The sequence below is a fragment of the Trachurus trachurus genome (genome assembly GCF_905171665.1).
Source record: "Trachurus trachurus genome assembly, chromosome: 12".
Taxonomy (NCBI): Eukaryota; Metazoa; Chordata; class Actinopteri; order Carangiformes; family Carangidae; genus Trachurus; species Trachurus trachurus.
Genome location: NC_139908.1, coordinates 8,975,675 through 9,096,471, shown reverse-complemented (window position 1 = coordinate 9,096,471; position 120,797 = coordinate 8,975,675). Strand labels below are relative to the sequence as shown.

The 120,797-nt window shown below is 41.4% G+C and overlaps 4 protein-coding genes across 10 annotated transcripts; 2 read left to right on the top strand and 2 right to left on the bottom strand.

Moving 5' to 3' along the window:
- Positions 1-7,507: 7,507 nt before the first annotated feature.
- ttll11 (tubulin tyrosine ligase-like family, member 11) lies at positions 7,508-29,517 on the bottom strand. The gene is made up of 10 exons (XM_083983005.1): positions 28,481-29,517; positions 24,680-24,779; positions 24,088-24,221; positions 21,050-21,340; positions 20,672-20,956; positions 19,248-19,343; positions 19,036-19,148; positions 11,558-11,794; positions 10,603-10,709; positions 7,508-7,873 (listed from the first exon to the last, which is right to left on the bottom strand). The coding sequence occupies exons 1-10, from the start codon at positions 29,063-29,065 to the stop codon at positions 7,515-7,517; spliced, it is 2,307 nt and encodes a 768-aa protein (XP_083839131.1). The 5' UTR covers positions 29,066-29,517; the 3' UTR covers positions 7,508-7,514.
- A 1,592-nt stretch (positions 29,518-31,109) lies between these two features.
- dipk1b (divergent protein kinase domain 1B) lies at positions 31,110-34,779 on the bottom strand (the record flags this gene model as incomplete). Its single annotated transcript, XM_083983148.1, has 5 exons — positions 31,110-31,922; positions 32,016-32,192; positions 32,680-32,787; positions 34,135-34,269; positions 34,714-34,779. The coding sequence occupies 5 exons, from the start codon at positions 34,777-34,779 to the stop codon at positions 31,110-31,112; spliced, it is 1,299 nt and encodes a 432-aa protein (XP_083839274.1).
- Positions 34,780-37,795: 3,016 nt separating this feature from the next.
- On the top strand, positions 37,796-65,458 carry tnpo1 (transportin 1). Of its 4 annotated transcripts, none has more exons than XM_083983575.1 (26): positions 37,796-37,957; positions 38,140-38,276; positions 40,193-40,268; positions 40,930-41,079; positions 41,633-41,739; positions 49,323-49,456; positions 49,963-50,044; positions 51,315-51,437; positions 51,905-52,023; positions 52,358-52,418; positions 52,696-52,864; positions 53,073-53,225; positions 53,313-53,538; positions 53,942-54,113; positions 54,362-54,448; positions 54,598-54,705; positions 55,001-55,030; positions 55,201-55,359; positions 57,788-57,875; positions 57,964-58,062; positions 58,164-58,259; positions 60,278-60,353; positions 61,336-61,435; positions 61,527-61,601; positions 61,899-62,038; positions 62,138-65,458. In XM_083983575.1, the coding sequence occupies exons 2-25, from the start codon at positions 38,172-38,174 to the stop codon at positions 62,004-62,006; spliced, it is 2,703 nt and encodes a 900-aa protein (XP_083839701.1). In that variant the 5' UTR covers positions 37,796-37,957; positions 38,140-38,171; the 3' UTR covers positions 62,007-62,038; positions 62,138-65,458. The 4 variants fall into 4 exon arrangements, with proteins under 4 accessions (XP_083839701.1, XP_083839700.1, XP_083839702.1 ...); XM_083983574.1 differs by having other exon boundaries at positions 38,137-38,276; XM_083983576.1 differs by having other exon boundaries at positions 38,134-38,276.
- A 1,043-nt stretch (positions 65,459-66,501) lies between these two features.
- fcho2 (FCH and mu domain containing endocytic adaptor 2) lies at positions 66,502-114,696 on the top strand. 4 transcript variants are annotated; one of them, XM_083984268.1, is made up of 30 exons: positions 66,502-66,685; positions 76,470-76,561; positions 80,966-81,040; positions 81,182-81,323; positions 82,765-82,917; positions 83,224-83,328; positions 84,552-84,650; positions 89,584-89,680; positions 94,253-94,297; positions 94,458-94,527; positions 94,642-94,666; positions 94,938-94,994; positions 95,658-95,717; positions 95,937-96,110; positions 98,784-98,808; positions 100,297-100,336; positions 100,457-100,539; positions 102,446-102,529; positions 104,264-104,800; positions 105,244-105,359; positions 105,457-105,601; positions 105,782-105,871; positions 106,195-106,254; positions 106,877-106,988; positions 108,717-108,872; positions 109,643-109,775; positions 112,554-112,753; positions 113,635-113,699; positions 113,792-113,956; positions 114,481-114,696. In XM_083984268.1, exons 1-30 carry the CDS (start codon positions 66,653-66,655, stop codon positions 114,501-114,503), a joined length of 3,261 nt encoding a protein of 1,086 aa, XP_083840394.1. In that variant the 5' UTR covers positions 66,502-66,652; the 3' UTR covers positions 114,504-114,696. The 4 variants fall into 4 exon arrangements, with proteins under 4 accessions (XP_083840394.1, XP_083840396.1, XP_083840395.1 ...); XM_083984270.1 differs by lacking the exons at positions 102,446-102,529; positions 104,264-104,800; XM_083984269.1 differs by lacking the exons at positions 105,782-105,871; positions 106,195-106,254.
- The last annotated feature ends 6,101 nt before the right edge of the window (positions 114,697-120,797 follow it).

Sequence of the window (120,797 nt, the reverse complement as noted above, 5' to 3'; positions counted from 1 at the left end):
TGGATGTTGCGTGCAGTCGCTGGGACAAACCACTATATAACCACACACACACACACACACACACAGTGATGACCGCCAGGACGCGGTCGCCCCTAGCAACCCTCCTCCTGTCCTCTTCCTCTTCTTCTTCTTCTTCTTCTTCTTCTTCTCTCTTTTAATCCACTCCCTCTTGATGACCAAGTGGACGCACTTAAAAAACAATAACACGCATCGAGGATTATCACTTCAGTTTTCTTGAGAGGATTATTTTAGTGCTTTATTTCAAAGTCACTGTTTATAAAGAACCAAATAGGAGCTAAAAATAGTTATTTTTAGTCTAAAAAAAAAAACAATCTTCTTTATTTCCCCTTCTCACTCCTTGGGTGTGTTCCTGAACGTCCCGCTGACCCCCCGCCCCCACCCCGACCCCCACCATCCCTATGTAGTGCACTTTGTGAAAAGCTATTGGTACATGAAACGCCTTAAGTAAGGAACACACCTCCACTTTATCCCCTATTTCTGCAAAAAAAAAAAGAAGAAAAAAAAAGAAAAGAGAAGGCACAACTTATACTGTGGATTTGTAAAGGATACAAAAATAAATTGTACACACTTAAATGTATTATGAATACTAAAGTAAATGAAATCTATGTGATAACTATATTAATGAAATTTAATATAGATGTATGCATTTCTTTTTGTTTTTTCTTCTATAGAGTATACACACATAAAGCTATATTTGATAACGTCAAATATAAGAGCAGCCCTTTATTTAGGAGTGAGATCTAGTTTTATTTTTCTTCTCTCTTGACGATGAAAGACTGTAAGTGTGTAGCTTGCTTTTAGAGCCCTGGAGGAGGAGACCACGCCACGGCGAGCCAGTGATGAGCGCCGCCGCCGCCGCTGCTACCGCCACCGCCACCGCCGCCTCAAGTCATCCGTCACCGTCAAAACATCCCTTTACATACAGTATGCACTACTACAGCTGAGAGGAATGTCTGTACAGTTACAGTAGTTTGTTTTGTTTTTTTGTTTTGGAGCAGCTTGCACAGTCAGTCACGTGATCGGTTCTCCCCGCGGCGCTCATCACAGATCGGTCAAGCCCAGACATTTGTTCGTTCACTCTCTCTCTATCTCCCTCACACTCTCTCTGGGCCGGTGGTCTTCTTTCTCTAGTAGCACAAGAGCTATTGAGAGACGTGTTCAAACACACTCACTCATAATAACTATACACTGGACTGGTGAGCCGTTGTCCTGATGGCCTCCTTAAGTTACGACATTTTCTCTCTTAAAACTGCTTTGTTTGTCAGTGGTAATGAAGTATGCTGCATCCAAACTGTGACTCTTATTAATCCTAGTGCTATCATCTCTCTTCCCCCTCTTCTCTCTTTTCTTTTCTTTCTCTCTCTTCACCTCCTCACATCCTCTCCCTATTCTTCTGAATGTGAAGACGCTGACTCACGGTTGGTCTTAACGTGGGGTTTTAGTCCTTCTAATCTCTCTTTTATCATCGCGCCATCCCATCGCAGCATCTGTATTTTGTATATTTTTGTATCCATTTTTCTTACCTGTAACAGAATATATCCATCGAGTGTGCGGCTCTGCATGCTTCATCCTCGCTCGAGAGCCAATGGTAGCGTCGGTATCACCATTTGTTTTCTTTTAGTTGCCAATTTTTTTGGAAGGTGGTGATGATGTTGATGATAATGATGATGATGATCGGCTTGCTGCAGACATATATAGTGAACATATGATAACTGAGTGTATCAAGAGGCTGGACAGCCTGGGAAAGTGTAAATAAAATGCTTACATTATTTTTACCTAATGTTAACAGAGCTTTTTGTAAATGTATCTTGTGCTCAAACTCTGCTGTATCATTATGGATATTGTAAATACAAAAAATAGCATAGTCGGTCATCTGTCCTCATTGGGTAGAACTATACAATTAAATTAACCTTTCAGTGTTCTCCCTGTTGAAGCTATTGTTTTTGTATTTAGAGTGTGATTATATCGCTAGCCAAAAAAAAAAAAAAAAGAAAAGCTGATTAAGTAGGAGTTCGACTCTCGGGAAGTTGTGGAGGGAGGATGCCTAGTTGGTTTCAGGCCAAGCCGAGTCCAGTCTCGATGAGATTCACAAGCACAATCCTGTATTTCTCATCAGTCTAGTTCTATGCACTTTTACGTTCAGTGGTTGGTGTTTATAATTAGCTTTTTTTTCTAGCACAGCACCTGTTTCAGGCGTTTAAAAAAGAAAAAAATGTGGCAAAGTTCAAAAACCGAAGAAAGGGATTTTTTTTTTTTTTTTTTTTTTTTTGTCTAGCTCAATCTCAAGTTGTTATATCTGATATAAAAAAAAGACAACTATTTACAGCTTTTTTCCTGTTTGAATAGAAACAATAGCCTCAGACTAAAGAATCCTTTGGTAGCAGAAATCAAAATAATCATACTGGACTTTTCTCCTCTTCATATCTTACAGTCCTCAAACTGTATTGTAGAGCTGCAGAGATTAAAGCAAGAACACTTCACTTTGACAGAAGAAGTAAATATTTTTCCCTCTCAGACATGAACGTGAAGTTATTGAACTGAACGACTGAGGTTTTGCTGCTGAAGCCTCAACTTGTACCAGTTGTTTTTGGAGCTAACGTGATCAAACTTCAGTTCACTGACTTCACGACTTCTCCATATGTGCTGTTAAAATCACTTAGCGCTTGAGCTAAACTGCTGTTCACAGTCGGTCTGCTATGACCAGCAACCGTTTTGGTGTCTTAATGTTTGCAAAATTAATGTTGTGGCTAAAGTATAAAGCTCATTGATTCAGTTTCATAATGTTTCCTGGTGTAATTAAGTGCTGAACAGAAGTTTAGCATTTCCATTGGCTAAACAATTGTACATTTTGATGTTAACATTACAATTTTGCTGGCTAAAGTTGATTAAAGAGAACAAATTTCACCTAAACTTACACATTCAGCACTGCTCAATGCTAAACTACTGTTTCAGAAACAAACAATCAACAAGTTTTTGGTGCTAACATTTCAACTTTTTACTTTTGATAACTTAGTAGCTTTTAGTGTCAGACATTGGCTAATGTTAGCAAAGTTTTTATTTATATATTATAGGGCACATTTTTATTCTGTTTCTGACTCTGTGATTCTGTTACAGTAGCTTAGCACTGTGGCTAAATGCTGTTGTTCAGCGAGCACAAGTGTTTAACAATAGTTTAGCTTTTCAGCTAGCTAAAGAGTTGGACGTTACTGCCTTACTTGCTCAGTTATGACAAGTATTTTTTGTTTGTGAGCAAATATTAGCAGATTTTATCAATTTAAGACTCTGTTACTGTTACAATTGTGTTTTGTCTAAATGCAAACTGCTGTTCAGCTAAACAATAAACAGTGGTTTAGCATTTAGCTAGAACAGTAGCATGGTTTATTATGGCAGGAGTTTAGCATTAAGCAGCAGCAGACATGGTAATTCAGAAAAAAAAGTGACTTGGTCTTGCTTTAATCTGCGGTTTACAATAATTAAAGTCACGTGTGCTACACATCAACACATCTGGACACAGTAGAAGATGCATCCTTTGGTTTCTAATTTGACTTCTCAGCTTTCATTTCAACTATCCCATCCACGTTTATTATGATTTAACAAGTCAAGACACCCATGAGTTCACCCAGTCCGACAAAAGATCAATCAAAAATAAAATATAAAGCTATAAATAAAGTAAAAGATGTTGTATGTTTTCTATTATCTTGTAGAAAATACTTTTGTAAGTATGTTGAAAGTATAAAGTATTTGCTGGATTCTGCTTCCTTTGACGACAGTGACAAAACAATAATGTACAGAGGAAATTTGTGTTGACAAAATGTGGCTGTGCAATTTATGTACATTCGCAACTAGACCTATTAAAGTTTTATTTAGCTATTTTAAAAAAAAATGTCCCATTGTGTCTGACTGTCTCCTTGCTGGCATTTTTCCTTCTGTGACGCTTTGTTATTATGAAATGTAAATGAGGCTTAATTTGAGCGCATGCGAGATGAATCACATGTTCATTAAATAGCCAAGCAGGCCTAGATAGATGACAAGCAGCTAGAGAGAACATATGCTCAGAGTCGGGGTCCAAAGGCAGAGTGGAGGGGATGATGGAGGGATGTGAGAGATCAGTCTGAGCGCTGCCTACTTCTCAGCGAGCCTGACCTACATACTGCCTGATTGTTATTCTGCACAGTGGGTTGGAGAAAAGACTTAAAAATGGCCTTAACAACAACAAAAAAATGGAGATTTTGTAGTGAGACGTCTCCCTTTTAAATGGGCTGGAGCTGTAAATGAAGACGGATACGGTTTGAAAGTCTTATAGGATGTGATCAAATGGGAGGGAAAGGGAGGAAAGTGGACCTCATTAACAGCAGGTCCTGTTAGCAGCATATATATATATATATTTTTTTTTTTTTTACAGAAAAGCTCCTGTGCTGTTAATTGCTCCCCACGAGGCTCACTTATTTCTTTGGCCAAGTGGAACAGGCTCCCTGGGGGGGACAAAGACATGCATTTAGGACATTAGGCTAATAAAACAAGCTACTAGTCTCACCACTCTCCAACAGTCTCCCACCACCCGTGGCTCAAAAACTATCAGAGGCAAGAAAAAAAGAGAAGAAAAAAAAAAAAAAAAAAAAAAAACACAGCCGTGTATTACTAGGCCACTTGTTGATGGTCGAGGCCGATTTCCTGCCAAGTTGCAAAGAGCAACAGCCAATACTTTAATTCCACTCCAAAACATCTTCAAAATGGAGAGGCTGAGGAAATGAAATGAGTGTGGTGGTGGTGGTGCTGGTGCTTTGGAAATCCATCTCATCTCATCTCATCTCATGCATAACTAACAGCAGCTTCTGTTGACTGAAGCTGCAGACAGATACAGTTGTGACTATAAATCCTTCTTTACACAAGCTGCTTTCATCATAGGATAATGGGAAATGTGGTTGCTATTCAAAAGAAGTTGCATAATTTGCCTCAAAATGCTGCTAACACATAAATGCATCTCTAATAATAATAATAGTTATGAAGTCATATACCCTTAATATAACTTTGTTATAATTTATTATACTTATTATAGGGTTTCTTTTTTGGTATAAAACTTGGATGGCAGCTAAAAGGTATGTACAGTAGCGCCACAGAATTTGACCACATACAATTTTACTACATGATGTAATAACGCATTTTGTAATAAAATTCTTGAACGCAGTATGTAATAAGTTGTTACATAATGCACCAAATTATTACATTTTCTTCATTAAAAAAGTGCAACACCCACATATTGTAATAGCTGATGCATTATGTAACTTATTACAAAATGTGCCAAAGTTTATTACATACTGCATTGAAGAATTTTATTACAAAATGTGGCAGATTATTACAAGATGCGTTGTTATTACAGCAGGAGGTGGAAATGTATTACTTTATTACATAATGTTGTGCTACCTTACAGCTGCCATCCACGTTTTATACCAAAAAAGAAACATTATAATAAAAATATAGTATAATAAATGATTGCCGCATTTTGTAATAAGTTGTTACTGTTGTTATTACAATATGTGGGTGTTGTACTTTCTTTTTTTTTATGAAGAAAATGTAATAATTTGGTGCATTATGTAACAACTTATTACAAAATGCACCAAGGTTTATTACATATTGCGTTCAAGAATTTTAGTACAAAATGTGGCATTATAACATAATGATGTCCCATGAAAATGTATTACATTATTACATAATGTGGCGCTAATAGGTATAAGCTATATTTTAGGGGGCTGGTGACAGATTTCTGATGCCTTGGTGTGAGGAGAGCGGAGCTGCAGCTTTGACTGGCACTGCTGTCCTCGGTGACAGAAGGTCGAGCAAACATTGGCAGATGGTTGTTGCTTCAGTGAAACATATCTAAAGGTCTTAAAACGCAGAAGAGATGATGCTATTTCAGGCTCATGTACTGTAAAATAGCACAAACTGCCAACAGTGCTGCCATTATATTACATATCATCCCCTAATGATGTGACAAACTCTGCCCATTAATGAGCCCATAGGGGAAGAAAAATGTGGTATGTGGTATGACGGCAGTGACGTGCTGCTGTACCGTATATGTGAGTGTATTTTCAGCAACATATATGCTACATATGGATAAGAACATGGAGGAAGATTTAATCTGTTTTAAAAAATATATTACATAACAACATCTTCAGCTTCAAGAGAAAAGTTTAATTTAATCTTTTTTTGCATTCAGTACATTTCATCCATAGAATCGATAAGTATTTAATACTCTTATAAATCTACTTCAGGTCATCATACTGCAGTACATGTGTCATGTGTCCCACAACACAGTACGTTAGCTGTGTAAGTTTTACTGTGTTGACTTCAACAGCTGCCCACATCTGCAGCAGGTGTGTCAGTGTAACGTCACATCTTCAGCTCACAACCTCACAAACAAACACATACACACACACACACACAAACACACACACTGTTATAATTACAAAAGCCTTGTTTCTTCAATGATTACTGTAAGATAACACTGGAGGAGATTTGTGAAATATTTTGTGCTTTTGCAATTAAATAATTGAAGTCCTTGTTGTGGCAGTTGTGTGGCTACAAAGAAACGACGTGGCTGCGCTGTGGAAGGTCTGAGGCTGCCCGACTGGAAATAGCTGCAGAACTGAAAGAAGATACAGTAAATAAAAAAAAGGCAGCACGGCCTCTTCCCTTTGAATACTTATTCACTAACTCCTCATCATCATCACTAATGGACGCACAGCTCAGCTGAGTTGAGTAGAGCTGAGCCGCCGGCTGTAAAACAGACACAAAATAACCATGGTACAGTACATATACACACACACACACACACTCACGTACAGTACACAAACATACACAATATGCCCACACAGATGCTCAGTCACCCTCACATCCATTTCTGTGCAAATATAACAGTTCAAAGATTTATTTTTTGTGCAAATTCAGGAATATAATATATAATATACATACTAAGTTCACTCCCTTACACCTATTTCATGTTTTTATTTTTATTCTTGTGTGATGTGAGTCTACTGAAGAAGAACAAGAAGAAGAAGGGGCGTCTAATGTTTTGTTTTGTTTTGTTTGTGTTGCCAGACTAAAAAAAGGTGAAGGGAAGCAAATAGCTGCCCTGTCGAATCAGTGAGAATCAGAAGCAGCCGCTGGACCGACGCCGTTCATACACGATCGCACCAGGAGAGAGAGAGAGAGAAGTGCACCGTCTTCCTCCTCTTCCTCCTCATGTCCCTCGTTTTCCACTTCCACTGTAAGAAAAAAAAAAAACAACCCCTGTGGACATCTTTCCTCCTCTGAAGAGAAAAAGCAATCACGCCGGGGACGGTCAGCAGAGCGAGCAGGAGGTCCGGCGCGTCCTTCTCCGTCGGGGGGAGGTGGATGGACGGACGCCTAATTTCCCGCTCTGCTCCCGTGGAGAAAAGGTGAAGGCAGAGCTGCTGCTGTTGGTCGCCACCAACGCCGCCAACGCCGCCGTCCTATTAGTTCTCCACGTTGGCCCTGAGTGAGCGAGGTTTGATCCGCGGGTGCAGCCGGTAGTCCTGGCTGGCCGCCCTCCTCAGCGGCGCCGGCGAGCCCAGCTGGGGGTTGGCGCCGGCGAGGCCGAGGGTCTGACTCTTGATGGCGGCGGCTCGGCTCGGCAGCAGCGCCCGGCTGCAGCTCACAGAGCGCCGGTCCTCCATCACGCCTCCACCACCGCCACCACCGCCCGTCAGCTGGGCCTCGAGCTGAGCCTCGCACAGATCCAGCAGCGACACCACCTGCTCCCTCAGAACAAGGGACTTGAACCTGCGGCCCGCCAGGAAGAAAAAGGCTTCCACGAACGCCTGCAGGCCCATCCCTGGAAAAACAGACAGAGAGAGAGAGAGAGAGAGAGAGCGGCTCAGATGGGGAGGAACTAGAGCTGCAACAATTAACCGATTAATCGCACAATAATCGATTATTGAATTAATCGTCAACTATTTTGATAATCGAATAATCGGTAGTTTTTTGTAGAAAAAAAGTTCAAGTTCTCTGATTTCAGCTTCTTAATTAATGATATATTGCTTTTATAAAACGGTTACCGGTAATGACAATATAAAAGAGGAATACGCAATCAATTTGATGTAGTTTTATTCAACCAGAAATACATATTATCCAATAAAATAGCCCCACTGTGAAAAAAATAGTCCCACCTCTCCGGACGTTAGCTCCTAGTTAGCTCTGCATCTCGTCTTTTCCTCCGCTTTTTTTCAGGTGAAAGTCGCTGCTCAATCCCCTCTACCATTGTTAACCCTCCCCAGAGGTGAAAGTTCACCATCAGATCGCCGGATTTCACCTTTCCGTTTTATAAATGTGAATATTTCTGGTGTCTTTGTTCCTTTATGACAATAAACTGAGTCTCTCTTTGGTTTGTGGACAAAACAAGACATTTGACGACGTCATCTTGTGGTTTGGGAAACACTGACTGACATATTTCAACATTTTATTGACCAAACAACTAATCGATTAATCGTTTAAATAATCAACAGATTAATCGATAGTTGCAGCCCTAGGAGGAACACTTCACTTCACTCAGGCAAGGTTATTAAAGTTTTAACATTTTCATTATTAGTTTTTATTTTTATTTAGTTTTTCAGTTTTAGTTAGTTGAACACATGATTAAGCAGATTCAGTCTAGTTTTTATTTTTGAGGAATTGACTAGTTTTTATTTAGTCTTAATTTTTCAGGTTAAGATGAACTTCCAACTCCAGCTCACCTGTGACCATAGTGCAGGATAAGCGGTTTAGAAAATGAATGAATGAATGAATGAATGAACTTCCAAATTTGTGAGATTATTCTCTTTTAGTTGCTTCGTTCCCATAAATGTTCCCATCAGTCCGTTATAGTCACGTTACAGTCACTCTATCTACCCGTGGGTCAATTCAATTCAATTTTAATTTATTTCAAAAGGGACAGTGTACAGTTCAAACATAAATGTTGCCATTTGATGCAGCTAGCTTTAAGCTAATTTGCATCTGTAGTCCCTTGGCAGGTCACATTAAAAATACAACACAATAACAGGACAGATAAAACACTCTCCAAGTCGTCCCATATTGAGCTGCGGCGTTTTCTTCCTGCAACTTTAGCATCTCTAAAGAAAACTAAAACAAAGCTGTTGTCTGATATTCAGTTTAGTTTTGCATTGTTCATTGTAGTTTTTATTTAGTTATAGTTTTGATTTTTTTTACTGCTAGTTTTAGTCTTAGTTAACTCTGCACTCGGGGACTATTTTTTCTGCTGCGCAAGAAACGACTGCAGGAAGTTCCTGTTGAGATGAAATAAATGAAATAAACTGTTGTTTTTCCGGTGGATCTGATGAAAATATCAATATGACTCTCATGTCAATCAGCAGGATTTACACAGGGAGGAGTTCTCACTTTATCTAAGAGGCTGCATTGATTTTCTCTTATACACATCATTACCTGAGCTCAACCTTTTGAATCAACCGCTTGAAACTTGCAGAGTCTCGCTCTATATTTTTTTATATTGTACATGAAAACTTGATGCATAATAACAACTGCTTCGTATTGATCCTGATAAATATTAACTGTACGTGTTTTCCTTCCTTTCAAAAGAAGATTACTCTTCTCCAGGCAGCAGCTCATTAAATCTCTGAACTGTTGCTGTGTTAAAGAGTAAAAAAAACAAAAAACACTTGATTATTTTTACATTTTAGTTTTATAATCTACGCAGCGACTAAGGGATGAATTAGAAAACAATAAATTGTGAAGGAAGCGAGAGCCGGAGCTGCAGCTGCATTTTTAAAAACCCAAAGGTTTCTTTAATATCTCGACTGCAGCCTCAGTTGTTCTGAGTGTGCAGAAAAAAAAACCTGAGGAGCCTGTGGAGTGGAGAAAAACTAATGAGAAGCAGCTTCACACTGGAAAGTTTGTAGGTCGTTATTAAAAGTGCAGAGATTACAAGGACAGTTACATCAATCCCTCCTGGTGTCCTTTGAGAAGAAAAAAAAGAAAAGAAAAGAAAAACTTTCTCTGTCCCATACCCCCCAAACAAAAACATGTAATAATGCGTAAATACAGTTCTCCAGTTTCGTCCTCCATCTGATTCCCACCAAATCCTCCCGATGCACATCCACAGAAATAACAGACTCTGACTTCTGTCTCCCTGAATACATATGAGCTCATTTAAAATTCAGCCCACGACCTCGTCCGTACAGGCCCTTCCATCCCGTCCATGTGATCTCCATCCATCCGCTCCGCCTCACAAACATTCCTCGCAAGGTGCAACGTCTGAATTATTCATGTCTGACGCCGGTGTCTCTCTCTCTCTCTCTCTCTCCGACTCCGACGCAGCGCTGTCACGTTTTTGATCTCGGCTCATTTCAATTACGACGGCGCAATGTCAGAGGGAAACTGACGGAGAATGACAAGCAATTATCTCCCGAGCACATTGTTTGCTCCGGGTCTCAAGGATACACGGCTCGCTGTCCTCTACATGTAGTTTCAATGTGAGACTTTTTTTTTTGTTTCTCCATGTACGTACGTGTGTGTGTGTGTGTGTGTGTGCGTGTGTGTGTGTGTGTTTACCTGCTTCTCTAGAATCAGGCACGGCTCCTGACCAGCGACGTGTGATGTCGATGTAGAGGATGTCCACTGACGCCATGGAGAAGTTAGTGTTGCTCAGTTTACAGGTTCTGAAAACAGTCAGCAGGAAAACTTTAGTGGTTAATCAATCTGTGTTGTTTAAAATATGTTAAAGGGATAGTTCAACATTTTGGCAAATTGGCCCATTGCCATAATCCCTATGGTTTTAGAGTAGGTTCGTTACCTTTAATTGTCTGTGCAAGCTATTTTTAGAATGGCAGAGCAGAGCCGTGAGCTGCTCAGTGCTACGCTACGGAGGCTAATGGGATTTCTTGGTTTCCCTCATCAAACTCATCAAATACACAATCCAACAACTCCAAAACGCTCTGGTGGACAAGTTGTGACCTGCACATTCACCACGCTATGAGATAATAACAGAACGTTACCAGACAGAGTTGTTTTTGAGGTAAATTCATGCAAAACCGCTGATGCACGTTCCCATTGGGGGCAGTTCTTCGGCGAGCAGTCTCTGCATTTGCCTCGAAAACAACTCCATCTCGTAACATCTCGTTCACTTGTGTAGGAATCTCACAATGTCTTAGCTTTCTTTTGAGACCAAGATTATTTATACAGCCCTTGTAGTTGTGAAGCTATACTCTATTTAGTTTGTCATTTTGGACAGGAGGAGCGAAAATAGGCCTTGTATGGAAAAGGTTAAGACACCTGGGAACTATTTTAATTTGTGGCATAGGGGCATAATATGTCTCCTTTAATCTTTTTCTATCAGAGAATATAATCCACTTGGTATGTGGATTAAAAACATCTGTGCAGATTAAGTTACAAAAAAGAACTAGAGAATCAAAAAATGCTTCAAAATCAAATGCAGCATGTTTACTTGATTGTATTAAAGTTTGACATGGATGATGCTAACAGAGGGGGGATCCAATCACATCTGTACCTGATGAAGGTCCTGAAGGCCGTGGGGCCCAGACGCATGTTGCCCTTGACCCCGAGGAAGCGAATGAAGAGCGCCGCGATGCGCTCCACCAGCCGCAGGCAGTTGAACTGTTTGGTGTACTTGGGGTAAACCTGCTTCAGACACAGCGAGGGCAGCGCGCCGTCGTCCGGGCTCTTCTCCTGCGACTCCGCCTCCATGGGAATCTCCTCGGACCCGGCCGCCTTTGGTTGGGAACTTCTGTGGGGAAAGAGAAACACAGAGATTATTAAACATTTTTATTGTGTTATGTTTTAATTCTGGGCTTGTTTTTATGGTCGGCAGTCGAGGAAGCTTTTAACCAGAGGATTTGAACATCACAAATAAGCGACTGCAGCTTTATGTGCTGTCCAGGCCTGACTAATGGCTTCCAGGCCCTGCAGGAGAAAGCACAGGACCCATAAGGCCTTTTGTCAGCTGAGATACAGACAGCAAAGACCTGTGCTAGATAAATGCACCGAGGCTTTTCACTGGCGTCTGCACTCACAGCCTGGCCTGGCAGGGGAAAAGGGGAAGAATAATATTGTATGACGGACGAATAACTCTCTCTCTTCACTCCTCAACATTTCACAGCCTTCACTGAGTCTTTTCAGCATCTTACATCCACAACATCCACCTACATCAGCCACAATGACGGAGGCTATAGAAGTAAAACAAAGCCCAGAGAGGAAGGAAGGTTAATTTTGTTTAAAGCGACACTGTGACTCATTAAGTGCTGCAGACCCAGGTGATGCTGCTGAAAAGCACAGTGGCTCTCTGCTATTCTTATAGGCATTAGTCAATGAAAGCCTGCGCTTGCATTAAGACCCGTATTACCAATTCCCCTGCAAAGAACGACGTTGGACAAATTGTGCTTTTAAAGACATCACACTGACGCTCGGCGCAAGGCAGAAAAAAAACAACGTATAAGAGCACTTACGTTGAGTTACTTAAAATGACTAAAAGAAGTCAAAGCGTGGATTTAATCCATCAGTCACCTGTGGCACAGGAAACGTAGATGGAAATGCATACAGCATGCTCAGTGAGCTACACACAATAAGCTCTGGTGAGGAAATGGAAAGTAAACAATTTTATGTTGACTGTTGTTTGTTCTTCTGATTGATTCTCTGCAGGATGAATTTGACTTTAGCTTTTAAAGCTCGGCAGTAGCAAAACAGCTACAATGAGTGAGAATGAGAACCCTCACTGACCCAAAATGACTTTTTACTTCTCAGCAAGCAACAAACAACCAACAGAGGAAAAAGGTTTGTTTTTTCTTCAAAAAGTATGAAAACTATTCAGCATGTACAATTATATAAATATAAGGATGTAAGATTCGAGGAGGATCAGTAGGGCAAAACAAGGCACATGAAGGTTTTAATATTTACACTTACACATAATGGTAATAATGCATCTTCAAGGACAGGGAAACATGTTGACTACATTTCCCTCCATTCAAATGTCAAATGTTCAAAGTCAATTTAAAGAGGAACTATGCAGGATTTGTAGCTTAACTATGCTACATTTTTACCTTAATTAAAGCAGAAGTAAGCGATCCGGTCGTTTTGGCTAATGCTGCGTTCCAGGTAGGCTTTTGAAACCGTAAATTACAGCTTCAAGTCACAACTTAGTAGCGTTTCAGGCAACCCACTCGTGTTTTTCTGACCTGTTTTACCTGTGAAAGTCACTATAACGGCCACTCGTAACTTCCGACCCGTGAACTCGTACCAGATCGAACTGGTACGACTTCACAGGTCGGAAAAACACGAGTTACGAGTTTCCTTGAACGCACCATAACAGTCCTCGTCCCTACGTCGCCACATTCACGGCGTCCCTTGGCTGCACACACAGCCCTGCATGCCGTTCTCTCTCCTCATTGGATAAAAACTGTAGGATACGATAAATGTTTTCTCCTCGGCTCAGAGCAGAGCAGAGGGACTGAGAGACCCGTGTTTCAGTCCAAACACTCTATGTAAGTGATTGCTGTCGGAAGATATAACTATTTAAGACTTATATTAACACAAATATATCACTTACTTCTGCTTTAAACAGCTTTGGAGTAATTGTGATGGTTTAATAAATGGCTTTACTTGTTACAAGATCAGAGCCGCCGCCCCGGTGTCCCAGCTCTCGTCTCTGCGGCACCGCGACACAAACGCGCCCCGTAACCCGTAATCTCTTGCTTATGACAGATCAAACTACACAAATATATACACAATACATCATAACATTTATTGTTTGCAACGTTTTGTACCGCTCTATCGACTGATTTCTCGCCGGCTTCGCTGTGAACAAATGCACATGGCCCAGAGGAGGGTTAGCAAAACAGAGGAAAAGCGACTGGATTTACATAGTTCCTCTTTAAAGAAAAACGACTGTTGGTCAGGACTTTTTTTCTCCAGCAAACAATTAAAACTATTAATAATTTCCTAATAAATCATTCCTGGGTTGTTGTGATTGGTTCCCAAGCTTCAATTTTGCAGCAACAACTCATTGATGTGAACTTTCCTGAGGCCACCGAGCTTCTCCGGAGGGACTTGACTCTTCTCATAGAAAATGAATGGGAGCCGTGGGCTGTGTGTGTGTGTGTTTGTGTACACACTGTGCTCTCTGTGACACCTCCCTCGCTTTGATGTTTACTTTGCTGCACCTGCACAACAACACATTACACTTTTATCATTCTTATTGCACAGTTATTGAGTCCAGTGACCTCGAATAATCCCCCCTCACGTTGCCGAGGGTCTCATCAGGCAGAGTTAGTGTAAAAAGTAAAACACCTGTCTGTGTGGGCGTAGACAGAGAGAGAGGGCCTTTAAGGATAACTCCTATGGTCATGAGCATGAAGACACATAAGCAGCGAAGGGAAATAAACAAACGTCGAGGGGATAGAGCAGCGCTGACTCTTCTGAGGCCGTTCCTTTTCTCTATGAATTAGTAAGCAGTGTGAATGGCACCGAGAGAGCACTGCTGAATGTTTAATAGAATCAATCATCCCTCGGCAGCTAGAAGGACACCACCCACATCTATTTAGACAGGACAGGCTCGGCTAAAAACGGACAAGATGACAGCCAAGACGGACAGTGAGGGGAATGTCGACAAACATTCCCAGCAGACGGAGAGAAAGAGAGAGAGAGAGAGAGAAAGGGATGATGGAGGCAAATCGAGAGGGTAAAAAGGTGAAGAATGACAGGTTATTAGAAAAGAACATCCACAGGCCCGGTGTCAAATGTTAGTTGAGAGTGGATGAGGAGGACTGTGGCTAATTCAGCTGTCATTAACCTGCCTGAGTGCTGCTCTCCCCCCTGCTCCTCCTCCGGTGAGTAAATCTTCAAAAAGCCACGGCAACGCAGGAGTCAAAAGGGCTCAAACAGGTGTCAGTGATGATGATGATGATGATGATGATAATGATAATAAATCTAAGTATCTGCGCTCTTTTCAGAAGTCGAGCTAAACTTTTTCTCAGAGTCGCACAAAAACATACACCCACGAGATTCAGGAAATGGTGCTCACGAAAATTCAATTCAAAGCTGTTCTCAGTGAAAGAGCAGAAGAGGAAAACCCATGACTCAACCTTAGTTACCCTCAGACTGCACCCAGTCCGCCTTTATATCCGTTTATACAGGTGATGCATTTGTGTCGTGTTTTTGAAAACAGGTATGAATATCAGCTCTTTTGTTCTTCTCACCCACATTTTCTCTGACACACACACACACACACACACACCCCATAATGGCTCATAAATCACCTGCAGAGAAACACCGTATACAGGATTAATGAGCTGGGTGCAAGAAGTACATGTCTAAGAGTCACTGATACCATCACATCCTCTTTCTCACAAGCCCTCATTTATCTCGTCGCCCCGTTTTCTCCCAAAAACGCCACATTTCGCCCCTTTTGTTCTGCCGTTTTATATTGACTTATCGTTCTTACATAAGCTCTCGCTCCATCTCCTTTAAATAGAAACACCTTTTTTTTTTTTACCGTGTGCCGGGTCAGCTCTCATTTCGTTCTCGCTTCATTTTGTCACACACACGGAGGGGGTGGGGGGGTGAAATCAGTCTAAACTCCACAGCACAGGTATGTTTACTTAGCAGCAGACCATCTGTGCAGTAAACAAACTCCTAACCTCCCATCTATGTGTGATGATACAAGCTGGCTGAATGAAAAACAGTAAAAACAAATAAAATCAGACCTTCCCCATTAAAATACATTGGAGCTGAATCTAAACGGCAGCTTAAAATCATGTTTTCATAAAAAAAAACGCCATCCCAGAGACAGTGACTCATCAAAACGCTCACAATGCCAATCAAAACACTGTCGTCTTCTAAAACGTTTTGACTCGGCGCTCGTCTCTCCCACTTGTTTCCCTTGAATCTGTCCTTAAGTCTGCAGCATCACATGCTTGCATCACCTGTGAGTATTAGATCCTGGAGTTTTATTTTTTTAGATTTCACACATCTTTCTGCACAAATGGCTTGATAAAAAAAAAGGAAAAAAGAATAGATATAATTCAGTGTGATGAGAATCATTGTTTTGCCATCAAACAAATCAAATCGTGCATTACTGTCATGCTGCAGGTTGCAGGTGCCTTTGTGAGCGACCGTGCACAAACACAGAGAACAAACCGTGGGAGTGAATGATTAATGAGTTCCTATTTAGCGCCCATGTCGCTGGATGCAGTAATGATTACATTTTTTTGGAGCATATCCAATCTTATGGCTAATTTAATAAACATTAGCCCTTGCTAGTTGGGACATAATTAGCATACACCCCCTCCCACACATACACACACAGACAGACACACACACAGAGCTCCTTCAACGCGACTCAGTCACTATCTGCATAGCTGACAGCACACTTTCCTGCAATCACGCCCTGACATGAATACTAACTCGTTGTGGTCGAGGTCTGTACGCTATGACAGAGTTTGAATTATAACTCCTGCTGCCATTATGAGACGTATTGCTAATCAATAAAATTACTATTCAATACCTGAGAACTGGCTGTCTAATCATGTGATCTCTCAGGTTCCTAACCACACTCCCTACACACGTGCAACAACATTACATAATATACGATAAATATGTTACTTGTTATCCTAACTCTTAGCACCAGTGTTGGGCACATTACTTTTAAAAGGTAATAGTTTCTAGTTACTTTCCCCAAAAAGTAACTGAGTTCCTAAATTATAGAATAGAATAGAATAGAATAGAATAGAATGCCTTTATTTGTCATTATACTCTCTGTATAACAAAATTAGAGCCCCCCTTCAGTGCAAACAAGCAATACCATAAAAATACAATATAAAAACACTTTCAATAATATAAAATAAATAGATAAGTAACTAATAACCAGGAAAAGTAACTACTACGTTAGCAATGCCGTTAGCAATGCCGTTATTTTATAACGTTGTTATTCCCATCACTGGTTAGCACTTTTTTCACGACTAGTTTCCACCCTGGATTTTCTACCTGTTATTTTAAACAGGTAATTAACTCGTCATTTATGCAAAACTCAACAGCTTGTGAGAGAGATAACAAACAGCGTGGTGTCACTGGCATTTTAACAGAGATTATTGATATAAATGGAGAAAAGAACAGGTCCCAGGACAGAGCCTTGGGCTCCGCCCTTTGAGACCTCCAGAAAATAAAAGGTGGATCCTTTTCCCAGCTCCAGAAAGCTCATAACTTATTCAAAGACTTTCCACCCTCTTTAGTGACATGGTATCTTTCTACTAACATAATAGATACATGAGAATTTTAAACATTACTGCTAGGCCTTATAACTTTCTTCACACCATAAACCCCGTCCTTGTCGGTGTCACTTTAAGCAACGCTCTATTTTTATGGACGCACTGAATTATATCATATTAAAGATCACTGAACTTGTTTCCTCTGTGACGCACCTCGCCTCAGTCTGGGCTTAAGCCTCTTCTCACCACATGACTGCAGATTATAGATACTCTCACGCTGAGATATTTTATGAAGATATTCCTCCACTATTTAATTGGCTCGAAGAGGCTTAAACCTGCAGATAAACTGTCAGCGTCTACAGTGCAGTGGTGAAATAAATGGAGGTGTGTGCTCACAATGAAATGAGGCAAATAATTCACCAAGCACCAGGGGAAACTCAGATTGTGTAATATCAGGACTAATGTCTGACAACGACAAGCTACTGACTGACAATGCAACAACTATTACTTCATTAAATCAATATTATACTGGTGAAAAATTGTGATTGTGTAAAATATAATAGTCCATAATCTCCACAGTTCAGAGCTGCAACTAGCAGCTGTTTTCATTCAAGGTTTATCTGCCAATTCTTTCTTTTAAATAGCTGACTGTAATAACTTTGAGTTTTTGGTCTGTAAAATGTAAAGAAATACTCATATAGTCTTGACAATAATACATTTGCTGTTACATAATGAAAAAGATCAACAAATATTCAGATTTGAGAAAGTGAAAGACATTTTTGCCCGACAAATGACTTATTTAAAATAACTATTGACTGTATTGATTGTGAAATCAGAGTAGGTTGGGTTTAAATAGCAGAATTTACTGGCAACCAACTAATCAATCCATCATATTAGCTCTGAAACTGTATGTTGTTCAGACACAAAGGTTTTGAGCGGCCCCCAGCATGAGGGACATTAGATTAAAGGCTTATGGGTCTCTAGAAGTATGTATAGAGGAATTAGTTGAGAGGGATGTGTATGCTGTGTGACACTGGTGTGATTCATGAACAAGAACACAATGTGGTTCTGCTGATTCGAGCTCGACAAAAATACAGCAATGCAGGAGGAGTGAGGATTAAACATATTATAGGCGGATTATTTCAATATGTTACTGGTCATGAATATAATAGTTAAGTGGGTATTATCCCCGAGAAGATATCCCCCTCCTCGCTCGCAGAACAAAGCAGATCAAATATCTGATATCGAAGTTAATCTGAAGAGGAGGCGAGGCAGAAGTGAGGGAAGGAGCCAAAGAGAGAAAGAGAGAGAGAGAGAGTGAGGGGGAGAAATAGGCAAGAAATGGAGATGGTGGAAGAACAGAGAGTAAATCCTCTTGTCACAGAAGAAAAACAGATTGAGAAGACGAAGAAGAGGAAGAAAAAACAGAAGGCCTAATGGTAGAGGAGATTTATTGCCAGGCACCACACAGGGCCAGTCAGCCAGAGAGATTGAGCCACCAGACTTGTACAGTAATGTGAGAATTTCCACCACGGCTCAGCTGAATTTAATTTTTCCATTTAACAGGCTTATGGAGAGCTGTTGAGTGGTGCAGAGCCGGGCTCGGAGGAAAGACGGGCGGAGGAAGATATCATGTCTTTAAAAGTGGACTCTAAAGGCCAGCAGACAAAGACTGGAGGATATATAAGAAACTTGAAGTGTGTGTTTACTGCGCGTGACGTGTGTGTGTGTGTGTGAGTGAGTGTACATTTGTGCAAGCCAGTGTATTTACATTGAAGCTTTCTTGTGGCCAGGGTCCATTAGGCGAAGAGTGTCCCTTATAACGCCCACTTTGACCTCCTCATCCACAGGACTGGGGACGTATTCAAAAACTCCTGGTGCAACCTGAACAACACACACAAACATTTATTATAACACTGAAAATAGCATCGACATTATTACAGCGTACTGTATGACACGACTGATATTGACGATCACGTTTACCTCCTTTTCGTGCTCTATCCTCATGCTGGGGTTGGAGTTGACCTCTAGTAAAACTGGCCTCAGGTTCTTCATCAGCAGGATGTCAAAACCTAATACCTAAGACACAATCACACACTTTATTACAGACTGTACATATAAACCTCACTGGAATACAAAGCTACTATTGTAACTGCCAACAAAAAAACCTAATATACCCAAACTCACTCAACTCTAACTCTCTCACTAATAAATTGAACAGAATGGAACAGGATGACTTCTGTATAACTTCTTTAAAAACTTATTACAGATAAGACAGGTCATCATAGCTCATTGGGCTGTACATGCAGTAAGAAGCTTTCCTGAAAAAACTAAAGCGTTTGAAGAGTCTTTAGAAAGCAAAAAGGGAAAGGAAAGAGAGAGAAAGAAAGACACTGACATCCAAGATTGTTCCTGCATTGAACAACAAACTTTAAAGAAAATGTCAGAATAAAGACGATCAACCTAAGGAAAACCTCTCTGTTTCAAGACAAGTCGCCTCCCTGCCACAGTCACCTGGATGACTCATGATATAGAGGGAAGGGTGTTAATATTATGAGACACTATCCGGAGTTATAAGGCTCATTTTGTATGATTTGTTCACATGTACGAGAGAACTAGAGGTGTGTGTAATACTGCTAAAATACAGGTGTTTTTCAAGGTGGAAAAGCGAAATTGGTGAGAATGTGGTTACAGGAAATGGCATCATGCTTGGCACTAACTGGAGAAATGAACTGATGTTGCCAAAGGGAAACTAAATAACTACAGAGAAATAGGGAGACTCGGACTGAAATTAATGACTAAATTTGATTGACAGCACTTGTGGAAACTGGCATGCCTATGATCAATAAACATGACCAGTATTGATTTTGTGTTTTATTTCATTCTCATTTTGGCCCTTTTTTTTCCCTTTCTTTCTTTCCCTATGTAAATGCATGTATACCGTTGAGGGTGGGGGAAGAGGGGTGTTTATAATGTTATTGTCCCTGTGACTGTACATAACAATAAATATATTGTTAAAGGGGTAGTTCAACATTTTGGCAAATTGGCCCATTGCCATAATCCCTATAGTTTTAGGAGTAAGTTCGTTACCTTTAATTGTCGGTGCAAGCTATTTTTAGAACGGCGGAGCAGAGCCGTGAGCTGCTCAGAGCTACGCTACGGAGGCTAATGGGATTACTTGGTTTCTCTCATCAAACTCATCAAATACACAATCCAACAACTCCAAAACGCTCTCGTGGACAAGTTGTGACCTGCACATTCACCACGCTATGAGATAATAACAGAACGCTACGAGACAGAGTTGAACTATCCCTTTAAAATACTTATGCTTTTCACCTGTGCGCATCAAAATAGTGCGTTCATCACATTCCTGCTGTACATATTCTGATGTCAACACAGCCTCTCACCTGGAAGCATGTGGGTCCCGGTTTGCCTGGTGGTATATCGGCTTGATAATAGACTTTGAGCTCAGGCACCACAGCGATGGAAGTCTTGATGACAAGAGCGATGATGTCCGACCACACCTTTTTGATGTCGACACCTTTAGCTGCCAGCCTGTAGAGCACGCTGGAGAGTGTGCGCTTGCTGCCTGTGCTCTGGCTGTCGGAGTGGACAAAGTTGCCACTGTGGACGTTGAGGGAGTAGTTGGTCAGGTGCATGAAGACGTGGCTGAGGTTCTTCTGGCATGGCTCCTACAGAATCAGAGTGAGAGTGATTAGTACTTAGTTTTGCGTTTGCTATAAAAACCCCCAAGTGTGTTGTTTATTATGGCACCTCTAGGATACCTGGTAGGGCTCGGTGCAGAACCGTGTCAGGCCCTCCTTGGCAATGTAGATCTCCAATGGCTCCAGAGACTTTATGAGCACGTAGAGGCGAATGTCAAACTTGAGCTTGTCGATGAGTAGCGGCTTCTGGATGTACTCCTGGACTACAGCCTGTTTGGCCTGTGGACCCCCCATGAGCTTTAGGTCACTGGGGTCACGGATGAGGTAGATGCCGTCCCCCTGAGAGCCGCCATCTGGCTTGACGATGAAGGTTGGATTCACCGTGGCGTCGTTCTCCTTCACCATGCGGATCTAGGAGTCAAAAAAAGACAGGTGTTAACAAACACGACAGTCACTGAGTGGCTCTATCTTATGGTCACTTAAAGGGATACTTCGCCCATCTCGCGCAGCCACCGGGAGGTACTGCTACAACAAGGCTAAAAACAGAGGTCAAATTAACTTTTTCATGTTGCGGATACAGGACACTTGGGTCAGTACGGACAAGCAGTATGGAGGTATCTGGATGTTTCATAGTGTGTGTTTTGGATGATTCAAAAGTGAACTCTATCCACTGCCATTATATGAAAATCCGTTGCCAGCCGGACCCCCTGGAACTGCAAAATCATTTTGATAACTCCGAAAGTTCTCCGAACCCTTCCTTGGCATGATGGTGAGTAGAAAATTGGTGAATTATCGATTTTGGGTGAAGTATCCCTTTAAAACAGCTGTTTGCGGATGTCAATAACATGGATTGTTGATGAAATATTTGAAAAGGTGTCAAACAAGAAATTAATGTTTAAATAATTGTCATAAAGCTCTCTTAATGCATTTACTTCTACATACAAGTTAAAATTATCAATTTTTCAATTGAGTCGGGTGTTAACAAACTGACAGATTAGAAAGCAGCAGTCAAAGTCAAGCCTTATATTTTTGATTATGTAATAATCCTGTTTGGCTGAATGACTAATTGTCATTATGTCACACAGACGTAACAAAGGAAAGCTTCTGTTCAATAGGAAACAGTTTTGTCAGTGATATTCTGGTGCCCCCTGCTGGACATTATACACAGCTGCAATATAAATATTTCCCATCAACCAACAACAGAGGCTATTGACAATCTGCCAATGCAATTACATCACCAATTAAGATTCATTCAGTGAAAAAATGAGAACCTGCTCACTGCTATCAGTATTGATAGCAGAGGCTGAGATTCAACTGCCACCTGCCAAAATCTGTTAGCTCCTCTAATTAGATCTGACTACTAATCTGATTGTTACATGTGACCTTAATGTGTGATGCCAGAAATATTTATCTACCTGCCAAAATGGACATGGAGATTTAATTTAAAAAAGAACATATTATTTCAAATGTCCTTGTCTGAACCACATTCCAACCAAGTTGATGAAAATAACACACAAATTTGGATCAATGCCTCCATTGTCGGCCTATCTGTGACATGTGCCGAGTGGCGCACATGGTAACTGTAATTTCCTTGTTCACTGTGGTCACCCAGGAGAAAAGGAGACAGAAGAAGCTTGTCTCTTCTTCCCTTCCTTCCTTCCCTGTGTCGACATTCACTCAATTCTGCTTTTCCTTCTCGGGACAATTCTGCTCGACTCAACCATGTGTTAAGGGGCTATTGCGCATAAATGCGTTACAGTCTGGCTTTCCACCCCTCGAGGGGAAGTGAGCAATGAAGCAAGCCCATGAAACAAGGATTAAACAGGTCATACTATTTAGAACGCCACTGTTGCAATGTAGCGTGGTGAGCGTCCGTCCACAGCAGAGGAATTGGAAAACACCACAATTTAGTCTACAACTTTTGCATGTGTTGATCCCACTTATCAACTTTGATTCCAATTCACAAGGTCCCAATTCGATTCGATACTGATTAATTCAGAGATATTTCAGTTTTAATACCAATTTGCTTGGTTATGAAAGAGATTTTCACAAAAATAATGTTGCAAATCGTACAAAGATGGAACTCTCTAACCTGGTGTATTATTAAAAAATATAAATGTTTACACTAATTGGACCGAAAAGCAGTTACATTAATGCACATTTATTTAACATGACCCACTCCAGAAGTAAACAGTGCAACACTGCAATGGCATACATTAAAAGATCAATCTAAGGAATATGAATCTAAGGATATGAATCAATATCGGATCTTTCAAATGAAGATCGATATGAATCGGAAAATCGTTTTTTTTTTAAACCCAGCCCTAGTCAGAAACTTATATATGGTTGGACTGTGTGTGTGGCATATATGCAAAGTTGAGCATGTACTGAAACTGTTGTGGGAGCGCGATGTAAACAACTCAATAGAAAGTAACAGAAGGTTGCCGGAAAAGTTGCAAAATTTTGCTCCATGATGTAAGAAGCTATTAGCATATTCATGGCGCCATCTTGTCATATTTCCATTCTGCATAGTGTCAGCCGATTTCAGCCCTTGATCTATTTGCTTCTCTCCTGCTCTCTGTGCTCACATATGCAGTATTTTTTTATACAGCCTGATTCTGACTAAAGCTGTTCTCGTTTGCAGGTTTCTCTGTTTGTGTTGTCAGAAAATGGAACAAGTTTGAAATTGTGACTGAGGCGCAGCTCCTTAAGACAACGTGTTGATTTCCAAAGTGCTGCTGCTGCTCTGCAGTGACAAAATCCTGTTTTCTTTTTTATTATAACTGTGACGTTGTCTGGCAAAACACATCATTTACAAGGCAAAAGCTATGCTGTGATTTCAGCTCTACTTACTTGTAAATTGATCGCTTGGAGAGAAAGCTAGAAGTGATAGAAAATCTTTATTTTGTCTCACACAGAGCACAGCTAACAAATTGCTGCTCTTGCCAGCAACTGAGTCTGAGTCACTGCTATATTATTATTTATAAAGCCATCTGGGAGTTCATCTTGCTATCTTGCATCTCAGTCCAGACATTAAACCATTAAAACTAGTAACTGGCTTCAGTGTTGTGGCTGGTCTTATGCATGTGTTAGTATCCGTGTTTAGACTGCTGCACGTCGCACAGAAATTACAACATTTTCATCTTGTGCCACTGCACCTGTGTGGAGAACTGCTGGTACTCCTCCGGCAGGATCCAGGAACGGGGATAGAAGTTGTATTCTTCTGGGAACAGCTCCTGCATAGTCCGCACTGCACGACTCAGGTTGATCTTCCTCAGCATTTCAATCATTCCTGCAATGCACCATTTGAAAGACACTGCGCTTGAAAAACACTGTGATTAAAGTCTTTTCTTCAAATACAGCTAGTTTTAATGCAATAAGACGGATCCTATAGAGAAAAACAGACTTAACAGACACTAACTTGTAAAAAGATCTAACACAAGGGCGACACAGCGGAAGATAAGTGCAACCCAGAAAGTGATGTGAATTTGGTTGTACATTTGTTACAAATACAGTAATCTCTGAATGATTACTGTTGTGGCATGAACGGGTTGGTATTGGAGGATCAGTAGGGCTTCGACTAAATCCCCCCTGTTGTGATTACAGAATACTGAGCACACATGAAGCACTGGGAGCTGAATTCAAGGCCTCTCTCCACCTACAGTTCAACAAACATCAGTGTGAGGTGCTTGATGTGAACAGAGTGGGTGTCTGTCGCAGGTGAGGTTTGAGAGAGAAGCTCTGAAATACCTGGGAACTTGTTCACCTGCCCTGAGACAATATTTTCATTATCATGGAAGGAGACGCCATGCCAGTAGATGTCACAGGCCGCTCGTCTTCCCAGAGGAAACTGAAGAATCGTACAAAGAGAAGAGAAAGCAATAATTAAAAGACAATCTAAAACAACAGAATAACAACAATTAATTCAGAAAGTCACACTGCTTCTGCATCTGTAAATGACAAAGAGCGCTTAATCTGTTAGTATGACTCAGGACACTAGTGAAGTGCTTGTCCTTCTGGTGATCCCAGAGTGGAAGGATAATCTTGCCTAAAGATGGTAGGCCGTGCGTGTGCTGTTGTGATGAGCTGGGAGAGAGAAGAGGAAGCGATACTATAAAAGGATTTAGAGAGAGTTAGGAAAACCTACTGGCACAAAGCACAGCTTTTGTCCACTAAACCTCTTCTCTGCCCACACTTGCACACTCCAAACCACATATAATTCATCCAATGTGTTGCTGCAGTGAAGCTAAATGGACGGGATATTCCCTCCTATTGTGATAACCATGTATCGGTATTCATTTCCAAACTCAAACACAAGTATCCCATCATAAAAAAATGTTTCTTTTTTTTTTAACAAAGCAAAAAGAGCTCCAGCAGTGTTCATACCCTGGATAGTAAACTATGAAGACAGCTTCCACTTCCTACTCACTGCTGTGTCTCACTTCTCTCTATCAATGCATTATGTATTACTGGATGTTTCCTGTGCTCCGTCAAAACCTCCATGCATGAAGTTTCTGCTCAGCAAATGGAGTTAAAGCTCCGTTTACACGCCACATGACCGAGGTCATAACTTTGGTCTCAAGATAAGAGAAAAACATCTTCAGTATGTGGCTGCATCACAAACACTGATATATATTTGTGACTACACCTTTAAGTTATCCATGTGTTCTTGAGAATGCATTTAGTAAGTAACCATTTACTGCTTAGAAATTGTTTCTCCTTTTTGTCTTTCTCTTTTATTTTATTAGTCTGCGTGGGCTCTTCTTCCTGATAACTTCAAAAACAGATCTGAATAATTTATTTCAAAGATGCAGTGTTTTCCACGCAGCTCGTTGTTCACATATTAAAACCTGACACAGCTCTCATCTTTAACTTTATAATATCCTGATGACTCCATGTCAAGTTGTACTGAGAGATCAGCAGCATATCGTCTATCACCATTGTTAAATTCAATCCCGATATGACCCAACCAACTGCCCAGCTACAAGACAGACCAGTGACAGAGTTACATCTCATTAACGAGTTAGTATGAGAGAGTGTGAAAAGAGGGAAACCCTACTCGACAGCCAAGACCTGATATAATTACTGCCAGGGAGAATGCCTTAAGTTCGTATGACTGTTAAATCGCATCAGGGAAGGAGGTCAAATTAAACGGAGTAGTTTGTAAAGGATCAGGATCAAAAATAGCCATCTTGTGTGTGTCTATGTGTGTGTGTATGGAAAGATAGGTCAATGTCCATGCACTTAAAGTGGACTTAGTCACATGTGGGTAATTTTCCAAGCCACTTTGTGAATGAAAACAAACACTGAACTTGCTGAGGTAGCGCTATTAGAGCAAAAAGCAATCAGAGGGATACGTTAAGTTGCATCATCATCATCATCCCTCAAATTTACAGAATGTATAATCTAAGTTATTCAGGTTATTGGTTTCTAAGTGCTCTACAATGAAGGAAGACAGGGTGGGGTGGGGGGGGGCTTTAAAAAATGAACGCGCTTTAACTCAAAATGTTCGATTCTAATGAAAATACCAGCACCGTGATTAAACGCACAGTAATTAGTCTCGTTTTCGAACTCAGATCCCGGGGCTTGCCATTCTCCCTCTGCCTCAAAGAGGACTAGAAGTCTATTGGATTAGCGGAGCTTAAGGCTAATCATTTCCCACTGTTTGAGAATGCCATATGCTTAAAGTCAGTTGACAGCTGTCTCTCTGGCCTGAGAACGCTGCAGATGTACAGGGCGAAGTAGACATTTGGATGCAAACTGGCCTTGAAGCCAAATGTTTCATATCATCATTCATTCACAAGAATGTCCTCATAAACTGTCAACTGGTCGGTGTTGTGGCCTACAACTAGTCTATGTTCATTTTAATAACTGATATAAACAAACAGAGCGCTGCCTCTGGAGTTTCAGCTCCTTCGAAGATGTTGACAGGCACTTTCAGAACGACACGGGATCTATAGCGCCCTTGACTTTGTTGGGGGTGGATCATGTGACCGCAGCGTGGTAATGTATAGTCTCTCTGTCCGCCGTTTCCGATGGCAGAGCTGGAAAGGTTTAAGTGTCACTGCATGGTCACCGGTGATAAGTAGAGTCGTTACCTCACCTGTCTCACCGCATTGGCCCCGTCTTTACTTCTCATGCATAATGGACACCGTGTTGATAATGGCTGATAGATGGTATTAATTGCATCGCATTCAAACTGACCAGATGGTGTTTGTGGCTCGTAGAAAAAGAACTGGATCAATTAGCCCTCGCATAAATCTTTAAAAAGTTGTTGCTTTTCACTTGGAAGGAGTTTCATCCACATCCATCCTGTGTAATTGTATACATTTAACAAACTGGCATTATCAAGTGGTTGGGTTAAAGGTCATAATGTAACCTAAAATATTAATGTGTTTAGTTTTATTTAAACAACTTCATCAATACAAACTTTGTAGAGACACTAGAAATAAATGCCCAAAGGTAAAAAGGGCAACTAAATCAGTATACCCTAAATATGTAGTCATAAGGAGAACATAAATGACTCCATTCACAACTTAATTTGCAAAACCGGTGCATGAAATTCTGCAAGTTTTGCATGCTTGAAAGGAAATTCCTATGTATTGAATCCGCATCAAATCAGACACATGACTACTAACATTTTTTTCTAGTTTCAGCTTCAGCATGTTTATAATCAGCCTAAATTCCTTGGTCCAAGCCACTCAGAAAATAGTGGACGGGACAGGATATCAAAGACAGTGAAGCAATGATTAAAGTTGAGTGTGTAAAGCCTTCATCCAAAAAAAACTCACACACAATTCAAACTACCGATACTTTAAACTTAGTGATTCATGACAATTTGTCAGAGATACTGTCTCCACCTTCTGTCTCAGCTAAAAGAAGCACACAGGAGAACTACTTCATAATCTAAAGTCCTATTCAGACAGAACAGAAGAGGTTGTGTAATTAGTAAAAGATTGATTTTAACTGTTTTAATCATCAGTTACAGTAACAAATTGGAGATTAAGTTTTAAGTGTCATTTATTGCTTGTTTAATGCCCAATAAAAGTCGTCTTAAGTTGTAGCTGTGCTGTGCAGATCTTGATATCAGTCCCTGGTGTTTCTCAACATCAAGAGGACAAAAGATGAAAGAATATTTTCTGTTGCAGAAGGCATTAAAGGGCAAGGGCAAGAACTGGCTTGACTTTTGGCATATTAACACTTTCATTACCATTTAAAAGCTGAATCAAAAAGGATGAGCTACATTGGTGTTGGTGTAGGAGCATGTTGTTGAGTTTATCTACACTAGTAAACAACTGCAGACATATGGTTTTTTAAATGGGGCATAGCTGGGGAGAAGTAAAAACAAAAGTTGTCATGCTGGCATACTTCTAACCCACACCCAGGCTGGTTGTCATCCCCATAAAACACTGATTCACTGAACAGCTGGTGTCAGAGATCTGCTTGGTTGAAACCAGGACCCTGGTATGAAATGAAATCTGCACAGCACATGGTTGGGAAAAAAACAAACAGCTGAGGAAAATGAAAACCAAAACTCTCATTAAAACACACCTCTTTCCACTTAAGTTGCTTGATGCTCAGCTTCAGCGCCTCCAACGAGGTCTTGGCTTTGGATGTGTCCACGGTCACTGGTCTTCTCTTCTTTGCAAGTTTGAATCCATCCTCACGGCGTGTGTCTTGAATGATTTTGGATGCATGGATGGTCACATAGTTCCCATTAGGCTCCGACTTGCCCTGCAGGATCTTTCCAGTCCCTCTGATGTGAAGTGTCCTCTCATGCCCAAGTCCATTCAAGTTCTTCCTAACATGAGCAGGAACTACAGAGCCCTGCAATGACAGATCTGAGATGGGCTTGCCACATGAGTTCTTGTCATCTTTCCCCTGCTTATTCCGACTTTTACCTCTTTGTGTAGCGTTACCATAGCTGTTGGTTGTTGTTGCATCTCCTCCAGGTATGGTGATGCTGCTGGAGGGGTCTGGTGAGACAATAGCAGCCGGGGGAGAAGAAGATGAAGAAGACACTGGCGGTGGCAGCTGCTGCTCCTCCTCAGCCTCCACACCCTGTTTCTCTGCATCCTCGCCGCACGATTTCATCTGCTCGAGTTGAACCTTGACTTTTGCATAATGATCACTCATTATAGCGAAACGCTACGAGTGGCACTGCTGGGCAGGGCACGGTTGCTGTACCACTGTACAATAATCCGACGCCGGCGGGCTAACGTTATTGTCAAATAGTATAGCACGCATTGCTACCTTAAAGAGCTAATTAAAGAGTAAAACCCATTTGCTTACTTGTATTGATACTGTTGTCATTCCCCTCCAAAAAAAAACAACACAGCGTGTTAAGGAGCACGGAGCCCAAACCAACAGTCCGCGGCGTTACCTAGCGACAAAACCGGTTAAAGACTGAAGCAGCTAGCATCTAAACCTGGCGTTGGCCTGTCAGACTTCATTTAGCATTTAGCAACATATAGTTCAGATGATGAGCCGTCGGTGCACTCACTCACCCTTTAAACTCATGACAGACTTTACCTCACTGGTACCGTAAGTTACGAGCAGGTTTCAAGCCAAGCCGAGCCAAGCCAAGCCAAGCCGCGGTCGGTCGGTGTTGCTAAGATGCCCACAGTCCCAGTCTACTGTACCGTTACAGTCGTCCACCACCGCGGCGGCAGCGGCAGCGGCAGCGGCTCTGTGTTTATGGAGCAGCCGGGCAGCAACAGCAGGAGGCGGGGGAGACCGGCCCATCGACCAGCTGCTGCCTTTTGAGCTCCTCGTAATTCGTGCTACTCTCTGCTTCGTGACTTATCGGCCGCATACTAAAAGAAAAAAAAATACAACCAAAGCTCCGATGGTGGTTTATCTGACGTGATTATAAATTAGTTTTAGGCTTGAATGTGTTCGTCTCTTTGTTTTATGAGTTCATTTCTGGCAATGAAATACTAAATTATTTACCCTCTCAAGCGGCACCTGCTCTCACATTTATTCCCGACAGCCCGTGAAGGCAATACGGGGGATGCCATGTTTCACTGTGTTGCCTGTTGATGAAAACAATGATTGTCTGACCGTGATTTGTCCTCCTAAAATGTAAATCTATTTTGATTTTCATACTATTTCACAAAGGTTAATCAGGACCTTAGGTTTAAAAGTAGGTAAGGTGAGTTCAAGTAGGCTAGGTAAACTTTATTTGGGGTTTGAAGAACTTTTCAAAACAAAGTGCTTTACAGAAAAGACTTTTGGTCTCTTGATTGCTTGACTGTGACTTTTTTTTTTTTCAATAATAATTTGAATCTTCAGAGAAGATTCAGATTGGACCTTCAACCATGAGAGGTTCTGTGAGTGCCCTCACCTCCTTGCTTATTATTGTCTGTATAGAGATGGTCTGGTTTCCTGTACTTGGATGTTGCACATTTTCATTTTGGCCTAAATGTGTGGAGTGGAGGAAGAGGTGGAGTGACATAAAATCGTGAAGGCACCTCAGAGGACATGTCAGTGAAGAGGGCAGAGCTGACACTCTTTCCCATTCACAGTCTTCTGAAAAGATTAATTAAACCAACTAAACTTTATTTAAAGTTCATTCAAGTTTAATTGCGTCTGACTGAACTTTACATCTCCAGCTGCTCAGTTTGATTTGAATACAACATCAGTTTCAGATCATTTCAGTGCTTTAGTGTGTCTTACCTCTGCTCCAGGTACAGATTAAAATATACACAGGAAACAATAATGTTCCACTAATATTTACAGCTATGCAAAAGTTACACCCTGGCACAATTTGCTGTAGTAGGAACAAACAGAAGAGTAATCTATGAAAGACAGAATTAACCAGTATATTGGTTGCTTTATTTTTAAAAACAAATTATTTTATGTACAGAGTTTTCCAAATAAAAACTATAGGCAGTGCCCTGAGATGTCTGAACAGATGACTGTGCTTCTCAAAATGCACTGGAGAACAAAAACATAATGGAGCTTCTATGGTCTTTAGAGAGTTAAACCAGCTTAATCTGCTGCATCGTATTGTATAGTCATTAGTTCACAGCTTCCTGTTATTCACAGTCAATGGAGGGTGAAGATACATTAATAATCACCACCTTCTAAAATATTTGGCAAAGTCTCATAAGAGGAAAAAAATATTGTTGTTTCGTGTTGTAATAATTCACTCAACATGTAGACAGACGGACAGTTTTCAAGAGTACTGAGTGTTGGAAATTTTCTTCCACAGTAACGTCTTCAGGTTGTTGAGGACGAGTGAGTGATGCACCTCCATCTGGCTCGCCAGGCCACTGAGTGTCACACAGGTGCGTAGCTGTTTCTCTAGATCTCCACGAAGGTCCGAAGGAGCCCCGAAAAGCAGAAAATCCTGCAACAACACACACACTTTTGCAAGATTGGGCTGCACAACCTCAGTATTACACTGCTTCACTAGTCGATCACAGGTGGCCGTGCAGTCTCGACCGTAAGTGCAGTCTGCGTTAGTCTCACATCGCCGCCCCCTCAGAAATCCCCGGACTACTGCCTCAGATGCCACACTGCGCAGGTTGGCCATCTTGCAGTCATACTTTGAATTGTAGCCCACGTGGTGAGGACTGGCATCGCATATTAAGAAACTCCCGTAGGACCCGTGGAAGACTTCTTCCACAAACTCCAGCAGGCCGATGGTGATGCGAGCTCTGCGGGGCCAGGCCGGTGCGAGCCAGTGATTGAGGCTGGAGCTCAAGGCCTCGGGGACCAGAGCCTGCAGGTAATGAGGCACCTCGAGCCTGTAGAGGGAGCTGTGTGCCACACGTTCTGTCACATACAGGTCTCCGCAGAAGCCGAGCAGCTTGGGCGTGTGCTCCTTCTCCTGCAGCGCCACCATCAGGAGGAACTCGTTGATCTGAAGGAGAGCCCAGATGGACTTGGCCTCTGCTAGAGACACTTTCCCATCCTGGTTGACATCAGCCAGAGTAATGACCCTGTCCACTAAGGTGTTCAAAGAGGGCTGCTCGCCAAGGTTAGCCTGCAAGTAAAGGTAAATGTGGTATGAATATATAATGATACAAAAAAATGTTTGCATTTTTTGTCATATTGTAATTGCAGAGAAGAAAACAACCTTAAGGAAACTGTGCAGCATCTCTTTAAATTCATCCATGGAGGTTCCACGAGTGGGTTTATCAAATAAGCTCATCTCCTGTCTCAGTACAGAGTCTGGAGCCCCATCGGTCTTGACTGGATCCTCAAGACCACATTTGATCACAACAGGCCTCTCCTTCCACAGTCCACTGTACACCTGCAAATATAAATACATGACAATAGCAATGTATTAATAGTAAGATATTCTTCATGGAAAGTTCTGGCGGTGTATGTATGCTGGTGTTTGTCTGGAACAAAACTGTAAACATGAATTTCCCCTGGGGGACAATAAATCATAAGTCTGAATTGGAATCTGAATCGGAAAGATCCAACACTCAAATGTTACTTTACCCCAGAAATATTAGCCGATAAAACAGTAAATCTATATTACAGACTAAATTAAATGTTCACTAATTCAATGAGAATATAATTTCACAGACACTATTATTCTCTGAAATCTGTGTATGATAATGAGAGAACATGGTTATGTTTTAAAAGCATACTTAAATCCGGTACCACACTTTGTTGAACATTTTCAATAGACAAAATATGTGTGTTTTTGGCTCCATGAGACGGGAAACGATGCATATGTTTTCTTTAGCCATAGGTTATTATGTGGTTTTGTGTACATTTGTTCATTTTACCTGATGCGTAGAGGAAGTGGACATGCAGCGCTGCAGGGTCAGAGTTCTCTGATCACACAATGCCTTGCAGGACGAGCCCGATATTATTCCCCTTCTGTAGTGATCGCACTGCAACAACAAAACAGGAAAAGGCTCAGAATTATAGAAAGGAAACAGTCGGAAGGATCCCTCGAGTGTTTCATCCTCACGCAGAGGTGAATCCGATATTTACTTCAAGTATTTCAAGATTTCTGTTTGTTTCCACCCTCGGGGTCTATAAACATCCACATGCACCTTTGCAGGGAGGGACTGCCTGCAGAATGCTCCTGAGATGAAGACATTGTGCTCGCTCCTGTTTTTTTTTTTTTGCCTCCTCCACTTCTTCTGTTAGTCTGGATGGTGTATGCATTTCAAACAACACGTCTGCCTCCAGATCTGTCGTTCTACTGCCTGCCCGCTAGCTGTCGCTTTCAAGTTGCCCTCTAATATGGCCCACCACCATGTGACACCATCACCTGCCTGCCCAGCTGCTACCCAAATCTCTCACAAGCTCCATCAGATTAAAAGTGCAAATGAGACGTTCTGACAATGCATGCACCTCCCCCCCCTTTGGTCTACAACAAGTCACCATAACAAAAAGCAGCAAGAGGCAAATCAATCACCTCTGAGCCAAACCACATTAGCATTATAGACTAATCTAAGCTGTATCATAATGGGCTCTGTTTATAGCTTCCTCAAGACTATTTCACAAACTCCTACAGTAAACCTGAGGCACTCTCAAATATTCAACTTTGTATCCATGCACATGCAGGCAAATCAAGTTTGATTATTTGATGTAATGAGGTCACATCATTGATCTTTCATTGTTCATTAATTAGTCTCTGAGTTGTTGTTGCTGCTGCTGCTGCTGCTGCTGTTGTTAATTGTCACCACATTCCTCTGTGCCTCATTAGATGTCAGAGTCTGTTTTGTTCAGTGGAAAAAAAAAACCTGAAAACAGCTGGACACAGCAGGAGAGCAGCCGTAGCTATAGGCTGCATGTTTACCCAACATCTCCATCTCCAGTCCATGCATGATGAAAGAGAGCAACATGAGAATAGATCCCCCCCCCCTCCTCCCAAATTGTCCCTCTAATTCATTTTTATAAACATCATAAACTGCATAGAGCACATCAGAAATGTCATGAGGCAGAAATCTGATCCTAATGTGAGTTTAGTTGCCACTAATGAGCCATTTAACTCAGTAACATAATATTTGATCAATGGTGGTGGTTAAAACACGACCACACTGGAGCACAGGGGCTGTCAGCGGTGGCTGTGCAAATAGGCCTAGGCTACAACACAAAACATGGAAACACGACACAACGATTATCTAAACGTCTGACTCCTTTTGCAGCATCCTGACGAGTTTCCTGTCTCGTCACTGTCTGTGCTGATGAGTTTCAGAGTGATGATGAGAGACTGCATGTATACTCACAATGACCATATGGCAAACATGCCCACGGCAGAGTTCAGAGTAAGAGGCATACTGCATGTAGATGACCCAGCTGGCGATGAGGATGCCCAGCCATGCCAGGAGAAGGTACTTCACCTTAATGGCTGGAAGGCGGCTCTTTGGAGAGGGAGAAGAGGAGAGGAGAAAAAACATTGAGTTTAGAGGACGTGACAGCTGATCTCAACACTTTCACTTCACAAAAAAACTGAGCATCCCTAATAGGAAACAGTGGAGGGGCAGGCCTGCCTTAAGTCTTGCTCTGATTCCCTTTCCTCTAGGGCCTGCACCATAAAAAATAAAAAAAAGTCCAGCTGCTCACTTGACCTTAGGATAAAACCAAAAATAGCTTATGTGTTGATGTCACTACTCTTTTTTTTTTTTAAGACAAGCGATATTTTGAGATGCATGTGGATGTGGGGCTCAGGAGATGCCACTGACGCAGAGATTGTCCTGGTAGTTTGACGTGAGCGCAACAGCGACAACAGCAACACACAAAAAGAAGAAAAAAACAGCCTGACATCATGCATCATGCTGTCTGTGCACACACACATAATAGCCTACCTGAAGGCCTTTAGACAGAGGGCAGAACAGCACCAAATGGACCAGCCTCCGTAAAGCCCTGGCCATCGTGAGCGACTCTCTGTTTGGGTGGCACCGGAGCGAGAAACCAGTTTCTATCCCTGTCCGATCACATCCTCATGGCAAAGCCTCAGCAAAGCATCGCATGAAAAAAACAAAAGCCCCGCGTCTAATAATGAGGCGCAGCATATGACATGCTCAGTTTGCCTTTTTTTTTTTTTTTTGCTGCTGCTGCTGCACCGACCGGGTCAGCACAGAGGTAATGTAATCCCGCTTTTCAAACGCAAATCAAGACGAAAAAACAACAACAACAAAAAAACAGATGAAGTGTGCGTCCTTGAAATTAGGCAAATTCAGATTTGAGCTGCTCCACACAGATCGGAATAGAGAGCTGCTCCTCGGCCGGCTGCGATCACCAGCGGTGGTGTGAATGCAGCCTCTTCTTCATTATCATCTCCTCCTCATCCTCATCAGATGATGAAAGTGGACATAACAGTGATACCGACATAAGCGGTGTTCCTCCTGGCGAGCGCACAACCTCTGTTTCCCAGCGCCTCATCGCTGCTGCGCTTGTTTAAAGGGAAAGGTGAGGGAGCTCGGTTTGGCTGGGAGACCGTTTTTTTTTTTTTTTTTTTTTTACACCGCCGACACAAATCCTCTCTGTGTTTCCTGTGATTCTCCCTGAGAGGAGAAAACGGGTCAACGGCACTTCCTGTCCATCAATGCAGGCTATTAACCATGACCCTGTTTCACTTAGCTACCGTTACAAGATAAGGCAAAAAAATAAAATAAGGAAAAAACAGGTCACAGTTCTTTTTATTTTATTTATTTAGGCCTACTTTATATAAGAGCATGCATAATAATTAGATAATCAACCTCAATGTCAACTTTTCTTTTCATTATTGACCCATTCAGACCTTTTACAGTAATAGCCTATATACATAGCCTATAGGCCTACATATTGATTATGGCACTTATGGTTGTATTATTAGCCTACATTGTAAATTCCAATTCACTCTATCAGTTGCACAATGCCTACACCTCCCCCAAATAATTCACATGAGCTTTCTCTGACTTGAAATTTAAACCAGTTCAACAGCATTTATTTTTATGAATTGCATGTTGTGTGTGTTTCACCACATTCCCATTGTGTCAGAAGTGTATAAATGCTAATATAAGTATGGTTGCATGGCTGGTGGTATGACTTTTGTTTAATTTAACCGGTGTAACAGAATAAACATTGCATAGGTATCATTGCAAAATACAATTTGGGCTTTTTGATGTCTACAACGAAGGAAGCACACACGAGATTTTGCTTCAATATATTCACAAAGAGCACCAGTTTCCTGCTGCAGAGCACCCCCACAACATGATGCTGCCACCCCCATGCTTTGGATGGTGTTCTTTGGCATGCAAACCTCAGCCTTTACAATGGTCATAATGGTCCAAGTGTTCAATTCCGGTCTCCACACAGACCACAAGACATTTCTCCAGAAAGTAAGAGCTTTGTTGTGCATGCAGTTGCAAACAGATTTCTGATTTTTTTTTTTTTTATGTGATCATGAAACAGCAGTTTCTTCATTGCAGCTTTTTACTCTGACTATATAGACACATTTTATACCTGATTCTTCCAGCTGCTTCACAAGGTCTTTCGCTATTGATTCACATGTTTCATACTGAACCACACTCACCACTAATAGCACAGTGTTTCTAAGCCTCTTTCAGACCCAGGACCACTTCAAAATAAAACTCGCAGAACACTATACCAAATCATTCCAAAATCAAAAGGACCTACAATTTCAGTTTAATTGTACTGACATTGCACAGAAAGATGCCATCTGGGAGTATGGTGAAAAATATCTCATTCATCACTTTTGCCACAAAATGATTAGTTAATTGTACCACAAACCAGGCAATTCAAACCATGTCAAAACCATGTAACAATAGCATAGACTTTTCTTTTTTTGGATGAATACTAAACTCATTGCTAGTAGACTGTGTGTGGTCACTGCAGACTGAGGTATTTTAATAAGTTTACTCAATGGCCACAAGGGGTCGCATCCGGACCACTGGTGTTTTCCCCAAACCAGTGTTTTGAGAAGGGCAGACGCACAAGGAGAGCACGTCTCCTTCCTAACTGATATGACTCCTGTATGGTCCCTTGGTGTTTATGCTTGACTGTATAGCTTCCTTTGTTTGTCTCGATGAAGATGGCATCTTTAGGCGTTTGGAAATGTCACTGAAATCTGAACCAGACCTGTATGTAGGTCCACATTTCTATTTTACTGACATATTGAGAGATTTTTCTTTGCTTTATTGTGTTAACACAGTTTTTCCAACCATATAGGCTACCGAAAATATTTTAAAAATATGATTAAATGAAAGAATCATTTTGATTTTAACCAGTCCAACATTTTCATAATTCCTGTAGGTAATAAAATTGAGGCTGACATGGGAAAAGACCAACATTAATTATGTATATAGGTAATAGATCAGTTATATTGAACACATTTCTGCAACAGTGTTGTATGACATTGTTGTAAAGTCAGATAAATTTGCATCTATAATATTAATATACTCTTTGTATTTTGTTTTGTTTTTTACACAGGAAGTAGGTTTTATCTAATGTCTTTGTCTCTGCAGACAAAAACAAAAGCATAACGAACCACTTGATCTCGCCCAAATTACTGAATTATATACCTACAGTGTTGAACACAACAGCGACGTCATGAGACCTTCACGGACGGCATGCTGCTTTCAAATGCTGTCGGAAATAGGAAACATTTGTGACTGTCTTGCAAACCTCGACTCTCACACAACCAAAGCAACGTCTCAGCTTTCAAAAATGAGTCTACATTAAAATCATTGAGTGGTTTTTATGCATACAGTGTGGTTATTTAAAACAGTAACCTCAATTTGTTTGCCATGTTTGGCTAACGGCGACTTTTAGCGCTAGGACCCCTCGGTCCGTGCGTCAGCTGACGACTGACGAGGCAGCCAGCCACTTAAATGCGACTCGACGCTGAATCGCCCGCAGCTTTTTTTTTCCAGCTTGTTGCGAAAACGGATGTTCCTCCTCCTCCTCCTCCTCCTCCTCGTCCTCCTCCACCACCACCTCCTCCTCCTGAAACAGGCCCATGTCTGAAAACCCCAGACAGACAGACGGTCACATTTCCAGAGAAAGTCGGCAGCACGCGAACACGACACGTCGGTCCAGACCAAACAGGTAAGAAAAAAACAACAACAACAACAACGGTTTAGCTCACGCGCTCAGCTAAACGTTTAAACCGTCAACGTTCTTTTTTTTCAACGGCTACACAGAAGAGACGTCACGTATCGATGGTGATGATGATGGTGATGATGACAAATCCTCTCTAATGTTATTCCTTTTATCCGCAACAGCAGCAGCAGAGCAGCAGCAGCAGCAGCAGCAGAGCAAGATGGAGTGTGAGTGGAAGCCCGACGAACAAGGACTTCAACAAATTTTACAGCTGCTCAAGGAGTCTCAGTCGCCAGATACGTCCACACAGAGATCCGTCCAGCAAGTATCCTTTTTTCAGGAGCTATGTTGTTAACTGTTAGTGTTTTTATTTTATTTTTTAACTGTGTCAGAGTCAACAGGCTAGCCACATAGCTAACACTAGTAGCCGGGTGGTTACCGTTATACGTTAAGCAGGTAGGTAGGTAGGTAGGCTACGCAGGTGCTGCTGCTGCTGCTGCTGCCTTTTCTTTTTCCTAATAAGCTCAGCGTGCTATTAACAAAGCAACGCAGGAAAGCAGGCCGAGTCATGCTCAGTGTGTCTGGGCATTTATAACATGAGAGATCGGTGTGTTAATAATATGGCTATAACTGTTAACTACTACTACAAGTGAACGTCGCATGTACTGTAGGTTTGATCCAGCAGTCAGTCAGGCAGTCGCCTCCCTGTTTGCCCTCACCTCTTGTTATTGTCTAGCAGAGTGGTTGTCAATGTGGGGTCCGGGGACCCCCATGGGTCCTTCAGAGGGTTGAAAGGGGGTCCCCAATTTTTTTTTTCGAGGTTTTACCACATTTTTTCTAGAATTAAAAAAAATATATAAAGATTTTACCAAATTTTTCCCCAAAAAAATTCACGCCATTCGTCGTAATTTGAACGTACATCGACTAAAAGTAATGTTATTCAGTCTCAGAACAAATATTTGTGTATATCTGGTGTTTGTTTCAAAATTTTGTCCAATCGCGGGGCGGGGGTCTGTGGTCTAATTTGTGTCAGTTTAGTGGCACAATCTGAAATCCATAGCCAATTCCTGAAAGTGTTCAGTTAAACATATAGTTTCATTATTACAGAGGAGACCGAGGGAATTGCTGAAATAGTATCACAAGCTGTTTATTGTAATAGCAATGTAATATTAATTGTATTAATGAGGATTGAAAATGTAAGCTCACTTATCCAATTAGTGACTCCCTGTTTGCATTAATCATCTTTAATTGGTTAAAGAACTGCCATGATGTCACACAACACAAAGCCTATCTGCAGGGGCCATGATATAGGCTAGAAGTAGAATTTTATGGAAACATGCACCCTTAAGTATCTAAAATGTACAATTATCCTGTGTCAGGACAACAAAATTAAGACAAAATATCTACATAATGAACAAAGAACAGACTGCAGCTGAAACCTGAATAAAATGTTCTCTGAGCCTCTGATAAAATTAACTTGGTTCATGTCAAACCATCACATTGACTCCGTCTGACTTTACAGAGAGCCGTCAGGATTTGCACCACGATGAAATCCTTAAAAAAGTCAAACATGTTTGACATATAACTACGATGACTCCCAGACCAGATTACTTGGCAAGCATTAGACCGAGGCAGTGAAACAAAATAAAGTGGGGCTGGCAAATGCGGGAATAAAAGCTGGTTGAAAAATATGTGGTTTTGTTGTTATAGCTGTGTAACATGGGAATTGCATTATAAATCTGTCATGTTGCCTGTATCAAATGCAAATGTGCTGCGGTGTCTCCTAGGAGTCGCCACATACTTTTACATTAGAGAACAATTACGCTCCATGCTGCTGCCCCTTATGCTTTTTTATGTGGCTGCATGCTGATCCTAAATGATTTGCTTATGTAACACTTCATATGCACAGCATCGTTAACTCAGACGAGCCACTGTTATAGCCCTAAATATGCCATCTGGCTTCGTAGATTCAGTATTCGGTCATGTCAAATGACATATTTATGACCCCCTATAAACATCCACCCATTCCCCTTTACACACATTATATTATCCTGTTACATTGCACCACCACTTGGCCAGATAAACACCTGCTCTTTCTACATTTCTCCAGCTGAAAAAAAAAAAAAAAGCTGTTTTGGGGCATTATTACCATGTTACAGCTTACAGTGGTAATATGCTCACAACCTTTTAACATACTGTCTGTACAGTTAGCACCTTGTCTTCCTCAACCACTTCCTCCAGAGACTCGAGCAGCTGAACCAGTATCCAGACTTTAACAACTATTTAATATTTGTGTTGACAAAATTAAAATCAGAAGGTAAGCTCTGTGTGTGTGTGTCTGTGTTGTTTTGTTGTATCTGTACAGTGTTCCTAGATCATCCCGGTGGTGTGTGAACGTCAGACATGTCATTTTTATGTAACTGCTCAGTGACAGGTCTGTCTAACCATGACTCGGGTGACCCGGTGGCATCTTTGCCACAGATGATGTGGCACTCAGAATATGGGTCACTCTAATTTTAAACCTAATTCCTGGCACCACTCAACTCTTGGCTTGACTGTCTGCACAGTAGATGACCCAAATGTTAAGTGGTGTTAAGACATTTTAGATGCTGTTGGGTTGTTGCTCATACTTCAGTAGCAACAAGCTGCAAATATTCGGAGCCTAGGTGATGAATAACTGCAAAAGAGTAGCCAAACAAATTCATAATGGAATATATATTGGCAGAAATCCATACAAGTAGCACTTACTCCTGTTCATTATCTGCTAATCAGGAGCTTCGTGTCATAGTTGTTGCAGGTTTAAGTGTATATTCTGCTGCTTGTATGAAATGTGCTGGATTTATTCATAAGGAATGTAAAGGCAGTAAAATCACTAAGCTTCACAATGCTGTAACCCGACTCCACCTGTGTTACTGTGCTCAGCTATGATGTTATTTTATCAGTAAACATTCTTTTGTCCTTTCCCCATCTTCCCCAAGACGAACCAACGCGCTCCCTGAGTGGGCTGATACTGAAGAACAATGTGAAAGCTCACTATCAGAACTTCCCTAATGGCGTGTCTGATTTCATCAAGAGCGAGTGCCTCCAAAACATCGGAGACTCGTCTCCCCTCATCCGAGCTACTGTGGGTGAGTTGCATCCTTTGGGTCCACTGAAAGTGAAGTCTTTCTTTAAGATGCTGGAGGAGGCGAATGCTCATAATTAGATTGCGAGCTGCTATAGCTTCCCTTTTCTTTTCTTTTTTACGACCAATAAAGAAAAATATCCACCCTTATGCTGCAGTGAAAGTCTGTTAAAAGCATTTTTTCAGATCTACATTTTATTATTTTTCCTGTTCACTTCCCCGGCGGTGTAGATTTAATAAAGCACCTCTCTGATACATTGAACCCGCAGCTGAATACAAGAACTTTGAAAATTCGATCCATAAATTTGGACCATGGATTTCAGTCTATTAACTAGTCAAAAGTAAGGATATTAATGTAAGACGTTAAAGCTAATAATTTAAAAATAATGTAACATAAAGATATTTAAATCCTGCATTAAGTATTTTATTTGTCTTATGTTACCAACTAACAAATTGTGTGTATTGTTGTGCCCAAGCCAGCTGATTAAGAGAAGCATAACACAGCAATCTAAGTGTATTCTATACATTTTTGTAACACTGAACCCTCTCCACTACAGGTATCCTGATCACCACGATCGCCTCCAAAGGAGAGCTACAAAACTGGCCGGACCTTCTGCCTAAACTCTGCCTGCTGCTGGATTCTGAGGACTACAACACATGCGAGGTGAGGATGAACACAGTACTGTAGACTGTGGATCGGATCTCGTGATTGTGGGATGTGTCAGAGGGAGCCTACAATGAACAACAGTATTTTTATTTTCAACATTAACACACTTATACAGACAGTACTAGTGCTTGTCCATTGTAGAAATCCTTTTGCACAAAAAAAAAATGTATTTAACGAAGCATATTTGCAATGTTTATATACAAATAAGATCAACATGATGCCTGTAATACTAGGATGCCTCCCTAAAACAGCTAAAACAGAAAGCTTTAGTGCCAAAAATGAAAAACAGTGGGTCTGGTATTGCCAGTATCTATAAAGCTGTGTCTTTGTTTATCACTGGGTCGGGAGTTTTTCTTAAACATATAGAAGAACTTGACTTTTTGTGCACAAACAGCTTATAAGAAATTTGAAAAAAAGTGTGCCTCAGCTCTTTTTCACAGTGCGTGTGAGAAAGAGAGACAGAGCTTAAATGCACACACATTTGTGATCATATGTTGTAGCAGCTCGGCACCCAGCACCGCACGTCTGTTGATTCTTTTGTTTGTTTTCGATCATTATTTATTTAATTGCTGTTGGGAAATGGGGAAGGGGAAGAGAGCTGGGTCAGCTATAAAGCAGCATCTGGATAGCATCCTGCTGGCCAGATGAACGAAAGGCTTTCTCACAGCTGGAGCTGCAGCCACAACCACAGATTATTCAACATGGAATTATTTATTCTCTTTTTATCCTTTTGAGCATGAAACCATATGACCCCATTTTCCAACATCATGGCACAGGTCACCCAGAAAACCAGAAAAGCCTGTGTGATGTGAACATTAGCAAAAAAAAACAACAACATAGTGTTCTGTTTTTCTCTATACTTCGTCATTATCCAGTTCTTTCTGTTTTGATGAATGTCTTTACCTCCCCTGATTGCTTTATAGTATAATGTCATCAGTCCTTGAGGGCATCCAGTAGAAGTGCTTAATGTCATTAGTGCTTGATGATATCAGCTCTTCTACAGTTACGACATTAAAATGCTCCATTGCAGTGACCACTAAAATTACAATTCAGTAGCCTGGTAGACGACGCGGGATCAGTTGATCTGTGTAATGGTGCCGCACCCATACTTAGACTCACATAAACGCCCTCCTCGTTAATATGCTGCCAGATGCATGTGCCCGTGACATCAGCCACCACCGCAGGGGAAGGTGGATACCTTATATAGGAGAGGATGCACAAACGAAGTAGCTGCGTGTTAAACTGTCATGCTAAATTCAGCCGCGTTGAGGGGCTTTGGAAATGTATCGTCTCCTCGCAGGATTACCCGTCGCTGCACAGAGCGGGAATATGATTATCTGAAATTTAAAGAAATAGTGTGACAGAAATAAAAATGTCTCTCCTTGTAGCACCACAGCCCCAGCCCTCTTATAAATCTCATTCAGAAGCTGAGATTTAGGTCAGCTATTTACTGCGGAGGATCGTCAAGTGTGTGTGTGTGTGTGTGTGTGCAAGGCTTAACACTGGACAGTGACCAAACGTAGCAACTCCTCATAAGACTCACTATGTTTTTGAAAAGCAGCTTGGAGGCTGGAAAGCTTCTTAGCATCTGATGTTGAGGATGGTTCAGTCGGTGCCGGGTGGAAAAAAACGTGTGTCTTGTCGTTAAAGGTGCAAAACTGAATTTAAAACGGTTTGTTGTTTGTGGCATGTTTATGTTCTGTTTCATGGAGATAAAGCAGTAAAGGCTTTTTGTAGCTGTTTATTGGGTGTTTTAATACTTAAATGGCCTGAAAGTGACCAGTGTTGTTTATGTGAATGTGGCAAAAGATGTGGCAAAATGTGGCAAAAAAAATCCCACTAATTCCAGTGATATTATTGATACATAAACATGGATTGTAATTTTTATAGGAGGGGATACTTGGATATAAAGCTGTAGGCGGCTGGTTTGGTATGGAAAACCTGGAAAACCTGGAAAATTATTGACCAATTTTCCAGTCGTTGAAAACAAAATGGAAAATGAGAAAAAAAGAAAGTCAAATGTCCTGGAAAAGCTTGAGTTTTCCTGGAAAATTATTTATCACACTGTGACATCAGCTACCAGAACTCTATTTGACCTTTCCAGACCCCACCAAGGATTTATTTTCAAAGGAGTGACTAGTGAGAATACTAAAGACTGTTGGGTTGATGAGTGTTTCCAGTATTGGACTGCATGTTTGCGCTGTTCTATGAGAAATTCATTTATAATTTGTCATCTTTTCTAAGCATGTAGAGATTACATTTGACAATTTATGAGATTATTTCATAGATTAGAGCCATAGACAAATAATGGGGTTGAGAGAGAAACAAACATTGAAAAAAAACTGGTTAAATGTACAAAATAGAGTACAACTGTGGAAAAAAACATTTCTCCGAAGCATGAATGGGACAGGGGATGTATTAGTGTATGGCGTAATAACATGTGGGAACCCTGATTTGTGTGTCCACTGTCCACTGAATTTCTAAAACAGTTTAGTCCTGCTTCTGTAAATAATGTGAATTTCCATAGTAACCCAAAACCAACAAATCTGTTTGCTCTCGCATGACTTTAATTAAAATATATTTCCTGTTTGCCCTTTGTTGGGGGGAAAATAACCCTCTCTCTACATGTTTGTGAAGTAATTACCTCGCAGTTAATGATTCCTGCTTGAATGTATTTTATTGAGAAAAGCCAATGTGAGTGTTAGAATTCACTGATGTGTATAAACCAGGATGAACACCTCCAGCTCTCCAGCAGACCTTGTTAAAGTTGCACACGCAGCAAATACCCTCGGCGTGCCAAACACATTTCTGAAGGTGTTGACTATTGCCATCGAACCCCCTACATAATCCACACCATTACTGCCAGCAGGTCTTTTGATATCTATTTTGGGAGTATTTTTTAGAGGCTGCCAAGTGAACGGATGTGGAGCCGTGTGCATTTTGTAACCCAAGCAATGAGAAACGTGTTACAACACATTGGCCGAGGGCCTTTTGAACAGTCGAAATGTCCTCTATGTTATGGATTCAGAGACTACACTGTATCTATATCTATGCAACATGATCCTCCCACTGATTCTGATATGAGCGCCACACGGAGCCATGGTGTCTCCTGATGTTGGGTGGAAAACTGTGGGGGGTTTTTAGGTTGTTTTCAGAGCTATTTGGTCTGCTTTAGATGGACCAGGGTTCGTTTCCTGGGATAGTCTGCTTTGTTTGGGCCGGTGTGAAAGCTCAGCCGAACTCTGGAGCGGACCAAACAAGCGAACCCTGGTTGTTGGTCTCAGTTCGCGTGCCAGTGAACCGTGGTGCGCTTCATATGCAGTATGAATATTGACGCTAAGCTTTAATCCAAATAGCACTGTGCTACCATGCTGAAAAATTTAGTAGCACACAACGTTTTTTAGCAGCACAATGAAAATTAAGCAATTTTGATTAAGAGGACATTTTCAAACAAATAAAGTACTTATTTAGCCTAATCCTAACCCTGTAGACTAATATAACTGGCTCTTTGCCTTATCAAGAATCAGGAAAGACAAACAATGCAAATGTGTGCGTGTGGTCACTGGTCACGTGTCTGTTATGGAAGGACTGGATTGGTTAGATAAGAGAAGCTCTGTATCATCTGATCACGTAGCTACAATGCTGCACTTGAATTGGTAGAGAGAAGATTCAGAATTGGTTGCTGAAAAAAATAAATAAATAGAAAAAATATTCACTCACATTTAACAGCATGCAAAATGTTGCATGTACTACAGTTTCTGTCGGAGTCCGGTGCCATTTTCCTTTCTCATTGTGAGAGTGAAATGTAGCTGCCTCGCTGCCTAACCTGATGGTCATATTAAACAGCTTGCTGAGCCACGATTATTTGAGAAGAGAGAGAGGAAAAAAGAACAATTATGGAGGTAACTGTGGTTTTATGGATGACGGCCAACTAGCCACATATGGTGGCGTATATAAAATAAAACAGCTATTTTAACATGCTGCCGCGTGTTTGCTGTTTGTTTTTGCGGGTCAGGAGGGAGGGACTTCCCTTGCAAATTTATCCAATCGACGAGCGACGAGCGCCCTTTTCAACTGTGTGACATTTTTCAGAAAGTTTAGGGTGCTTCAGAAATGGCAGCGTGAAAGCAGAATCGAACCAAGTGATAAATGCAACAATAGTGCAACTTTCATCTCCCCAATCGAACCAAGTCCTCTTGGTCAGGTGTGAAAACGATAGGGTGGGAATCTTTTGCTATCTCACGATTCGATTTGATTCTGATTTTTGGGCCTACGATTTGATTCAAAATCGATTTTTTTCGATTAAAAACAATTTGATTTATAATGATTTCTGCTTCAGTCTATTGGTGTGCAAAGGATCCTCATGATCTATCCAGTCTGCTTTGCAAGACAGAATGACTCAAGTGTCTTTTTCACATTGAGTTTTAAACATTTATCCATGCTTAGATGGAATTGTTGAAACTGTTGCATAAAAGCAATATCACATATTGCTAAAGTAACAAAATTAAAAGTGCCTTTTTAATTTTTTTAAATCGATTTTGGGACATTTTATATAAATTCTGAATCGTATTAAATGAGAATTGTGATTCTTATGTGAATCGATTTTTTTGGTACACCCCTAGAAAACGACCTTAAAATCAGTATACAACTTGTTTCATCGAGAGGCTGCAGCTGCATCACACATCCCGTGCCTCAAGTCCTGTCTGGTTTGTGGTCAGAGATCAGCCGTTTGCAGGAAGAGGAAGAGCCCCCCCAGAGCCACCACCACCACCACCACCACCATACTGTACCCCTCTGCTCTGCACGCTATAAAAAGACATGAGCAGGTGTGTTGGATGCCAAGTGCAGTGTTTGGTGGATGGCTTTATATAGGTTTTTAGCCTGGGGAGGGGGGCGCGGTTTTACTGTTTTGATTAATGGCAGTTGGAAAGCGGTTTGCGATGCTGTGGTGGTGGTGAGGGTCAAGTTTGATGCCACTCCAAAGGGTAAATGATCATGTATAATACTGCTTTGCCACCTCGGTGGCTCATGTGAACAGCAATGTAATTCAAGCTCCAGCAGCAGCAGCAGCAGCAGCATGAAGCCTGGGGGGCTGTTTAGTCGACTAAATGCATACCTCTCTCTGCTCTGGCTCGCTGTCATCGGCGAGACTTACATTCTCCAGTTTAATGACCGTCCATAGCAGGACTTGAGGGGGGGAGGAGGATTACACTTTGAGATGCTTCAGCGTCACAGGAATGTCTGAAGGCCACTCCCGTGTCTTTGCCCTTTCTCTGTCGATGACATTCGCTCGCACAAACACCTATATTACATTTTTTGACGTCGGTGGCAGGCAGCCTCACGTTTCCACACAGCCTCAGTTAGAAAAGGATTTCTATGAACTGAATGTGCATTTCAGTGTCTGCGCAGGCTGCCCAAACCTTACGCTCATTATTCATTCATTAGTTTGACAAAAGGAAATAACTGTGAAGCTGCTACATTACTATTTACTCCCATATTTATGGATTATCCATTAATCTTAATGACTGTTTATCCTGACTAATCTTTTTGATCCATAAAATATCAGGTGTTGTATTGTTCTCTTCCTGCCATAATCCACACGATTCAGGCTGCATTGATATAAACAGAGAAAAGCAGCCACAATATTTTATTTTTCCAGTTTTGCTTGGAAAATAAATTAAACACATTTTTCAACAATTGTTCAGTCAGCCCAGTGATGCATTATTTTGTCCTTGTGAATATTTTAAATCTTGTGCTAGTAAGCTTTATCACACCTAAATCTGGTGAGCAAAGTCTCAAAACACATTTTTGTCGTCCCAAACATGCGCTTGCAAAGTGCCGCTGAGCAAAAACTGGTAATAATCAAGTTAATTACACGTTGCCTTCTCCTGTTTGTGAGTGACCTTGACACATTCTCATCCTTAACCTCCCTCGTCTTATTTCATCCCTTTTTACACCTCCTCCTCCACATTTTTTTTTTCCTCGAGACCATTCTGTATCTGTCATCTGAAAAGCAATGCCGACATGGGAACAGTTTCCATGGAAACACATTTGAGACGGCGTCAGTGTGTCAGTTGCTGCGCCGCTTCTTGTATCTGCTCTTCACACTGCATTTTTGTGAGACACACTGGAGTCTGCAGCATATCGTGAGCATGCATACTAACCATCCGTCAAGCAGCTAGTATTAAGAGGAGGTGTGTGTGTGTGTGCGTGGGTGTGTGTGTAAGTCTGCCTCTTTGAAGGTTATTAGAGCCGATTGAACACACTTTCTGACAAAAATTGTAATAAAATCCTTTGTATGACCTTTGCATTTTTTAATGTAGATGCTTATATCACATGTGTGGTCACAGCAGCGCCAAATCAATTCAATATACAGTTACTATTGTTACCAAGGTCTCCCACTGCACTGATGCTTCAGTGATGTTACCCACTTATACGTTGCGTTGGAGAAAAAGGAGCAGCAGATGTGATGTAATGTGGCCGTAGCGTTGTTATAGCAGCAGGGATGGAGCTGCAGTGGCTCACCTGGTGGAAGTACCTGCAGCCAGCCATAGATATACATATACTGTATAAGAAGACTAGATGACTCACCTGAAGCTGCTGCCCAGTGACATGGCGTCACCACACAGCCGCCACCTTTGCGTCAGTCAACTCGCACCCTCAGAGCGCTAAGCCTACGGTGCATACATGAAAAAATAACCAGAACTTGCTCATTTTCTTTACTGCATACTTTAAAGGGATAGTTAAACATTTTGGCAAATTGGCCCATTGCCATAATCCGTATAGTCTTAGGTAGGTTTGTAACCTTTACAAATGTCTGTGCAAGCTATTCTTAGAATGGCGGAGCAGAGCTGCGAGCTGCTCAGAGCTACGCTACGGAGGCTCATGGGATTTCTTGGTTTCCCTCATCAAACTCATCAAATACACAATCCAACAACTCTAAAACGCAAAGTTGTTTTCGAGGCAAATTCAGAGACAGCTCGCCGAAAAACTGCCCCCGAAGGGAACCCGCATCAGCGGTTTTGCATGAATTTACCTTGAAAACAACCCTGTCTCGTGACGTTCTGTTATTATTTCATAGCGTGGTGAATGTGCAGGTCATAACTTGTCCACAAGAGCGTTTTGGAGTTGTTGGATTGTGTATTTTATGAGTTTGATGAGGGAAACCAAGAAAACCCAATAGCCTCTGTAGTGTAGCTCTGAGCACACCGTTCTAAGAACATCTTACACCGTCAATTAAAGGTAACGAACCTACTCCTAAAACTATAGGGATTATGGCAATGGCCCAATTTGCCAAAATGTTGAACTATCCCCTTAAGTAATAGCAATTTACTGACAAAATTTCACCCAGTTGGGAGTAGTATTTTTGCCTGGATCACCTATCTACTGCAGGTAGAGTCAGAGCAAGTCGGCTGACCCAATATGGCCGTCTGTGAGTTACGTCTGCACGTAGTTCGATCCACCCACTTGCCTGCAGCGGCCTGGGTTCAAGTCTGACCCGGAGCCCTTTGCTGCATCTAAATAAAGGCACTACAATTCTCATCATTTTGTCTTTTTATGTCTCTTTCCTCCCCCCTCAGGGAGCCTTTGGAGCCCTGCAGAAGATCTGTGAAGACTCTGCTGAGATCCTGGACAGTGACATGTTGGATCGACCTCTTAACATCATGATCCCCAAGTTCTTACAGTTTTTCAAGCACAGCAGTCCGAAGATTAGGTATAAAGTTTCTCCTCCTACTGTCCATTTTTATGAACTATACTGTTAACTGCTAATTGTGCCTTTTAACCTAAATGCCATTTAATGGAGTATAACTGTTTTCCACTGAATACATTTATGGCTATGCCCTTAAAATGTCCACGATTGATGATGCATGATAATCTGTTCATTGTACAAAAATAATCTAAGCCATATCTTATCTTTTATCCTATGAATTAATAATCTTCTACTGCTCAGTATGTTTTTATGCAGCAAAATACATTCACAGGCACATACAATATGTGCAGAAGACAGACTAAAGGTCTGTTTAAATGTACAGTGGAAGTCTCAGTCTGTGTTAACGCAGCATATCTTTTTACTGCATAAAAGACTTCCTCGTATTTGGAGGTTAAATTTGATGCGATGAGGCAAAAAGAAAAAAGTAAAACAGAGGCTGCATTCATAGAGGGCAACATGTGAGGTAAACACGCTGTTGTGACTCTTATGTGGTGGATATTGTGTTGCAGGTCTCATGCCATCGCCTGCGTGAATCAGTTCATCATCAGCAGGACTCAGGCTCTCATGCTGCACATTGACCCTTTCATCGAGGCAAGTGTGACGTGTTATGCATTACCGTCTGTACACAATTTAACATGTAAAACAAAGCGCTCCTCCTCCAGCTTCAGTAAATAATAGCCCCTGCAGAGACAGTTTGTCTGAGGTCTGCCTCTCAGCCTGTTGCTTTATAAAGCCGCTCAGTGTCTGTTAGAGGCCTTGTGCAAAAATTATGGCAGCACATTGTGAAGCTTCTTTTTTAATCCCTTGTTAAATTTTTAACTCCCCATCATGGAAAGGTTCAAGTCGTGATTTGGTTTTACTGCAGATTTTATGAAACCCTCAACTTTTTCTGGCTATTTTAAGTTCCATCAATCTTGCTACTTTTTAATTGTTTCTACTGCTGAATGTGGCTTTTATATTTAACGATTGGAAGGAGAGATGACAAAGAATAAGTGGCTTGTCTGACTGATCTCTGTAATAAATTGGAGAACATAAACATGCCTTCAAAACAGCAAAAATAAATCTATTTTTAAAAGCAGGAAGCATGATTAGATTATATTCTTCGCTGCATGAACCTGTGTCGAAATCTTGTCAAGAAATGTGAGACAAAACATCTCAAGGTTTTGTGCTTTTTATAGCAACATGTAAAAATGTTCCATTCTTAAAATGTCAACCAGTAATGAAGTGGCGAGTGTGGAATAATACAGAGATAAGAAGTCTGCTGGGATGACAAATTGAAACTTTAATCTTTGTTAAACAGGACAAACTGCTATAAAACATACAGCGAACATTGTTTATTGTTTATTGTATCCTTTGGATCCCCATTAGTCTTCATAGAGACTATTATACGACTATTCTTCCTGAGGTCCACATTAAATCAAACAATTATGACAAAAATTACATCATTACAGCATTTATACAAAGAATTACATAAGATCATCATCCTAAATATATCAACATGATTATAGAAATGTATATAAAATAGTACAATGTGAATGTGTTAAGTTGTTCAACAGAGATGTATTAACATGCTTGCATGATTTCCTAATTTCATAGTAGGCTATTGCAACATAATATTATGACGAAACACAGCATTCATAAAACACAACACAACACTCATAAAACAACAACAAATCATGACATGACATTGATACCAGAGTAAGAGAATACAATGGGATCTATTACTGTACTGGCTTTGTCCCACCCAGCTCAGCTCACATATTGTACATTTATTGTTTTCAGTAGTGGTGGTGGTGGTGGTTGTTGTTGTTTCATATACACTCCAAACATTTGACCGCGGTGTCTTTCCGTCCTCCCGTAGAACCTGTTTGCTCTGGCGACAGATGACGAACCAGAAGTGAGGAAGAATGTGTGCAGAGCTCTGGTCATGCTGCTGGAAGTCCGCCTGGACCGTCTGCTGCCACACATGCATAACATCATAGAGGTGAGCGAGGCCGGAGAGGAAACGAGGGCAGGGGTGTCAGGCTCGTTTAAAACTGGTTTACAGTAGAAGAATTGCATGCATTTAAAGGACAAGTCTGAATTTCTGTATTTATTCATATTATTTTGATATTTAGGGGTTGGGGTTACACATGTTTATGTATGTGTTTCCTGACAGCTTGTCCCTCTGTATCATTCACCCTTAAACACTTAACTGGGCCACACAGTTGCACTGGATCACATGTTGTTTCTAAAAACTATGATACCCAGTGGTTGTTGTAAATTATTGAGCATTTTAAAAATGAAACTAACCCATTTTATGGCATTTGTCGACCCTGATGTTTCCCTGTGGACACACGTTAGACCACACATGTGGTTGCATTTGTATTTTTAGACTTAAAATATTCATTTTTGTAAATAAAAACATAAAATAGTGTATTTAATATGGAATCTCTCTTAATGTCATCTTAGTACATGCTCCAGAGGACTCAAGACCAAGATGAAAACGTTGCCTTGGAGGCCTGTGAGTTCTGGCTTACTCTGGCTGAGCAGCCGGTGTGTAAGGAAGTGCTGTGTGGACACCTCTCTCAGTAAGAATACATCTACACACACATATATACACACACACACACACACTCTGGACACAGACAGACAGTCCAGTGCTAATATTGAGAGCTGTTGATTCATAGCAACCTTGGCAGTTAATCACCGAGGACCTTGTCGTACGTTGGTATTCTGCTCTCTCACCTCGGGACGGCTGATTAAGAACCCTGGCTGTTGACCTCAGCTACAACATCTGTCACCACACTGTCACATTAAACCGTGCCCACAGCAGGAGCAGGTGTGAGTGATTTCTCTCGTGCGCTCCGACCTACCCTTGCCCTTTGTTCACATCATTTTTTTCCCCCCCGGTTTCCGTTCCAGGCTCACTCCGGTGCTTGTCAACGGGATGAAGTACTCTGAGATTGACATTATCCTGCTCAAGGTCAGTTTGTGTTGCTTGATGTTTGTACCTGTAGATAAAACGATGAATTGTACCATAACTCAGGATGACGCACAGATCAATTAAGTGGTTTATGTGACTGTAGATGTACAAATACATGTGGTATTTATCATTTTTTACAACAAAAATGAGTAGAAGTTGATGTAATTACAAACATAGACACTGACTTAATTCAGATTCAACCTTCTTTCTAATGGTCACTATGTTTTTGATTCACTAATAACACTTAGTTGTCGTCCACCTGTGCATTTGTCATCAGGGCGACATCGAGGAAGACGAGGCCATTCCCGACAACGAGCAAGACATCAGGCCGCGCTTCCACCGGTCGCGCACAGTCGCCCAGCAGCACGAGGGCGACAGGATCGAGGAAGAGGAAGACGACGACGACGAGCTGGACGATGACGATACTATCTCTGATTGGAACCTGCGTGAGTTCAGTGCCTGTGCACATGGAAAAACGTCTCGATCTACTCCCCACAACTCCCTTTTTTTTAACTGATTGAGAGCCAATAAGGAAACACCAAGTATATTGATGCCTTTGTTTTGTGTTTGTGTGTACTCTGTGATGTCTGTATGTTTGTCTGCACACTTCTGTGTCTGTCTGCATGTCTCTCCTTTCTTTCCTCCGAACGTTAGGTAAGTGTTCAGCAGCAGCGTTGGACGTGCTGGCCAACGTGTTCAGGGATGATCTGCTGCTGCACATCCTGCCCCTGCTCAAAGAGCTGCTCTTCCATCCAGAGTGGGTAGTTAAAGAGTCTGGCATCCTCGTGCTGGGGGCGATCGCTGAAGGTAAGAAGAGACAGAGACAGTATTTTGAATCAGAGGAGAAATGGTTGCTGGAGTTGACACTTTTTTTTTTTTAATCCCTGTCTCCAGGCTGTATGCAGGGCATGATCCCATACCTGCCTGAGCTCATTCCCCATCTGATCCAGTGTCTGTCTGACAAGAAAGCCCTGGTGCGTTCAATCACCTGCTGGACGCTGAGCCGCTACGCCCATTGGGTTGTCAGCCAGCCGCCAGATACTTACCTGAAGCCCCTGATGACGGAGCTGCTGAAACGCATTCTGGACAGCAACAAGCGTGTGCAGGAGGCCGCTTGCAGGTAAACTCATGTCATTTACAGCACATTAGGAACTCTGCGCTACAGTACATCCCAGTCACCCACTCAATCCACACTTCACACTCCTTCCCTCTGGCCAACGGTACAGAATGCTGGCTTGGAAGAAAATAAAATTCAATAAAAGCTTCATCCCATATGCCATAAGAGAACTAAATAAGAAAATGAAAAGAATATAATCATGGGGAATGCATATGTAAATGTGGGAAATCTATCTATCTATCTATCTATCTATCTATCTATCTATCTATCTATCTATCTATCTATCTATCTATCTATCTATCTATCTATCTATCTATCTATCTATCTATCTATCTATCTATCTATCTATCTATCTACATTTGGAGCTGAAGGGGGAAAATATTTACTCTGAATCTCTCCTGACCAGTGCCTTTGCCACTCTGGAGGAGGAGGCTTGCACAGAGCTGGTGCCCTACCTGGCGTTCATCCTGGACACGCTGGTGTTTGCTTTCAGCAAGTACCAGCACAAGAATCTTCTAATCCTGTATGACGCCATAGGAACGCTAGCAGACTCAGTTGGACACCATCTGAATAAACCGGTACGCAGAACAGAGATGTGTGGACTCGCTTTTGTTTCACTTCACATTTCTATTTCATCTTCCTCATTTTACTTTTGTGGTTGTGATAGACTAGATGTGTTAAAAAAAACAAAAAAACAGCACATCCTCTCTTGCTTCCTTTGTTTATTTGTTAACATGTTTAGATGAATGCGTAAAAGTCATGATGTAGTAATTATCATTCATTCCTCGCTCATTATTTGCATACTGTGTGTTGTTTTATTTATTAGGAGTACATCCAGATGTTGATGCCTCCGCTAATCCAGAAATGGAACCAGCTGAAAGATGAAGACAAAGATCTGTTCCCTTTATTAGAAGTGAGTGTGTTCTCAATATGCAGCTGCGTCAGTGTTGTTCGTCCAAATTCTAACACGAAAACACCAGATCACTGACCGTATCCCCCCCCCCCCCCCCCCCCACCACACCCCACCCCCACACCCCACCCATCCCCTGCTGCTTCCCTCAGTGTCTGTCGTCAGTAGCCACCGCCCTGCAGAGTGGCTTCCTGCCTTACTGTGAGCCTGTGTACCAGCGCTGTGTCAACCTGGTCCAGAAGACCCTCGCTCAGGCCATGGTGAGAGTGAAGGACCCTCAAATGTCTACACAAACATACACACACACACACACTCTAGAGTTTATTATTGTGTTTTTCACTCCACTGCAAGGTTAACGTTAATACAACATCAGAGCAGCTTTAACAATGGATCACATAACAGGAATCACTGGCACTGATCAGGTGGACACAAGCATGACTACAAATGAGTGCTGATGTTGCTCTGTGTCTGCTGAATATGTGTAGGATGTTTGTTTGTGTACATGTTCAGCATATCAACTTTATAAGGTAAGAATAGGTTGTGCTCTATTTATAGATTGTTGCACTGCCCTCAAGTGGAGAAAAGGTGAACTAATGCATGTTTAATGTGCAACTAAACAACACGTTAAATCACCACAGTTTCAGGATAGAAGTGAATCAAAAATTTTCATAATATTTGGATTATCCAGTATTTAATCATGTTCATTTAATGTTATTATATCTCGCTTTTGTCTTTTTTTCTCATGCGTCTTCTAGCTTCACCAGTCACAGCCGGACCAGTACGAGGCCCCTGACAAAGATTTCATGATCGTAGCTCTGGATCTTCTCAGTGGGCTGGCTGAGGGTTTGGGAGGCACCATTGAACAGCTGGTTGCTCGTAGCAACATCCTCACCCTCATGTACCAGTGCATGCAGGTAGAGAAACTGAGACACTGACTGCAACACTGTTCCTCTCTCTCTGTCTCTCACACACAAACGCATTCAGTATGTTTACATGCACAGCTTAATCGAGCTATGCTCAAAATTCGATTTTGGCGTCTAATCGGACTTCTGTCCTTGTCCCAGTTTACATGCAACTGAAAAAAATGAATAACTGATGGTACCCGCCTCCTCAGGGGGCGATATGCGTCGTTTCAGCGGGTTAATATGGCCCCCTGTCCTGTTGACTTTTCTGTCACAGAGTAAAAAACTGAATATAAACAACTTAAGCTTACAGTTTTTCTCAGTCGCTTTGGTGCTATTCTCAGATCAGAATGAAAGTTCTCATAACTATTAGTTCAACCTCCACAACATGTAGTCATTTGTCCACATCATAGTAGCAGTTTCTCCTTCCTCTGAACAAATTGCAAATGCTTTTGGACATGTATCAGTTGCTCTCATACAATTCTCTGCTGTTTTACAACATTATCATTTGTTTATGTCCTGTCAGTCAAAATGAACTATACTTTTGAACGCTGAATAGTCTTTCCCTATAAAACTAATAGTCCTCATTTCATTGCTTGAGTCATTACATACAAAATTCTTGAACTAGTTTTCAAAATCTGTCGAACTAGTTTTAAATGTTGGGAGAAGCACTGTGAATTCAATTATTCAAACATTTACAGTAAGGAACAACAGGTATGTGTGGTATTGGACAGTAATTCAGCACTAAACAATCTGCACTGCTGTCATTGTGTCAGGCATTACTGTAAGATACAGTGGGACATTTACATTTAGACTTACAGCTTCACTAGAGAACAGATTTACTGTATTGTAATGTATTACAACAACCACAGTAAAGATTTCCCATCTTTACAGTACAGTACTGTACTACAGCATTTTACAAGTAGGAAGCACTTTTACAGTATTGTACACTACAGTAATAATGGTTGATGCAGTACATGTACTGTACATTACTGTAATTGTACTCTGCATCACATAGGATTACAAGACAACCTCACAGAGGTGGAAGAGACTGAGCCCATTACAAACAATGGCATAAGGTTGAAAGAGATACAATGTAAGGAGGACATTACTGTATCTTTGGGAATATTGAATCTGTTTCAATCGCTACAATTGACAGAGTGATGTAGATGAAAATGTGACTGGAACGTCTGGATAGTTGTACCCAAAGAGTGTTTCTTATGTTTGTTGTAGATGACTGTAGTGTATTTTTCCTTTGCACAATGCTGTGAACAAATCAGAATTGCAAAGAGCATATGCAGTAGAAATGTGAAACATACATATTCAGTATCTCCACTAAATACAGTAATGTGTAACTTTACTGTAGTTTTCACATGGCTGTACAAGTAGTCGTGTATAGTGCTGTCTTGAGCATTTTCAGGTAGTAGCATCACTTTCTGCATTGGAAAACACTACAGAATAAAGTGTCCTAATGAAAACATGACAAAGCCATTTGACTATCTTGTTCATAAACGATGGTGTCAGGACTTCTCATTTTGACGACACTGACAGTTTCATTGACATGAGTACTTGCTTTTGAGGGATGGACAATCCATTTTGAGCAAGTGACGCGCTTTTGCAGGTCATCCACTAGGTTTTGCAGTTTGTGATAATTGTTCTGAGAAATGCACTAACTGTTGTGCAAATGTTAAGAGTGATGTGAGAATAGCACCAAAGCGACTGAGAAAAACTGTAATACATTCTCAACTACAGTCCCCAACCATACAAATGACAGTCCACGGGCTTTTTTTTACAGTAATAAAACACAACCTCTCACTGGTTATATTGTGTGAAATGCACTGAAATGCACTGAATCGCCGTTTTTTTTCTTTACTTGGCGGGTCTCGGGCGGCTTCTCTGCTCCACTTTGTGCCGTCTCTACTGTTTTGGAGCATGCGCACATGCATTGTCCAGTTTAACTACGATTAAGGCGTATGCATGCTGATGAAAAGTTGGAGTTGGAGAACTCCGATATTAGTTGGACTAACATGTTTACATGCACTTCAGTTGTCCAGTTATAGTCGGATTAAGGCAATAACTAGTTTTTTTTTTTTCAAGTGTCATGTAAACGTACTGATTGACAACAGATCCATAAAGTTTTTACCGTCCTCCTCCTCGCTGGTCTCTTCATTCGGGTGGGGCAGAGTGAGCTGCATCCATGTGTCAGGACTAGGCTCAGAAGCCAGTCACAGTCTGTAATAATAAGCTTTGGAGCTGTATTATTGTTAAGTCATTTATTTGCCACCTCCGCTCCCCCCTCCCCTTAGAGGCCGCCACAAATAGAATCTCATTTTGCTGCGAAAGCCAGCCAAGTGTATCACATGTCACTTATCTGATAAAGTGAAGTGATAAAGTCACTCGCATTGTTCACCTTCTGTTGTTCTCTCCCATCTGTTCACAGGACAAAATGCCAGAAGTGCGTCAGAGTTCGTTCGCTCTGCTGGGGGATCTGACCAAGGCTTGCTTCCAGCACGTCAAACCATGCATCGGTATGCTCTGCGCAGTTCACTCTCAAACTTTGTTTTGGCAATAAGTTGTCGGCCAAGTTGCTAAGTTGCCTCGCTTTGCTTCTTCCAGCTGATTTTATGCCCATACTGGGTACTAATTTAAATCCAGAGTTAATATCTGTGTGCAACAATGCAACATGGGCAATTGGAGAGATATCCATACAAATGGGTGAGTTCTTCTCTTTGAACACTTTTTTCACAATATGTATTTTTACACTATATATTGTGTTACAGCGTCCCAACATCTCTTGTTCCTGTTCACACCTACAGGGCCTGAAATGCAGCCGTACATTGCCATGGTGCTGCACCAGCTGGTGGAGATCATAAACAGGCCCAATACCCCAAAGACTCTACTGGAGAACACAGGTACCACTCGGTGGCAGTGCTGAGCCAGCCAGCCAGGTGGCCACACACACACACGCACACACATAAAAACAGGAAGGTGCTCACACACTCAGGTCCATTCAGCCAGGATTCACCACACACACACACACACTAGGGTGCCTGCCCTGCCCTTTAATCTTTGTCCAACAACCCTTCCCAAGCCTTGAGCCCTTACAGGTTTCGCTGGTCTCACCAAAGTATGTAAAAAATTTCATCCACTGATTTGCAGCCTGGCAGCGCAGCTTGCAAATGGGGATTTAAGACAATGCAACCCTGGGCAGGGCCCTGGTGTGAAATTCTTGACAATCTTGAATCAAGCGAAACATGTAAGCGCCCAGTCTTGGAATTAACTAATGTTGACTGACCGCACCAACACTTGGAAGGCAGAATATTATTGAACAAACCAACAAAATGCAAAGCAACAGCCGGTGTGTGAGACGGATAGGTGAGTTCACAGCCTCACATAGTTACTGTATGTTACCACAAGACTTCAGACATAATTACTGAACACTTGAACGAAAACTTCCCATCAATGATTGAGAGAACATTTAAACTGACTTAATTTAGGGCACCTAGCCTAGAGCATTCTTTAAAAGAGGTTACACTCTGCTCTTGTTTTTACCAGCCGAATTGGAAAATGATAATGTGACGACCCGGAGACACTATATCACACAAAAAAAAAGATGCATGCGAGGGTGAAGTGTAACCTGCCAAAATTAAAAAAAGGAAAAAAACTAGGGACTCTGTAGATGTGTTCCTGTTTGTTTGCTGTCAGTTTATTTGTTGCTTTTATTTACTGTTCTTTAAATGTGGATGCATATCTGCCAATAGATGTTAAATGTTGTTAAGAATGGCCAATGTTTGATGCAGGATACATGATAATCCAAACGACTGTGTGATTCCAGTCTAGTCTACAAGAAACTATTAATGTTTGCATCTGACCCGTGAATGTTTTCACCCGTTGTTGCATGTTTTCAATGTAAAAAAAAAAAAAAAAATTGAAAACACGACAATGGACCAAATTGATGAACAAAATTTTAGATTTTCCGACCGTGTGTGAACCCGACGTCTGTCTTAGAGCTTTCTAAGAGGACCACTTCATCGGTGGAACTTGATTTAAAATAGACTGCCATGTAACGCCCGCAGTTAAACGTGGGAATGGCAGTAAATTCTTTGGCGAGTGCGCGTCAGCACTTTTTTCATATTGCCTCTGATCAGCTGATCCTGCATTGAACTTTACTCTAATGAGCATACCATCTGCTTTCTGCATGTGTCATTGGACTGTTCATAAATGCCTGTTTGTTAATGAGAATGTTGCATAGTTTTGTGTCTCTTAAACTTAGGTCCTCCCTCCTTCTCTGCCTCATAAGAACCTGCTGTGCTGGATACTAGTCTCCCTCCATGTAGTTGGCTTGGAGTAATCTGTCATTTCTTTTCAAAAGAACGAAAAAAAAAAACCCACACATTTCTGTTTTTCTTATGGGAAAAAAATTAACATTTGTGAGTTTAAGGGAGAAATCTCTGAGAAAAAAAAGACAAAAAACCAAGTGAACTGCTCCTGTTTAGGCCAGTCACATACAGTACACATGCTGCACCTTAGCTAGCCTGTGTCTTCTTCTTAACATTTTTAATTAAAGCTAACAAACTTCAATCAGTCTCGTGCTGTAGTAGAATTGAGCAGCTGTTTGAGCCGTATGATTTCTGAAAGCAGATGCCATTGTTTGCCTTTTTCTATGAATGTCTTGTCAAAGTTGTCAATGTGTTCTCCCTTAAACGTGTTGTATGTTTTTTTTAGAGTGTCATATTTTACATTCCTCCCCCATGACTGACGGGGCAGTAATAATCAACACTAGTGAAATCTTCTGTTTATTATCATACACAGATTCTGTTGATTTATGTCTCTGAGTTGTTTGTTTTTTCTTTATTTTTCTCCTCCCCTCCTCATTGCTCATGTCTTGGTTGGCGTTTGGTGGTGTGTAACCGTGATTGCGTTACCTTAGCAATAACAATTGGTCGTCTTGGTTACGTTTGTCCTCAAGAGGTGGCACCCATGCTACAGCAGTTTATAAGACCCTGGTGTGTATTATTCAATCTTTTATTTAATTCATCTTCTCTCTGCTTTCTTTCTCTCTTCTCGTCTGTCTCCTGTTGCTCCCTTTCTTCTCCCCTGTTGCTCTCCTCCTCTCTCCTCCACTTCTCGCTCTCTTTCTCAAAAGGAAGCCTTTTCTGTTTTCTTTTCCTTTTTTCTTTTTTTATTTCTTATCAGTTTGTAATCATTGCCAACCATGTGACTAACCCTGTCCTCTTTTAGGTCCTACTTGTGATTTGTTTTTTTGCCTCAGTAGCACCTTCATGTATTATACATTAATTTGTTTAATTTCTAGTTTTTTGTCATTGTTAACTGTCGCTAACAACCTAAAAGATGCATGGGAACAGATTTTTGTCACATGCCTGCTGGTTCAACAACAGAGAAAGGATGCAGTCTTTGCTGCAAAAGAGCATTCCTCGATCCCTTTCTCATTTAGTAGTCACCCAGCTGCATGTGCCTGTCCCAAAAATGACCCCAGTGACCTTTTAGAGTCAAAAAAAATAAAAACGTAATGTTATTGTCAAGGTGCTATAAGATGAGGTTTTGCTGAACACACTGCTCAGACAAAAGTGAAGCTATAAGAACTCAAATTAGTTGTTAAAAGTGAAAGAAAAAATGTTTTGTTTTTATTTTAATCTGTTTTGTGTGCATGCTTGAGTAGTTGTTACCTCAGGCCGTGATAGACACTATTACCTCCTCACATCTTTGTATACATAGACTATAATATGTATTTATTGAACAGGAAGACAAGTATTGATCATGATAAGATAACACATTAACATTACATTTTTACAAGGGCGGAAATATGTTAGATTTGTGTATTTCTCACCAATATAATGTTAGTTAATTGATGGTGTAGGCGTTTATTCATAGTGGCAGTTGTTAGTGGATTTGTCCACGTTTCTGAACTTGTTGCCTGAGGACTCAGGTCCTGTGTCTCATGTTAAATCTGGCTGTCCGTGTCATCAGGTGCACCTCTCTACGAAACATAAGAGACAATGAGGAGAAAGACTCTGCGTTCAGAGGAATTTGCACTATGATCAGTGTAAATCCCGGAGGTGTCGTGCAGGTGAGAGAAACGCGGCAGCAAAGATGATGGTCACTGTTGTGTTGTTGATGACAGATGACAATGTTGCCTCACCTGTCTTCTTCTGGAACAGGACTTTATATTCTTCTGCGACGCAGTGGCCTCCTGGGTAAATCCAAAAGACGATCTCAGAGACATGTTCTACAAGGTAAAAGCTGAATAAATTACACTTCAAATGACTGCTGGAATTGCATTTAATCTTTTCTTTTTTAAAGGAAAATAAGCTAAACCTCATTTAGGAGAGAAGTGGGAGAGAAGAGTATTCTATTCGCTCATTTTATGATTCATTTCTTTCCCCCATTTCAGTCACTAATCTGCCCCCCAGTGGTGGAACTGGCAGCACACTCTCAATATCAATAACCCTGTCACGCACCAGATCTATTTTGAATTGCGCAGGGCCTCGGATATAACTTGGTATGAACTTGGTGCCGGTGTTTGATTTCAGATCCTTCACGGGTTTAAGAACCAAGTGGGAGAGGACAACTGGAGGCGATTCTCAGATCAGTTCCCCATGCCACTGAAGGAACGGCTGGCAACCTTCTACGGGGTGTAACTGTTCCCACAGCAGGGTGCCTCATCACTGGGGTCAGTTTTATTGCCGATTTTCAATATTTGATGTAAACAGATCATGCTCGAGCTCTAATGTTGCCTCTTTTTTTTCTCTCTCTCTCTCTCTCTGCACAGGTCATTGACTATGGGAGACAAAATAGGGAACCTCTTTTACCCAGGGAACATGTTACCCTTTACTGGGGGGAAGGGTCTGCCTGCTGAGGGGAGGGAAAGGGGTGCGGACCCCTCCCCGACACTGGTGGACGGGGTGGGAGGGAGGTGGGAGCTGCAGTGCTCGGAGCCCCTATGCACAGACACAGGGGGAAAGGGACTGGCAGTACAAAAACCTTATCGTGGGAGGAAAATTCATATTATCGCATCTCAACCCAAAAATAATGAAATTCATCACATTCTTCTTTTTTTCTCTATTTATTCCCCAAAACGTTTTAATTTCTGTCAACCAAACTACTGAAAAGACATGCAAAAGCAAATATGGAGGGAACTTTGCAAACCTCTAATGAAGCATTTGCTTTTTTAAAATTTTTATTTAGATGAGTTTTCACATGCAGAAAATGGTCTTCAGTGCCAGTGCACTTCTATTAACGTGTCAGCCAGGTACAGTAAATGGCCTGTGGTAGTTTAATGAACCAGAAGAATACATGTGGAACTGAAGACTCTCAGTTCTCAATTAATGAAGTGAAGTTAAGAGATATTTTCTCTCAATACAAAGATAGCATAAAGCTAAGGAATAGGAATTACGATAAGAACGCATCGTATTGGATCCATCTCTGGCGAAGATCATTTTGCAACACTGCGTATCATGACATGAAATAAGTTATCACGTATATAGTTATCAGCTAATTTGAGTGTTTCCTATTGTTTTAACAGGGCAAATGCTGTTAATTAACGTCACTGGAGAGCACAAGACTTTCTTTTTAAGAGCAGCTTTTCTGGGAATAGGTAGCATGCTTGTATCATTGTGAAAAGCTGTAGAATATTAGTGATGTCATTGCCCTGTAATGAGGTTCTTCTTTGACCTTGTAATTTATCTACTTACAGTATTTTTCTGTTATTTTGTTTCGTTTCCTTTACCAGAGAATTACGGCAATCAGCTGTAATGTAGCATGACTGGGTTTACACACCGACTTTAGGCAACGTGTAAAAATCTTGGCTGTGACGTGACGTTGGAGTGAATATCTCAGTTTGGTCTTGTGGCGTGAATGTGACATGGACATTCATCCGTCAGCAGGCATATCAAAGCTTTAGATGATTTAAAAAAGAAAAAAAATCCTCTACATTGTCTGAGCCTCGTGGGAGAAAAGCGAAGGAGAAGCGCCGCAGGTGAACGTCCTGCGGAGTCAGCCATTATTATCTCTGTTTCTTGGACTTAAACCACATTCACAACAACACAAAATCCTGTCTTTAGTGATTTTTTAGTGAACCATGCAGTCCTTCAAAAATCAGTGTTGAATATGTTCATTTCTCAATGTACTGAAGTTTTCCGTTATTGGTTGTTTGGCTTCTTGTGCTAAAAGCATGATCTTGAGGATGACTGTGTTATAATGTTTTGGGTGGTTGTGTTTCGTGGGGTACTTGGATGCTTTCATCTCTTGCATGTTGGTGGCCCCTCACACCCCAACATATAGTGGGAAGGAGTTAACGGGAGGGAGGGGAGCTTCAATTAAAAGGTTTAAAAAGTACATAGTAACCACTTAGGTATTGCAACACTGGGACAGTTAGAACTTAATTAATAAATCTTGCTGGAGTGTTCTCCTTAACCTTTTACCCCATAGCTGGATGTATAGTTTTTAAATACTGTGAAACTACAATGTTATCGTCTCTGGTTGTTTTTTGCGACGTTATATTTTATAAAGCGTGTAAGTGTTTAAGTTACAGATAGGCTGAATGTATTCCATGATGGGTTGGAGAGATAGGAGGTTATTTTTATTGTTATTATTAATATTATTATTATTATTGTTTTTTTTTAATGCCCAGCCAGTCATTTTTCCTCTGCTGGCCAGAGTAATAACTGCAGTATTTTAACCTTTTGCAGTGCACATTACATGCACTTAAGATTTCAATTTCAAGTGCTTAAAATGAAAGATTTAGCCAAACCCTTAAGAATATGACCTTAGTGTTAACACAGATTATTAATAAAGTATTGCTGCTAAAAAAATATATATATTTACCTAATGCAATAAGTAACTTGATGCAATTGGGTTAATAGATCGTAAAAAGTAGTTTAGTGTCTCAGAAACCTTTAAACAATGTGAAACATACAGTATAGTAGGTGGTATCTTAGATTTAATATTGAGGCAAACAATGTAGGATATAATGCATCATGGAATACAGAGGCAAAAACTTGTATGTGCCACATCATTTTGTGTTTTGAAGTGATTTTTGTCTGTCACATTCCAGCTGTTTGGCATGCAAAAAAATGGAGTAATCACAGCTTGGTGTGTGTACACAGTCCTGTTATTCTTTCATTGAAAGAGTGTAGGTCTATGAAACACACGAAACAATCCCCCCCCCCACACCATTGCTGTGCTGTATTTCTGACTCGACTGCTGCTATACATTGTAGTTGTGTTTCACTACTTGAATATGTGTTTTCTATGTGTTAACCTCAGGTCGTCTGTGTTCAGTGTTATTTGTTTTTGTTTTTTTTGTTTATCCCAATGTGTACGCCTTTATCCATCTCCTCTCGACAACTAAAGATTAGTCAAACTGTAGCCCTTCATATTTAAAAAAAAATGGGTAACCGTGGGTGTTAATTGACATCAGTGTAATATGTGTGCAACACATCTAGCTGTCAAATGTGATTACAATTGCAAAGCAGGAGGAAGAATCATCTGGAAATGGTAACTTGCACATACTTTATGTACCTTTTGTCAAAAGTGATTGTTATCAAACTACGATAAATATATAGTGTAATGTGTACACAATGCCTTGAGAGCAAGTTTTGTTGGTGTTTTGCAATAGATATACAGCATACTGTATCTAAAGAAACATGTAATACCTACTTTAAAAGCAAAGAAATAGGTTGACAATTTGCGGACATAATGTTATGAACATAATGTTTGCGAATATAGGTTTGACTTTCTATGAAGCTTTATTGAAAATTTGTATTTTATAAAGCACCCACCAATATTGAAGAATGTCTAGTCAAAGAACTCCTGTATTCTCATTTAGCCTTCAAACTTGATTAGACTATCTGCCTTCATCTTTTTTGCTATTAAAAGCAAAAACATCATTTTGATAGACATGGTTTGAGTTATCTTTTTTTTAATAAGCTGCTGAATTTTAAAAAAGTAATACTTTTGGGGCCACCAAATATTTTGGATCATGCAAAGAATCTATATTGTACTGTAGTAATTTTGTAATATTTGTAAGATGATATAGTGAGTGTGACTGGTTACCATTGCTTGAATCTGTACATTGTTCCAATAAATTGTTTACATTACTATGGAGTTTGTCTTATATTTTTTTCACACATTGCAGAACATTTTTCCATCTGCAGCTTAACACGTATGTTGGAGGAGGAAAGTTAGTGCTATCTCAGTAGCTGATGCTATCTTTTATCAGCAAGGCTCAGGACTCTCGAAGAGTATATCTTCTTCCAAACTTAGATTTTAGTGTTGCGTTTGTGGGTGCAATGTGTGATTATGATTTTAATATGTCTTAATGCTTGTAGTAGCAACAGGACAATTTGCAGACCTAATAAAATGAACGTTTACACCCACACTTAGTGATTTCTCTTTCTTACATGGAGCCTGTGTCCTAATATAGCACAAAACGCTGCATGGGAGGGGGGCAGCCAGACATGCAATAATATTTACACCACCTGCATGTTTACTATGCATTCATGTTTGACTTCCTTTTTTAACACTATTTGTGGAATCTGCGTTGCCTTTAAATACACAAGCTCTGTCGGAAATTTACAACTCATTAGGATCACGAAATTATTATGATAAACAAGGACAAAAAAAACACACACTAAATCGCGTAGGGGCCTGCATTTATGAATTTGCGTTGAAAATAAATACATAAATAAAGATTAGGAGGCAGTTTGCACTAAATTAATTCACAACCCGGCTGGAATTCAACGTAAATCCACATTATGTCATATTATATCGAGGATATTGTGTATTCATTTATTTATTTTACTTGGTTTATAATATTTTTAAACATTAACTTTTCACAATTGTTTTTTTTTCTTCAAAAGGTTAATTCAGTTTATCCTGATCGATATTCCTGTTACCACACCTTCAGTCTGAATGAGTGCTGGAGTTAACGTGGAGCACCTGAAAGCACCATTTTTTTTCTCCCCCCAACCCACCGTTGTTTTGACCGATGTCTTTTAACCGCCATTGGTAGCGCTGTTTCGGCCACTCTGCCTCCCTCTCTACCACGGGAAGAAACCAACCGTAGGGGGGGAGAGAGAGAGAGAGAGACGCAGCAGCAGCAAGCCAGTAAAAGCCATAGACTGGAGGTGGAGTTTAAAGGTGGGGAGGGAGAAGAAAGGGGAGGAAAACGGGGAGGAAAGGCAGATACAACAGAAACAAGGGGGGGGAGGACGGCGGATGATTTACGCTTTGAAAGTTGCATTACAACGGATTTGCGAGTTGCGGCGAAGAGGAATAAAAACAAGATGATAACGCCCTACTTCCTAGAGAATTTCTGGGTAGGTGGTGTGTCTTCTCTCTATTCGCCGTGTTTACACCGGTGCTATTCCTTATTATTATTATTCTCTTACGGTGTTGTTCCCTCCCTATCATGTCCATGTCATGCTAGGAATAGTTGCATGAGGAAGTCGCCTAATGTTTTCGTGCCGGCTCTTGTGAAAGTGGCCGCTGTCCGGTCCGGTGCTGCTAGACTCTGGGCACCGGTCAGCCGCTCTCCGGCCCCGGCCATCGTTAATTTTCTTCGGCGATTATTATTTTGCCCACCCCGGGATTTTGGGCCTCTCTCTGTCTGTGTGAACCCACCGAACGTGTAACCTCCAAGATTCCACCCCCGGCTGTCGCTCATTGGCCAGCTCGGGCTGGCTTGGAATGTTGATGGTCAGTTGCCTGAATCTCATTGGACGCCTCGCCTGTCACTCACAGCCCCGTTGGGCCGCACGCGTCATTTTTCTTCCGTAACAAAGTTTCACTGAGAGGCCAGATGTTTAGTGAGTTGGAGAGACCTCAGCTTCAAAAAGAAAAACACGGTTTCACCACTCGCACTGTATCGGACACGTAGCTCATTATGTTAATATAGTGAATGCGGTTGTTTTACTATTACTTATGTGTGCAGTTGTTGTCTATTTTACGCCCCTAAAGGTCATTTCTGTCCCGGTAATTATTTGACGTGGCTCTGTTATGGCAGGTTGGGAAGTAAAAAACGAAATATTAACAACCGCAGTATTTCCTTTACAGCCTCCTCTGCCTTTCACCTGCCGTTTTTATTGTTGTTTCCAAAACACTAAAGCTATAAAAACAGTGTTATCAATGGTGCGAACAACTCAGCTCATAACTTCATGAGAGCTAACCTAAGGTCACGTCCTGCACTGTAACCACTGCAGAAAGTGTGGGTTATGTTTTGTATATTTTTAGTCACACTGAGTCATACCTGAACTAACGTGTGAGCTGCAGTCTCTTTGTTTGAGGTTTTACACTTTGACATCAAAGGCTTTTGGATGACAGCAAGAGGTAAACTATAGGTGACTGAATATGCCATGTATGCTTATAAATGTGTTATTGCTTTGCTTGGTTGTTACGTAAAAGTTATGTGCACATATGTAGTGTTTAGATTATATTTCATGATGTCAAAAACACATATTATCTTTTACATATAGCATTTTATTTAGTTCCTCTGCTTGAAATAACCTCCATTCATAAAGTATCTCTGTCTTCAACCAACGTGGGAAAATAGAGCTTGAGTTTGGTTTTTTTTAGCCACAGCTTTCCTGCTTTCAAAGCTGATAAATAACTTATTTACTGAATGGAAACTACATTACTGTAAGCAATGCATTTGAAGTAATTAGAAAGTTACAGTGCTGTCAATTTCTTAAGTCTTTTTTTCTTCTAAGGGAGACTTCATCATTAGCTAAATGGCAAAGAGGAGAGCTGAGACGGGGTTGGTTCTTCAATCTGCCCTTTGTGCCCTGCAGTGGCCCACAAGAGAAACCAGTGATGGCAAAGATCAGCTGTGTGTTTAACATGCAGGGCGCACGCACACACACACAGGCGACACACTTGGCATTAGGAGATGCATCCATTTCCCTTTGACTTGACTACAAATCATCACCACAAGTAGACACACACATACATAAACAAAGACATGCACACATTAGGCCGTCAGTTTTCAGTTTTACTTTTACACAGCACACAGAAAGGCAGACACACCTCTTCACCCTGTCCTCTTTTTGCTGTGTAATCATTGTACAGACATTTCTTTTCCGTGTATGCAATCTTGGATCGAATCTCACATGTAGACAATTTCTCTCCTCAGCTGAATAAACAAGTTATTTTGGATTTAGCAGCCAGACACAGGGTACAACAAGCATGTTGTTTTTCTGTCTAACTTGCAGCACTTGATCGGTCACTGGCTGCAACATTTCCGCTCACCAGTTTTTTACTTGCACGTCTCATTTCCCTTTTTCTCTGTGTGTTAAATGTGCATGAGTAGCTTTAGCTCGCTATGGATGAAAAGCTTTCGTAGCACAAGTGCACCATGTGTCAGTGTCCTCACTTGGACTGAAATGCCTCAGTCGGTGGATTTCCATGGCAGCAGGTAGCAGAGCCAGACACTAATGCTCTAGTTTCAGGCCTATATCTGTGATAAGCTTATGTTTAATGTGGGAGTCTGTTCGCCTCCAGCCTGTCATGGGAAAATAAGATGGTAGTGTGATAAGCAAACAGTGTTGATAGAGCCAACAGCCCCAGGATAGCCGTCTTCTCCCTGGTGTCTGTATCTTGTATGCGTGTGTGTGTGGTCTAATAGGTTCTCATTGTGCAAACCTTATGGTCGAGTGTTGCAATAAAATAACATAGCAAAGACTTGGGTTATAGGAAGAGATGGTCAGTTTTCTATGATGACGCACTTCCTCTCAGTCGGTCGGCCCCCTTTCATCAACCGAGCCTCAGATACACAAACAGAGCAGCGACCATCTTTGTCCTCAGAGGAAGAAGGTCTTGCTGAGCTTGAGCCTTGAGAACCAGTGTAGTCGTTCCCAGAGGGGTGAAAAGATTTTGGTCAACATTGACTTAAGGTTTTTGCTTGAAACAAAAAATCCTGTCTCACGTTGTTGGGCTTGTTGTCATTTAGCTTTTTCCACCAGCTCCTCCATGTTCATTTAATTTCATAATTTATTACGAGCTTGTATGAAAAAAAAAAAATTAAAGGGACTACGAGGACTTTCAGAAAGCGTAAGTGTTTTCACACTACATTTCCCATGAGCCTCTGCGCGCACGCTGAAAATCTTGGACCAGTGCAAGATGGACGAAAGCGAAAGCATTTGCCAAGAATGTCAAATGCTCAAAGGTTCGAAGACAATCAGATACCGTCGTAGTTCCGACCATAAACGATGCCAACTAGCGATCCAGCGGCGTTATTCCCATGACCCACCAGGCAGCGAGTCGACCACTAAATAATAATACCAAAACAACTATTAAGACAAAACAATATATTTATCGAATATGGACCCATTAACAAGTGGAAATGTAGATTCGTCCACATTAATATGAGACTCTTTTATAACCAAATACAAACTCCTTGTGGTCTCTTTAAAAAATGTGACATGATGACAAAAGACAACATGATTTGAAAACCAAATAAATGAACAGACAAGCTCACATAGACAACATCATTCCTAATAACAAAGAATCCTAAAAAAAGAGTAGGAGGAAGTGTAACACTTATTTAGTCCTACCATTACATACACATAGAGAAACTACAATGTATCTACCCTATAATATATATAATATAGAGGTGGATAGCTGTGATACACTAACCTGTTGTAGGATTATCATATCACTGTAACGTAGTAATGGTGAAGCTCTGGTGCATTTGTGTTGATAGCACAAACAAAGCCCAGCCTGTGTGTGTGTATGTGTGTGTGTGTGTGTGTGTGTGTGTGTGTGTGTGTGTGTGTGTTGCTTGCTGTTGGACTGATGAGTTGCGACAGCTCAGTGCACCGCTCCCAGACCTCGGTTGGTCACATGACCCAGGGCAGACACTCTGATGTCATCCCGCTGTCTACCGGCTCCCAGAGCTCAGGGGGTCTGCAGGCTGCACCAGGCCACCGTTTACAAGACACAGAGCGAGAGAGACACACTCTTGTTTAACTTTACCCAAATTCCTCAGAGGAAGTGTTCACTCACTCGTACGTCTCTCCGCTGCTCTCACCTGAACATTTGGTCAGAAGTGGATGAGTCACGTTAGCTGGCAGTGGCACACTCTTGATCCTGTTTAATATCTTTTCTTGGTTCACTTTGCTGCTGTTGGATCCAAAACTTTTTAACTTACTGACACACACTTAACAACCACATGATACATTTTGCACCATTATATGAGGAATTCATACTATGTAGTCGACAGAAGGGACTTAAAAAGAGGCCAGGACAGAGTAGGTTTTGTTGAATCTGCCTGAATACCGATGAGTTTATGTATACTGTGGTATGAAACATCTGTAATTATTTAAGTTTTTCTGAACACTCACAGTTCGTATTGAGTGAATGCTATTTGACTTAATTTCCTATTCCTTATATTTGCAGTAAGGAAAAGGAAAACATATTGGTGTGTCAGAATAATTCACTATTACATTTTTATTGTGATATCTCCAGAAAATCTGGAAAAAAAAGTTAGCTGTCATTCAAAATTGTGTTTAGTTGTCTGTCATGTGTCTTTCGTCTCTTTTGGATGAATGAATTAGCCTCAAAGAGAGTCTGTAAACATAACTGTACAAAAGGAACAATCACACATCTGCCATCACAGTATTATCACATGTGTATCGTGAGCACAATACAGTGTATTACGTGTATTATAATCGCAGTTATCATTAAAAACAGTTTATTGTGACACTCCTACATGGAAATCATGGTTGTTTACTGGCATGTTTTAACCTCACATAGATGCTGAACACTTTGCAGTCTAAATAACAGAAGCACCTTTCCGTATAACGTAATACAGTTTCACACAGTCACAAACTACATCTTTGAAAATGACTCTTAAAGGGATTGTTCAACATTTTGGCAAATTGGCCCAATCCCTATAGTCTTAGGAGTAGGTTCATTACCTTTAATTGTCGGTGCAAGCTATTTTTAGAACAGCGGAGCAGAGCCGCAAGCTGCTCAGCGCTACCTCTAAAACAACTCTGTCTTGTAACGTTCTGTTATTATCTCATAGCGTGGTGAATGTGCAGGCCACAACTTGTCCACCAGAGTGTTTTGGAGTTGTTGGATTGTGTATTTGATGAGTTTGATGAGGGAAACCAAGAAATCCCATGAGCCTCCGTAGCGTAGCTCTGAGCAGCTCGTGGCTCTGCTCCGCCATTCTAAAAATAGCTTGCACCGACAATTAAACATAACGAACCTACTCCTAAAACAATAGGGATTATAGCAATGGGCTAATTTGCCAAAATGTTGAACTATCCCTTTAAAGGTGAATCAACACCTTTTTGAAACAGTTTCAACAAAAACAGAACATTATAACCTTCATGAGATGAGATAAGGTTTTTTTTACGAAGTAGTTTTGGCTCACGTAGAAGTTTTAAATGACTCTCAGGCTTCATCTTATTTATCCTTTTGTTGCTAGAAGCCGTTAACCAGGACTTTCCTTTCCATGTCATGGGTTGCATTACTGCCTGTCAGGCCATAAACACTCGATTCCCCACACACAGGATATTGAAACTGGTATTGTGCTCGAACAGAAAGAGAGTAAATTCCTGTCCTCCTCTGCATGGCAGATGTTACATGATAAACTGCAGCGCTGTGGTTTTTGTTTATCTGTCCTTTAAGGTGGTATCTGCGATTATGCGTGTCAATGTAACAGTTTTCTTTTTAGCGTTTATTTCACTGTGTAATTACATTGATGTCGTTGTTGCTCTTGTTGTGTGTGTGTGAAAACAAAACATATATTTTGGAAGCAGTGTGTGTGGTATGTTTTGCTGCGACGGCTCTGAGCTGTTTAATTATCCCACAGCCTGTGTATCGTTCTCAGGTTATTGAAGTGTCTTATTGACATAGGAAACTGTGGCCTCGTGAAGGAGCTATGTGCTTTATATACGATGACATGAAGCTGGATAGAGTTTCCTGACAGTCTGTTGATCATTTTCATGTGTAAACCTAAAGGTTGATCCGGTTTGTCATCATCTAAGAAGCTTCAATTCCTACTTGTTTAAAAAAAGAATAAGGCTTAAAAATGAATGAAAAGTATCGACTGATTACTCAAAAGTTTCTTTTCTTTTCTTTATTAAAATCCCCATTAGCACCTGCAGCAGCATCGGCTATTCTTCCTGGGGTCTGACATACCCACAACATACACATAAACATTCACATATACACATAAGAAACATACATTCACATATACACATGAGAAACATACATTTATACATGACACAACAAGAACAAACAAGGCTCCCTAATAATGAACAAACCACAGAAACAATCTGACAGACATTTGACATACATGGCATATATTAACTTGGAGTAGTTATGTGATTTTCTAAATGTTATTTTTGTATTAGACAACAGGAGGTAGATTCAGTTACCAAATTGTGACGTGTATGTTAATGCTGCTCAAGAAGGGGAACGGGAATTATTAGAAGTAAGAGGGTAAAACTTGTCCTCAGGAAACAGGTGGCAGAGTCAAGAGTCAAAGCTTTGTCACTTGTTGTGTAGCTGTTGTATAACTTCAGTGAAGAGGTCCTTGAACCTTCAGTTCTCTGTGAATTGTGTTGGTAGCTTTTTTTTTCTTCTAGGAAAAGGCGCACAGGCTGGTTTAGCTTGAGTCTGAATAATTACTCTATAACCTGAAGCTGTGGTTTATTGATGTGGATTAAAACTCTCCGTTTTAATAGTAAGCGAGGTTCCTGTTTTGTTTAGTTTTTTCCGTCTAGTTACTTATGAGTGAGACCACTCTTCTTCTTCCTCACAGCATGAGCTTTGGTGCACGTTCAACCATGACGTCAGATGTCTGGTTGCTGAGCTGTTACCTACATTTTTTTCTGCTTCTTTTCAGCCCAAATCACACACATGAGTCCTCTGAAATGTGTCGCAGCCATTATGTAAGTTTTATGTTTTGTAGCGTCTCTATGAGTGATGATATTGGCACCGTGTGGACGCGCTCTTCGCTCTCTCCTCCTTGTTTTGTGATGAACTCCAGCCGTCTCAGCCGCACACTGTGCTATTGCTCAAAACCGTTTGATTGACACGTGCGCTAACCTCTCAGGATGTTGTTGTCGTCCCCCTCTGGGGTGGGGCAGACGGTTCAAAACCTCTCCATCTTAAAAAAAAAAAAAATCCAAGCATAATGAGGACTTCTGAATTTCACAACGTGTGGTTGGAATATTAAACACTTTTCATCAATGAGTCTCCAGACGAGGATGTTGAGAAACTCTGGTATCACTTCTTCTCCTGCTGCTGTTCATCTACATATGGTTGGTTTTGGTTATACAGCCCCAGTTTAGCTAATAAGTAGAAGAATTAAAGATTTGCTGTCAACTTGTACATCATATTTCATCAGGTCTGATTAAAGTGACGTCTTTACAATCTTGGCTTCTGCCTTGTGGGATTTCTTTTCTTTTCTTTTTGGTTGAAAGAATCAATTCCAGTATTGTAACCTGGTGAAAAGTCCAAAACGCCCTGAGCTGTTTCCCGTGTTTGTTTTTATTTTTCTTTGTATTCATTGATAACACATTCCTCATGAACATGGACATTGCGCAGAATGGACTTTCTTCCTGTTGCTGTTCTGCTCTGTTTGGAGCCGTGTGTGTCTGTGTGTGTCTGTGTGTGTGTGTGTGTGTGTGTGTGTGTGTGTGTGTGTGTGTGTGTGTGTGTGTGTGTGTGTGTGTGTGTGTGTGTGTGTGTGTGCGTGCTCTCACTTTCGTCACTTCCCTGTTTTGTGGATTGATTGGCCAATTGTCAATGTTTCCCCTCACTCTGTGTTCTTCGTAGTTGCATGATAATGCAGGTTTAAACGTCTTGTTTAAAGTCACCGTCCTGTTGTTGACATCTCATGCATACAGTAGGTATTTAACAGTTGTTTTGGCAGGAAACACATCTGAGTGGTCCTCTCCCTCCCTGGGGGCAAAGCAAGATGCTTTTTTTCTTTTAAAGTCTATTTGCTCTGTAAATACAGTCCTATTTGGAGCTGGCTCTGAGTTTCATTGTGACACAAACGTCATGACCTTTCATGTTTGTCGGTGTGGAAAAAAACAAGGCTTAAAAACCCATGTTGTAGCCTGTTGTGCCAAACTGCTGACAGTGACTTGCTCCAGGAATCAGGAAATATCTGTCACAAGAATGAGGATGAACACCAGTCGTGCAGCGGAGGCGTTAAACTATCTACTTTCAAGTGAAGTTTGAGTTTCCTTGTCGTCCCTATTTGAGACTTTAAGCACTGACGCTTCATTCCTCTAGCAACAATTATGATATGGATATGGCAATCAATCAAAAAACCATTAATTCTCTGGCTGTCATTATATTCTGAAGGACAGAGGCTGTGTAAATCTGTTCTCACAAATAATCTTGTCTTTTTTTTAAGGAGTCATGATTTGTGTGTTTCCTCTCCGCTGACACAACGGCCTAATGGAGGAAGTGAAGTGATTCTTCTTCTCTTCTCACAAGTGACAAGTATAGTAGAGGGTATAGCAGGGCTAGAAACGGAGACTGCCTCTAACTCAATTCGATTATGATTCATCAGTCTACGATTTCAGTTCGATTCGAATACGATACATCTCAATGCATCACATCCTCAATGTTCTATGTTGCCACACATGGCTTTTTCATTATTTAACATAAATAGTCAGATAAATATGATCACGTTTTAGTTACATAAAATAAAATTGAAAATATCATCTGAATGCATTTCCACAATACAGCAGCTTCCTTGGAGTCTGACACACAAAGAAAGAGAAAAAGCCTAGCCTGCTTAAACATGCACCTGTTAATTTCACAAAAACAATTGTGACATAACTGCATCGATTCAGAATCGTCCCATTAAGAATCTCGATGCATCTTTTAAATGATTATTTTTTGGCAGTCCTATTGGTGAAACATGGAAGGGTGCGACTCAAGAATCTGGTATCTGTCATTACAGGTGTCAGGCCAATGTGTATGAGGGTCATAAATCAAAAGGAAGGTATTTGCTTTGAAAGTCAATTTACAGTGAGCGCTCCTACATTTTCTGCTTGAGCTCCTAAAATTTTAAGTTGAGGGGCCACTGTGCTCCTATAGTAAAAAGAAAAAGTTAGTAAACCTGATCTGTCCACTGTAACACTGTAAAAAACAACAACAGGTTTTCATTTTCAGACTCAACACAAATACTAATGGAAAAGGTCATAAATGAAGTTTATAATCTGATTGATTGATTGACCGATTGAGTCTATTCTTATATCACAGACATAGACTGGATATCTGAGGACGATACTTGTATCTATATTAGGGAGTTTGCGTACATATGAGCGTGGCATGTCACAGCTGCAAAAATCCACTTGTCAGCGCTTTCTGTTGGACTAACTAAAGGGTGACGGTGTTTCTAAATTAAATGAAACCTCGTTTGGCCTTTCTGTTCTGCACTTACAGGCAGATATATACACTGACATCAGTATATCTGCAATAAACGAATATAAGTTTAGCCGATTTATTGGTATAGCTCTAAACCAGATGATAGTTCAGTTCAGTCATGGAGAAAGTTCCTCAGAACAAGTTCCTATTTACTTTGAAATTGTTCCTTGAATTTGTTCAGGGTGTTCAGGGTGTTCTGTTTTTACTTTTTATTCAATTTATTCCTCATTCATTGTCTTTATTTATTTTTCAGTGTATCCATAAATACAGTATAAAGTGTATAAGCTTCCCATGATCAAACTTTTCCTTCAATTGAAACCTGTAAATTCTCTTTCATATTAATTATTCAGAGGCTCGTTTGCATTTTTAAAGTCTCAGTGAAACAGGACACTGTATCTCAGTGGCATGGTTACGGCAACACAGACAGACCAGCTCTTTTACTTCATATACTCCGACCGTAGAGCTGTCTTCTTCTTCGTTGTTAAACATATTGAACCTTCACTGCCTCTGGGACATGGCCAGGATGTGTATGGTCGACCAGCGGCTGCTGCAGATGCAGCTGGAGGCCGTGCAGACCATGAGAGCGCTGCTTATAGAAAAAGCCTTAACGGTAACCTGTGATCAATAACGACGGGATGTATTGACTTTGTTGTTATACTGATCTGTTTGCACCTCTTTTTTTATGTCTCTTCTATACAGGGGGAAAAAAACAATGGCTTCGATGTGCTCTACCACAACATGAAGCATGGTCAAATTTCCTCCAAGGAGCTGACAGACTTCATCAGGGAAAGGTAAGAAGACCCAGCAGCTCCATATATACGATACGCATCAGGTTGAGGAGGTTAACAACAAGTTCATCTAGTTTATAAAACACCTCACTCCTTAACCTTTCAGTAATGTGTCCGGTTCTCCAGTACATGTCTTTCCTGTCTTGGCTTTTCCACTTCAACACCTGCAGCTCCTGTTCCTTTGTGTTGTGCTTGTGACAACAACCGAATGCTTTGTGCTTTTGAAACTACGACCGATGATCGCCTTGTGATGCAAGAGTTTGCTCAAACCGGGCCTGCAACTAATGTTTTTTTATTATTATTATTGATAATAATAATAATAATAATAATGTTTATTTATATAGCACCTTACAACATCAGAAAGATGATCAAAGTGCTTTACAGAAAGAAATTACACTGCAAGTGACAAATGTCATTGAGTAACATAGCAGATACAAAAGCAAGAGAACACGAACGATAAAATGCATATCAAAAGGCAAAAGTTACTCAATATTAAAAGCCTGTCTAAATAAATGAGTTTTAAGATGTGATTTAAAAAGTGCCATGTCATTAATAAAACTGTAATTCAGGGGGTAGGGAGTTCCACAATTTCAGGGCCGCTATCGAAAAGGCACGATCCCCCCACTGTTTAAAATTAGAAAAAGGAACCTCCAACAGGGGCTGTTCTGAGGACCGGAGGGCTCTACAGTGTCGTCTAAGCTTTATACAATCAGACAGATAGATACACTGGAGCAAGACCGTGGATAGCTTTAAAAACAAACATTATCAGTTTAATAAATCCGATTAATCTCTTTCGTTATCAGCTCATTAATGGTTAAGGTTATGAAATGCCAGCTACATTTGCATGCTATGTTGTGTCACAAGCCCAACGCCCATAGACATTCAGCTTCCTATATATGGCAAAGAAAAGCAGCAAATCAAAGGCAGCATTCTGACTATAGGTGGACACATCAGCCTGCATGTTATGCAAACTTAACCTCTTTTGTTTAGGGAGCTTATACTTGAGCAAACAACCTGTAACCATGGCATTATATTACACACCTTCAGTGTCTACAGCTCGGTAATACCTATAATGATAGCTTCCTTTTCAAATACTTTCCACCTCTGCAATGATTGGCCTCGCCGGTGGGGTGAGAGGTGTGTGTGTGTTCATAACCTGCAGCGTGATAGATGGGTCTGCCACAGGAATTCAACAGTGGATTCCAGTGTCGAGCCGCCGACTGAGAGGGATGCACTCAGTCGCCCTCGTTCAGCTGTGTTTACTGAAAGATGCTGGGAAAGACTCATTAATAAAGAATGATGATGATGATTGAGGATTTGCATCAGGAAAATCCACCTCTTCCCATGATGTTAATCAAGTTTTACTTATGAAAGAAAAACTAGATTAATAAAGTCACTTAATTTGGTTTACATTTATATTTCTATTAAAGGGATAGTTCACCCAAAATTCAAATTGCACTCATTATCTACTCACCCTCATGTCGACTAAGGGCTGGGAGAAGTTTCTGAGTCCTCCGTGGCTTCTCTGAGTTACAGGGGGTCTCGGCGTAGCAGTGCATGTCCATATAACGGTTGCAAATGGATACCACTTTTCTTCGTAACAAAAAGACACATCAAAAAACATCCAAATACCTCTATGCTGCTCGTATGTAATGTCCGTCTTGTATTGAAGCCCCGAAATGCGAAATTGTTCTGGAAAAAAAAAAAAAAAAAAATCTATATTTCAAGCTTGTTTGTAGCGGAAGCTCCTCTTCCTGGTCCGTCCAAATCTCGCGTTATTTGCGCCGGCGCAAATCGCAAATGTTTTTTGGTGTGTCTTTTTGTTACGAAGAAAAGTGGTATCCATTTGCAACCGTTATATGGACATGCACTGCTACGCCAAGACCCCCCGTAACTCAGAGAAGCCACGGATAACTCTGAAACTTCTCCCAGCCCTTAGTCGACATGAGGGTGAGTAGATAATGAGTGCAATTTGAATTTTGGGTGAACTATCCTTTTAACTTTTTATTATTTCTTAGTTCATAGCTATTCATAAAACGTGCCTTTCTGTGCTGAATGCTCACAGCTATTCTTTGTTCACCCATTCATTTGGTTGTAATAAATCATCATTCAGCTTTAAACTTTGTTGAAACATTAACTCTCCTCCTCGCAGCACCTGCAGGGATGTGGTTGTTTTAACTATTCAAATTGAACCAGTGCCACAGTGACCAGGAGGCTGAAGGTCAGACTGAGTTGAGGGATGTTGCCAGGTCATATCCCCCCTTTGAAAAACGACACTGTGGCTCCCTCTGCTGGGGAAAACACCGCTGTTCACTCACTGTGTGTTCGCACATTCACAGGATGTTTGCTGTAATGTCAATGAATGCCCTCAGGCCGGTATTGTAAGGCTGAGACTATATATGTTTGCATTCTCCAGGAGTCAAACGCACATTTATGAAATGTTTTGCAGCTGCTTTGTTCCTACACTGAGAGAGGAAAAAAAACAAAAACATGTGCGTTGCTACATCATATTTTATTATGAGTGGATATGAGTGGACATTTCAACCATTCAACAGCTCAAAAAAGGGAACAGAGACTAAATATAAAGACTAATTATTTAAGAATGATTGTTTTGAATCTTTCAACTACATCTCACACTAATTGTTATGATTCACTATTGCAATAACAGAAAATAAGATGATTCATGTGTCACTGCCTATTAAAGTTCCTGAAGGGACAGTCAAGATATTTATTTATTTTATTAATATTTTTGTTTTAAAACTGCTTCGTCGAGAATTTACCCCCCAGACCTTCTTTAATCAGCGTTTTGATTGACAGCACTTTGGCCACAGATGGTCTTCTTCAGGTCACTTCATCTGAAAACCATCTGTGGTCAGAACAAGAGCAACGGAGAAACTAAGAATATCTGAGTGTATCGATGTAAAATCAGTCTAATATAACTTTCTATGCCTGAATAAAGTACTATTTATGTCCAGCATACTGATCATTAACAGGAAAACAACATTTAGAAACAACTCAAATATGACTTAGAAAAGTCTAGTGTAGTTGTAAGTGTGTGTCCGAATGCGAAGTCAAAAGGTAACTGGGCCAAATTAAGTTCTGAAGAATTATAATTTTTGTAAAATATATTTTTATCACACCACAAAATGTAAACTTTAACATCTTGATACTGTGTTTTTAAAGTAGCACTAGTGGTTATTGCATTAGTAATGTTATTGTTATTACTGTAGTAAATTGATGGACAGACATCAATATAATGACATTTTAAATTGCACTGCCTGGAACATAAAAACATAATAAAAGACAATTATAAAGCAATTTAAGGAATCAAAGAAACATTACAGTAATCAATAAGTGGCAATAAAGCGCAATATGCAATAAAAAAAAAAGAAAAAGCACACAAGCAGCAGACGGCTGTTGTAACAGTAAGCCATATGTAAACAATTAAACCATTTTAAGGCACACTGGTTATATTTACTGTGCTGTTTGTTTGTCGGCAGCGTTACACGGAAAGAGCTGAACAGATCTGTGGTGCTGAGGGACGGGGCCGCGGACCAGAGACGGACCCATTAAATTTTAGGCCAGATCCGGATCATTTATTAGGAATGCGAATGTTTTTCCTCTGAAGCCTGGTGTGTGTCGTCTGACACTCGTCTTGGCGGATGTCTGTGCTCTCCGGTCCGAGTCCTTGAAGTATTTACAGCACGACGAGTATAAAGTATAAAAACATCTAACTGCCGTTCTGGGCTCACAAAGATGTGGGAGCGGGAAATCAGCCACTAATGCAACAACACCAGCTTGTGCCATCCTCCATGTGTATGTGTGTGTGTGTGCTCTCTTCCATGGGTTGTTAATGTTTGTGTGTGTGTGTGTGTATTTGTCCCGTTTCCCCCTGGCTGACCTTGTTGCTGTGATGTGACTGCAGAGAGAGGCTGGCAAAATGAGACATGCATAATTCAGGCTTGCAGTATAACACTGCTGCAGCTTTTTTATTTATTTTTTTTTCATTCCTGTCACTTTGCTGCAGAGTGAGAGAATAAAAAGGAAAATTGGGAGAAACAGAGTTTTAAACATTAACTTTCATACGCTGTCAGCTTCAACATGGGGTTTTATGAACAAATCACAAGCCAAACCACACTTATTTTGGCCACACACTGTGCATGTGGTCAAACATTTATGTTGCAAGCTCTAAGTGGGTGTTTCTGGCCGGGACCTGCAGTTGTTCAGCGGTGTGGCCCATCTGAGCCATAACCTAGTTGAAAATACTTTAGAAAAACTTTATCATACTATATAATACATTTTTTATTTTTAGTTTGTATAGTTGGCGTTAATAATTTGAGTTTAATCAAGGTGTCATATGTCATATATAATGATTTAATGAGTGATGTCTCTGTGCTGTTTCTTTAGGAGTACCATTGAAGAGGCCTATGCCAGGTCCATGACCAAACTTGCCAAGTCAGCAGGCAACTTTTCTCAGCTTGGGTAAGTTTAAACCACGTTCTAGCTCTTGGAAATAATGATAATAATAATAATAAAAAGAAAACGAAAAAACCAATGTGATGAAATGGAGGAAGGTCTTCCCATGTTCTAACCTCTGCGGTGTCTTGTCATCTTTTAACCCAGGACGTTCGCTCCAGTGTGGGATGTGTTTAAGAGCTCGACGGAGAAGCTGGCCAGCTGTCACATGGATCTAGTGAGGAAACTACAGGATCTCATAAAAGATGTTCAAAGATACGTAGAGGAGCAGGCCAAAGCACACAAAAAGGTACAGAGATTAAAATTATCTTTAAAAAAAAAACATTTTTCATTAGTTAACACAGAAAACAAATGAAGGCAAGCTCAATTTTTAGCAGGTTTAGTCCCGTCCTGAAGAAACATTGCGTGTAGTAGTGTTAGTTATTATCTATGGAGCTTTTTTTTCTTCTACACATCACTCCTCCATGTCTCCTCCCCCGCTGAGACACACACCATCAGCTCATATCTCATGCATGAAGCTGCAGAACACACAACAGTGAGACAAGAGCCGGGAGTTGGCAGGCGGCGGAGTTGTGTTTGTGCTTTCAGCATGACATAGTGGCTGTTAGAGTTTCTTTCTCTCCGTCACCTCTCCGCTCGCCCTGCTCCTCTAACTCGCAGCTACACTGTAAACTGTAGTTAAGCAGAGCAGATAACAAGGAATAAACACCCATCTTGGAGCAATAACTCAATTTGTGTACATAATTTACAGTTTTGCCAGATGAATCCTCTTCTGCTTACTTAGGTGACCTTTACATTAATGAAATGACTCTGTGTTAAAAGTCTTTACTACTTGTTTTTCTTCTTACGTCCTTTTAACTATAGAAGAAGAGGACGAACGCAGTCTGTTCATATCAGATCAAGTGCAGAATTGGATCCATTTTTAATAGCTGCTGCATCTCTTTAATCACTTCCTGCTGCAGTCAGTGTGCAAGTTGTGTGTCACATGTTGGAGAGTGAAACTGAGGAAGTGAAATAGTGTTTTACTGGGGCACTAAAGGCCAGTCTGTGTGTTTTCTTTCTCCAAACTCACATAATAAACAAGGGACAGGCACTGACTCTGTATTGTGCAAAGTTGAAGCAATAGTGCAGTGGTGCCACTTGCACTTATTCAGGGTTCCCAGTCCACACATCCTGGAAAATCTGGAAAACCTAAACGTTTGACCAATGCTCCAGTCATGAAAAATACATGGAAAATGAGAAAAACAAGTCAAATGTCCTGGAAAAGCTGAAGCTGTCCTGGAAAATGATTTATCGCATCATGACATCAGCTACCAGAGCTCTATTTGACTTTTTCAGACCCTGCTAAGGAAAAAAAAATACATGTTTGTGCTGTTCTATGATACATTTGCCATAATTTCTTAGCATTTAAGAGATTATTTCATAAATTAGAGCCATAGACTGCACATCTTTAAATCCGACTTCTGGGAGAGAGAATGAGAGAGAGGAATAAACATAGAAAAAAACGGATTAAATTTACAAAATAAGGTATCATTGTCAAAAAGAACACTTGATGAATCGGTGTATGCCGTAAAAACTAATGTCTGTCAAACTGTAGCAGCTGAAAATGTCCTGGAAAAAGATGATTTCAAGAGAAGAGTAGGAACCCTGTTATTATTATTATTTCACGGCCTGTTGTAGAGTTAACTGTATGTGACATTTGTTTGTGCGTGTTTGTGCGTGTTTGTCAGACAAAAGAAGAGGTGGCGTCCACCCTGGAGGCCGTCCAGAACATCCAGACCATATCTCAGGCCCTGCAGAAGTCCAAGGAGAACTACAATGCCAAAACCGTGGAGCAGGAGCGCCTCCGCAAAGAGGGGGCCACCCAGAGAGATGTGGACAAGGTGGGAGGTCACACTCGCACGTACACACACACACAAACACACACACACACACACGCCGACATAATCATGGTATGCTATTAAGTCATGATGAAGTGCCTTAACACTCCAATCTTCACAGAAACCTTAACCTCAAAGAGCCTCTTTTGCTTTTCAAATGTGAAGAGGAGTTTGGTTTTCCTTCGCTGATTTGTCAGTTGATCTGGGAAAACAGAGGCCCATTGTCTACTCTACACAGTATATATATATATATATATATATATACACTGATGATAGCCATTTATCGGTTTATCTGGTTGTACTTTGCAGGCTGGAGTGAAAGCCAAAAAAGCCACAGAGACCTACAAGTCGTATGTGGAGAAGTACGCCACGGCCAAGTCAGAGTTCGAACAGAAGATGGCAGAAACTGCACAGGTAACGTCGACGGCGGGCGGGCGGGCGGGCGGGCGGGCCGGATCTCCGTGTGCGTGCGCTTTTTAATGAAATATGTGCTCACAAACTATGTCTGTTGTCGGTTGCCGTTGGTATGCAACACTTTTTTATTGTGTAATATGTCAGTCTCGTGCATGCGTGTGTCTCTGTGTGTGTGTGTGTGTGTGTGTGTGTGTGTGTGTGTGTGTGTGTGTGTGTGTGTGTGTGTGTGTGTGTGTGTGTGTGTGTGTGTGTGTGTGTGTGTGTGTGTGTGTGTGTGTGTGTGTGTGTGTGTGTGTGTGTGTGTGTGTGTGTGTGTGTGTGTGTGTGTGTGTTCCACGCTTCATGCCCTGTATCATCTCCAGATTGTGTTTTTTCCTCCGCAATGGAATCATTGTGGAAACCTTTGATTGGATCCATCTGAAGGAGTGATTAGATAAACTCCAAATTAAAATCAGATCAGCAGAATTTGGCCTCCATCTCCTCCTGCACCGCAGCACAGCTCCGCCACCAGAAATGGTTCCAGTTAGGCCGCGGCATTTTTTTTTTGTTTTTCCCCCCCGAGAGAAAGCAAAGCAGCGTTTGCAGCAGCTTTACTTTTTTTTTTTTTGCTTTTTTCTGCTTCCCCGGGATCACACAAGTCTACGGCTCATCTCAAACTCGGCACATGTGGACATGCGTTATAAACACTGAACACATGTGCTCTCTGACATCACTGGGGCTCCTACATGTGTGTACTCTTTTGTCTGAGTGGGTGTGCCTGTGTGCCTGTGTGTGTGTGTGTGTGTGTGTGAGCGTATTGTGGTGAATGACAGAAGCACGTCTCTGTAGTGTAGATGCAGCACTGAGTGGCTCTTTGTGGTAAGAAAAGCCTCGTCTCCCTCCACACTGTGATTTTCCAGTCTCTGATTATTTATGCTCTTTCTCCTTAGCCTAACCCCCCCTCAACCAAAAAAAAAAAGCCCAGGAAGTAACTACTAACATTTATGGTTGTGATCTACACCATATTACTGCTTAAAAACCAGAAATGAACTCCCTCAGCGGGTCTCATGAACAGAATAATTGTGTGAGACCACCCAAACAGACGCACAGAAAGCAGCAGGAAGTGAAGTTTCCTGCGCCGCCTGCTGCATTTTCATTTCTACTATATATTTTGTTTTTATGCTTGTTTATAACGAGGCTGATTCAGATTTGTTTTGTTGCGCATTTTCTAATTTGTGTTGCAGAAATTCCAAGACATTGAAGAAAGCCACATCGTCCACATGAAGGAGATCATTCGGTCGTACTCGCAGTCCGTCGACGAAACACACATTCAAATAGGAGAGGTGAGTGTACACATGCGCACACATGCACGCACACATGCACACACGCATGCATGCATTGCATACACATGCGCACATACGTCGTCTCTGACATTCCTGTGGGTGGAGTAGATGTCGTGTTGACCTGAGGCTGTGCTCATTGGGTTCACTGTGTGTCATATCAATTAGTGTCGCCTTTGATCTCACTAATCATTTAACTGAGAAGCAGGAAATGGTCCATTCAGCCTTTTATGCCAAGCAATTAAAAACTGATCAAAACTCCCTCTCAGCGTATCTAAAACACCTCCACAAGTCCAAACATTTGCCAAATGCTGCGTCTGAACGCTAGAAGTGCTGCACGGGCCCCCGTTTTGTTTCTGGGAGAGCGTTGTTTAGGTTTTAGAGAATGGCAGCAGCAGGTCTGATCAACTCCAATAGTGAAGGCTTTCAAACATGGTCCAGAGCTGAATTAATCAGCATTCAACGTGAAACAGATATTTCTTCCTCATTTATTTATTCAACAATCATACTTACCAGTGCCACACAGAATAACTCCAGGCTTACAACAGTCTGCCGCTCCGCTCTCATTAATCTGTGGCTGCTCTGTGCGGATGCTGCTGCTGCTGCTGCTGCTGCTGCTGCTGCTGCAGTTCCCTCATTGTGCACAGAGGGCGACGCAGCTCCACCGTGAGAGCGCGGCCGGTCCAGTCTGCAGCAGCTCGTGCGGCAAGTTGGAAACAATGTGGAGCGACAGGCTACCGCAGGTTATTCAGTCTCCCAGTTCCTGCTGCTGAGCAGGAGATGGGCCAGTGCTGCTGCCTGTTGCTGAGCGCCAAAGCAAAATACTGAGGTCCTCCAAACCAAGTGATAAATCAAGTGGTGATAAACTAGTCCTCAAAACCAAGTTGCAAAGGAGTTTGGAAATACCAGGGAGGAGAGAGGAGAAGTTATTGCTCTTATCTTCTGTCCTACTGATCTGTTGCTGAGTAATACTGATGACACTTAAATTATGATATTAATGTTACTTGGTCTGTGTTCTAATATTATAATATCATATATAATGTAAAAAGTGGCCATATTGTTACAAGGACTTTTATATACTATAGTTATTGATTCAAGACTAAAGGTTAATTTGTCACATAGTCATATTTCAGCGTGTGCATTTAAATGTGGAGGCACTGTTCTGGCTAATCTGCACCAATTACAATTAAAAGTAAAGTCTTATTTTTAAAATTACAGGTTAAGATACTATGATAAAGTCAAAGTTAGAATTACAATGTTTTAATTTAAAGTCCGACTGACATAGGAAACTGGCTGTAAAACTGTCCAGACCAGTTTCGGTCTGGTGCTGCACACAAGAACAAGAACAGAGTGAAGAATAACAACATGAACACCACAGCAGAGTAACAGCCAGCTAAAGCAAACAAGACCTACCTCTCTTAGTGTTTCAGTGGTGAAATGTGATGTGTGTGTGAAGGGAGTGCAGTTAAACTGAAGGTAAACAAGTAGATTGATTATTGAAGGAGGTCATAGAACTGATTAACTCAAATTCATTCTACATTTACAAAGTGCAATAGCTCAAAAGCCTAAAATCCACTTCATTGAGAAGGTTGAGTTCTTTATTTTTCACTAAACTGATACAATTACATTAAGAAATCAAACTTTTACCAATATAAAACACTCAGAATGTAAATATTACTTTCTTATATAACCACAAATCATTATGAAATTCATGTTTTGGGAAGTTGGCAGGGAACCATGTCCTTGTCGCTGCCCCGGCTGACTTCTGCTGGATGCTTAGAGATGCCTGCAACCAGATTTTTTTTCACATCTGGGGTGAGATAGCATGAGTCTCTGCATGCATTCAACCCCCCCTTAGTTATGTTCCTTGCTGGCAGCAGGTAAACAGGAATGGCTGCTGGGTCCATGTGTGTCAGTTTATCAGATGAGACATGTGTTTACACCCACGTCAGGCCGACTGCAGGGTTCGCAGGGACTTTCACAGTTGTGCAAAAGGGGGGAAATCTGGGCAAACGACAAAACAGCATCAACAAAAGATGCTGTTTTTTGTCTCATTTTGCTCCGTAGTGTCTCCGACGGTCAGTCAAGGGGACATTAAAACCAACCCGAGATGAGAGATTTGCAGCAGCATTCGGCGATTGAAACTAATAAAAGTAAAAAGGAAACCTGTAACAGAAAGAGTCACTAAAATCAAGAAGTATCAATGTGAAGCGTGCAGCTCAGTGGGCATGAAGGATAAAAGAGTGAAAAAATGAAAGAAAAAAAAAGACCATATATAGTTATATTAAGGTGCTATTTGAAGTGAGAGAAGTGCAGAATGCTGTTCGGCTGCAGCGAGAGCCTGAAACTCACAGAAGGGCAGGTGTGTCTGTCGGTGTGCGTGCTGTGTTTGTTTTTTTAAGTAAGCATTTGTGTGTGAGTGAGGATCCCTTGAAGGCAGATGCATGTTTCGAGCATGTGGGAAAAAGAGGTCTCCACAGTACGAGGTCGGTGTGTGCGTGCATGTGTGCGTGTGTGTGTGTATATATATGTGTGTGTGTGTGTGTGTGTGTGTGTGTGTGTGAGAGAGAGAGGCAGGCAGGGCACGCAGGTTGATGACATTAGTGCCCCCCCATCATGGCAGCAGCACCTGACAGATCGCGTGTGCTGCAGTGAGCATACTTCCTCACCGCCGCAACCTCCCTGCTGCCCCCCCACCCCCATCCACCTCACCCCCCCTACACACACACACAACATCCTCTCCTGCCAGGGCACAGAAGGCTAATGCACTCCACCTCGCTACAGGGGCCGAGGGGGGGTTTGCAGACACACATATATGTGTGTGCGGATGCGTGTGTGTTTGTTTGATAGCGAAGGAAGGGGCCGCTCTGCGCTCACAGTATCACGCACATCTAAATGGTTTTGGTTGAGGCAGCGCAGTCACAACCACCGCTCCCTCGCTCCCCCCCCACCCATCCCCTCCATCCCCATGCCTATACATCGCTTTTTACTTCCCCCTCGGTAAACACACAAGCACACATGCACATCCAAAACAAACAAGCAAACAAACACTATCCTTCCTCCCCGATACAGCCCAAAGGGCAGACCGCAGCGCCAACAACAATGATTCAACCTGACACAATAGAGTGACAGTAAAGTACAGTATGTCTCCACAGGCCCAACGCAGAATAAACATTATAAATATCAACTCAAAAGGAAAAAGCAGTGCGAGGAGGCTGCAGCAGGCTGTGTTTGTCTCCTTCTGTGCATCAACGCAGCAAATCGCACCGAACACTCGGTGTGTGTGACGCTATAATCCTTTGTTTTTCTTCTTTCCTGGAAATTCTCGCATGTGATGACTTCACCCGGCGTCGAACGATGAATTTAATGTTGTTTCGCTGCATGGACGCTGACTCATCTGACTGTATCCCCTCCAACCAAAGGAATAAACACTGAACATGTTTAGTTTCATTAATCACCAATTAGAAAAGAATTAATCCGAATAATGGAGTGGAAAAACTTTTACAAAAAGCAACATGATCAATCAATAAAAGTCTCCACCAGCTGAAACAATTTCACATAATGCAGCTTTAAATCATCCATAAACACAGTCTCTATACTGTTTGTAGCTGACAAGTTCCAGTTTGTGCTTGTGATTAATAGATTTGGAGATAGAAAAACCAAAAAACTTGACGACAAGCTGTGCGCAGTGAGCAGTGAGGAAAAGTCAATATCTCAGCGGGGAGAGAAGCCAATTTTGAAGTAAACAAAGTGAAAGTGTCTCATCCTTCAGTCAGGTCCAGGGCGGCGGAAATCCTCACTGCAGTGTTGTTTCATATCTGCAGGTCAAGTTGGATGCGACTGTGCTTTACAGTTCTTAGACACGTAGTTAATCCGACCTAATTAAAGGGATACTTCACCCAAAATCAATAATTCGCCAATTATGCCAAGGAAGGGTTTGGAGAACTTTCTTGACTTATCAAAACGCTTTTGGAGTTCCAGGGGGGGTCCGGCTGGCAACGGATTTTCATGTAATGGCGGCGGATCAGTTCACTTTTGAATCGTCCAAAACACACACTATGAAACATCCAAATACCTCCATACTGCTCGTCCGTACTGACCCAAGTGTCCTGAAGCCGCCACATGAAAAAGATTTTTTAGCCTTGTTGTAGTAGTAGCTCCCAGTGGCTCTGTTGATGTTTGTGCGCATGCGCGAGATTTGTTCGTTCGTCGTTGTAAACCATTGGATGTACGATGTAAACACGGAAGAACATCTCGCAGCAAATCTCGCACAGCCACTAAGAGCTACTACTACAAAAAGGCTAAAAACAGAGATAAACTTTTTCATGTTGCAGCTTCGGGACACTTGGGTCAGTACTGACGAGCAGTATGGAGGTATTTGGATGTTTCATAGTGTGTGTTATGGACGATTCAAAATTGAACTCTATCCGCCGCCGTTATTTGAAAATCCGTTGCCAGCTGGACCCCCCCAGGAACTCCAAAAGCGTTTCGATAACTCAGAAAGTTCTCCAAACCCTTACTTGGCATAATTGGCGAATTATTGATTTTGGGTGAAGTATCCCTTTAATGAAAATTGGAGCTCATTTACTCAAAATGACTTTTCTTCTGTCATATTGATCAGTGATTCACTGTGTCACTCTGAGAGCTGGGTGTCACACTTCAATACTTTTATGGATTGATGCTTTTGGGCATCGAAAACAAAAAAAAAAGCCCTGTCATGAGTCAATGAGTAAATCTTATCAGTGTCACTAAGCCAATAAGCACACAGCATGTTTGGAGGAAGATGATGATTAGGCTGTTTATTTACATGAACGTGTTGAAAAAATACAATTTGTACCATAATACGTTGTATAATTTTCTTTTTTTGTGTATTGGATCTGATATTTGCAGTTGAACATGTCTGTAAATATGATTTTTTTTCTTTTTGATTTCACAGCTCCATACCGAATTTGTGAGGAACATCGAAAACACCTCTTTGGAGGGTTTAATACAGAAGCTGGCGGAGAGCAAAGGAACGGGCAAGGAGAGACCAGGTGAACCACTAACACTGTCTCTGTCTGTGTGTGTGTGTGTTTCTATTATGTGTATGTGTGCGTGTGTGTCTGCACCGTGCACGCTTCATTCATTCTAATAATCAGTGTTGATCAGCGCCTGCGTTTGTGTGTAAATAAACGGGGTCCTCCTCCTCTATTGCCTGTTCCTGCCCGGCGGGGACGGGGAGGGGGTTCGTATAGAGAGAGAGAGAGAGAGAGGGGCAATTAAGAAGTAGGAGAGGGGCCATCAGAGTCAATCATAGTAATCTGCTGTAAAGGTAGGCAGGCTTGGCATTCCAGTAAGCATGTGACACACGGGGAGGCTTTGCTTTGCTTTGCTGTGCTTTGCTGTGCTTTGCTTTGCTGTGCTGTGCTTTGCAGACTAAGCAGGCAGAACCAACCTACTTGAGGAGGTCAGAGCTCAACAATGACTCTTGTGTAAACTTTGCCATGCCACAATAATCAAGGGAATACTCCTCAGACTCCTTTTGGCTCGGCTCGGCTCGGCTCTACCACTCTCACCTCCCTCTTTTTTTTTTTTTTTTTTTTTTTTTCACACGCACACTTTCGCTCTCACACACAGCTCATTCACGCATAGTTAGTGAGTTACTCTTGCAGTTTGTGTAGTAGCTCTAAAGCTTTGATTCCCTCTCTCTGTCTCAATGCAATCAGCTGTTAATTAGTGTGTGAAATCTGCATGCGAACAGTTTAAAGCCCCCCCCTGTCGTAAAAATATCCGATCCAACTTCACTCTTCTTTTTTTTTTTTTAACTACATTACGTCAGGCACGCACACACACACACACACACACACACACACACACACACACACACACAGGCATAAAGACTTCACCTCTGCTGTGTTTGTGTGTACACAAACGGTGACCCCTGTGTCCAGACGCTGCGTCCGAGGAGTGGTGGCCCTCATTTGTTTGGACAGCAGAATTAATTGAGGCTAAAAAACGGTCAAAAAATTCCTCCTTGTATCAAGCTGTTCATTAGGGATTGCACAGCAGCCCCGGGCCTGTCAGAAAAATAACCTGTCTGTCCCCTGATTAAATAGCTGAACGGATGGCCGGTCCAGTGCCTTTAGAGAGAGAGAGGTTGAATAAACTTTCTATTGCGGAAACAATCCCAAAGTGACACACTGCGAGGCAGGGGGGTTCGGAGTGTTCAACGATATCCAGCTGAGCTGTCAACTGGCGGTGGGCCAGACACGCAAACCAACCCCCCACCCTCACCCCCACCCCTCTCTCCTCCTCCTCCTCCTCCTCCCACCCCCCTCTCCCACTCCCAGTGCCATGTGAAGCATATGCAATTTAAAAAACCATTCTCCGCTCATGCGTGACTGCATGCTTCCCTCACAGAGAGTAGAAAGAAAAGAAACATCTTCCCCTGTATAAACAAAGTCGTCTGTCTGTTTGGGAGATGTTTAAACAGTTCCTAATGTCTGCCCAGATTTAGGTAATATTCATGTGTCTGGTGTTTAGACTTTTTTTTGCAGTTGGTGTGCATAAATATTGTCAGATGCAATCGCAGGATGCTAGAGGCAAAGAGTTCCTGCTCTGCCTTGGCCCTTACGTAGATCCACAGCGTTTTGTTAAACATCCCAGAGCTTGAACAAAGAATGCAATGTGTAATTTTCCAGTAATTTCCCTCCTTTCTGAGTCCCTTTTTTTTAAATTTTTTATTACTTTTGTTTGACAGTATGTACAGCTGACGGACCTAATGAAGGATGAGATAATGATTATGAGCTTCCTCTCCAGGAAAAAGATACACCTCATGAGTTCAGACATTCTTACCTGTTTTATGTCAGGACGATGAGCGCATGGAGGATGATGAAATTACCATGTCTGTGTGTGTTTGTGTGTGTCTGTGTGTCTGTGTGTGTGTTTATATACATGTGTGTGTGTGTGAGTCTCTCTCACTTCCTCCCATGGGAGAAAGTTCTTGAGCGAGCATGCCAATTTTGTTATGATTGGCATGAAACTCTCTCAACGCGCACGCACACAAACGGTGGTTCGTGCTCCACGTTGTGTATATTATGTATGTGTGTGTATGTGTGTGTGTGTTGTGTGTGTGTGTGCTCGCCGGCGGTGAAGAGGCCCGATATTGCACAGTAGAGTAGATCGGTCATTGGTGTACTTTATCCACTTCACTTGGCGTGATGCATGCCTCTCGTGACTCGCCGCTTCCCTGCGCTTCACTCAGCATTGCACACGCCAAACAATGCGTCAATTCTGCTCGCGACTGGCATCCTCTGGGGAGAGACTTCATTGGACCGCCGCCGCCGCCGCTACTGTATACATTTTGAGTTAAAATATCATTAGCTTTGTTGTTTTCAGGTCAAGGCATGTTAGTGTGTATCAGAAATATTGCCAGAGGGTCCTGCCCTATCTCTCTCCCTCCCTCTCTGTCTCTCTCTCTCTCCCTCCTGCTCATCTTGTCATCTGTGAAGCCTTCCAGCTCCATACAGTAACAGGATACTGCAGTGCAAACTCACACTTCTCATCTCTCAGGCCATACGTGTTAAGAAAAATCTGTTCTGTTTCTTCCTCTTCTTTTTTATTTATTTAAAGGGATACACCAACATTTTTTTTCCTGTGTCTTGCCTCACTCCTGAGTCCATGACAAGCAGATAGACACCATCCTTTCGACTGTGCGTGCAGTAACAAGGGAGATAGAGCCGTATCACCCGTAATTAGCTTAGCTCAAATGCTGGAAGTGTATAGGTAGTGTTAGCCTGCCTCCTACCCGAGCTGAAATCAGCAGCTGAATTAATTTTAGCTCTAAACTCTGTAAATATATCACTTTATCAACATTTTTAGGCAAGAAAATAGCCGTTTAGATCAGCAGTGTGTTGTTAATTTGTCTAAATACCAGCTGTTTACAATTTTGTTCGGCAGGCTAACACTACCTATGCACTTCCAGCGTTTGAGTTAAGCTAATTACGGGCGATACGGGCTCCCCCTTGTTACTGCACGCACAGTCGAAAGGATGGTGTCTATCTGCTTGTCATGGACTCGGGAGTGAGGCAAGACACGAAAAAAAATGTTGGCATATCCCTTTAAACATAATACATCTGTTCATTTGTACACAATATTTACAGTGGAAGCACAAAATGAACTCTTCTGCCCTGTCAAGCCCCTTATTCCCCATATACTGAGACCATATATACATCAGATTCATACATTCTTGTATGCATAAATACACAAAGGTAAAGAAAATATACATATATTTGAGAGACAGAGCACCACGGAGCTGATTAACACACATTTGCTGGAATGGGGTGTGTAATGTTTACGTTAAAAGTGGAGGCGAGAGAAGAAAAATCATTTTTTACATGACACATTCAGCGAAATGTGTTGTTTCCTGATGAGTCACACAGCTTTATAATGACTGCACTGCAACACATAAACACTGGCGCGGAGAAATCAAATACAGTGTAATGTGTGTACGTGTGTGTTTACATATGTAATTAAATTCAGTTTGTCTCATTATGAAGCTCTGGAGACACCGTACACACACATACAGACGCTGATTGACACGTACACACATTGCATGTCCTGCCACTGGTTTTCACTATGTGTGTGCATGTGTGTGTGCGTGTGTGAGCACTGCAAACCACCCCTCCATAAATGTAAATGTAGAAGCGTGACAGACAGTCCAAGTGCGGAGGAGGCCTCGGAGGTGAATGTGTATATAATTGATGAGCAGCAAATTAAGTGTGAACTTTGTTGTTCTTCTCCGTTCTCGACGACGCATCCAAACAACCCAAAGCAATGTTATTTTTTGATATCGGGCTCATTAACTGGAACAGATACGATGATTTGTCGCCTCAGTGTGTTGATAATAAAGGTTGTTTCAGGGGAGGATTTAAACGTGTATGTGTGTGTGTGTGTGCGCCTGTGCGTGGCTCATTTTTTCTTTGCATGTCACATAGAGGGAGGAAAGGGCATCTCTTAAGCCTGAGAGCAGATTTGTCCATGTGGCTTTAAACACTTCGCTGCATGTAATCTTGGACTTGTTTGTCTTATTGTAATAGGGTTAGTGACTTCGCGTGTCCCGTGCGGGCAGGTTTAGTTTCAGCTCGGTTCAATACCTGCTGTTTGTTGTGAGCGCTGATTTACTGTAGCAATTGGTTCACGACGGCGGTGATTCATACGTCCCAGGTGGAGTTTTTTGTGTATTTGTGTGTGTTTTTGTGTGCGAGGAGGACTCTTGTGTTGCCAGAGTAGCGCTCTGTGTCCCCGGGAGGGAGTGTCACATCACTGCGAGTGCCACCAGACACACAGTTGACTCCGCTATTGACCTCGTCTGCCCTCTGGGACCGGCCCTGCCCCCTGTTCATATACACACACACACACAATCACACATACACAATCACACACTCACTGTATGGCACGCCAGACTGCATGTTGTGTGTTTGCCAAAGTGTGTGTGTGCTCGCCCCGTGTGTATGTGTGTGTGTGATTATTGCGTGATGTACATTCACAGCATTCACAGCAGGAGGTCATTGACCCTCTCCGTGCCAAATGAACCTAAATGAGTTCTTTTTTTTTTGTCTCATTAGGACCCATTGAGTTTGAGGAGTGCAATACAGCTATTGCTACTGAAGGTGAGTCTTGTTATGAAATTAAAAGTTACACAAGTTAAGTTATTTTCCCTGAAATTAAGTCCTCAAATGTGTAAAACAAACACATTTCGATCATTTAATATCAGATTTAATCACTATTTTTCCATCTAATTAATTATAAACACTTTGTTTTTGTGTCAAGGTGCTAAACCCAGAAAGCGAAAACCATTCGGGATCCCCGGTCGCAGGAAAGACAAGGACACAGACTCGACGTGAGTGAAGACTTTTTCATCTTCTGTCCACTTTATGCACCTTATTTCCCTCCTGTGAAGGAAAAAAAAAAAAGACACATTTCAAATTTTTATTTGTCCATTTTTGTCTTCTAGGGAGTCGACAGAAGTTGAAGCTGCTGTGAGTATAATAATTTACACCAAAACAGCTCAAGAATGCAACGATTTAATTGATCTTTTTATATTAATATTTATATTAATTCAGCTTTGTATGCGATTTTGATCTTTAACAGCAGGAGGTAGAAAAGATCCTTGTTCATTTTCTTTCTGCTCTGTATTTCAGTGTGTGAACATGTGACTCTCTCTCTCTCTCTCTCTCCAGCTTTCTCTCTCTCTCTCTTGTTTGTTTAGCAGATTTGCTCATTCGTTCATTCTTCTCTCTGTGTTTGTAGAACACTGCCAATGGCGCTCCCCCCGGATACTATGGGGCCATCGACATCCAGAACGCTGTAAGCAAGCTAATACACACAGAAACACACACACACACACTAAGTAATACTGAAAATATCACCTCATATTCACACCTTTTTTGTTTTTAATAAATATATAGATGTCATAAACACATACATTTTAATTATTTCTAATTATCTTAATTAACACTGGATTTAAATAAGTAAATGAGTAAATAAATTATTTAATGAGGAAAATCAAGTAAAGATGCTGGAATGAAGTGATTAAAGTTGTTTCCATTGTGAACCATTTACGACGTTTAATTACTATATTGATTAAATTGCATGATCTGCACTTGATGAATTGATTAGCTGTCATGACAAGTGGGCAGATTTTGATTAAAAAAGAAAAGTAAACTAAATTCAAACAAAGTTTTGAAGCATGACGTAATTCAAATTAGGCATTAAGAGACAAAAAAGAGCTGAAACCATTAAACACTTTGAAAGGAATCACACTAATTATCTAATATAAAAAGTTTTAAATAGTGTTTTTTTAATTATATAATACTGTATCAGAATAAATTCTTCTGAAATGTAAGCATTGATAAATACAATTTATGTATCATTTAAAATGTGTCTATTGTAACTCTGTGTTAAATAGTTAAAAAACGCTGCAGCTACTTTTAGATTTTAAGCCAAACTTTCTTCTCTGTGTTTCTGCAGAACGTCCCCCAGGTGGATGCCGAGGGTTTCTGTATCAGACCAGAAGTAAATGAAAACGATATCCTTTTCCATTTGTCTTGACGCTGTTTTCACTCTCAGCCTCGTTCCAAGTTGGAAGACTTCAAGGATTTTATTGCCATTTGTTTTTCTGCTCACACCCGTCTGCAGTCTGAGGCCAAGACTAAACAAAACCGGACTTGTAGATGATCTCTCTCTCTCTGTCTCTCTCTTTCTCTGCTCTCGTTGTTGTCTCCTTAACTTATTTTTCTTTGCTCACATGCCAAAGAGAATTCCTTCTACTCATCCAGCGACTCTGAGGATGAGGATGAACCCAGGAAGTTCCACGTAGAAATCAAACCTGTTCAGCCAAACAACGGCACGCACCAGCAGAAAGCCACCATCGACGAGCTCAAAGCCTCCATCGGAAACATCATCCTGTCTCCCTCCACCTCGGTACGGCTTTATTACTGAAACCACACTGAAACACAAACCTGTTGCTGCTGCTGCTGCTGCTGCTGCTGCTGCTGCTGCTGCTGCTGCTGCTGCTGCTGCTGCTGCTGCTGCTGCAGATGTCTGCTCTGCCGCAGCAACACTAGAGGGCAACAGGAGAATATCTTTACCTCTGTTTCAGGAGGAGACGATGGGAAAACGCCGTGTAACCGCACCAATCCCTCCTGTAGATGTTTGTCATTAGTCACTTCTTTCTTTCCTCGATATTATTCTATTTACATTGGACCGTCGTATGTGTTATGTCTAATTTATTTCACATGCCCGATTGGCTTCTGAGTCTGTGAGTTTCCTGTTTGCACACAGCTCAGTTACATGTTGAGCAACAATCACATCACTTTATTCATTTTTTTTCCTTAAAGAAAAAAGAAAAAAAAAATCAAGAACTCAGAAACAATAATTTTTGGGTGAAGCATTTTGGCCTTTTACTGCAGAGTCACAATGCACACACATCTGTCCTTGCAGGCACTCACAGGGAATGTTTTGCAGCAGGACACACACACACACACACACACACACACACACACACACACACACATGCACGCACACACACACATAGTGTCCGGTCTGATCCGTGACCTCAGTCATGGAGCCCGTCATTCAGCTCCTTGTCCCTCACCATCACTCAATCTCTGAATCACTCTCCGCTGCTCTATGAAAATAGCCACCGCCATTAAAATTTAAAACCACTACTGCTTGTGTGCAAACATGCACCGTGTGTGTGTGTGTGTGTGTGTGTGTGTGTGTGTGTGTGTGTGTGTGAGCGTGTGTGTGTGTATGTGTGTGTGCACTGAGCTGTTGTTGTTGTTAATGGTGTTGTGGAGCAGCTGAGAGGGCACGCTCACTGTCGCGGATGGGGGTCTAGTGGGTTTCACCCGCTGCACATTAAACAAATGTCACGGCATCTTCTCCTCTCCTCTCTCTCCTCTCTCTCTCTCTCCCTTCCTCTGCATTCATCACTCTTCCTCCTCTCTGTTTGCATTGTACCTCACTCTTTTTTCTTTTTTTTTATAAAATACTTTTTCCTGGTTCCTTTGTTTGCGTTCACCCTTTGGATTTTATTGGAGCCCACTTGTTCTTGACAGAACTCTGTTGTGGTTATTTATGAATACTTAATAGGTTAGTTGCCTTTTTCCTCTTTTTTTCCTCTTATTTTTTTTTTTAAAAACATGTTTGTCTTTTTTTTCCACCTTAGGAATTAATGATAAAGATAAATTACAAGTTCTATGATGATTTTTTCTATTATAGGAAGATTCAGGAGGAGAGATGTTCTCCTTTAAACCTTAGACTCAGTTTGGGTTTAGTTGTTGTTGAGACTCAAACCCACAATTACTTTAACATCCTAAAAGTACCAAAAAAAAACCCACACACGTTTGTGTTTGTGTGTTGGACTGATTTGCATTTAAATACCAGCGCAGTCATTACATTACATTTACCATCCTCTCTATGTGTTCAGATAGATTTTCTACTGCTCCATATTCACAGGAAAGTTCTGGATTCGAGTTAAAGGTGATGACGAACGTTGCATCATCTGGTGTGAATTACCGAGAGATTTTCTTTTTTTTTCTCTCTTTTTTTCTTCACAGTGCTCATTTTTCTGTCTTTTTCATTTCTTCTCCTGTTTGGTTCGCCCTCCACGGTGTTCCCTTTATTGAAATAGCAATGGAAGTCGTGTGTGTGTGTGTGTGTGGCCAGCAAGAGCCGTAATTGAACCCATTTGCCGCTTAGCGCCTGTGGGACTAAACCCTGGCCTCACAGCTCTACGGTGGTTAAACGCTTTTGCTATGTTCCTTAAACCCATTTTGTTTCTTTTTCTCCCCTCCTCCTCCCTCAACAACCCCCCTCCACCCCCCTACACCCCCCACCACCTCTACTCTAACCGTGCTCCTCGTACGAATACGTTCTTTATTGAAATTGATGCTCTGAGTTTCCATAGGGGTTGGTTGGTGGCCCTCAAGAGTGTATGTATGTTGCATATCTTGTGTTACGCAGCGTGACATTGCAGATTTATGTCCCACAAAAAAAAAGAAAAAGAAAAAAAAAAGAAAAAGGAAGTTGGTGAAGTGTTGGGGGCACGTGCTCTGTTGTCCCTGACTGATCGTTGTACGAGCTTAGATGCACGGTTTTGGCGCTGCTGAATTTTTCACCCTACATTTAACGTCTGGTATGTGTAAGTCCAGAGTAGTCCTGTGATTTACTGTCTTTAACTCTGAAGTGGAAAATTCCCTCTGCCACTGGGAATAATTAATAATATAGTTTTCAAACCCCTTTAAGCGTTTTTTTTTTTTTTTTTTCACCCTATTTTCATCATGTTTTATATGTTTAAAATCTTACATATTGTAACACAAACACTTGTAAAGGCGTAAAGTTTCAACTTGTTGGACATATAAAAAGGATTGTGCTTCCAAGAGTTGCACATAATGACCCTTAAAATACTTTGGTTTCTCTCTTTAAAAAGCGTGTCGGTCAGTTTTATGTGTCCTGTGTTTGGGAACGAACATTTCTGTCTTGTCAGTCTTTTTTATTCCTGTTTTTTTTTTTTTTTTGGAAATTGAACAAATTCAGCAAAGTTTTGGCCGCACGCCTCTTTGATTAATTGATGTCTGTTTTTGTTTTCAGGGACAGATGCGGAGGAACCAGTCCAGTGAGTATTTTCTCTGTCTGACCTCTCTGTATCTGTGTGTTGCTGGATGACTGAGAAGAAGGGGAGGTGTGGGTGGGCGAAGGGGGGGGTCGGCGGGTCGACTGTACAGCTTCTCAGCTACGTTTTTCTTGGCCCGGGATGTTTGTAAAGAGGTTGTCTTTTTTAAAAAAGGAAAAATCCAGCAGAAACCGAGCCAAAACCAACATATCCCAGGAAAAAAAAAAAAAAAAAAGTAAATAACTGTTCTTTTCTGTCAATGTGAGCATGAGGGATATTTCCCTCCTGTGGCACAAATACGATTAATTACTTAATTAGCTTGTTTATATTTTGACATGTCAGAAATTATCTTGTGTGTTGACCGGGCTGACGGTCATCTATCATGCTGCTGGAGGTCTTAATGCTTAAAAGTGAACAAAAAAAAAACACAAAAAAACATAATATCCTTTGGACTTTAAATCCAGAAAGGAGTTCTTTTAAAAAATTACAGCTTCAATATTTACAATGACGCTAAATGATAATTGTGTAAATTCACATTAATGAGCTGAGATGCCATTGATAGATGTATACTTACTCTACGTACGCTCAGGAATCACAGGAGTATCCACATTAAGCTCTAAGCCTAAGGGTCCTGGTGAGTATGTTTTCACTACAGTAGTTACCCTTCAACCCCCCCCCCCCCTCCTCTTTTCCTCCTCCCCCTCTTCCCCCTCCTCAGCTCTCATCTCTGCCCCCCCTCTCCCCTCCTAGGAGCCTTTCACACAGCTGCTGCTGCAGCCAGCTGACACCAGCTAACACCACTACTGACACTGTTGTTCTTCTCTCACACTGCAAAACCGATCGGCATCTTATTTTGAAAAGGATCTACTGTACTTACACGTTTTGGTTGTAAAGATTAAAATATATGTAATTTACGGCGGGCCTCTCGGTTGCATCCTCTGACCTCTGACGGTGCTTAAGCTGTGTGCTCACGTGAATCTCTGCGATTTATTGTAACACTTTAGACAGGGGCACAAAAATAACAAAACGATGCCTGATTTTATTTTTCAGCTGCTAAATCACTCCCCCACCCCCCGCCCCGCCGCCCCTGTTGTAAAGTGTTACCACCACATCCACAACACGGTAGCTGGCTGGAGTTAACCCCCTCTTTTTTGCAGTAAGGTTTTACTTTATGAGGCAGAAATGAGAGATATAATGCATCTAAACCTTGAATCTTACTGCAAAATACATCTCTGCAATCTTCCGTGGCAGACGGTGGTTTTCACTTTTTTTTCCGTCAAAAAACCTCAGTTTATATTTCTGGTTGAAGGTGTGATGTACTGTTGGCAAAGATCTGTGAATACTAGACGGTGAAAATCTCTTGTGTGGGTTTTTATTTTATTTTTTAACTTGCTGCGAAAGCGTATTTGCTGTCATCGCCCTGTGCAACGACGACGTCTGTGGGTCTCAGTTTGTTTGTTTTTTTGTTTTTTTTTCCCCCTCTCGCTGCAGGTGATGAACTGGCAAAACCCAGAGTGCCAACATCGTACGAGTGAGTATGAGAGTGAAACTTTATAACTCGTCTCTGTTGAGTGTTTGAAGTTTTTTTTTTTTTTCATGTTTACAGCATCTAAATAGTCTTTAACATTTTCTCACTCTCTCCTTTATCAAGACTTAACAACGACCTTCTGTCTCTGGACCCGTTCAGCCCGACTCTGGCTGCAGGCTCCACCTCCTCCGTGTCCTCATCAGCAGGTAACAAAACTGCATTTCACCTGGACTCACTCCGCAATCTCTGATTTTATCTTTACCTTTTCCGTGCATCATTTAGAAACCATAAGATTTTAGCTCAGATTTAAAGGGATAGTTCAACATTTTTGGCTACGCTACAGAGGCTAATGGGATTTCTTGGTTTCCCTCATCAAACTCATCAAATACACAATCCAACAACTCCGGTGGACAAGTTGTGACCTGCACATTCACCACGCTATGAGATAATAACAGAACGTTACCAGACAGAGTTGTTTTAGAGGTAAATGCAGAGACTGCTTGATGAAAAACTGTCCCTGAAGGCAACGCGCATCAGCGGTTTTGCATGAATTTACCTCTAAAACAACTCTGTCTCGTAACGTTCTGTTATTATCTCATAGCGTGGTGAATGTGCAGGTCACAACTTATCCACAAGAGCGTTTGGAGTTGTTGGATTGTGTATTTGATGCCAAGAAATTCCATGAGCCTCCGTAGCGTAGCTCTGAGCAGCTCACGGCTCTGCTCCGCCGTTCTAAAAATATCTTGCACCGACAATTAAAGGTAACGAACCTACTGCTAAAACCATAGGGATTATGGCAATGGGCCAATTTCCCAAAATGTTGAACTATCCCTTTAATGTCAAACAAACCTAAAGTAGATTCCTCACAGCAACAGGCGACGATAAAGTGAGTTACCTTGCTGAGGAGGAGGTTGGTGTGTTTCAACTTTTTACGCCAGTTGAACACTTTTTAATGTGAAGCAGCAGCAGCAGGAAATGTTGGTTTTTGCATTGGCACTAAGTGAAAACAGCTCTGACGTGGTGTCGGCAGAGTGAAGAGTGAACAGTGAGGCTGCTACCAATGAAAGATAAAATTACGTTGGATTACATCACTCATTCTTTGTGCTTAGGTAGGCTGAATCTGAACAGTGAGTGCACCAATAAAAAACTACACATTTTTATACATTGAACTGAGATCTGAAGGATTTTTAACTTTAAAGATCAATGATGCCTGATGACTTAAACGTCTCACCCTTTTCAATTTCACTTTGATCTCACCATCTCTCTATGCGACTGCAGAGTTTCCCCTCTCGTGTCTTTCTTTTTCCGAGCTACCCAGTAGGAAGCCTTTCCTCCCAGATGGAGGAGCTGACCCCTGAAGGCAGCACAATATTAGGCATCAGGGAATTAAAACGGCAGCATTTCTATCCCAGCCTGCAGGAGTTTTTCTTTTTTTTTCTTTTTTTTCCCCTCTCAGTTTGTACCGTGTAGCTTAGCTCTTTGTTTCTTCCTACACTCACACTTTTCTAAGACACACATTGGACTTTTGAGGGTTTTTGTTGCACAACAAGTGTGATTCTCATGGCTTTACGTGCTTGACACCAGTGTTTAAACAGAGTGACATTAGCAGTGACCCATTGCCTAGGCTAAGCGTAATCCACAGTTAATTGGCACCTAGTGGAGGTCAGGGGGTCGGCTATAAAGCCCACTGGCACGTATGTTGTCAAACAGTGTCTTGTTACTGTCAAAGGTCGCGACTTAAAAGTCAAAAGAGCATCGAAAAAGTGCCCCGATTAAGATGCGGTGATGGGAATTAAGTCCCCGCGTACAGCCTGTTAAATCTCTCTGTGTACAGTGTGGCTGTGTTGCACACATGACACATGAAACAAGTCCAGTCTGTGAGGTATTAGAGAGATTAAACTCTCAGTGAAGGAAGCAGAGACGGGAAAACATGGATGGAGTTTTGCATTTATTGTGTTTTTGTTCTGAGATTTTCCTTTTTTTTTTGTGCATTTTTATCAGTTTACATGTACGTACATTTGTTTTTACTTTACTGTGTCATTGTCTGAATTGAAAATCACGTGCTGTTTCCTTGGTTTGATGGATTTATTTATTTTGAACTTCTCTCGTTAGACCTTGCCTCTGTTTTCCTTTCAATCCCTCCATCTCCATCTTTTCTGATGAATGACTCAGACGTCTTTCTGCCAGAGGCATCAGGTAAAACGAGTGTGTGCTCCCTTCATCACACAGTCAGCGACTTAAACCAAAAGAACTCGGTGCATTCATCATGTTCATGTTTGTTTCTTTCTATGTTCTTTATTTCCAATGCATGAGAAACATATTCAGTATTAATTTTCAGCACATTTGTTTGTTGTTTCTTGATAAGAGGTCAGATTCTGGTAACAAGGACGAAAACACCATTATAACTCAATATAATTACAAACAGCAGTGCAGTAGTGTTTGCTATTTGGTTGATTTTGTCGGCTATAAAAAGCTAATAAAGAATAAAAAAATAAATAAAAGAGACCCAATCGGATCATGAAGTTCATTATATACAGTAGGCTGTATATAATAGCAGAAATTGCATTTATTTGCTTGATCTAGCATGAACTAATGCCACACACCACAGCATTTATAGTGCAATGTTCTTTTCTAAATGGACCTAAAAATACTGAAAACTCAGCAAGAAAAGTTCATTTCAAACTGCAGCAGTTCAACAGTGACACAATGAAATGATCATAAAAATGCAGTGACAAGCAGTAGATCATTCATGGCTGCAGTAAAAGTAACTGAGCACCTCGAGAGATTTATGAATGCATTCAACAGCAGCGTGATCGAAACTTAACATATTTTAATTTGCTGTCTAAAACTTGAATTGCTTGATTTTTTAATGTCGTCCTAAGAGGCTTGTTTTGCTGCCTCTAACCAGAAAATGTTGCATAATGTTGAAGAGATAATGGATTTCACAGGAGGCAGGAAACCTCATGTGCCCTGCCTTTTGTTCCACTGTTTGTATCCGTGGATTAAAACACTAAGTAAGATAAGTTATTTTGTCATTTTAGCCGCTCCACTAACCCAGAAAACGGTGTCTTCACATGACCTCAGGTTAAGTTGTTATAAATCTAAAGAGCCTCATTCGGTGTATGATACAGAGATGAGTGTGTAAAAAAAAAAGTAGGTACTGCTATTTATATGTCACCCAATACAGATCAGATGTGAACATTACCCAGTGATCTCACACCCAATAAATGTCACGCTGGTTCATCCGTCTGGATTTCAAACACTGAGCCGGTGCTGACGCCGTTTTCCCTGTTTGTTTACAGACAGATTTATTTCTCTATATTTTGGTCCGTAGCTGATCATCAGTCAAAGCAGAGATATTACAGATAGTGGTGTGCATCTTCACCGGCCTCACGATTCAATTAGATTACGATTCACCAGTCTTCGTTCCGGTTCGATTCGATTATGGTGCATCTCGATGCATCACATCCTCAATTGTCTATACTGCCACACGTGGCTTTTTCATTGATTAACATCAATCGTCAAATAAATATGATAACTATTAATCTGTCTGAACACACAAAGAAAAAGAAAAGCCAACTTAAAGGTGCACTTGTTAATTTCTCAAACACAAAATGTAAATCACGACATTGTGCTTTAAAATAACATCAAACTTGAATGAATTGTTTGAATTTAAAAATCGATTATGTGACATAACTGCATCGATTCAGAATCTCGATGCATCTTTGAAACGATTATTTCCTCAGTCCAACAACATGTTTGTTTTTATTTTGTAAACACTTCTTGACACACATGTATGCATTTTGAGACAGTTTTAGATCATGAGTTGCTTTTCTAATTAAACTAAACACTTTAGATGTGTGACTTATTGCCTCAGGGGTTACAGTCTGTGCTCTGCTTTGTATTTGTGATGCTCATGGCCTCCGTCAGTCACATCGCCTCCTCCAGCCGAGCCGCCGGTGCCGCCACGGGAGCGCACTCCTCCGCTGGCCGAGAGCCAGCAGTCCAAAGAAGTCTCCTCTTTCTCCTCGTCCACTTCCTCCCCCTGGGACTCGCCAGAAAACGCTTTCCAGGCACTCAAGCCGGCACCGGCGCGGGCCCAGAGCGCCCCCATCACCCTGCCCGCCGAGCCGGTCGACCCCATCAAAAGCAGCAGCCCTCCAAAGAGCGTCGACGCCTTCTCCTCCGTGTCCTGGTCCCAGAGCCAGTGGATCGCTTTCAGTGATAACTTTGCTCCACCTCGGCGTCCGGGCTCGGGCTCAGGGTCGGGGTCTGGGGTGAAGGAGCTGCAGAGGCCTCAGTCCGGCGGCTGTGGGAGGTCGAGTCGCTTCCTCTCTGACGACTCCGCTGACGCCTACTGCAAAGCGCCGGGCGGCAGAGAGGAAGGCAGCAGCTCCAGCTTCCCTGAAGGAGTCACAGACTGGGCGCTGGCTGCAGCTGCAGCTCCGTCAAGCAAAGTCTTCAATGGTAACATGATCAGTGATGTCAGAGACTTGTTTCATGCCTGAGGTTTGGAGTTTGCTTTGTGTTTTTTTTTTTTTCAGTTCATTTTTGTGCATTAAGTTTCATTTGAAGTGGACAAAACATTATTTTTGTATGTTTTTTTTGTTGATTGTTCATTATTTTATGTTAAAGATTTGTTTTTCTAATTCCATGCCTGGTTTGCCTTTGAGTTTCTTTTTGTGAAATTTATTTTGGAATGTGATTTTCTTTCTTTTTTTTTAATTTCCTGTGATGATTTGAATTGTTTATGGTTTTTCTTATTATGGTTTTGCATATTTGAAGTCTTGCTGCATGATGGTTTTTGCAGTGAAACCGGGTGTTGCACTGATTCTGGTCGCGTCCCCACACTGTTACTAACCTGTAAAACATGCATGTGTTTGTGTTTGTGTTTGTGTTTGTGTGTGTAGTGCCAGTACCGAACCGACCTACAACTCCATTAACAGCGGGAGCCCTGGTGCCCCCGCCGCGACCCTCCTCCAGGCCCAAACTCCCCACTGGAAAGCTCACAGGAATCAATGAGATTGTGAGTAACAGAAACATCCACCGTATCGTATGTGTACACCATGAAACTGTAACACTGTGACACCTGTTTTTTTAAAAATCCACTCCCTTTTGCTCAGGTGCGGCCGTTCAGCCCGCCCAAAACAACATCCAACGCCAGTCCTCCTCCTCCAACGACGACGGCTGCACCTCTGGCCCGGGCGGAGAGTTCCTCCTCTTTGTCCTCTAACGCCTCGCTCAGCGCCGGCAACACCCCCACCGTCGGTAAGCCTCCTCTTCCTCTTCCCCCCTTGATTCTCCTTTTCTTCGCCTCCTCACCAACGTGCCACATGTCGCTTTCTCTGCACAACAAATGTGCTGTTTTTTCTCCTCTTCGTCCCCTCACTCACTCCTCCTCCTCCTCCTCCTCTCTCCCTCCTTGCTTCACTCCTCCTCTCCTTACAGGAGCTGGCCTCACCTTTGTTCACCCCCTCCTCCTCTCCTCCCCAGAGCCAGAGCTGCTCTCCCTCTCCTCTTTCTTCCCACTAAGCCAAAGTGAGTCTGCCTCTCTCCCAACTCTTCATCTCACTTCAGAGACGCTCCTCTCCTCTCTCTTGTGTTTTTGCTCATCTCTGCTCTGCATTCAGTACATTTCAACTGATGCTAAGAAAGTTAAAGTCGTCATTAGGACCTGTTACTGTAGCTCTTTGTTCATCTCTGTGCAGTCACGTCAGTTTTAGGGACTCACCTGCCACAGTCGCACATAATTACAACTGTGCTCAGCATCATCTTCATCCTCACGTTTGTTCTCTCTGGGTTTTGTTTATCTCCTTTCCTCTTCCTCTGTTACGCCTTTTTTTTAATGTGGCGTAATAAAGAGGACGATGTGTTCATAGCGAAGCTGCCTACCTTTGAGAAGCGGTGTGAGACACCAGCAGGTACGGTTGAAGTTCACACCGGAGGACTCTCCTCCACCGTATTTAACGAAACACTAACAGCAGCGAGTTGAATGATCTGGATGGACAAACGGATTGTTTTATTTAATTTTTCCTTCTTTTGCTCTGCAGTGATTGCATTTCCTCTGTCTTTATGTGCTTCTCATTGTCACCTCATCACATGTTTCTTCCTATCAAAAGCTTCAATTTCTAACGTCGTAAAGAGTTTATTTGTTAAATTACTGAAGTAATGAATGAAGTGACTGCTACGTCTTTTGTTAACTTTAGTTTAATGCTGTCTGAGGTCATTCTGACTGTCTAATTGCACTTAATTATAACTAAAGCAGCTGTAGCATGAACCGCTCTAAAACCGTATCTTATTTCTGTTTATTTGAAGAGTAACAGAATGTACTGATTTGCGATGTATGAATGACTGACCTCATGAAATGTAATAATAACACAAATATTCGTAATTATATAATGCATCTTTTTGCATGATCAGACCTGCCTCGTTCCCGATGTGAGCTTTGGAGCCCCGCTGTTATGAGAGTCTGATCCGCAGCTGAGTCAACAGACCTGAATCTCTGTGCCTTTTTTCTCTCCTCCTCCTCCTCCTCCTTCTCAGGGACGTCTCGCGGTCCCAGCCCTGTGACCCTGGCATCCCAAGATGCTTTGCCCATAGCCGTGGCCTTCACAGAGTCGGTTAATGCTTACTTCAAAGGAGCTGATCCCACTAAGTGAGTCTCACATGACCTCCCGCCGCTCAACAAAAAGGCCCCGACATGGACCTGCACGCATACACATTTTTGTCCATATTTGAACTCAAACAATAACACATATATGACGCTATAAGTTCTACATTACACGCTGCTTGCGCTTCATGGTCCCCGGCCAACGCACACTAGACTCAGGTTGTGCTTTTTTTTTGCTTTTTTTTTTGCCGGGTGTATCTCCCGCTCGCTTTGCATGTGTGGAATGTTTTGCGTTAGTCTGACACCATTCTTTCAGAGTGGATAACCTACATGGAGCAGATTATGGTCTGGGGCAGAGAAAACATACAGCCTTTTATTAGTTAACTGCTGTTAAATTGCCGGCGTGCAAAAAAAAAGAGCTTATTTTTGCAGGGATTAGCAAATGGAACATTTCATAAGCAATGCAGCAGAGACACGGCGCGAGGTGGAGACCCACTGTGGGCCGTTAACCACCGCAGCGCCCGACTGCACCGCGAAGGGAGGAAGACTCTTCTCGTTTCGAAACTGGATCCATATCAAACTGTAGAAACACACATACAGTACCAGTCAAAAGTTTGGACACACCTTCTCACTTCTTCACATTGTAGATTCATGCTTAAAGGGATAGTTCAACATTTTGGCAAATTGGTCCATTGCCAGGTCACAACTTGGCCACGAGAGCGTTTTGGAGTTGTTGGGTTGTGTGTTTGATGAGTTTGATGAGGGAAACCGAGAAATCCCATTAGCCTCCTTAGCGTAGCTCTGAGCAGCTCGCGGCTCTGCTCCGCCGTTCTAAAAATAGCTTGCACCAACAATTAAAGGTAACGAACCTACTCCTAAACTCCTCCTAAAACTATAGGGATTATGGCAATGGGCCAATTTGCCAAAATGTTGAACTATCCCTTTAAGACATCAAAACTAGGGCCGAACACATATCGAGTTATGTAGTAAACAAAAAAGTGTTATCTGTCACCTGACCTAAACCCAACTGAGATGGTTTGGAATGAGTTGGACGAGTGCTCAGCACCTCTGGGAACTCCTTCAAGACTTTTGGAAAACTTTTCCAGGTGATGACAGAATCAAGAGTTTGCAGAAAGCTGCCAATCGAAGCAAAAGGTGGCTACTTCATAAAATATGAAACATATACTGCTTTTTTTGTTTACTGCATAATTCCTTATGTGTTCCTTCATAGTTTTGATGTCTTCAGTGTTAATCTACAATGTCACAAAGTCACAAAAAATAAAGAAAAAACATTGAATGAGAAGGTGCGTCCAAACTTTCGACTGGTAGTTGTATATACTGTAGATCTATACAGTGTAGATGTGTTAGACCTAGGAGGACCAACACCCAGTGTGGTCAATCAAAGCAGAAATCTATAACAAGTTGGATATCTACTTCAAATCGGCCCACAGTGGACAAGTGGGTCAAAGTACAGGACATAACAAGACTAATATGTGAAATGTGGCTTTGTACTTAGTCATAGTAATTATAAGAAAAGTGGAGCAGAGGAAACTTAACAGATTTTGCTAATAGATTAATTGCTTAAGTCATTTCTACAGAGAAAATGTCAAACGTTCTCTGGTTTCAGTTTCTCCGATGGGCGGAGTTCATGCTTTTCTCGGTTTAATATCATCGCTAATTTAATTCAAAAGAACATATTTGAGTTCACGAGGCTATTACAATGTTGTAATAGGAGCCTTAATTCCCACTAACTCATGTGTCCGCTCTCCACAGGTGCATCGTGAAGATCACCGGTGACGTGACTCTGTCGTTCCCCATGGGCATCATCAAGGTGTTCACCACCAACCCCTCGCCGGCCGTCCTCACCTTCAAACTGAAGAACATCAGCAGGTTGGAGCAGATCCTCCCCAACCAGCAGCTTCTCAACAGGTGAGGTTTCGCCCGATAGATTGATTCAAAGCAGCGCAAGACAACAAAACGGCAAAAACGAAGAAGACCTACGCTGAGTTGGGTTGATAAAGTCGTGGTTGAGTCAGAGAGGGATGTGGACGTCGCCGCCGGGGTGATAGCAGCGAGGATGGAGGAAATGTAGTCTGCGTCAGTGAGAGGAAATTCAATTAGTAATCTGACATAAACCCGTCATTAAGTTGTCAGGGAAGTATTTTCCACCAGACTTTAACAGCCAGGTTCTCAACAGCCCATGTCTCTTCTGAAACGCTTCGCCCCTAAAATAGCAAAGAACAGCAAAAACTTTTATATAACAGCTGCTTCATTTAACACACTTCGTTGTATCTCTCACCTCCTCTGTCTCAGTCCGACGTGTTTCAGTGAATATTTAACCTCGAACGCAAGTGAGAAGCTTCTGACTTTTTCAAGCAAACTTTATGGAGACAAATTCATATCTTATAACAAAAAAGTAAAGAAAGATGACATCTGTTTCTTTTTTTTTGATCAATATTTCCCTCTCTGGTTCCTCCCGGTTGTCTCGAGAACACATGGCTGGGCTAATTGAATCAAGTGGAATTCATGATTTAGTAGCTGGTTGGATATAACAGGGTCATTTTTTCCAAGCTATTGGAGCTTTACACACAAAGCCAAGAAGTGCGATGAATAATTGAGCCTTTGATTATTCATTGTGTATGTATGTCTGTGTGTGCGTGAGGGTATGTGTGTTTCTAACTATTTGTCTTTTTGTCTAGTGATCCTTCCCAGAGTGACTCAAATTCCAAGGACTTCTGGTTCAACATGCAAGCACTGACGTCCTACCTCAGAAAAGCCTCCGATCAGAACCCTTCAGCTTCCTACTACAACGTGGACATCCTGAAATACCAGGTCAGAGCACGAATAACTGGAGTTTTAAAGGGATAGTTCAACATTTTGTGCATATTGGCCCTTAGGAGTTAGGTGCAAGCTATTTTTAGAACGGTGGAGCAGAGCCGCGAGCTGCTAAGAGCTACGCTACGGAGGCTCATGGGATTTCTTGGTTTCCCTCATTAAAACTCATCAAGTACACAATCCAACAACTCCAAAACGCTCTGGTGGACAAGTTGTGACCTGCACATTCACCACGCTGTGAGATAATAACGGACGGAGTTGTTTTCGAGGCAAATGCAGAGACTGCTTGCCGAAAAACTGCTGCCGACGGGAACGCGCATCAGCGGTTTTGCATGAATTTACCTCTAAAACAACTCCGTCTCATAACGTTTTGTTATTATCTCATAGCGTGGTGAATGTGCAGGTCACAACTTGTCCACCTGGGGCCTCATTTATCAAAGAGCGTGTAAAAGTCCTCTTAAATTTTCAGTACGACGGAAAGGCAAAATGTGCGTACGACCAAAAAATATACACTCTTTTCAGATCTATCAAACTCCGCGTACACACGGCTGCACGGTATTTCCCTTGATAGATCACACCGGACCTGAGAAAAGCGTGGATGAGAACACGCCTCATACCCAGCCCCCTAAACAGCCCCACACAACCATATGTGGTCAATGCAAATCAGTTACGTGCATATTAAGTAGCCATGTGCGCTCTGGAAACGTGTGGAATGACGTCAGTGGAAGACGGTGAAGACAACAGACGGACGGAGAGCGGAGAAAGAAGCGGAATTTCTCTGAAAGCGAGATACACGGTAACACGGCAATATCAGTCAGAAACATCATCTTGCATTGAAAGGCTACAATAAAAACAAAAAACTCCCAAATCTAAATGAAACAGAGCAGAAAGAAGAATCATATTTATTCTGCCCCTTATTTTAGATTATGTCATAATAATTTAAAGCAGGGTTTCCACTGCCAGTCAGTACTACTTTGCACCCCTTAACCCCCAACTTCCGTTCACTGGAAGATTTGATTTTCATTTGTGCATAGCTATATATTTAAAAAAAAAAAAAAAAAACATTGAAGTCCACCAGTCTGTGACTTTTCCTAAAATGATGTTGGGCAGCACCCATTTTTGTTAAATACAATAAATATTATTCACACAAAAAATATCGATCATGTTTTCTCATTTGCTTTGATTTGCGCCGACATTATTGGGCTTGCTGCTTGCTTATGTGTGTCCAGTCTGGCTACTTAACACACGCACGTCGCAGAAATTATTTTCCAGACTGGACAGACTGGTTGTGGAAGAGGTGTAGCCTACATGCAGGGGGGAAATATCAATATGATATCAAAAGAAAACGAAATTCGTTTTATAAAGCCAGTATTTAGGAGCAAACTAGTGTAAATGCACAGGGGAAAAATCAGAGTCGCTGCTTTCATGTAAAGTGCCGACGTCAACACGTGTGCGGTGGTGGTGGTGGTGGGGGTGCTGGGGGTGCTGGGGGGGGGGGTCATCATCACCACCACTTGCTACTTCAAACAGTGTCCGCGCTCCTCTCTCCCTCGCACACTGCAGTTCTCTGACTCTGCAGCGGCGTCGCCAATTCCTCCTGTTCTTCAAAAAGCGTGTAAATGCCGGTACGCCATGGTCGGACTGGTCGTAAATTTTTGCACTTACTCCCGACAAGTTTTGGTTTGATAGATCCCAAATTAGGCGGAGAAAAGTGCGTACGCACAAAATGGGGGAAAGAGCGTGTAAAAAAGCGTGTATCCACAATGATAAATGAGGCCCCAGAGCGTTTTGGAGTTGCTGGATTGTGTATTTGATGAGTTTGATGAGGGAAACCAAGAAATCCCATTAGCCTCCGTAGCTCTGAGCAGCTCACAGCTCTGCTCCGCCGGTCTAAAAATAGCTTGCACCAACAATTAAAGGTAACAAACCTACTGCTATGACTATAGGGATTATGGCAATGGGAACTATCCCTTTAAGAACAAAACTGCATCAAAGAAGTTTTTTGTGAATCTCATTACCCGAAAAATGTTGTTTTTCGTTATTTAGTCAGTATTTAACATACATCTGAAACAAATCAACAAAATCTTTGAGATTTGAGGAATTCAGAAGTTTTTTTTTGTGTGGAGCCCTGGAGGAGGAGGAGGAGGAGGAGGAGGAGGAGGAGGAGGAGGAGGAGGAGGTGGTGGTGAGGGTTAAACATGTTGCCAGGGATTCTTCGCCTGGTTTGGCCAAACTGTCATCAAGCATCAAGCTGCGGTCGTCCAGTTTCAGACCTCACAAACCACTAAAGGCCGTCATGCCACCCCATAATCAGGCCTTTTTTTTTTTTTTTTCTAAAATTTTATTTCCTCCTTATAAATAAATCATGAGTTTTATTTTACGTGACGAATCGAGAAATGTAGAACAAATTAAAAAAAAATGAGAAGTAGAGTCTGTCTGTCTTTTTTGATGACAGGAGAAGGATTTTTTTTTATGTTTGTCGTGTTGTGTGTTCATGTGAGACAACAGCTGCGGTCAGAGCAGATTTCCAGGAAGCTTTGGGGGGGAAACATGAGTTTTGTTTTCGCTCACATTTCAGTAAACCAGCTAAAACCTGAGCACAGACTGCTGCTCTGCACCTCAGGCAGGGTCACGCACACACTAACACACACACACACACACACACACACACACAGGCTCTCTCATATTCACAAAATCACTCTTAATTGCTGCTCGTGTTTAAATCTGGACTCTGTGCCTCCTCCTCTCCTCCTCTGCTGCTGCTGCTGCGTTCAGGTGCAGTCGGACGGGATCCACTCCACCCCGCTGAACCTGGCCGTGTACTGGAAGTGCACACCGAGCACGACGGACCTGAGGGTCGACTACCGCTACAACCCCGACTCCATGGCCGCTCCGGGGGCGCTCACCAACGTGCAGATCTTAGTGCCCGTCGACGGAGGAGTCACCAACATGCAGTCTCTGCCCAACTCCATATGGTGAGACTGAGAGACGATGTTCATAGGCCATCGGGACGGCTTCACAACAAACTGTCGATCATGGCCACTGTAGCGCTGTGTGTGATGCAAGCAGTCTTTTGCTCAGACACGAAAATGAAAAGGGAAGAAAAAACTATCATGGAGCTGTTTCTACACAAAACACAAAATAAAACACATAAAACATATTTAACACAAGAAGCATTAGAAAATGCTTCTTGTGTTAAATATTTGAATTATGTTCAAATTTTCTATGTGTTTTATTTAGTGTATTTTGTGTATATAGCCTACACCTACACCTGCTTATTTTTTACGTGTCTTGTCCACTAAAGGGCATTCCAACCAAATCTGTTTTGTAACATTTACAACACACTTTAGTAACTCAATATATGATTTCAAGAAGGGAAATCGAAATATTAGTAATGGTGCAACAGATCACAGTTGCTCCATGATCTGTTCCGATCGCTCTCCACGGATCGGCAAGTGCTCTGCGGATCGATTGATTTAAAAAAAAGTAAATAAACGGGCAATTAAAAGAACTCCGCTCGTAAATTTGAAGCTGCAGCTCTACATCGCGCACATCTTTACTACCCCGAACGTTGCAACGCACGACATAAATCTGCGTCGGCACACATTCAAACGTCAGTTTCTACCTTCGAATGTTCTAATTTTTAAAATAATTCGACTTCTGTTCGAATAGCGAAGTTTGTTCTGACAGCCCTACACTACACGTCCGTTCGTCGTTAGACTCATAATCGAGCCGATGCTGGAAATTTGTCAGCCACAACGTAATCGTGTGAAAATCGGCCTGAATTCGTGTCGTCTGATCCTGCCTTAATTCAAACAGAAGCAGCTCAAGGTGTTGATTCTTTCTCCTGTTGTAGGAATTCAGAGCAGAACAAGTGTCTGTGGAAGCTGAGCGACATCTCCGAAAAGACTGAAAATGAAGGTAAGGGAAGTTTGTTCATCGTCCTAATTTCTACACAAAGAGCTGTGAGTTTGAAGTCTTTACGTTTATTTCTTTACGTTCTTTACCTCCAGGTGCTGGATCTCTGAGGGCCAAGTTCGAGCTGTCGAACGGCCCCTCGAACCCGTCCACTCTGGCCGTGCAGTTCATGAACGAGGGGAGCACCCTGTCCGGAGCGGACATGGAGCTGCAGGGGACGGGATACAGACTGTCCCTCAGCAAGAAGAGATTTGCCACAGGTTTGTACATTATCTGGTTCGACCAATCACATGCACTGCAAAAACTAAAAATCTTTCCAAGAATATCTGTCTTATTTCTTGTCAAAATCTCTCATTTCTAGTCAAAACTAATCTCTTTCCACTCAAAATAAGACTCATCATCTAAAAATGTACTTGTTTTTAGATCATTTTCACTTGTTTCAAACCAATATTCACTTGAAATAAGTAGAAAAATCTGCCAGTGAAAGCAAGTTTTTTGTGCTAAAGAAAAACTTGCTCCACTATCAGATTTTTCTACTTATTTCAAGTGAAAATATGCTTGAAAGAAGTAAAAACTGGCTGAAAACAAGCTACTTTTTAATGTGATGTTTCTTATTTTAAGTATAATTAGATCTGTTTTGACTAGAAATTACATTTTGACTAGAAATAAGACAAATATTCTTGGTAAGATATTTGAGTTTTTGCAGTGTGCTCCAGATTTTTTAGTTTATTTATCACACCTAAAACACAACCTGCCTCCTTTTTTTTTTGTTTCTTCTCCTCAGGACGTTACATGGCAGATTTCTGAGGTGAGCCACCACCACTCTGGTTCTCAAGAGATATTAAAAAAAAAAAAAACTTGTCAACTCTGCGACACCTCCTGAACCTCTGGATCCATCAGCTGTGCTCTGGCCCGGGAGGCGAGAAACTCACTACAATGAAACAGCACTGAGTATTGAACACTGTTAAAAAAAAAGAAAAGAAAAGAAAAGAAAAGAAAAGAAAAGAGAACTAAGACGAGCTTTCAGGAACTGTGTAGATATGAAGTCTAATAATGATTTCTGATCAATTCACTTTTGTATAGTCAGAAACAATTTATGGATTAGATATAAATCTATATTGTATTTGAAATCATGAAAAAAGAAAAAGAAAAAAAAGTGCACTAACAATCTTTCAGACGCTCTTTTTCCTCTTATATTAATTTCTCAAGAGCCTATAACGAATATCAAACAAACCCGGAAGAGAAGAAGAGGTTCCTCCCTCTCTCTCCCTCTCTGAACTGTAAATAACAATAACACTGAATCTTCTTCTCGACCAGCTCTGACTCCGACTCTTGACGTCGTCTTTTTTTTTTTTTTAACTATTTGATCATGTGCAATGAAGCCATGAAGGTAGAATCTGTCTTAAAACCGTGTGAATCCTCGCTCACACTCTTAACGGCACAAAGCTTGATCTTTTTACAAAACAACATTGAAGTGCTTTCAGACGAATGCAAAAATCTGACCTCAGTGCCTCCTCATCTTATACTGTGGATCAATAGGCAACAAAAAGTGCATCAATGTTTGACCCAGATTGTGGGTTTTTTCCAGATTTAAGCTACTTGTCTCTGTGGTAAAATGCATGGAGTTTTTTTTTTATTTTTCAACAATCTGTGATCAGTGTGGTCTTTTTAAAACTCGAACTTTTTCTCCCCCTTTTGTAAATTCTCCTTTCAGTCATGGCTTGTTTAAGCACCTAATTTTTATTCTTCATAAAAAAAAAAGAAATCTTGACTGTAAAACATTGTGTCAAATGTTAGATGCTTTAAAAAGAAAAAAAAAGAAAAAATCAAGGGAAGTTACCCAACTTTTTTTTTTTTTTAAACTGGCAGTTGTTTTTAAATCCTGCGTTTGTGCCCTACAAATGGAGAAATGTGCCTGAATCTAACTTTTCTCGACTCTTTTGTATACGACAGCACAGTTAATGAGAATAGCACCAACAATGTGCCAGTTTTTCTTTTTTTTTTCTCCTTTATTTGGATACCGAAGGGAAAATGTCTCCTCTTTTTAAAGCCAACTGTCTTCCACAAACCAATTAGTCACGTTTGCCTTCTGCGTTGAGTTTGATCATTGAACTCTTTCGTTTTTTGTTTTTTTTCTAATTCTGTCGTCTTTTTCTATCCGATTCTCGTCGATACACCTCGACCGCTCGTACGCTCACTGTGCAGTAGATGACGTTAGCCAACGGTAGCAGCACAACGACAACAAGGCCAAATGAATGATTGAAACGCCTCGGTCAGCACAACTGCCCCCCACACTGAGTAATCCAGTGTTGTTGACTGTGGTTACATATTGTGTTAACAGTATTTGCCATTGAACCTGTGATAGATTTAGCGACCTGTCCTGCCTTTCAACCCCAGTGCATGCTGGGATACGCTTCAGCCTCTTGCAACTTTTCAAGCAGATATAGTTAACGGATGGTTTCACTCTTGGTGCTTCGTTCTTATGCGTTTTGCGCGATGACCAATGCTGTGTTGGTATGTGACGACGTCTAGTGGAGACGCAGTAATAAGTTGCCCCGGAAGCTGTGATTGAAAAATGCGGGAGTTTCTTACACTGTGCATCATGTGGCCAACTGACCTCGCAAACAAAAAGAAAAAAAGAGATTTTAGGAAACAACCTTTGACGTCAGGCTTTTGTTTTAACCTCAGTGCTGTAAAAACAGGGCTCTACTAGCTACAGATGATTTCAACTCATATCCACATTTGATTCATTTAACGCCTCACTTGGAAACATTCATTTGATTTCAGTCATCATATCAGACCAGGGTAATTACAGTACATATAATCTTCAAATTTATAATGTTTTTAACCTTTTGTATGATTCTTCTAGTACCTGGTTTAAGACTCAAGCCTTTAATAATAATTCAGAGCCAGACGCCGTCCGTCTGTCTGTCTGTTGAACTTAAATTTTTTGCATTTGAAGCTGAACTTTAATCAGCCAAATGTAGGATTCTAGTTGAAACAAATGAGTTTACATTAAAAAAAATTTAAATAAAATTGTTTTATACAGCAAGAAATCAACATGTTACTCCGTGTCATCTCTTAACTAATTATATCAATGGTTGTTGAATGAACCAAATGCGTTTAAAATAAATTTTTAAAAAATGAACTAAAAAATAGACAACACGGATTCTGTAATTATATTCAGTATTAGCAAGCTGGTTCTTGCTGTCCCCGCAAAACTTTCAAAATAAAATTCTCAAGGCTCCTTTTTTCGGTCACTTTCGCTTTCTGTCTTTATATGTTCTATTAAACAGAGTTTAAAAAGAGCAAAATTGTGTAAATGATTCTCATAAATTGTACATTTTTACCAATATCTCAGCCACTTTTTTGTCATTACTTTGATTTCTCATTGTGCCTGTATTAAATGTGTAATATATGAATATATACAAATATATGAAAATGACTACTTTAAGTGTGTTCTGTGTGATTTCTTCCAGCGTTGATGCAAATGTAAGCATGCTTATCGTACCGAACGCATTTTGACCGCGTCATGTTAGCATTTAGGTGAATTAAATTCCTCCAAAGTCAATGTCGCAGTTAAAGCAGAAGTAAGTGATCCGGTCGTTTTGGCTAATGTTGCGTTCCAGGCAGGCTTTTGAAATCGTAAATTACAGCTTCAAGTCACAACTTACGACTCTGTAGCGTTCCAGGCAACCAACTCGTGTTTTTCCGACCTGTTTTACCGGTGAAAGTCACTATAACGGCCACTCGTAACTTCCGACCCGTGAACTCGTACCAGATCGAACTGGTACGACTTCACGGTCGGAAAAATACGAGTTTCCTTGAACGCACCATAACAGTCCTCGTCCCTACGTCGCCACATTCACGGCGTCCCTTGGCTGCACACACAGCCCTGCATGCCGTTCTCTCTCCTCATTGGATAAAAACTGTAGGATACGATAAATGTTTTAAAGCAGAAGTGAGTGATATATTTGTGTTAATATAAGTCTTAAATAGTTATATCTTCCGACAGCAATCACTTACATAGAGTGTTTGGACTGAAACACGGGTCTGTCAGTCCCTCTGCTCTGCTCTGAGCCGAAGAGAAAACATTTATCGTATCCTACAGTTTTTATCCAATGAGGAGAGAGAACGGCATGCAGGGCTGTGTGTGCAGCCAAGGAACGCCGTGAATGTGGTGACGTAGCGACGAGGACTGTTATGGTGCGTTCAAGGAAACTCGTATTTTTTCGACCGTGAAGTGGTACCAGTTCGATCTGGTACGAGTTCACCGGTCGGAAGTTACGAGTGGCCGTTACAGTGACTTTCACCGGTAAAACAGGTCGGAAAAACACGAGTGGGTTGCCTGGAACGCTACAAAGTCGTAAGTTGTGACTTGAAGCTGTAATTTACGATTTCAAAAGCCTGCCTGGAACGCAGCATTAGCGAAAACGACCGGATCACTCACTTCTGCTTTAAGTAAACTGAATAATGTTTAAATTGACATTACTACATATGCAGTCTTAATTCTAACATTAAAAGGGAAAGCTGTTAAATAAAATGTTTAAATGCTTGACCTAGAATAAGCTCAATCTGTAGTATTTCTCCACTTAGACTCAAACAAAAGAGGACCTATAAAAACACATACTCTAATCTACAAATCTTATTGCGTGCACTTTATTATTTTAATTTGGAGATGGGCATTTGGCGAGTGTATTTTGAGAGAATTTTGTGTTTGGTGAAAAGGTTGAAACACTTCAGAATTAAACTGAAATGACCTGAGTTGAGTTGATAGATGGAGAAAAGAAATTGTCCAGGGGTGAACTAGCCCTTTAAAGCTTCTTAATCCCCCTCAAATATACAGATTTCACTGATGAAATGTTGTAGACTGAAAAGACAGAAGTTGCAATACTACAAGATAAAGACAACAAATCTATTGTCAGGTTTTTTTGTTGTTTTTTTACAGCCATAATCCATGTCAAAAGGTTTGTACTAAAGCCTGGACAGACACGCAGGATGATAGAGCAGGAAAACAAAGTCTGAAGACACCAACCACCACCACCACTACCACATGTGTTACTGATGAACTGTTTGCACTGCAAGAACCTCATGCAGTGCTTTGCTTAGGAGGATGTATGCATGACTGTGCGTACACGCTCAGCACTACATCAACACCTTGTGCGTATTTACACACTCAGTCATGCCTTGTGTCCCTCGGTCTGAAGACCTCCTCCACGCTGTTTGAAATACGCCGTCTGAGCTGCTGCCTCTCTCCTCTCCACGGCCACATGTGTGAGCCATCAGTGTTGACTCTGCCTTTCCCCTGTCCGCCTCGCTCAGACTAAGACGAAGAGATCTTAAGGTCTCCGGTGTGAGCTGAAGTCATATACAGAAACTGTGTGTAGGCTTACAGTACATGTTGCCATGCAACTCCAGAGGCTCCGTGTGTGGGCCGGCCAGGCCTTACAGGTGAAGAAAAATGTGATTGTCTGAGTTTAAGTACGTTTATCCACTTTCTTGCCAATAGTTTGATGTGAACATAAACACTATTCTCTCAGCTATTTGCTCAATATGGAGGCTATAGGCTAGTAGAATTAGCTTAAAGCGTACGGTCAGGAAAAAGCTCAGAACAAAGGTTTTAAAAAAGGACATATCACCACTTATAAAGCTCACTAATTATTAGTATTTGATATTAATTTTGTTTCATTTATACAATAATATTTTGGGAAATACACTCCCAAAAAAAAGCCAGATAGCCTAGCTTGGGGAGAATACGTCAGTCCGACCACCCATTTCTCCAACTACCCATTAATCCGACTTACAGTATGGTTAGGGTTAGGGTTAGGGTTACTTAAAGGGATAATTCACCCAAAATCAATAATTCACCAATTTTTTACTCACCGTCATGCCAAGGAAAGGTTCGGTTCGGAGAACCTTCAGAGTTATCAAAATGCTTTTGGAGTTCCACAGAGGGGCCGACTGGCAACGGATTTTCATATAATAGCGGCCGGCGGATTGAGCTCACTTTTGAATCATCCATAACACACACTATGAAACAAACAGTTTGATGAACTGTTTTTAGCCTTGTTGTAATAATAGCTCCCAGTGGCTGCGCGAGATGAGCGTTTACGGACATCTCACAGCAAATCTAGCAAGCGCATGTGCACAAACATCAACTGAGCCACTGGGAGCTACTGCTACAACAAGGCTAAAAACAGAGAGCAAACACATTTTTTCCGAACAACTTTTTCATGTAGCGGATGCAGGACACTTGGGTCAGTACAGACGAGCAGTATGGAGGTATTTGGATGTTTCATAGTGTGTGTTCTGGACGATTCAAAAGTGAACTCTATCCACCGCCATTATACATTACAAGCCAGACCCCCCCCCCCTGGAACTCCAAAAGCGTTTTGATAACTCTGAAAGTTCTCGAAACCCTTCCTTGGCATGACAGTGAGTAGAAAAATTGGTGAATTATTGATTTTGGGTTAAGTATCCTTTTAAGTTGGAGAAATGGGCGCATGCAAAGAAGCTGATGTGGCTAATTAATTTAGCTTAGCACATGGGAATGGAAATGGCTAGCGTAGCTGTGAAGGGATAGCAGGCTATAAATGGAAAAATTTGATTTGTGAATTCACTTGGATTGAAGCTAGTTAATTTTGCATAGCACACACAGAAAACGGGCAGATGTGTCTTGGGTGCGTTTACACCTGTAGGCTACTTTCATGTGGTCAAGCACTATATCTGATCACTGAAAACGCAGGTGTAAACGGGGTGTATGATCTAACCTAAGAAGCGTCAAGCGACATATTCAGTCATTTAGCAAAACCAAAAGAAAAGGAGATTTCTGGAAGGTCAAACTTTAAAAACGGGGGAATTCTGGGTTCTGGGATGGTGTCTGGTATCGATTGAGAGAGCCTGAGCGTCAGAACCAGCTCCGTGAAACAGTCGGAGCAGAGGGAGCGTTTAGCCTTTGTTGTCCGCCATCACAGTTATGTTTGTCCAGAGGCCCACTGGAGCCATAGAGCTGAGTTATTCTACAATCCAGAGAGCGAGCCCCACATCAGTAACATTCACGGACAATTTATAATCGATGTGCCCATTTGATCTCCCTCTTCA

Coding starts and splice junctions, on each gene's coding strand:
- ttll11 (XM_083983005.1), bottom strand. CDS start 29,065: ATGAGTGATCATTATGCAAAAGTCAAGGTTCAACTCGAGCAGATGAAA. Junction 24,780..28,480: donor AGCAACTTAAGTGGAAAGAG/GTGTGTTTTAAT, acceptor ACGATTCTTCAG/TTTCCTCTGGGAAGACGAGC. Junction 11,795..19,035: donor GGCCACAAGAAAGCTTCAAT/GTAAATACACTG, acceptor CTTTCCCCACAG/AAGTTCCCAACCAAAGGCGG.
- tnpo1 (XM_083983575.1), top strand. CDS start 38,172: ATGGAGTGTGAGTGGAAGCCCGACGAACAAGGACTTCAACAAATTTTA. Junction 40,269..40,929: donor GACAAAATTAAAATCAGAAG/GTAAGCTCTGTG, acceptor ATCTTCCCCAAG/ACGAACCAACGCGCTCCCTG. Junction 52,024..52,357: donor CTGTGTGGACACCTCTCTCA/GTAAGAATACAT, acceptor TTTCCGTTCCAG/GCTCACTCCGGTGCTTGTCA.
- fcho2 (XM_083984268.1), top strand. CDS start 66,653: ATGATAACGCCCTACTTCCTAGAGAATTTCTGG. Junction 112,754..113,634: donor TCTCTGCCCAACTCCATATG/GTGAGACTGAGA, acceptor CTCCTGTTGTAG/GAATTCAGAGCAGAACAAGT. Junction 113,957..114,480: donor CAAGAAGAGATTTGCCACAG/GTTTGTACATTA, acceptor TCTTCTCCTCAG/GACGTTACATGGCAGATTTC.